General features: G+C 55.2%; 2 long non-coding RNA genes across 2 annotated transcripts; one reads left to right on the forward strand and one right to left on the reverse strand.

Annotated features, from left to right (window-relative positions):
• Positions 1-12,141: 12,141 nt before the first annotated feature.
• LOC129049858 (uncharacterized) lies at positions 12,142-21,051 on the reverse strand. The gene is made up of 3 exons (XR_008513236.2): positions 20,927-21,051; positions 18,681-19,719; positions 12,142-16,476 (listed from the first exon to the last, which is right to left on the reverse strand). It is a non-coding gene; the product is annotated as an uncharacterized LOC129049858 (long non-coding RNA).
• A 15,973-nt stretch (positions 21,052-37,024) lies between these two features.
• Positions 37,025-103,112, forward strand: LOC112128788 (uncharacterized). The gene is made up of 3 exons (XR_002911264.3): positions 37,025-37,259; positions 102,530-102,597; positions 102,878-103,112. It is a non-coding gene; the product is annotated as an uncharacterized LOC112128788 (long non-coding RNA).
• Positions 103,113-142,022: the final 38,910 nt, after the last annotated feature.

A 142,022-nucleotide genomic window follows, 5' to 3' on the forward strand; every position in this document is an offset into this window, starting at 1 on the left:
CTCCGATGGGGATGGCACGGACAGGGGTAGGATGATGTGGGCACAGTGCAGCCTCCCCTCGGGTCCATGGCCAGACTCTGCTCCCACCAGCTGTGTGGACTCAACATGGAGCCTGGGAAATAGAAAAAGGCCTGTAAAGTGCCCGGAGCCAGCGGCACAGGGCGGGGGCACCAGGAGCCATGCCTGGCCCTCTCTAGGGCAGTGACTACTTGCTGCCATTGCCATGGGGATTTATCGGGGCTCCTCCATGTCCAGGCGTGGGCAGGCATCCGTGTCACCCCGTGTTACAGAACTGGAAGGCCAGGTCCGGGGCAGGCCGGCCTGTGCAAGGCCGACAGGGAAGGAAGAAGAGCCAGGCCTCTCTAGCCTGCCTTGCCTAGTAGCAGAGCCCTGGGTCTGGGCAGGAGGACGGGCGGCCACAAGGAGGGCCAGACCCACCCTGGGGCCACACTGGGTTGCATCTGCCCCGGGGGTGAGCCTGGTGGAGCCAGAGGGGCACTGCAAAGGGGCAGACGGGTCTCCTCCCACTCGGCATGGACTCTGCCCCTGCTCCCGAGACTGGCTGGCCTTGAGGGCTCATCCAGGAGCCTGGTGCCCTCACTCTTCAGAGCAGCTCAGCACCCACAGCCCGGCCAGCTGGAGGAGCTGGGTGGCGGCTGAGATGGGATGGTGGGGTCAGTGGGACAGGCTCTGGCTTCTGGGGGCAAGGAATGAGCTGGAGGCGGGGGAAAAGGAAGGCGCTGGGCGTTGGGCGGGCTGGCACATGGGATGTGCCCGCTGAGGCCTGTGGGCAGATCTTGGTCTGGGGACAGCCCTGCCCCTGTGTGTACCTGGCTCCCTGCTCCAGGCAGCTCGCCAGTCTCAGGCTCAGCTATCCAGGGCCCTCTGCCCTCGTCTTTCTGCCCAGCTCTTGGGGGCTGTCCTGCTTCTGTCTCCCAAGGGCCTCACCCAGAGCTGAGGCAGGGGCGGGGATGCCCCCTGCCCATGGCTGGCTGGCCCACTCTGCTTCCTGGTCCCTTTGCTGTAAGTTGGGTGAGGCAGGGGCTCCGCCACACTTGAGAGCTTCTAGCGGCAGTGCACCAGGCACAGGCATCATGGCTTCGGGTGCCAATATATGGGGTGTGAACATAGAGCCGGGGCAGGTTGAGCAGACTCGCAAATGAGCCCCCAGCCCCCAGGGAGGCCTTGCGGGAAACCCCAGCCCAGTCCCAGGGACCTACCCCAGTGCACCCCTGGGGAAATCGAGGCTGGGGTGGTCTCCTCTCACAAGGCTGCTCAGCCCTCTCCTCCCCAACCACCGAGGCCTCTGCTGGGCGAGATCTCACAGCCTTCAAAGGCAGAGCCCCGGTGCCCTTCTCTTGGCATCTGTGCCCACTTCTTGGCCCACACCCCGGCCACTTCCCCTGCCCTGTGGATGTGTCCTTGGTCTGTCCCTTTGTGGCCCTCAGCCCTGTCCTCCTCCCTGCACTCTCCCTGGGCCACCTGCCCCTGCCCTGGGGCTTCACAGACCCCATCCCTGTGCCCCACAGCTGCAGTTCCATCGTTTCTCTGGTATCTGTCCCATGTCCCTCCGGCCCCCAGATCTCTCAGACTTGTTCTCCCCTATGCACCCCTCCCGGGGGCCTGTTTCATCCTCTTCCGGAACCGGGGCATGAACTTGGGTTCCCTCCTCGCCCTCAGTGCCTCCACCCAGCCCCAGTGCCGTGGCAGGGTCGGGACCCTCAAGCTCTCAGGGCTGGTCCAGGAAGAGCCTCTGTCCAGGTGACCTGGGCACAGGGGGAGCATGGCAGTGGCGGGGGCAGGTGGGAAGGGATTGGCTTAAAATGCAGCATTCACTTAAAAACACAAAGAACATTTGTTCACCATGAAGTCAGGTCCTGCTCCGGTTGGTCTGTTTTTGGTTTTTACCTGTTTTTTTTTGTAATTACCTGGTTTGCTTTGAGCTGCTTCTGGGCATCAGCCAGCCCCATATCCTGGTGGGGTTTCCTGGGGCCCCATTTATGCTCCCCTTGGAGGTACCAGAGGGTTTTCTTTTCTCTTAAAGAAACAAATATTTGCACAGTTCAGCGCTGGGAAGGCCTGTGGCCAAGGTGGCCCGCCCACCCTGAACCATGAGGGGTCAGGGCTGGACAGAGGGGAGGGGGTGGAGGAACGGCTTCTGCAGAGACAGTCTTGGCTCCGCAATCCCCTCAGCTCAGGAGTGTGGATGTGCCATCCTGGAGCAGGTGCCCGTCTCTCTGTGGTCCTGGCTGGGTGCCGTGGGTTCCGGACGGCAGGGCACCTGCCCACCTAGGGCTCCGGAGCAGCGAGGCTAGGTTGGGCCTTCAGCTCTGTCCTTGCTGGGCAGTGATTTCCTCTTCTGGACAATGGGGAGAGCTGTCCCTCATCCTGGAGGGTGAAGTGGGTGGTGTGTGTGATGGTCCCCGGTGCCCAGCACATGGTGGGCTCAGTGAAGCCAGAATTTTCTAGTTCTTCTTTAGTTCCCTAGACCCAAGCTCTCAGCTCGTGCTGTGTCAGGGCTGTGTTGAGGGAGGGAAGTCAGGTGTAGACTGTGCTCTTAAGAGCTTCTACGGTCCAGGGTGTCACCTATGGTCCAGCAGGTCGATGGTCTATCAGACGCAGGAGAGAGGCAGAGAAAGTGCGGGGGACTCAGAGGAAGGGAAGTGCTTCCACCTGGGCCAGGGGTGGTTAGGGAAGACTTCCCGGAAGAGGAGGTGCTTACGGGAACCCGGAAGGGCAGACAGAACCAGAGATGCAGGGGTGAGGGTCCTTCTGGCAGGTGTCTGTTTCAGGGGATGTCTGTGCCCGGCGAGGCCAGGGCCGAGCTCCACTGCTGGCTGAGCTGTGGGGGCGGCCAGGCAGGGCTGAGGATGCTAGGCTGAGGATGGGGCCAAGGGGGGCACGGCATGCTGGTCCCCCTGCTCGGTGTTCACTCTTGGGGACTGGACATTGGTGCCTTTCAACGAGCCCCCTCGCAGTCCCTGCCGTGGGGTCTCTCCATAGACCACTGTGCACATGCAGACCCTCCTGCTAGCGGGCGGGGCCACAGCGAGGAGTGAAGACCCTGTACGGAGTTCTTGTGCGGCCAAGGACAGCAGCCCACCTGAGACAGGTGCCCTGTAGTAGCGGCGGGAGCCAGAGACGTCCCAGGGACAGCAGCAGGGGCTGCTTGCAGGTTGGAAGTTCCACTTGTGCCCAGACCACCAGCAGGGTCTCTCCTTCCCAAACCACCCCCTTTCCAATTCTGGGGACATCAGAGACTTCTGGGGACATGGGGTGGGGCAGGGAAGGGTATTGCATGGGGCTGAGTGGGAGGGAGAGGGTGGGATGAGGCCCTGCATGCTGGACAGGACTCTGATGCGTCACCCATCCCAGGGAATCTGAGTCTGAAACACAGAAAGGACCCACAGCCATCCGGCGTGCCCGGGCCTTAGCTTGCTGGGCCCAGGGCAGGCCGGGCTGCTTCTTGCCCGGGGAACTCAGCAGACCCCTGGATCGCTCCAGGGTGGGTGAGAGGCTGTGGAGGGAGCCCTGTCCTGGCTGGCTGACCTCACAGCCCTCTCGGGCAGACGGGGCAGTCGAGGAGTAAAAGAATGAAAAGCAGTCAAACAGCCCCGGAGACGCAGGTGAGGCTGGGCGACGAGAGGAAGCTGGAGATGGCGCTGCATGGTGGGCAGCAGCAGGACAGGGGTGTGGGGTGAAGGAGGCTGGGGCATCCGGCATGGCAGAGGCAGCTCGAGTCTGGCGGAAGGGTGAGGCGCGGGGCCCGGGGCCACAGGAGGCCAGCGCGGTTTGGGGGCCTGGTTAGGTCTGAGATGCTTTGGGTGGTCCCGGGGACGTGTCCCTTAGGCAGCTCCAGGTGGAAGCTTTGGGCTGAGGCAGAGGCTGCCTATGCACTCACCAGCTGGTTAATTCATCCTTCATTCTTGCCGGGAGCTGTGGGGGAGGCCATGCCGGGGGCCGGCTCCTCCTGGCTGACAGGAGCCAGTTGTTCCACAGATTTGTCATTAAATAGCGTAGAATCAGATCATGTCCTCGTTCTCGCCACGGCGTGGAAAGCTAACAAGAGTCAGCCTGGCTGCAATCTGCAGTGCTGGCGGTTCCTGTTGAATGAATAAAATTGGTGTGAGGGCGAGATAGGCGGTCGTTGAACAGAGAGCACACATCAGACCTCACGACAATGAGCTTCTTGGGAAAAAGAGACCTGACTTCCTTTGTTGACTCGCGGGAGTGGCAGCTGCGGGGCTGGCCGTGGAAATGAGAGCAGAGCCAAGGAGCCTTCAGGGCTCAGACTTCACCAGGAAGAGTTGTGTATCTGTTCGTGTTATTTCTAAACTGTGTGTACGGGTCTTTTATGGCGTAACATGTATAATCAACGTGCATTCGCATACATAAGCATCTGTTCTTTTTTCTCAGAGCCAGTTGTTAAAACATTTACCAGCATAGCCGTGGGGGCTGGGGAGAAGGTGCTTTGGAGTGGGGTGGGTGGGACACCTTAGGGTGGGGAGAAGACGTCTGGGATGAGCCCAGATAGAGAAAGAGAAGGCAAGGGCAGGGCAGGTGGTGTCTAAATTAGGGCAGAGCTTACCAAGGAGGGGCCAAGGCAAGGAGGAGGGAAGGTGGCTGTGGTCATGGCTGGGCGGGAAGGAGGGGGCAGGAGGCGGGGCCGTGGTGCTGGGCTAGGAGGAGACAGCCATGGGGTTCTGGTCTACTGGCTTTCATTTCCTTTTCTTTCTTGAAGCATGTTCCAGGCAGTCCACCCACCCCCCATTTCTGCCTGTGCCCCTCATCCTTTGTCATCACCCGGCCTCTCTGTTAGTGCCTGCTCACCCTCAAGCCCGCCTTTGCTTGTCCCGTGCCCACAGGTGCCCCTGACAAGAACCTGGTGTGAGTGGGGTGTCTGCAGTTAGCTTGCAGCCAGGACAAAACATGAATGCACTTGTGGGTCTGCGAGCGAAGCTGGTGATGTTCTCTGCCAGGCAGCGGCTCCCTGGTCTCCTTCCAAGGTTGGGCAGACCTCGCCTGCCTGGAGCTGGGCCAGAGGCTGAGAAACGCAAGGCAGGGTCTCAGCCCCCAGCTCACTGCAGGAACTTGTTGCACCCATGGGGACCTGAGAGGCAGGGCTGGGTCAAGGACAAGGGCCTGGTGGAGAGGTAGGGTCCTGGCTGCCCCAGCCCTGCTCAGACATGCTGATAGGCCTTGGGAGAGCCCCTTCCCCTCTCTGGGCCTCACCATCCCCACTGGATGAAGTGGGGGCTGGGGTGCGGGCCTTGAGGTTGGTCCCAGTGGTGAGTTGGGGTGGAATTTTTGTCCTCATGACTCTACCAACCCACCATTCCCTGTCCACTGTTTTATTATTCACTTGATAAATATCTATTCAGTGCCCACTTGATGACAGGAAGTAGTACAAGTATAGTCCTTGCTGTCCTGGGGCCAACCCCCTCTCCCATATGCCCATCTATCTACCTATCTCTCTATTCATCCTTCCTCTCAGTCTGTCAGTCATTCGCCAATCTATTTTTCATACTCCCATCTATCGCCTCAGCCCTTCTCTCATCTACCCATTCATCCATCCATCCATCATCTATCCATATATCCACTCATCATCCATCATCCAGGCATCATCCATCATCCATTCACTCATCATCCATTCATTCATCATCCATTCATTCATCCATCTATTATCCATTCATCCATCATTCATCCATCTATCATCCATCTAGCATCCCTCCATCATTCATCCATTCATCATCCATCCTTCATCTATCCATCCATCTATTCATCATCTAGCTATTATCTTTCTATCCATCATCCATCCTCTATTCGTCAGTTCATTCCATCATCTACCCATTCTTCTACCCATATGTCATCCATCTATCCACCATCCATCCACCTATTCATCCATTCATCCATCTATCCATCATCTGTCCATCCATCTACCCATCCATCAACTAGCTATCCTCTATTCATTCATCCACTCACCCATTCATACACTCACTTACCCTTCCTCTCTCCCTCCATTCACCCACCCAGTTACCCATTCCTTCCTTTCTTTCTCTCTCCTTCTACCCATCCATCTATCCACCCACTTATCCACCTACCTGCTCATCCATCCATCCATCTATCTATCCATCCATCCATCCATCCCTCTTTCCATTCATCCTTCCATTTCTCCCTCCGTTGCTCTCTCCATCCATCCATTTACTCACCCACCTATCCACCCACTTATCCAATGGCAATCAAGACTTGCTTCGTGCTGGACTCAGGGCTGGGAATGGGGGTGATAGAAATGAGATAGACCTGGTTCCTGCCCTTGTAGACCTTTTAGCCTGTGGGAGAGGCATCTATGGACTTCCTTACTGCTTACAGCATGGGAGATATGCTTGTGGTGTCTGCCCAGGTTTGGAGGCATTCAGGCCACTTGGGTCTCAATGGAGCCTGGGCTGGGCTGGGCTTGGCCAAGCTGCTCTACAGGGGAGGATACCCTGATGGACAGGGCTCCCCTCAGTGGGCAGTGACTCTCTAGTTTGCTGTGTTGTCTGTTGGGGCTGCATTTGAGAGAGTGTGTCCTGGAACGTGACCCATCTCCCTGGAACCCAGCCTAGGTTAGTCTTAGGTGACCCTGAGGGCTTGGAGAGGCCCTGAGAAATGACGACTCCATGGGTCAGGTGAGTGTGGAGAGAACTGTACCCAAGGTTGCCCAGGGAGTCCAGCCACTGGTCCCATCCTCTCCCCTGGGAGGCCGATAGCTGCCTGCTGCTTTCCATTTGGGGCAGATGGACCCTGTCCCCAAAGGATCCTTTGCCAGGTCACCAGAGCTATGGTGGCGTCTGCCTCCTGCTGCTGCAGAGCCCTGTGTAGAGCTGGCCCCATAAGTGGCATCTGGAGGGCCATGTCTGTTGAGAGGGTGGGATATTGGCATCTGGCAGATCCGAGTCTGGCTCTGACATCCTTGCCGGCAAGGCCCTCAGCCTTCCTTAGCCTCATTTTTCTCATCCATAAAGTGGGAATGGCTGTGCTGGAGTCTGTGTTTAAGCAGCCCCAGGCGGCCTGGAGCACACGGCACATGTGTGCGTGAGAAGAGCGGCCTGGGGGGCTCAGGGAGGCTCTGGTGCTGGGGTGCAGGAAGCTTGGGGACTTGGGCTTAGCAAGTCACTCTTGGGGGTGCCTTGGGCAACTCTGTTGCTCTCCTAGACCTGTAGGATTGATCTGTGGTGTCTACACCTGCACCTACATACAAGGATGGCATAGTCCTCCGGACCGAACACATTTGATGAGGAAACGCTTTTCAGTGAGAGAACAGCAGCAGCAGGAACAAGCATCTGTTATGTAGACCTGTCTGTCCCTGATTCTCCCAGACACGGAGTGGCAGAGGTGTCCTTCTCTTTCCGGCGAGGTTTCAGGGTAGAGGCACCGTGCTCGGGGTCCCACGGCTGGTGGGTGGCCCTTGTGCTTCTCGCATTGGGATTTGCTGTCCCCGAGCTGCCCGTCATCGTTTTCTGGGTACCTGAGATGCAGTGTGGTGAGTCGGGCATGGCCTGGACACAGGCTGAGCAGGTCAGGGCGCTGGGAGCTGGCCTGGCACCACCTGTTGGGCTGGTGACCAACCAATGCAGAGCCCTCAGGAAAAGAGGTGGGGAGCTGCGCACCAGCTGTCTTGGGGTGATTTGTGGGGAAGCCGATGTGTGGCTGCGTCCTGAATCACACTGGGGGTGTTGCACACGCCCACCAACAGCCTTGTTCCTAAATTATCTTTTATGATCGCCAGCAAATCTGCGGGTATGGGGCATTTGTACCCAAACGAAGCCATTATTTGTGGTGGCAGACATGACATTAATTATTGACGCGCCCGGCCACCTCCAGTTAAAATTCATGGTCCAGCCACTCTGCAAATATTGATTCTGACCCAAGTTGATGTTTTCCCCTTAACATTATTATAATGAGGGATAAAAATCAAATTGCCTTCACTGAAACTCAATCATTCTTCTGTTCCATTCCTCATCGATCTTTCTTTCCGCAGGTTTTACCATAAATTATTCTATTCAATTAAGTAAACTCACACATAATGGCATTCTGCAAACTGAATAATTTATTGACTATGTTTGGCAAAAGGCTGGTTTGGAGTGGTCTGGGGAAGGGAGGGGGCTTGGTCCCCCGTGTTCCCAGGGCTGGTGGGGCTGGGCAGGGGCTGCGGTGGGGGTGAGGGTAGGGGTGGGGGTGGGGCTGGAGGCCTTGGGGGTGTCTGGGCCTGGGGTCCTGGCGGCCACAGTTGGGAGCTGAGTGTCGTCCCCCTGCCCATCTGCCTACTGTCCAGCCTTGGCCTTGGCCTCATGCCTGATACCAAAATCTGCCTTCGTCTGCTTGGGCCTTCGTAATGAATGTGCAGACGGGGCAGCTGAAACAGCGGACCTTTGCGGCTCACAGTTCTGGAAACTGGAAGTCTGAGCTCAAAGTGCTGGCGGGTTGGTGTCTGCTGAGGCCTGTCTTCTGGGTGTGCAGACGGCTCCTCCGCGCTGTGTCCTCACGGGGCCTTCCGTCTGTGCACTCATGCGACCCTGGTGTCCAAATGTCTTCTCCAAAGGACACCAGCCAGATTTGATTGGGGCCCATGAACAGCCTCATTTTAATTTAGTCACCTTTTTTTTTTTTTTTTTGAGACGGAGTCTCGCTCTGTCTCCCAGGCTGGAGTGCAGTGGTGTGATCCTGGCTCACTGCAAGCTCCGCCTTCTGGGTTCACACCATTCTCCCACCTCAGCCTCCCGAGTAGCTGGGACTACAGGTGTCCGCCACCACGCCTGGCTAATTTTTTTGTGTTTTTAGTAGAGATGGGGTTTCACTGTGTTAGCTAGGATGGTCTTGATCTCCTGACCTTGTGTTCTGCCCTCCTCGGCCTCCCAAAGTGCTGGGATTACAGGTGTGAGCCACTGCGCCCGGCCTAGTCACCCTTTTAAAGGACCTGTCTCCAAATACAGCCCCGTTGGAGGTACTGGGAATTAGGGCTTCAACATATGGATCTCGGGGGACAGCATCCTTGTGGCTCGGCCTCTGACCAGCCCTGTATCCAGGTCCAGCTGGTCTTCTAGCTCTCGCCTCTGCAGCGCCTCAGCACTGGAGACTGCAGTGGTGCCCCTCTGCCCTGGGGCCTGCCTCCCTCGCCCCTCCCACTGTGCTGACCCAGGCTGGGTCCCTGCACCCTCTTGGTGCTCTGCCAGGAGCAGGTGAACAAGGGGCAGGGCAGCCCTCACAATCCTGGGCTCCTCGATTTTCCAGGGTTTGGTGATGCAGCTGGCAGCCTGACCCAGCTCAGCCCATGGGTGAGGCACTCAGACCTGCCGAGCCTTAGTTTAAACCCAGTTCCAGCAAATGCCACTCTTTGATTTCTGACCTGAAGCAGCAGGTGTGGAGGGTACACAGCAGTGGCTGTGGCTGGAAGGGACAGTTTTGAAGACAGCAGGGAAGGCCAGCATGTTGTTCAGGAGTGTGGTGCAGACTGATCCTGGACGCCTCCCGCCCCAGCCCCGCATACTCAGGGCCAGCCCCAAGACGTCACTAAGAAAACGTGTGTCCACTGGTCTCAGCATGAGCAGAATGGCGGGCTATTGTTACAAAAAGTTCTTGTTTCCAGCCAAAATGCTTAAGAATCCCTCAAGCTAAGCTCTGGCATGTTCCTGGAAAATCTGCATTTGGAGAGTAATTTAGGCGAAGATGTGGGAGGTGGGGGGAGGCAAGCATGCTTGAAACGCCTGCTCCTGCAGCCATTACCTCCAGCACTCAGCAAGCAGCGGCTCCCCAGGTTCAGGCAAGGCAGGCTTATTCTAAGGGCTTTACGAGAGCAGGTGCACCTGTTCCCTGGGCACGGCTGGGGGATGCAGCCAGGTTCACATCCCAGGGGCCTTCCCCTGGTAATGCTTTAACCGCTGTGCCTTCCTTCCTCCCTCTGAGTATGTGTTGGTGAGACAAATACTTCGAAGTGCTCCTTTTGGGTGTAAAATGGCCACCTGAGCGGGAGGCCTCCTGACTCCTCCAGGGGCTGTCACCAGCCCTGTCCCATCTGCAGTAGGTACGTGGAGGGTGCTCTGGGAGTGGCCACTCACCAGGAGAGAATGGCCTCGGGCTGCCCATCTGAGCAGAATCATTGTCCTCAGAGGGCCATGGGCTGCCAGAGTGGTGCTGTGGGTATACTGGGGGTGGCCGCCCAGGGACCCTTCCCCTAGCCGCCTGTCGGATCTGCACTGTCACAATGACCTCTCAAAGGCCCAGCTCTGACTGCAGCCCTCCCTTGTTCATACACCTTCCGTGGTTCCCTACTCCTTGGGCCTTCCCAGCCTGAATTCCCATCTTTCCGCTTCCTTCCCAAACCTTGCTGTGTTGGTTTGCCCTTGTTGAGCTGCTGTGACAAGGTTTGCTGTAGGTTGGGTGGTTTAAACAACAGAAATACATTTCCTGACAGTCCTGGAAGCTGAAAGTCTCACATCAACGCTTCGGCGGGTTTGGTTCCCCAGGTCTCTCTCCCTGGTTCCTAGAGGGCCACCTTCTCCGTGTGTCCTCCTGTGGGCTTCCCTCTGTGCCCGTGTCCTAATTTCCCATTCTTTTTTGAGACAGAGTCTCACTCTGTTGCCCAGGCTGGGGCGGCAGGAGATGGTTCTGATTGAAGCTCTGGTTGCTTGTATGGGAAAACGGAGGCTGGAGGAGGGAAACCAGGGCACTCTGGGGCAGGCCTGGAACAGGTCTGGGTCACCTCATACCCGCTGATGTTTGGGACTAGAGAGACCCACCTGCGATCTTTGGGGCCCTGGCTGGATGGCCCTGCGATGCTGGAGAGGCAAGTGAGAGACGTGGCTCATGCCTGCAGGCTGCTCAGAGGAGGTGGCTCCTGGGCTGAGTCTAGCCAGGAGTCCTTGCCAGGACGGAAGGGGCAGGCTCTGTAGCTGGAGAGACCAGCAGGCCAGGGGCACGAGACGATGGACCCTGGTGTGCTGGGGACTGAAAGGCCTGGCCGTGGGCTGGGGGCCTGTAGAGCCGACTGGGGGACCAAGGGCATATGGGCTGCCTGAGCAGGGGCTGATCTGTCCTGACAGTGAGCAGGGCAGCCTGGCCCGGGTCGGGGACAGGCAGGAGAGCCTGCTGTGGACCTCAGGACACCAATTAGAGAGGAGAGAAAGGGCTGGGTGGGGACCTCTGAAGGGTTCACTGCCCTGGCCGGTGAAGCTGGTGGGGTGGGGGGATGGGAGAGTGCCTCTCTCGGTTCTGGGCCAGGTTGGGGGCCGAGTGGGGGGATGGGAGAGTGCCACTCTCGGTTCTGGGCCAGGTTGGGGGCCGAGTGGGGGGATGGGAGAGTGCCACTCTCGGTTCTGGGCCAGGTTGGGGGCCAAGGTGGGAGACCCAGAGAGATGCTGCTGGCGGAAGGGTGAGGCAGGGCTCCGGAACGGTGTGTGGGGCTGGGCATGGCTGGGGACAGCCTGCCAGGAACAGATGGCCTGCATGGGGAGAGGTCAGTGGGGAACAGGGGCCTGAGGCTGTGCAAGGAGGCCGTGGCGGGGGCAGCCTGGCCCGTTGGGTAGAGCAAGGGTCCGGGGTTACTGGAAGCCGCGATGTAGATCTGGAAGTCTCCCCTGCCTGGCCCTTGGCATTAGGAGGAAGGCCGGAGGAGTCACTGCTTCTGGTGTCATCCGGCCGGCCGGGAGGGACATCAGCCTGCAGGGCAACAGGTTGGTGGAAGCGGGCGTGGCCAGGGGGCTGGCCCACATCACAGCCCCTCCTCCTGGGTGTGGGGCTGGACAGCAGTTCAGTGGGCACGGCTGGCTCACTTGTGCGCCCAGGGCTCTGGGGGCAGTCCCAGAGGACCCAGGGTGGACTTCCAGGGCAAAGGATTAAGTCATTCCTGGGAATCCAGCCCTTAAGTGAATTTCACGGGTGGACCAGTGGAGCCATGCCCGGCCCGACGACAGCCAGTCCCCTTTCCTCAAACCTTGGGCCCTGCCTTCTTTCCAGGGTCCCCTTGATCTGTGGTCTGGCTTTTGTCCTCCTTAGGGGGCAGGTGTCCCAGGGGGCACAACCTGGGAGGTGACTCAGGAGAACCTCCTGGCCACAGATGCCATGAAAGAAAAATGGGTCTTGGACCATATTTTGGTTTTTCCATTAAATCTTGTTCATTTCCTTTTCTGACATGCCTGTAAGCCACAGATAAAAACGGGACATTTGCATTGGGAGAAGTAAACGGCGCTGAGCAGCCCTTCTTCCTAAAGATAATATGAGGCTCCTGAGTGTACCGCGTGTCTAGGGATTACCATTTTTCTATGGAGGTTAAACAGCATGGGGCTTTCCCCTCTTCCTCTGCCAACTATTAGAGACAGATTAAATTTAAAAGAGATTAATTTGTCAGGTTGTCGAGCGCGTGCATGGAGGATAAATTATGCTCGTGAAGGGGAACGGATGGCCTTTGTGTGCATGCGGGGCTGTGTGGGGCTGCGTGGGGCCATGTGGGGCCATCCGGGGCTGTGCCGGGCTGTGCAGGGCTGGCCACGGTGCCATGGGTAGTTCAGTGCCCTCGCTCTGCCTGGGTGCTCTGTGGCCGCCACAGGATCATCTGTTGCCTGTGTGGCACCTCCTTTGCGGTGTGTTGGGGGTGCTGCCTGCAAAACCACTGGGCAAGGCGGCAGGGGCTTCAGGGGTGCCCAGCCATCGGCCCCCATGTGGAGACCCATAAGGGAGGGGACTCCTGCAGGTTATGCAGGTGGGGGCGAGGGTGGGACACGAACACCTTGCCTGGCTCTTTCTCTCCTGTGTCCTGGCAAGTGGGGCATCTGGCTCTACCTGCTGGCCACACGCACGTGTGTGTGAACTGGAGAGGGTGTTTTGCCCAGGAAGGGCTCTGCTCCTGGTTGATCTGGTCGGGGTGGCTGTCCTGGGGCCTGCAGTGTGGCCCCTGGGTTCGTCCTCTGGGACCGTGGCAGATGTCACTCCCTCCAGCAGGAGAGTGGAGGCTTTGGGGACAGACTTCCATGGCTTGCTCTTGTGCTTTTCAGAGAGTTAACAATGGCCTCCAGGGGGAGGTGGTGCGGGGCAGGGTGGGGTGCGGAGGATAGAAACGTGTGTGGCTGAATCCCAAGACAGTAGCTGTGGGTCAGGGAGGAGGGTCCGGTGGGGCCCTTACAGAGGGATGGATGGGCCTGTGAGGGGGCTGGGAGTCCTGGGCTTCCGACTGGGAACAGGGGTCTGGGGTGTCCTTTGGGGGCCTGGAATAGAGGTAGTGAGGAGTAGGAGCTCCTCAAAGCCTGGGCAAGGGCCTCTCTTCTGGGGTGCTCCCCACCCCTGTTCTCACCTGGGTTCCCCTAAAGTGGAATCTGGGACAAAGGCTTTCGTGCTGCCCGGGCAGCCATCCTCGGCAGGTGTCAGAGCCCGGCGTGTCGCCGGGCAGGAAGGAGGCCAGGACAGGGAGGCCCTAGTGCCTCAGCCTCCTCACAGATGGTGAGGGCTCCATGCCCGGGATGCCCTGGAGCCTCCAGGAAGCCCCACACCCTGCACCGCCACCTCCGGGGAGAGCAGGCAAAGCCCACATCTGACATCTGGCGGCATCTAGGCCCGTGGGGGGTTCCACAGATGCCGGTGCCCCCACTTCTGGGACAACAGGAAGGCTCTGAGGGTCTGAAGGTCACAGGTGCAGGCTCCAGAGCAGGGGTGATGGGCCCCACCCGTAATGTACCCTTCCCCCACCTGCTCTGGGCCCTCCGCCCCCTTGGGAGAGACCCCTGGGCCTGCCCGGTTCTGGATGTGCCAATTAGAGCCTCTTAGCAGAGGCCTGGCCAGGCTCGGGCACCTGGGCACACTCTGGGGACGGGGACGTGTTTTAGGGCCTGTGTCCAGCCTGATCTTGGTGGGGGCATCAGCCGGGAGGTATTCTGTGTCCTGGCAGCAGGGCCTCCAAGTACAGACCCCTCGGGAAGGAGGCAGAGGGAGTGTGGGGCGCCCCAGGCCTTTGCCTCAGAAAAGCGCCCCAGCTCCCCGGCTGCATTCCAGTTGAGTCTGAGCCTGAGTCCCACTCCGGCAGCCACAGTGCACCCAGCGGGTGGGAGGCGTGGCCGGGGCTCCGTGCGGCCCTGTGTGTGACTGGCCTTGGTGGCTGTGGCTTCCTTGGTGCCACAAGGCCTGGGCTAGAGCTGGCCCCTCCTGGCTGGTGCTGCCGAGAAGCTGCGCTGGGTGCTTCATGGATGGTTACCTCCAGCTGGACATGCCAGGCAGGGTGTCCCTGATGGGGTTCCAGGACGTGAGTGGCACCCTGGGGGACTGCTGCAGCCAAGGCTGTTGGCACTGCAGACAGCTGGGCCTGTCTGTGCGCTGGCCGGGCCTTCCCTGGAAGACCCAGGAGCGGGTTCATCTCAGCCTTCACCTTGGGCTGCAGAGATGAGCACTCCAGGGAGGGCAAACTGAGGCCAAGGGGCCCAGCAAGTGCAGAGAGGGGGCCTTCTCCAGCCATGGGCCCTGCCATCCCCCACAGGTGCTACCAGAGACAAGGTGTGGAACACCCCCGCCACACCCCTTTTCTGCCTCAGTCCACGTGCCCCGGATACAGGACTCTGCAGGACAGGCCCCGACTGAGGCCCCGGCTGCTCTGTGGTTCTTGTCTGGCCTTGGGTGTCACTGAGCTTCAGGGGTGCATCTGTCCTCAGAGAAGCAGGAGGGGAGCCGCAGGAGGTCAAGGGGAGAAAGGGTGCCGAGGCGGTGGAGACTGTGGCTGGTCCGTCTCCTGCCCTGGACAGAGGGTTCTGGGGGCCTCGCTGACCCCAGCCCTGCAGCTCCCAGCCCCACCTGGCCCACCACGTCTTTGCACTGGGGATCTCTGAGTGATTCTTCTCCCCAGGGAAGAGTGGAAACCAGTTGCTGTTCAGATTTCTTTCTTCTCTGAACCGATTCTGTCACTGCTTCCTCCCAGAGCCCAGGCCCTCTCCCTGGCTGTTACATATTTAGTTTGGACAGACTCAGGGACATGTGTAGCTGGTAGAGGAGACACAGATGCAGCTTCCTCTGAGCTGGCTTTGAGGCTTCCTGGGTGAGTTCAGCGGGCTCCTGGGGTCCCCAAGGCAGAGACGCTTGCCCGCCTTCTGCCAGGCTGGTGGCACAGCTGGCCCTCACCCAGCGGGCAGCACGTGTGTGGTTTCAGACAGAAGTGTGGCAGGTGTGGGTTTTATGGGGAGCACTTCCGTGTCCTCTTGCTGCTGTGCTTGAGCCGTGGGGAGCTGCTGCTGGCCCTTCACGAGTCTTTGGGCTAAGCCGGGCAGTTCCTCCGCCAGCATGGAGCCGTGCTGGCAACAGCCTGGTGAATGCCAAGCAGCTTGGCACCCAGCCTGACTGTTAAGGGTCTCATTTGCATCAGGCGGCCCAGCGCCGGCTTGTCCAGCCCTCCCGATGGCCGTCCTGGGGGTGCTTGGTGTTACCCGCGTGGAGGCAGATTGTCACGCTCGGCAGCTCCCCAGCTCCGGGGGCTTTTACGACCGGCATCAGGTCCTGCTAATTACTCACAGGGACACATGTGTGCTGGGTGTGCGTGGGAGTGTGTGTGGGAGCATGTGTGGGATCGTGCATTTGAGCTGAACGAGGACTGACCAACAGCTGATGGTTAGAGGGGGCAGATGGGTCACCTTGCAGCTTAGGATACTCCTCTCTGTAGGACACACCTGGAGACAGAGATGGGCAAGGTGCCTGCGGGCTGGTCCCTGGGTGAGGGTTAGTGAGACAGGAAACCGGGGATGCCCAGGCTTCAGGGAGCACATGGGGTGGGGATGGGGTTACAAGATGCTGCACAGATGATGCTGGCAAAAAGGCAACAGTAACACATGGCATGAGAGAGGGCAGAGAAAGTTCTAGAAAGAGAAAGCAGATGTTACTTTCAGCTAGGAGAACCAGAGAAAGCCTGGAAGAGACGTGCTATGGCTTTGCAAACCCACCCTTGGCCCCTTTGTGCCCAGGAGGCCGTAGGAAGCAGAGGCGCTAACACGGTCAGAGGCCAGAGGAGGATAGGGGTGTGTTCCTGTCTCCGCCTCCTTGGCTCCCTCCCTGGCCTCCACGGTCCTGGCTCTCCAGCCCTCCCGACTCCTGCAGGCTCATCCATGGGGTGCGGGCCCCTTTCCCGTCTGTGCCTGGGTCACGGCCCACCAGAGAGCTCCCATGTCTAAAGCCAGCTGCAGGAGTTTGGGGCTGCAGGAAGCGCAGCTGTTTTTAGGGATTAGCGAGCATTGCCAGCACCTGCTTGGGTTGTGCTTCCTGGCCATGCCACACCTAGTGGTGGCCGTGGGTGCCAGGGCCTTTCCATGGGCCCCTTTGTTCCGTCGCACAGGGCTGTGGGCAGGAGAGTAGCCAGGACGATGCAGTTTGGTGCATTGAAGCTGCCATCAGAGGAGAGCTCCTGATGGAAAGTGCTGGGGATGCCTCGCAGGCTGGCCTCGCGGGGCCGCAGCAGGGAGGTCATGAAGGACAAGCTCCCTGTCATAGTGGGGAGTTCTCTGGTTAGTCTCTTTCCTCCTTTCATGCCCATCCTTTCTCCCTCCCTTCCTTGCTGCCTTACTTTATTCCACTGAGCTATCCTATCTTACATTATTCATCTACCCATCCATCCATTCATCTATTCATCCATGCATCCATCCATCCATCCATGCATCCATCCATCTATCCATCCATCCATCCATCCATCCATCCATCCATCCATCCATCCATCCATGCATCCATCCACCTGTCTGTTCATCCATCCTTCCATGCAACCATCCATCCAGGAATCCATCCATCCATGCATCCATCCATCCACTCACCTATCCATGCATCATCCATCCATCCATCCATCCATCCATCTATCCATCCATCCATCCATCCATGTGTCCATCCATCCATCCATGTGTCCATCCATCCATCTATCCATCCATCCATCCATGTGTCCATCCATCCATGCATCCATCCATCCACTCACCTATCCATGCATCATCCATCCATCCATCCATCCATCTATCCATCCATCCATCCATCCATCTATCCGTTCATCCATCCATGTGTCCATCCATCCATCCATCCATCCATCCATCCATCCATCCATCCACCTATCTCTTCATCCATCTATCCATGCATCCATCCATCCATGCATCCTCCATCCATCCACCTATCCATCCATCCATCCATCCATCCATCCATCCATCCATCCATCCTTCCATCCATCCACCTATCCATTCATCCATCCATGCATCCATCCACCTGTCTGTTCATCCATCCTTCCGTGCACCCATCCATCCATGCATCCATCCATCCATGCATCCATCCACCTATCTGTTCATCCATCCATCCATCCATCCATCCATCCATCCATCCATCCATGCATCCACCCACCTATCTGTTCATCCATCCATCCATCCATGCATCCATCCATCCATCCATCCATGTGTCCATCCATCCATCCATGCATCCATGCATCCATCCATCCATCCATCCATGCATCCATCCACCTATCTATTCATCCATCCATCCATCCATCCATCCATGTGTCCATCCATCCATCCATGCATCCATGCATCCATGCATCCATCCATCCATGCATCCATCCACCTATCTATTCATCCATCCATCCATCCATCCACCCACCTATCTCTTCATCCATCTATCCATGCATCCATCCATCCATGCATCCTCCATCCATCCACCTATCCATCCATCCATCCATCCATCCACCCATCTATCCTTCCATCCATCCATCCATCCATGCATCCATCCACCTATCTGTTCATCCATCCATCCATCCATCCATCCATGCATCCACCCACCTATCTGTTCATCCATCCGTCCATCCATGCATCCACCCACCTATCTGTTCATCCATCCATCCATCCATCCATGCATCCGTCCATCCATCCATCCATGTGTCCATCCATCCATCCATGCATCCATCCATCCATCCATCCATCCATCCATGCATCCACCCACTTATCTGTTCATCCATCCATCCATCCATCCATCCATCCATCCATCTGTCTCTTCATCCATCTATCCATGCATCCATCCATCCATGCATCATCCATCCATCCATCCATCTATCCTTCCATCCATCCACCTATCTGTTCATCCATCCATGCATCCATCCACCTATCTGTTCATCCATCCTTCCGTCCACCCATCCATCCATGCATCTATCCATCCATGCATCCATCCACCTATCTGTTCATCCATCCATCCATCCATCCATCCATCCATCCATCCATCCATCCATCCATCCATCTTTCCTTCCTTTCGTATCCATTGACCTAGTCATCCTTCTTTTCACCCGTTACCTCTTTCAACAGAACCATGCCCAGTTTAGGGCCTAGCCCACTGGTCACTAGCCCATGTAGACCATTATGGTCCAGAGTGCTGTGGGCCCTTAGATAGGGAGAACCGGAGCTGGGAAGGTCCGGAGGGGGCCCCAATGCAGCTCAGAGCCCGGGTGTCTGCCCTGGGAGGACACAGAAGGACTGGGTCTGGTGTTTTGAGGGTTGACAGGCAGTGAGCCAGGCAGGGGCAGGGCATCCTGGGGTGAGGGCTTCGGAAGAGGAGAGTGGCAGTGTAGGGGGGCGAGGGAGAGGTGACCTGAGGGACGTTGTCCCATGCTGACATGTCCTCTGCTTGCGGGGAAGGCCAAGCCACGGATGCAGCACCTTGGTCCAAGCACATACCTTAGATCCTGTAGGGTCCTGGATGCATCTGGTCGTGGACTCACCTTGGTGATTGCTGGCACCCTCCCCAGGTGTCATGTCACACCTGCCCTATGTTTGTGGGTGATTGTGACCCTTTCATGAGCGGGGCAGCATGATCGGGGCAGGTCTCTCGGCTCCCTTCCCTGGCGTGACCCTCCATCTTTCTCTTTGTCAGTTCTGACATTTACTCATTTTTTGTCTACACAGAGTGGATGAGAGCTCTCTGCCACTGTCCGGGAGGGCTGGGGCTGGGTGAGCGCTGAGGGCTGGCAGCTAGGAGGAGGGAGACATGACGCTGATGGCCCTGCATTGCTGCTTCCTCCAGCTGAATCTACCACCCTGACTTGTGAGTGTCGAGGGCTTTCCGGGGAGCTGGGACTAGAGAGGCGAGATCAGCAGGTGGGTGGGCCTGGCCTCTCAGCTGGCCCAGGCCCCTCCTCTGCTCAAACCCCCGGTGAGTGGAGTCCCTGAGCTGGGTGACCATGAGCTTGCCTGCCCGGCATGGTGTGTGTGCAGGGCTGGGAGCTGGGGGTAGAAACTTGAGCTCTGTGCCCTGGGAGTAGCCTGCAAGGCCTGGTGCCTCCAGGCCCCGAGCGCGACTGCAGAGCCTGAGCCTGGGACACCATCTCGGACCTTGCAGGGCTGGGCCACTCCTGGTCACCGGACACTGTCCTGGTCAGAGTGACCCCCACATGATCTGTGTCCTCTTCACAGAAGGGTCTCCTGGAGAAAGCCCTGGAGCAGACGCCAGCCCTGGCTCGCTGCAGCCTTCGAGCTCCACTCTCTCCTCTCTGGACCTCAGTTTCACCATCCATCCAATGGTGCCCACTCAGTCACTGCCAGATCTTGAGCAGATCCATCCTGGCCCTGGGGAGTGGACCATCCGGGGGCAGGGCTGGCCAGTGAGCAGACAGCCGGCGGTGACATGGGCTCAGCACAGAGCACCACGTGGGGTCTGGGAGGAGCCTTGAGAGCGGGCAGCCCTGCTTGTCCTCCAGAGGAAAGTGAGGCCGGCAGCCTGAGAGGGAGGGAGGAGACGCTAATTACGCCCAGCGCCGGGCTCCCCAGGCAGCCTCAGCCACAGGATCAAACACCGCCTTCCTCGGCCACGCGCCCGGCAGTGCCAAGTCCAATTAAAAGTTTAACCAGGGCTGGTGTGGGCCTTATGGAAATTCAGCAATTAGACCCACCTCCAGCAGCTCCTGATGGGCCTGTTGTGTGTGCATGTGTGTGCCCCTGTGCCTGTGTGCAAGTGTGCATGCACACGCCCATGGATGGACACACGCAGCGTGTGTGTGTGTGTGTGTGAAGGGAAGCAGGGTAAGGCGACTGCTCATTTAGGAGGAGAGGCCAAAGGAGGCCAGGCCCCAGTCAGGCCAGGAGAAGGGGTCCACATGCTTGGGAGACGGTGAGCTGGCAGGGCGGCTGCCTGCTGAACTGGATGGAGCACCAGGCCCTTTGCAGAGGAGGAGACTGCAGCTCAGGAACAGAGAAACCCCCTCCCCCAGCTCTTGTGGCTGAGCTGCTGGCTCAGGCCCTTGGGGCTTCCTGGTGGACGCTCAGAAGAGGGGCCCCTGGGTGCTGGCCTTGGGTGCAGTGTCAGCCTGTATCAGGGAGGGAAGATGGCTCTGGGCATGGATGGGGATGGCTGGGCCTGGCAGGGGCTCTTTCATGGGTACATCCCAGACTCCCAGCCTGTACCCTATCCTTTCTGGATGCTGGTCTCAGCCCTGCCCAAGCCTGCCCCTGAGATCCATCTTCTCCCAGCCCTGAGACAACCCCTTGCGGGCCTCCATGTCTGCCTGACCGGCCATATCACAATGGTAATGAGGGCAGGTAACGAGGGCCCACAGTGTCCTGCGCCGTCCACGTGATACGGCTGATCTGCCTCCCTGCTGCCTGGGCACCCTGGAAGCCAGGGTGAGCAGCTTGGGTGTCTGTGGATGTGGGGTTCGGTTAGAGAAGCTCCTAAGTTCTCAGGAGTTCTGCTGGCCACTGTGGCACCTGGGGAGTCCGCAGGACAGCCCAGCCCTCAGCACACGGCCCCAGCCATTTGGGGGGATGTTGTGAGGGTGGACCTTCCCCTCCTTTCCCGCCTGCCCACCCTTCACCTGGCCAGGCCTTCTCCCCACATGCGATATCCTCCCAGCAGTCGCCCCTCCTGTTCCTCAGTCCTCACGTCCCCAGGCTCCCCTGCACCCCTGACACCCTCTCCCTTCCCCTACCTCCACAGGTAGGAGGTGAGACTCCACTCCAGAGGCGGGGCTCGGACACTGGACCAGATTGAGGACTAGCTAAAACAGGGCCGAGGTGAAAGCAGCTTTCAGTCAGACCCGCCCATCAGTGTGCCATGGCAGTTTACCGTTGCCATGGCAACACCCTGGAGTTACCACCCGTTTCCGTGGCAACGACCCAATGACTACTACCCCATCCCTAGAAGTTCCTGCACAAACTACCCCTTAATCTGCGTGCCATTAAAAATGGGTGAAAACATGATGGCGGAACTGTCCTGAGCTGCTGCTCTCTGCCTACGGGGTAGCCCTGCCCTGCAGGAGCAGTCACGGAGCTGCGACACCACCAGAGCTGTGACACTGCGGCTTCAGTAAAGCTGTTTCTTCTACCACTGGCTTGCCCTTGCATTCTTTCCTGGGTGAAGCCAAAAACCCAGAGGGCTAAACTCCACTTTCGGGCTCGCCTGCCTGCATCATAACCATCAGGCCTGGAGAGCCGGGTCTCTTGAGACTAAACTGCCGTGAGATGCTACAGGAACTCTGTCTCTCCTCTGGACTGAGCTATTCTGCCTCAGTTTCCTCACCAACAAAATGGGGTGACAGCTTGAGGTGGCCCCTCTTGGTGCTGCCAGCCTCTCTGCTCCCCACTCTTTTTGGGCGGCCCTCAAGGCCCTCCTACAGCATCTGGGGGGGTCACACTGCATACGGCAGGGGTGGGGGGGTCACACACAGAGGTGCTAAATCGATGCAGGACGTCCGCCCCAAAGACACGCTTGTGCTCCCTTTGGAGAGTCCTGCAGCCTTTGCCCTCTGTTCATCCGTCTGTTTGGGTCCTGGGGACAAGTCTAGGTGGCAGCCATCTCCGGGTGTCCCTAGGTTGCTCTGTGTGGGGAAGGGTGGGGAGGCTGCTGGGAACTGGACTCTCCTGGAGAGAGGCCAGGCCAGCAGGCCGTGGGTGCTGGGGCTTGGCGCGGTGCTCCCCAGCCTGGTGGCCCCCTCTGCAGTGGATGGACTCGGGATCCTGGGGGCAGTGAGTCTGGGACCCCCTCTTGGGAAGTCAACCAGCCCCAGGAGCTGATTTGGCCAACCTGGCCTCAACTGGGCACCAAGGGGGCCCGAGGGGGCACCGAGGGGGCCTCCTGGGAGTTTGTCACATGATGGAGGCCTCGAGCCGTGGCCCGGCTCTGTCTGCTCGCACCCCCCTCACTCACGGCTGGCTATTGTGGATGGTGATGTTCCTGTTACAACCGAGGGATCTCCATAGAAACCCAACAAGGTCTAATTAGACACAAGTAAGTGCTTCCCAAATGCATTTTAATTACAGCTCTGCTGAAATGAACGTCAAACTGAGGTTTCAATTGCTGCGTGTGTGAACCGAATTGGCGCCTTCTCCTTTTCCAGCCATCAGTATGCCTTTTGTGCGATTTTGTGTTAGGACCCAGCAGGATGGGGTGTCAGAGCCTCAGAGTCCCCAGGAAGTGTCCCCGTCCCAGCCCAGAGGGGAAGCAGCACTGGGGCCCAGGGGCAGTAGTGGGGACCCTGGGATGCAGAGGGAAGAACCTGGGATTCTGGGGGGCAGGGCTGGGGGAGGGATTGAGGGAGTGCCTAGCATTGCTGCTGGCAACAGGGGGGTGTCCGCGCATGAGGAGGGGCTGGGAAGAGTCAGCTGGTCCTTGCAGAAGGGGGCCCCTGGGAGGGGCCCACCCAGACAGGCCAGGTGCCAAGTAGCATGGGGAGTCCTTGCAGCGTGGGTCTTGGGGGCGAGGCCTGGGCCACATTGCTGGGTGGGTTTTCATTCAGCAGGGAGGAGCTGAGGGCGTCTCCTGAGGGGATTTCCTTCCTCCCTTACAAGAGACCTGGGGCCAGGGCATGACTGGCCACCCGAATTCGCACCCAGGGTCCCTTCAGCGCGGGCTGGGCCGGCGGCCGAGAGCCGGGCTCAATCTGTCCGTCACACCTGCCTCTCAGACGCGCATCATGGGATTCTGATCCCCGCCAGAAGCTCAGAATGTGACAAATGAGCAGAAAGAAGATCCTGGGGTGTTGAAGGCAGAATTTATTGTGGAGAAATTGCTCTGCAACTATTGTAGGCTTTAGAAATAGACTTTTCAGTACATAAATCCCGCGGCTCCGGCCTCACAGATAAGCCCGGCCCATCCGTCTGGAAGAATTCACAGATGACAAATGGAGGGTGGTGGCTGGTGCGCATTTGTGCCTTAGGTGGGAGCTCAAGACAGGCCGAGAGCCCACAGACCCACCTACGGTCTCAAGCCAGCTGGGTCTTCCGCTTGCTGCCCAGCAGCACCTGAGCCCATCCAGCACTGTGCTGCTTCTAAGGAAATGGACATCTGAGGTCAGCCTAGGCCTCACCAGGGAGGGGGCAGAGCCCAGGGAGGAGGAAGGATGCAAAGCAGGAGGAAGAGGCCGGATGCGGTGGCTCACGCCTGTAATCCCAGCACTGTGGGAGGCCGAGGTAGGTGGGTCACCTGAGGTCAGGAGTTCAAGAGCAGCCTGGCCAACACGGAGAAACCCTGTCTCTACTATGTCTCTACTAAAAATAGGAAAATTCGCCAGGCGTGGTGGTGGATGCCTGTAATCCCAGCTACTCTGGAGGCTGAGGCAGGAGAATTGCTTGAACCCGGAGGCAGAGCAGAGGTTGCGGTGAGCCAAGATCCTGCCACTGCACTCCAGCCTGGGCCACAGGAGCAAGACTCCATCTCAAAAATCAAACAAACAAAACAAAACAAACACAAAAACCCAAGGTGGGAGGAAGGGCTGGCTGGCCGGGGTGGCCCTGGAGCCTGAGCCGGAGCCGCGCTGCTCTTGCAGGTGACTAGTTCTGTGATCGTGGGTGGGATATTTTGCTTCTCTTTGCCCCAGTTTCTTCATTTGTAAAGGGGCTGCATCTCTCTCTATTCGAGTTCAACCTTAGGTCGTGTTCTCCTGGAAGTGCACCTGGGACCAGGATTCAAGGGCAAGCAGTTAATTTGGAGGGCGATTTGGGGTCACTGGCAGATAGAGGGGTGCAGGATGTGGAAGGGGTCAGCGATGACAGGGGCTTAGCCAGCAGGTCCCTGGGCAGGCAACAGCGCAGCCCTTTGGGGGCCTCTGGGAGAGACTGAGAAACACACCGGAGTCGTCCCACCTGAGGGAGGGAGTGAGTGACATGCATCCTTTAGCCCTGCCCTCAAGGGCTGAGGGCTGCCCCTGGAGGGAGAGTGCCTGAGGCAGGGCAAGGTCATCATCGCACATGGGAAACGCAGGGCTGAGAGATTAGCATCGGCACCACCTGTGTCAGTCATTGAAGCTGCTCCACACCACGGCGGCTGGAGATCTCAGGTCCATGCACCCTGGGGTACCTGAGGGCAGGCCTGGCGCACACAGCCTCTGGCACAGCGGGCGCTCCCCCAACCAGCCAGACCCAGCTGGGACAGATCTAGGCCCTCAGGTTTCCAGGCCTCACCTGTGGCCAGACGTTTAGCTCAGGCTCAGGGTGGCCCTGGGACTGGGCTGAGAAGGGAATCGTGAGAGGTAGGGCTGGAGGCCCAGAGAGGACCCAGGGGTGGGGACGGCGCGGCTGTGTGCATGCAGCTGTGTGTTGTGAGAAGTAGGGTTGGAGACCAAGAGAGGACCCAGGGGTGGGGACGGCGCAGCTGCGTGTTCAGGGCAGCAAGGTGGCTGCGGGGACGCGGCCCCATCCGCAGGCGGCCAAGGGGATGCTTCTCATGAGGCTCCAAGGTGGGCAAAAGGCATGAGGCTGGAACCCCTCCCAGGGAACCCCCTCCAGAGGCCCAGGCAGGTGAGGAGATGGCACCCCATGCCGGCACCCGGGCTCCCAGGGCCACCCCGCCCCGCCCGCCTGGCTCCGCTCTGGGCCAGCTCAGGTTGGGCACAGAACGGGAGGCCCCGGTGTTCTGACCTGAGAGATTCGACTCTGTTTTTATGAATATTGTCATCAGCATCACGCTGCCAAGGGTAGGCAGAGTCCCCAGATGGCCCCGCGGTCTCCATCATGAACTCCTGAAGGGATGCTCTGCTCTGTGGGACAAGGACATTTGCAGATGTGGTAAAGGGAGATGGTCTGGGCGGCCTGACCTCCTCACACCAGCCTGTTGAAGCCAGTGTTTTCTCTGGCTGGTGGGAGAGCAGAAGTCAGAGATTTGAAGCAGAAGGATTCCAGGTACCATTGCTGGCTGCAGTTGTGTGTGTAGGGGGATGTGACAAGCAGTCCCCAGCTGCTGAGCCCCTAATAGCCAGTGAGAAAGCAGGACCTCCCCGATCCCCCCCGCAGCTCAAGAAACGGAACTCTGCCAATCACCTGGAGGATCCTGGATCAAGTGGAGCCCCATGGAGCCTCCAGTGAGAACTCACTGCAGCTGACACCCGATTCTGGGCTACGCAGAGAACCCGTCCGCGCAGGAAGTCCGGCCTGCAGGCGGGGAGCTCGTCCGTGTCCTGGTTTAAGACGCTAAGTGTATGGCTTAAGACGCTAAGTCTATGGCAGTTGTCACACAGCACAGGAAATGAATACGTGCCCCTGATGTGGTGTTTTTCTGGAAAACACGCCTTGCATTTGGAGTCCTGTGGCTGCTGCAACCAGTGATCGCAAATGATGAGCAGAGGCATCCTCTCAACGCCCCAGGGTCCAGAGGTCTGAAATCCGTGTCCCTGGGCCACAGCCAAGGTGCCTGCAGGCCTTGTCCCCTCTGGGTGCTGCTGCGGGGATCCTTCCCTGCCTCTCCCAGCCCGTGGTGGCCCCAGGCGTCCTTGGCTTGTGGCCCCATCCCTCCATCTCTGCCTCTGTCTTCTCACGGCCTCCTCGTCTATGTGCATGAAACCTCCCTCTGCCTCCTTTGCATAAGATACACACAGTTGCATTTAGGGTTCACCAGGATCACCCAGGCTAATCCAGGATAACCGCCCCATCCCAGGATCCTTAACATTTGCAAACCCTCTTTACCAAATAAGGTCACACTCACAGGTCCTAAGGATGAGATCTGGTACCTTGGGATTACCATTCAGCCTCAAAAATGATGGAATTCCTGCTGGGTGCAGTGGCTCATGCCTGTCATCCCATCACCTTGGGAGGCTGATGCGGGTGGACCACCTAAGGTTAGAAGTTCAAGAACAGCCTGGCCAACATGGTGAAATCCCGTCTCTACTAAAAACACAAAAATTAGCTGGGCATGATAGCGGGTACCTGTAGTCCCAGCTACTAGGGAGGCTGAGGCAGGAGAATCACTTGAACCTGAGAGGCAGAGGTTGCAGTGAGCTGAGATTGTGCCACTGCACTCCTGCCTGGGCAACAAAGTGAGACTCCATTTCAAAAAAAAAAAAAAAAAAGAAAAGAAAAAATGGAATTCCTTCAATGATTTTCTTTGCAGAATAGTTAAATCTCTTCTAGTTTTCTTTTTAAACATTCACTTCTTGCCACAGCCTTCCTCAAGTATGATTTTCCCAGCATGCTCTGCGGTGAGCGATTGGTGGACATGCCTGCCTATTCTGCAGGATCTGGGCTTTCGCCTGTGAACCTGAACTGCTCAAGAAGACACCCGTCAGGTTGTGTTCAGGAGCAGCTTTTTCCAGGAAAGTTTCGATTGCGGTCAGTTTTATTTTGTGTTAATTATTTCCACCATAAGAGTCACTGTGATTGGGATGAAGGCTGGGCGTGTGGTTCTTGGTTCTGGCACAGAGACATAGATGCTGTCTGGGTCAGCTGGGTGAGTAGAGGGGTGAGTGTGTAGAGGAGGTCTGTGTGTAGGGAAGTGAGTGTGTAGGGAGGTGAGTGTGTAGGGAGGTTAGAGTGTAGAGAGGTCAGCATATAGGGAGGTAATCATGTAGGGAAGTCAGTGTGTAGGGAGGTTAGTGTGTAGGGAGGTCAATGTGTAGGGAGCTCAGGGCGTAGGGAGCTCAGTTTCTAGGGGAAGTGAGTGTGTAGGGTATGTGAGTGTGTAGGGATGTCCGTGTGTAGGGAGGTCAGTGTGTACGGGAGGTGAGTGTGTAGGGAGGTTAGTGTGTAGGGAGGTGTGTAGGGAGGTGTGTAGGAAGGTGTGTGTGTAGGGAGGTGAGTGTGTAGGGAGGTGAGTGTGTAGGGAGGTGAGTGTGTGGGGAGGTGGGTGTGTAGGGAGGTGTGTGTGTAGGGAGGTCAGTGTGTGGGGAGGTGGGTGTGTAGGGAGGTGTGTGTGTAGGGAGGTGAGTGTGTAGGGAGGTGTGTGTGTAGGGAGGTCAGTGTGTGGGGAGGTGGGTGTGTAGGGAGGTGTGTGTGTAGGGAGGTGAGTGTGTAGGGAGGTGAGTGTGTGGGAGGTGAGTGTGTAGGGAGGTGAGTGTGTAGGGAGGTGAGTGTGTAGGGAGGTGAGTGCTTTGGGAGTTGAGTGTGTGGGGAGTTGAGTGTGTAGGGAGGTGAGTGTGTAGGGAGGTGTGTGGGGAGGTGAGTGTGTAGGGAGATGAGTGTGTAGGGAGGTGAGTGCTTTGGGAGTTGAGTGTTTTGGGAGTTGAGTGTGTAGGGAGGTGAGTGTGTAGGGAGGTGTGTGGGGAGGTGAGTGTGCAGGGAGGTAAGTGTGTAGGGAGGTGTGTGGGGAGGTGAGTGTGTAGGGAGGTGAGTGCTTTGGGAGTTGAGTGTTTTGGGAGTTGAGTGTGTAGGGAGGTGTGTAGGGAGGTGTGTGGGGAGGTGAGTGTGCAGGGAGGTAAGTGTGTAGGGAGGTGTGTGGGGAGGTGAGTGTGTAGGGAGATGAGTGTGTAGGGAGGTGAGTGTGTAGGGAGGTGTGTGTGTAGGGAGGTGAGTGTTTTGGGAGTTGAGTGTGTGGGGAGGTGAGTGTGTAGGGAGGTGAGTGTGTAGGGAGGTGTGTGGGGAGGTGAGTGTGTAGGGAGATGAGTGTGTAGGGAGGTGAGTGTGTAGGGAGGTGAGTGTTTTGGGAGTTGAGTGTGTGGGGAGGTGAGTGTGTAGGGAGGTGAGTGTGTAGGGGAGGTCAGTGTATAGGGAGGTCAGTGTGTAGGGAGGTGAGTGTGTAGGGAGGTCAGTGTGTAGGGAAGTGAGTGTGTAGGGGGTGAGTGTGTGGGGAGACGAATGTGTACGGAGGTGAGTGTGTAGGAAGGTGAGTGTGTAGGGAGGTGAGTGTGTAGGGAGGTGAGTGTGTAGGGAGGTGAGTGCGTGGGGAGGTGAGTGCGTGGGGAGGTGAGTGTGTGGGGAGGTCCGTGTGTAGGGAGGTGAGTGTGTAGGGAGGTGTGTAGGGAGTGAGTGTGTGGGGAGACGAATGTGTAGGGAGGTGAGTGTGTAGGGAGGTGAGTGTAGAGGGGTGAGTGCGTAGGGAGATGAATCCGTGGGGAGGTGAGTGCGTGGGGAGGTGAGTGCATGGGGAGGTGAGTGCGTGGGGAGGTGAGTGTGTAGGGAGGTGAGTGTTTTGGGAGTTGAGTGTGTGGGGAGGTGAGTGTGTAGGGGAGGTCAGTGTATAGGGAGGTGAGTGTGTAGGGAGGTGAGTGTGTAGGGAGGTCAGTGTGTAGGGAAGTGAGTGTGTAGGGGGTGAGTGTGTGGGGAGACGAATGTGTACGGAGGTGAGTGTGTAGGAAGGTGAGTGTGTAGGGAGGTGAGTGTGTAGGGAGGTGAGTGCGTAGGGAGGTGAGTGCGTGGGGAGGTGAGTGCGTGGGGAGGTGAGTGTGTGGGGAGGTCCGTGTGTAGGGAGGTGAGTGTGTAGGGAGGTGTGTAGGGAGTGAGTGTGTGGGGAGACGAATGTGTAGGGAGGTGAGTGTGTAGGGAGGTGAGTGTGTAGAGGGGTGAGTGCGTAGGGAGATGAATGCGTGGGGAGGTGAGTGCGTGGGGAGGTGAGTGCGTGGGGAGGTGAGTGCGTGGGGAGGTGAGTGTGTAGGGGGGTGAGTGTGTGGGGAGGTGAGTGTGTGGGGAGGTGAGTGTGTGGGGAGGTGTGTGTGTAGGGAGGTGAGTGTGTAGGGAGGTGAGTGTGTAGGGAGGTGTGTGTGTGGGGAGGTATTTTGGGAGGTGAGTGTGTAGGGAGGTGAGTGTGTAGGGAGGTGTGTGGGGAGGTGAGTGTGTAGGGAGGTAAGTGTGTAGGGAGGTTAGTGTGTAGGGAGGTGTGTGGGGAGGTGAGTGTGTAGGGAGGTGAGTGTGTAGGGAGGTCAACATGTATGGAGGTGTGTGTGTAGGGAGGTGAGTGTGTAGGGGGGTGAGTGTGTAGGGGGGTGAGTGTGTAGGGAGGTGAGTGTGTAGGGGGTGAGTGTGTAGGGAGATGAGTGTGTAGGGGGTGAGTGTGTAGGGGGTGAGTGTGTAGGGAGGTGAGTGTGTAGGGGGTGAGTGTGTAGGGAGGTGAGTGTGTAGGGGGTGAGTGTGTAGGGGGTGAGTGTGTAGGGAGGTGAGTGTGTAGGGGAGGTGAGTGTGTAGGGAGGTGTGTGTGTAGGGAGGTGAGTGTGTGGGGAGGTGAGTGTGTGGGGAGGTGAGTGTGTGGGGAGGTGTGTGTGTGGGGAGGTGAGTGTGTGGGGAGGTGAGTGTGTAGGGAGGTGTGTGTGTAGGGAGGTGTGTGTGTAGGGAGGTGAGTGTGTGGGGAGGTGAGTGTGTGGGGAGGTGAGTGTGTGGGGAGGTGAGTGTGTAGGGAGGTGAGTGTGTAGGGGAGGTCAGCGTGTAGGGAAGTGAGTGTACAGGGGGTCAGTGTGTGGGGAGACGAATGTGTAGGGAGGTGAGTGTGTAGGGAGGTGAGTGTGTAGGGAGGTGAGTGTGTGGGAAGGTTAACGTGGAGCGGAAGTTAGTGGGGATTGCTGTGTTTTATACCCCTCACACCTCATGCCTGCCTGCTGTCTGCCTCTTAACACCTTCGAATGAAGCGGAAGGAATGGCTGGCAAGGCCTGCAGGACACTGACCCTACCAGCCACATGCTCCGGTGCACAGTGGATGGCGGGTATGGCAGATGGTGGGCGGTCCTCTTGGTAGCCCCTGCTCTCCTACCTTCTCATGTGACTCCAGCTCCTCCCCAGCAAGTCCCCCAACCCCTCGGACTGTAGGTATAATAGGAAAGGGCCATGCTGGGCTGAGGATCTTCTGGGTCTGTAATGACTTGGGAGAGACACTGACATCAGCTGGTGGCCCCAGGTCCACAGGCCAGGAGGGGTGAGAGGGGGGCATGGTCCTTCACAGATGCTGCAGGCCGTCACACAGGCACTGGAGCCTCAGGTCGGGGTGGACACAAAGGGCTTCCGTGGACTCAAACCGCTGCCCCTTGGGGTGCCTGGGGCTCGGAGTCCCGCCGTGAGCACGCACACTATGCCCCAGTGAATTTCTGATTGCAAAAGACATCGGGCATCGGGGGGGCACTCAGCTCCCATCTGCAGCCGCCCCTTTTGTCAGGGGCCATCAGGGAGGGGTTGGGCATTCCTTCCCCCAGGACTTGGAAGAAAGACGGAGCTTTAGTCTTTTCAGCCACAAAATCCCCCTCCTCAACAGATGTGGAGGAGAGGAAAATGCTAGTAGCCCTGGGGCATTGGCAGGGGTGGAGAGGACACGGGGGAGCGGGCCTTTCCCAGGTCACCTCACCCTGGCTGGAGGCAGCTTCTCGCTTTAGAGCCTCCCTCGTGTGGGGCAGTCGTGGCCGAGGAGTCAATTCCCCCAGCTGCCCTCTCCCCGCTTAACTACTCTCTGGCTCTGGAGGACCCCGGGAGGTGCGGGATGCCCACTGGGGACAACTGTACATGGAAGGTGACAGATTCCACCCCAAGGCCTCTCCCAGTCTAGGCTGCCCCCATCACAACAGCGGCCCCAGCAGGGCAGTGTCTGCATCCTGGCCTCTTCCTAAGCCTTTTACAAACATCAACTCTTTTGAGCCTCAGAAACATGTTCAGAAATAGATACTAATATTATCCCCATTTTATATTAGAGAAACAGGCACGGGAGACTGGATAGCTCAGTATCTTGACTAAATATCTGAAGCTTCTGGAAGCTGGGATTTGAGCAAAGACTTGAGGCTGCAGAGCTGCTCCCTGCCTGGCATGCGCGGCACCTGCGCGGTGAGGTGGCCCTGGTCCAGGTGGCACTGCAGCAGTGTGGTGAGGTGGCCCTGGTCCGGGTGGCACAGCAGCAGTGTGGTGAGGTGGCCCTGGTCCAGTTGTACAGTAGTGGTGTGGTGAGGTGGCCCTGGTCTGGGTGGCACTGCGCTCGCACAGTGAGGCGGCTGTAGTCCAGGTGGTTGCAGGCTGCCCGCCCCAAGGTGGACGAGGGAACGTGACAGGAGCTGCCCAGGGCTCCCAGTGCCCCCAGGCTGTGTATACAGTGACCTCGCTGGTCCGGGGCATCATCAAGGCCGGGGTTGCATATTACCTCCGACCTCGCTGGTCTGAGGCGTCATCCAGGCTGGAGTTGAATATTATTTGCATATTATTTGCATATTATTATCTCCGTCGGTTTCTTGGGGAAGCCAAGTCTGCTGCTGGTCTGGTGCCTGCACCTCATGACAGCTTGGGTCTGGAACCGAGGCCTTTGGCTCCAAGTTCTCTGTGATCTGCCAGGATGTGGGTGGCACTGAGCGGTCCCTGGGGAGGGAGTCAGGAGTCAGGAGCAGAAGCCAGACCAGGTACAGATGAGGCAGAGACAGTCCTCTCTGTGGGGCTGGAATGAGCAGCTGGCAGAGGTGTCTGTTGGCCTGAACTCTCATCCTCCAGACTGGGTGAAGGAGTGGAGAGTGCTCTCGGGGCCCACTGAGGACAGCCTGAACACCCAGCCCTGGGCCCCATGAAGTGAAGTGGCGGCTGGTATGGTCCCATGTCGGGGGCTCTTCCCAAGCAAGGAGTGGTCGTGAAGGGGCCCCCTGGGTCCTGGGGGCTGTGGATGGACAGACCAGAGCCCACATGGTGGCAGCGGCGATGATTTTGCTCAGCCGTTCCTCCTCACCTTGGGCTGTCTTGGGGCATTAGCCTCGTAAACAAGCAGTTCTCGCCCCCTCAGGGCTCAGGGCCCTTCCCTGTCCTTCCTGATTTCCACTCAGCCCCGGGGAGGCCTGTCTGGGCCAGCGGCAGGTCCCCTGGAGCCCGTGCCTTGGAGGGCAGTGCAGAGGCCTGGCCTGCACCTGTGGGGAGGGGGTGCAGGGAACCGCGCCTTCGGCTGAGGGTCGGAGGCCCAGCGTTGTCCTGTTGGCTGGGGGAGCCGGGGCACGTCCTGGCTCCTCCCTGGGCCTCAGTTTTCACATTTTGTTCGATGCAGGGCTGGGTGGTGAAGTCCTGGCTGAGGGAATGTGACAGGTGCCTACCCGGGCCCCTCGTCTCCCAGGACTTGGGGGACTGAGGAGCAAGCATACTCCGTGTAGACACGTGAGGCCAGGAGACACCCGCAAGGTCAGGTCTGGAAAATGGAGGTTTCTGGATGACCAAGCAGCTGCTTCTTAAAAACTCTACTTTTGAAAGGGACTGCTTTGCATCAGAATCTCTCCAGAGTGAAGGGTGGACCCGCTGGTTTCTGAAGCCGCTGCAGACGTGGGTTTGCAGATTGGCCTAATCTCAGCCCTGCTGGTGAGTTGGGGCTAACAGGGCCTCGTACAGGCTGCAAGGCTAATTTAGGATCCAATGACACGAGACGTGTAGGGTGCCCAGTGCCACCTGTGAGGCATTGCTGTTGGGAGACCAGAATGTTCTGGAGCTATTACCCCCACCAGGCAGGGAGGACACCTCCTGGAAGCCTCTGACCTGCCTCATGGGTCCAGCCTGATCTTTCACAGCTGGAAGCAGGGGCTGGCTGTGCCTTTTCACTGAAAAGGGAGGCATTTTTGTTCTTTCTTGAAAATATAAGCATTACTGTTCTTTAAAGTAGATGTAAAATTCAGGTCTTCGAGATTTTTTACAGAGGGATTTTCATAATAAACATGTGACCACCAATTCTTAAACATTTACTATGCAAACTCTTTTAAAGTTAAAAAAAAAAAAAAAGAAAATATTTCTGTTAAAAAAAAAAAAAGTACCAAAAACCTGTCAGCAGCAAAGCTGGAATTCGGGCCCAGGTGTGCGGGACACTGCCTCTCTGTCTGTTCCGGTCCCTCCATGAGTCCCTGCTGAGCTGGCACCAAGAGTCTCTTCCCAGTCCCCCAACCCCCCAGGCCCCCAGCCCCTCACTGTCCTCTGGCCTCTCATTATCTCAGTTCTGCACATGGAAAATCAATAAATAATTTGCATAGTGTTCTCCCCTCCTGCCTTTTATCAATATTTAATGACAGGCTGCGGGATGCTTTTGGTGTGCATCCTTCTGGGGACCCTCCTAATGGGATAGCGACAGAGGTCTCTGCAGGTGCCCAGGCTCACAGATCGCCTCCTGGATGAGGCCCGGGTGGCCGCGATTGGCTGGGCGGGCGGCAGGCTTGGAGTCGGGGGAACGCAGGCTTGGAGTCGGGGGAACGCGGTGATGAATTTTAACAACCTGGGAAGACTCTGGCACCGGCTGCTGTGCAATTAGCGGCCTGCGGATGTCAGGGTGGGTTCCAGATGGGAGGTGCGGGGGGAGCTCCTCTTTGCCAGCTTGGCTGGGAGGGTGCACATGGTGTAGGCTGGAGTCAAACGGGGGGGGGCTCCTCCCAGCCGTGTGTCCTCTCTTACAGACTCAGAGGGAGGTGGTATTTAATTTGGCTCAGCAGCTGCCCAGAAACCCTGACCCCTTCAGGGCTGCGCATCCTATGTGAAGCGGGGCCCACCCGGCCCCCTCCCCCAATAATGTAGAAGCTGATCACCCCCTTTTGGAGTTCAAGCCTCTCTGAGAGAAGCTGACCCTGATCCGCATCCATTAGGTGGTGGCTTCCGGCTGAAGTCCACTTTGGCTGGTAACAGGGTCAGTAAATAAGGCGGCTCGGTGACAGTTCCGGAGGCACAGATGAATACATAACGTCAGCTTCCCGCCTGTCCCCATAACCAGGAGGGGTGGCAAGGCTAGCCGTGTGTGGGGGGCTCACTCAATGCTGCTGTGAGTCTCTGGGTCTGGATTCCACGTCCATAAATATTTCGCCCCCACCCCCCAGGAGGCCCAGCCTGCTGCGGTGGCTGCTTCCCCGAGACGTGAGCACGAGTGTGTGTGGGGCCAGCATGGCCAGGAAGGAGGCGGCTGCTGAGCTGATGACAGCTGGTGCCTCTTATATACGGAGGCTCTGGGCTTGGGGATTATTCCGACTGTGGATTTATTGCCCTTCCGGAAGGCAGCCCAATGGGCCTGTGGGCTTGGCCTCAAGGAATGTTTGGCTTTGGGGTGAGAGGGCTTGGAGGGGGATGGGCTTGCTCCTTTGGGGGCCAGGCTCATTCCCTCGGAAGCAGGACAGCCCCGAGGCCTCCCCAGGGTCCTCCTCTGGGACAAGCTCCCTTTGTCTTTGAGGACATGGGAAGACCCCGAGAGGGAGCTGTCCCGGGCTGCCCGACAAAAGCCCATTTTACACTCATCAGCTTGGCCGGAGCTCTGCGTGTGGCCCAAAGCCGTGTCCCCTCTGTGGCGGGTGGCATGGCGGGGGCAGCTGGGGCCCCTCTATCCTCTTGCGGCTGCACGCGCTTCCCTGCGAAAATCAGGGTGAAGCGGCGTCTCGGGGCCAGGACCCTGCTCTGTAGCGGGGGGTCCTCCAGAGGGAGAGGAGGAAGGAGAGGGCGTTGGGCTGAGGGGATTGGAATCTGGGGTCACAGGGCTCTGCCAGGGCTCCTTTGCCAGCCACCTGCCCAGGCTGGGAACTCAGCCACTCTGTGTCTCTGTTCCCGTCTGTATCTGGGGACCACAGAAGCTGCCTCCTAGGAAGTCAGGAACATGGGACACACTGGGGGCCCTTTGAGTTGCCCTCTGCCCTGCTGGCTCTCGGCCCATCCCGACTCTCCCCACGGGAGCTCCTGGAGCCGACGCTGCATGGGCCCCACCCAACTGTCTCAGGCTCGGACCTGCTGGTGACTCTGCACGCTCGGGACCCACTGTCTCCGCAGGCCATCTGTGTACTCTGCATCTGCACAGGTGCCCTCCCCAGGTCCCCAGAACTCCTGCCTCTCAGGCCGGGCTGCCCCGGGGAAGGGAGCACAGCCAGGAACCAGGTCTGCAAACGAAGCACTGGTCAGAGCCTGCCCACCAGGCCACGTGGCGGGAGGCATGCAGGCTCCCTGGGCTCTTAGGCACCCCCCGGTGGTATTGGCAGCTGGGGACAGAGGTGGTCTCAAGGACTATGGAGTCCTTCCTGTAAGTCTCTGCTCCTACGCAGCGGAAACGAGTCAGAGTGGGAGTCAGCCCATGGCGAGGAGCTGGGGTGGGGAAACTTGGGGACCTGGGACTCAGGCAAAGGCCACCAATGCTCCCCAGGTGTGCAGCCTGAGCCTTTGGCCCCCAGGAGGGGGTGCGGTGGGGGCACCCCCTGGGCAAACCTGCAGCATAGAACAGCACAGCAGGCCGGGGCCCGGGCAGGTGGATGTGGAGAGGTGTTCCAGAGGGTCTCAGATGCTATGAAGAGATGAGAGGTGTTCAGACGCCATGAAGAGGGGGGATGCCGCACTGTGGGTGGAGGGTGGTCTGGAAGGCCCCAGGCTGAGGGGCAACCCTGGTGGGTGTGGGCTGGGGAAGCCTCCGGGCAGCGGCTGGCCTGGTGCCCTTGAGCTGCTCTGCCCCTCATGGTACCAGGACCCTTGGCGCCCAGATGTGCTGGGAGCCTGCACCCTGCGGAGGGGAGCCAGGCCCCTCCTCCCCCCTTTGTCCTCTGCAGCCACCTTGGGCCGCCACCCTCTGACCTGCTAGGGGGGTGTCTCTGTGCGTCATCTGGGTGGCCTGAGCCTGGCTCTGATGACTTCACATGGAGCCACCTGCCAACAGAGACGTTGGCAAAGCAGCTGCTCTGGGACCTGACAGAAAAGATAAAAATGATGGAATGTTTGTTCTCTGACAGGGAAAACCAGGCTCCCACATTTAGGTTAATTGGAGAAAGATCTTCCTGCTCACCTCAGAGCACAGGTGAAAGACCTGCTCTCCTGCACACCCGCTGCTCCCTGGGCCAGGCACAGCCGCCTCCCGTCTTCTGATGGTGCTGTGGCCTGGCTCTGCCTGCATGGAGCGTTGTGCGAGTTAGGGGGTCTCTACGGTGTCAGGGAGCTTCGGGCTCCCCTGGGCTCTGTGCACAGGCCTCTGGGTGGGGCTGGCAGGACAAAAGGAGAGGAAGAAATCGAAGTTAGTCTAACTGCTAAACCACAGATCCCATGGGTGGGTCATTCAATGTGGTGGGGACAGTAGGTGGTGTGACCATCACGCAGGGGCACCTGAGGGTGGGAACATGCGGCCAGCCTGTCCCTCAGGCCTACCTGGGGTCCTCAACCCAGCATGGGTCAGGGAGTGCTGGCTTGCAGCCCAAGAGACGGGGACTCCACTCCTGGCCTTCTGCATCTTTGCTCAGAAGGCTCTTAGGGCTTTGTGGCCCGTCCCCAAGTGCCAGCTCCTTGGGTACAGCCTCCTGTGTCAGGGTCAGTGCGGGGTCACGGCACAGGGCTGCCCTGAAGGGTGCAGAGGAGACCAAAGCCACAAGCCGGGTCTCTTGGGGGCAGCTGCCTCTCGGACCCTTCAAAATGGGTTGGGCCCTGACCCTGGTCTCGGACCAACCCTGCCCCTGCCTGCCGAGGTATAGATGGAGCTGTCAGGCACTTGGAGGCCAGCGTCTTCTCCCCTACTCCACGCTGTTGGAGGACCCCAACAGACTCCCTCAGCTTTCTTGCTAAGGCCTCTGCCACGCCGCGTGGTGGCTGTGCACCCTACGGCACGTGCCCAGTACAAGCTCCTCTGGACCCCTGCTGTGGCCTTCACCGTTGGGCAAGTTCCTGCTCTGGGTCACTCGGCTGATGGCTGAGGGGGCAGGGTGTGAGGGCGCGGTCCACTCCCAGACCCCTACTCTCCCCAGTGCCCCTCCGCGACCCTGCCCTCCCGCCTCTGCAGGCAGCCTGCCGCCCCCGCCCCCACCCCAGCTGCCTCCTCCTTTCTCTGACAACCTCCTGCCTGGGGTGTCCTGGAACTGCAGCCAGGGGGACCAGGTGACCTTGGACACGGCGTAGCTGCCTGGGCCACCCCCTTTCTTTGGCAATTTGCGGAGACTCCGGAGGGAGCATGAGCAGCTGAGTGCTAGGGGAGGGGCTTTCCTCTTCCTGTGGGTCATGTCCAGCCTGTGAAGAGCACGCTGGCTGAGCTGGCGAGAGGGGTGGGGGTGTCGCGGGGCTGCTTCTGCTCTGATGAAGGCACCCACTGTCACTGTCCCGGCCCTTGCTGAGCGTCCCCGGACCCGTGGGCCTGTGTCTATGCCAGGCCTCGGGGAGTCCTCCAGCCTTGAAGCCTCTTCCCTTTCTCAGTCCTCAGTGCAACGAGGAAATCGGGTGAGTTGAGGTTAATGTTTCCATTAAACCTGGATGGATTTTCCCTGCGTGGAAGGAGCTGTTACGTGCCGGGGCTCTGAGCAGCGTGGACTGGGCCCCAGCACAGCCACGCTCCTGAACGAACGCCCTCCTGGGACGGCCCGGCTGCCTGCCCGCCCCCTGTGCCTCTGCCGCCAGGCCTCGCCCTCCCTCCTCTCCTCTCTTGTGAATAAAGGGCCTCAACCCCCCCGACCTGGTGTGCTGAGGGTCCTGCTATACTTAAACTGTAATGAAAGCAAAAACAAACAAACAAACCAAACAAAAAAAACATGCAAAACCCCTGTGGCAACAGCTTGTCCCGTGCATATCATCTCCACTAATCCACGCCTCCTGCTCCGGGTCCTGCGGTTTCCAGGCCTGTATCTGCGGGTACTTATTTTCCATTTCCTCCCGAGAGTTTAGCCTGCTAATGAGATTTTGGTGTCTGGTATCTTGGCAAATGTCTCCAAAGAGATTTATGGGGCTTCCCTCTCCTGGCCCCTCACTTGTCCTTGGCAGGAAGCTGAAGGGGTTCGATGTAATCTGGTCCAAGGCCCTGGGGAGGGGGCAGAATGTGCTGGAAGGCAGATCTGGGTGGGGTCTGCGGCCAGAAGCTGGATGTCTGCTGTGGAGGACCCAGGCTGGTGGCGTGTAGTCTGTGGTGGCCCTGAGATAACCAGAGAGGGGTGTGGGTGGGGGTCCCCTAGACCACTGGCCACCTCGGAGCCAGTCTACAGACTTGGTGGCTCTGCCAGCGCCAGTGATCTGAGCCGAGCCCCCCCTGCTGGTGTTTGGGCTTCCCAGTCCCACTTCACAGTGGGGGCTCCTGGCTCAGACCCACCCATCCATGCTACAGCACTCAGCCTCTGCTAAGGGGCTGGATCCGGCCAGGTCCCAGGGCTCTCCAGGGGCAGGGACCTTGGGTGCTCGGGGGCCCCATGCTCTCCAAGGACAGGGACCTTCGGCTCCAACTGCTGCTTCAGGTGGTCTCATCCATGTGGCTTCAGCCCATTTTCCAGGCAGGGGACAGAGCAGCAGTGACCACAGGGCTGTACAGACACCTGGGGCAGAAGGAGCTGTGGGCCCCTGCCTGGTCCAGAGGTTTCCAGGCCCCAAGCCTGTCCCTGGCCGCTGAACGCGGGCTGGGCTCCGCCTGGGTGGAGGAGAGGCCATGAGGCTTGGGTCAGGGAGGGCCTGACCTTGCTGTGTGACCTTGGGCACGTCTCCCTACTCTCAACAGAGTGGGGCTAAGAGCAGTGCTGTCCTTGGTGGGATGGACGGAAGATGCCTCCCAGGGGGGCGTTGCCGACCCTTGGTGGGTAGATGCCCACCATCACCCCGGCTGCATTTCCTCCTGGGATCTGGGGGCTGCTCTGAGTGAAGGTGGGTGTGACTCCCCAGGGGCTGCTGGGAGTGAAGGCGGGTGTGGCTCCAGGGGTCTGCTGGGAGTGAAGGTGGGTGTGGCTCCCAGGGGCTGCTCTGAGTGAAGGTGGGTGTGACTCCCCAGGGGCTGCTGGGAGTGAAGGCAGGTGTGGCTCCAGGGGTCTGCTGGGAGTGAAGGTGGGTGTGGCTCCCAGGGGCTGCTCTGAGTGAAGGTGGGTGTGGCTCCCAGGGGCTGCTCTGAGTGAAGGTGGGTGTGACTCCCCAGGAGCTGCTGGGAGTGAAGGTGGGTGTGGCTCCCAGGGGCTGCTCTGAGTGAAGGTGGGTGTGACTCCCCAGGAGCTGCTGGGAGTGAAGGTGGGTGTGGCTCCAGGGGTCTGCTCGGAGTGAAGGTGGGTGTGACTCCCCAGGGGCTGCTGGGAGTGAAGGCGGGTGTGGCTCCAGGGGTCTGCTGGGAGTGAAGGTGGGTGTGGCTCCCAGGGGCTGCTCTGAGTGAAGGTGGGTGTGGCTCCCAGGGGCTGCTCTGAGTGAAGGTGGGTGTGACTCCCCAGGGGCTGCTGGGAGTGAAGGTGGGTGTGGCTCCAGGGGTCTGCTCGGAGTGAAGGCAGGTGTGGCTCCCGGGGGGTGTGACTCCTGGGGGCTGCTCGGAGTGAAGGTGGGTGTGACTCCCCAGGGGCTGCTGGGAGTGAAGGTGGGTGTGACTCCCAGGGGCTGCTGGGAGTGAAGGTGGGTGTGACTCCCAGGGGCTGCTGGGAGTGAAGGTGGGTGTGACTCCCGAGGGCTGCTCTGAGTGAAGGGGGGTGTGACTCCTGGGGGCTGCTCGGAGTGAAGGTGGGTGTGACTCCCCAGGGGCTGCTGGGAGTGAAGGTGGGTGTGACTCCCAGGGGCTGCTGGGAGTGAAGGTGGGTGTGGCTCCCAGGGGCTGCTCTGAGTGAAGGTGGGTGTGACTCCCTGGGGCAGCTCGGAGTGAAGGTGGGTGTGACTCCCGGGGGCTGCTCTGAGTGAAGGTGGGTGTGACTCCCCAGGGTCTGCTGGGAGTGAAGGTGGGTGTGGCTCCCAGGGGCTGCTCTGAGTGAAGGTGGGTGTGACTCCCCAGGGGCTGCTGGGAGTGAAGGCGGGTGTGACTCCCGGGGGCTGCTGGGAGTGAAGGTGGGTGTGACTCCCTGGGGCAGCTGGGAGTGAAGGTGGGTGTGACTCCCTGGGGCAGCTCGGAGTGAAGGTGGGTGTGACTCCCGGGGGCTGCTCTGAGTGAAGGTGGGTGTGACTCCCCAGGGGCTGCTGGGAGTGAAGGTGGGTGTGACTCCCGGGGGCTGCTGGGAGTGAAGGTGGGTGTGACTCCTGGGGGCTGCTCGGAGTGAAGGTGGGTGTGACTCCCGGGGGCTGCTGGGAGTGAAGGCGGGTGTGGTTCCAGGGGGCTGCTCAGAGTGAAGGCGGGTGTGACTCCAAGGGGCTGCTCAGAGTGAAGGTGGATGTGACTCCTGTGGGCTGCTTGGTGTGAAGGTGGGTGTGGCTCCCAGGGACTGCTCTGAGTGAAGGCGGGTGTGGCTACAGGGGTCTGCTCGGAGTGAAGGCAGGTATGGCTCCCAGTGGGTGTGACTCCCCGGGGGCTGCTCAGAACGAAGGCAGGTGTGGATCCTGGGGGCTGCTCTGAATGAAGGCAGGTGTGGATCCCCGGGGGGCTGCTCTGAGTGAAGGCAGGTGTGGCTCCCGGGGGCTGCGCTGAGTGAAGGCAGGTGTGGCTCCCGGGGGCTGCTCTGAGTGAAGGCAGGTGTGGATCCCGGGGGCTGCTCGGAGTGAAGGCGGGTGTGACTCCCAGAGGCTGCTCAGAGTGAAGGTGGGTGTGGATCCCCGGGGGGCTGCTCTGAGTGAAGGCATGTGTGGATCCCGGGGGCTGCTCTGAGTGAAGGCAGGTGTGGCTCCCGGGGGCTGCTCTGAGTGAAGGCAGGTGTGGATCCCGGGGGCTGCTCTGAATGAAGGCAAGTGTGGCTCCCGGGGGCTGCTCTGAGTGAAGGCAGGTGTGGCTCCCGGGGGCTGCTCTGAGTGAAGGCGGGTGTGGCTCCCGGTGGGTGTGACTCCCGGGGGCTGCTCGGAGTGAAGGCGGGTGTGACTCCCAGAGGCTGCTCAGAGTGAAGGTGGGTGTGACTTGCTTCAGATCTCATTGACATGGACCTTGGGCAAGTGGTTTTCACTCTCTGGAGCCAGTTTTCTTACCTGGGAATTGGGTTAAATCCCGGTGGCCTTGGGCTGTGGTGGAAGTTAGACATGACAGCCACATGCCACACACCTCATAGATGTGTCACTGATGGTCACTGGTGGGTCATGTGGGGCTACTCCTCTGCCTCTGACTCTAGGATCCCGTTAGTTGTTTACCAAAGTAGCATATCCACCAGGGTGCTTCCAGGTATACAGCTTGCTTCCAACACTCTCACTGATATTTTAGGTCTGCTAACACTTGAAGAAATCTTTTGGTGTGAATTATTCTCACCAGCTGCAGGGCACCCCGGTTCACTTTCCCATTTCTCAAGCTCCAGCGGTGCCCAACACTGTTTCCTGGGGAGGAAGCTGATGTGTCTTTAGGTGGATGCCTGTGTGAGGCCAGCCCAGGCCGAGCTGCAGCTACCAGCCTTTCGTGGGCATGCATGCCTGGCCTGCCTCAGCAAACACACGATAAATCCCTTTCCCCAGGCCGCCTGCTCCCACTTCCCAGATACCCAGGCTCTTACTCACATTTATGTTTCATTTTGTCTGGCTAATATCTTCTTAGAGAAATTAGGGGGAGCAGATTAGTGTTTGATTTAGTGGTAGGAACTCTGATGAGCCCAACGTTTAGTTCTGGTGGTGCCGGGGATGGGATGAGGGTCCCTGGTTCCTCATAGCCCTTGTGGTGGTAGCTCCTGAACCAGGAGGGGTCATTTGCATGGGCCCAGGCTCTCAGTGCAGACCCAGCAGGTCTCCCTGGCCGCTGGGACAGTGGTCAGATGAGATGGCCCCTGTGGGGCCTGGGGGCACAGAGGTGCCACAGTGAGCCAGCCTGGCCCCTTGCTAGCAATAGGCTTATGCTAGAAGAAAGACAGAACTGATCTGCAGGTGTCAGCAGCTGAGCCTCCTTGTCCTCCCTCCTCTGCATGCTCTCCTGTGCCTGTGTTATTAAGGGGGCCGGGCCAGGAAGTGCTAAATTAGTTATGAGATGCAGGGCTCCAGGGATTCAATGGGGTTGTGTCCTCACTTCCTGTGCATTTCCTGTGTGCTGGGCATGGCCCAGAGAGACTCACAGACAGAGGCCTGCCCTGGAGACTCCCAGGCTGCAGTGGCCAGAGAAGGATCCCAGGGGACTTATGCTTGTGCAACTTTGGGGGGTCTTCTTTAAGACATAAAATTTAAAAATAGAAATATCTAATTGGTTCTAGGCCTTGCAAGAACCCATGTCAGTGGGGGCTTGGCAGCTGAGCTTTCGTTAGGGGCTGAATGAATTGCCCCATGTAGGGCCGTCAGCCTGATGAGACCATCACTGTCTCCAGGGATGGGGACTCGCAGGTTAACAGTGATAGAAACTCTCACCGTAGCTGGGGCTGAGGGATTTGCTGGATGAGACCTGGGCATCCTGTGGAATCTAAGGATAGTTGGATCCCCAGGATGGGAGGCAGCTGGGATTTAGGGGCCACCAGGGCCAAGGCCCAGAGGTCTCCTTCCCAGATCAGGCCTCAGCTCTCTCACTGGTTTGTTCTACGTGTGGCAAATGTGTGGCTGGAGGCTCCCAAATTTTGCATCTTACACCTCTGGCCACCAGAGATAAATTCACTTTTGTTTCCTAGTTCGAGTTCCAGTAACCCTGGAAAAGTGCTCTGATTGGCCCAGCCTGAATCAGGTGGCTCCCTTAGGATCACTCAGCTGGGGCCAGCGCAGTGGGGTCACAGTGTACTAACCTAGCAGGTTTGCAATAGCTGTGGGGTGGAGAACAGGAAGTAGTTCCTGGAAAGGGGTAAGTCATACTGATCTCCTTTCTGGCTAAGCCAAGGCTACTGTAGGGGCTCAGAGGAAGGTGTGACTTAACTCTGCTTTGAGAACAGTGGACAGTTTCGCAGAGGTTGGGCCATTTGGGCCGAGTCTTGTAGTATCAACAGGAATTCACTAGGCAGAGCTGGAGACTCAGGTGACTCTAGGGGGAGGCATGGAGAGGTAGATTTGCTTGGGAAGAATAACTTGTTCAAGGTGATTGGAGCGTAGACTTTGGTGGTGGCAGGAGGGTGGAGTGAATGGGCATGAAGCTGGGTGCCGGGTGGAAAGGCCTTGGACTCGACTCTAGAAATACTAGGAAGCCACCAGAGGGCTTGAGCAGGGGTGATGTGACCAGATCCTTCCTGTGTCCCTGTGAGGATGGGTAGACAGGGTCCCCTGTGAGCTCACAGAGGTGGAGTGCCTTGCCCAAGGTGGCGAGAGGGGGCACCCGCAGCCTGGGTCCCAGTGCAGCCCTTGTTCCCATGGGTCCAGATTCCTGAGCCTCACCCAACCCTCCGTCACCACTGCCGCCTGACCAGTAGCCACAGGTGGCTCCCAGAGCACTCTCTTACCGTCCCCCGGGGTTTTCTGGGTACTGACCTTCTCTCTCTCACTTGGGATACCCACCCCATCAAGGAAATCAGGGGAGGCACTATTGTCTCCTTTACAGAGGAGTAAACTGAGGCTGGGTTAACATTACTTGCTCAAGTCACTCAACTAAGACGGGCAGTGCCAGGATTTGAACCCAGCTCTGCTTGGCTCCTGAGCCTGAGCTGACTTCAGTGCCCGGCCCCCGGATCTGCACACCAGGGTGCCCCAAATGCCTGGTGAGTGGCCAGGCCAGAGGGAAGCAGGGAGCAGGGTGGGCCCAAGGCGAGGCTCAGTGAGAAGGCAGGAGCAGTAGCCGTGGGGCAGCACTTGGGGTATGTGGGCCATGGGGAAATGGGCACCAGGGGTAGAGCCCCTTTGGGGGGCTGTGGAGGGGGAGCAGTGGGGAGCGCAAGGGGATGTGACACAAGCCCCTTCTGAGGGGGGACTTGGTGGCCGGTTGCTCTTGAGTGGTGCCTGCCTCAAGACTGGGCTGTGTGCTGCTCTCCTGCTGCCCCGGCCACCTCTGACAGACCCTGCTAACTGTGGTCAGCATGGCAGGGCTGGCATGGCAGAGCAGGCCTGTGGCGCCACCCTGATCTGGCCACTGTGGTCCTTATCCTGGGTCAGGAGCCGTCCCCGCCCCAGGCCCACGCTTTCCATCTGCCGGGGACCCTGCCCAGGAGGGGCACATGTAATGCTAGCCTTATTGTGCATGGTGGCTCCTGGCTGAGGCCTTGACTGGACTTGCATCTACATTTAGACTGAAATGCACCAAGAGGCTGGGCCTGCTGTGTCCCAGGGGCTGCGGACGGGGCGTCCATCCTGCCTGGGTAGGATGCATCTGCAGGGCGCCTCCCACCACACGCTAAAGTGGGGTCATCACCCCTGGGTGGCCTGGGTCCCCAAGATGCTACCCCACCGAGCCTGATGGGATGCCTGAGCTCCAGGCCTGTGCCCTCACAGGGGAGATGATGGCCCCACAAACGCCCCCCCTGGGTGCTTGTGGTGGCCGCTCACTCAGTCTCTCTCTCCAAAGTGGCCTGCCCGTCCGCGAAGTCACTTAGCTGGGATCTAATCAGGTTTTACAGGGGCATAAATTACTCGGCCAGAGGTTGTTCCCGGGCCGTTTCCACCCTGGGCCTGTTATTTACTCACCGCGTGGTAATGTAGTCACGGCCTTGGGTACGCAGTATTTATGGTGTTTGATCGGCTTCCGGCCCAGGCTGCCTGTCCAGGAACATTTGTTGAGATGTTGTGCAGAGCTGCTGGGGACCTCTGCCACAGGCGGGCATCAATCTACCTGGAACTCCCACGGCAGCCCTGCAGAGGCTCAAAAGGGCAGGGTGGGCCTGTGGTGCCACCCTGAGCTGGTCACTGTCTGCAGATGGCAGCTCTAGGAGTGATGGCTGAGGACGAACAAGGGTACGAACTGTCACTGACATTTCCATGGGGCATGGATGTGACACATGCCAAATGCCATACTTGGCTGTGGACGGTTACACCGTTAAAGGCAGCTGCGCTAACTGCTGTTCACGGAGCACCCACCGTCTGCTAGGCTCAGTGGAAGATGCTTTGTTTTATTCTCTCTGTGAGTGCTTGTCGCAGCCCTGCAAGGTAGGTGTCCGTGATGGGAAACTGAGGCTCAGTCACTGCAGGTGACTTCCCAAAGGAACACAGCCTGGGAGCTCCATGTGGCAGCTTCCTCTGGCTCTTACCAGGGGAAGGATGAGCTCCCGTTGGTTGCTGGGGTCCCGCCCCTTTGCCTTCCCGACTCCTTTGTATGTCTGTGATGGTGGAAATGCTTCATAAGGAGTGTAAAGTGGTTTTTGTTCCTGTCCCAGAGAGATCTGATCACGATAATTCTGTATCTGCTTGCCTCTATTTATCCCCCAAGTCCAGCTGGTGACAGGGAAGCAGATGATCAGTGCCAGGCCTGATAAATTGGACCCAGGGCTGAGGCGGGAGAGAAACCCTGTTTTATTGTTGAAGACAAAGCCAGCGGGCAGGAGGCATATGTTGTGCTGGAGCCCTCACTGCGACGGAAGCCCTGGGCCTCAGAGCAATCAGGGCTTTCATGAGCACCCCCCACCCACCACCTACGTGGGAGGCAAGGACCCCCATTAGCCTGGCTGGCTGTGGGGGAGGGGCTGACAGAATGTCAGTGGGGTGGAGGGGAGAGGAGGTGATCAATGAGGACTTATTGACTTGCATCTTTCCCCATGACTTGATTAAGACCACTATGGAGACGAGGCCTGAGGAGGGGGCTAGGGCCAGAGCCCCAGGCCAGTGTGGCTTAGGGGATCTTTTATGTTTGGAGGGCAGGAAGGGAACGGAGAGCTGCCGGCTTTGTCAGATGCCTGAAGAGTATTGATCCATATTAGAAATGATAATGAGCCAATTCTGCTGGGCTGGGAGGCCTTAACCATTTCATTGCTTACAGGGCTGTCCTGGTGGGGATGTTGGAGGAGGCTCGGCCTCTAGCTGCCCCTCACCATGTTTCTCCTCGCTCAGGTCTGCAGCTTCCCAGGCCACGACCTGAGTCCACTGATGGTCCTGGAGGTCTGGCCAGAGGAGCAAGGGCAGCAAAGGAGAGGATCACAGGACTGGGAGCTGGAGCCTGGTTCTGGGATTGGCTAGACCCTGTGGGGTTTGCCAAGCACCTAGTGGGTGCCTGACATTCTGTGCATCTCCTCGGACACCTCTAAGGTGGTCAGGATGACCCTTACTGCTATAATGACAGATGAGATGAAGGCATGGAGGCTCATAGTTGCCAAGAGGCCAGGCCTCTGCCTGCCCCTCCAGCACTCTGGGATGTGATGCTGCCCCTCAGACCTGCCACTTGCTGATGGAGCTTTGACTTTTGTTGAGTCATTTACCCCTCTGGGACCCACTTTCCTCATGTGTAAAATGACAACCATAACAGGCTTGCTGAGATAATTCAGAGAACAATGACAAGGGCTCATACAGTTCAGCCCTGTGCCAGCACTTGGTGGTAGGGCCTGGCCTGAGCCTAAAGCTTGACTCTAGCTCTGTGTCCACTTTAGTGAACATTTAAAGTTGAGGAGTCTGAGTTTGCTCCTCCATGGAGGGAGGACATGCCATTCACCTTTCTAAATGGTTGTGAGAATCAAATGAGTCTATGCATGGGGAGTACCTAACATGTAGTTGGTGGTTAACAGAAGATGGCTGTCATCATTGTCATTATCACCATCACCATAATCATCATTATCACCATCACAACACCCTCACCACCATCATCATTACCATCATCATCATCATCACTATCACATCATCACCATCATTACCATCATCATTACCATCATCACTATTACACACCATCATCAACATCATCCCCACCGTCATCATCACCATCACCACCATCATCATCACCATCACCATCATCATCATCATCACCATCACCACCATCACCATCACCATCACCATCAACATCACCATCATCACCATCACCATCACCACCATCACCATCAACATCACCATCATCACCATCACCATCACCACCATCACCATCACCATCACCATCATCACCATCACCATCATCATCACCATCACCACCATCACCATCAACATCACCATCATCACCATCACCATCACCATCACCACCATCACCATCAACATCACCATCATCACCACCATCATCACCATCATCATCACCATCACCATCAACATCATCATCACCATCACCACCATCACCATCAACATCACCAACATCACCATCACCATCACCATCACCACCATCACCATCACCATCACCATCACCATCACCATCACCACCATCACCATCAACATCACCATCATCACCATCACCATCACCATCACCATCACCATCACCACCATCACCATCACCATCATCACCATCAACATCACCATCATCACCATCACCATCACCACCATCACCATCAACATCACCATCATCACCATCAACATCACCACCATCACCACCATCACCACCATCACCACCATCATCACCACCATCACCACCATCATCACCACCATCATCACCACCATCATCACCATCATCATCAGCATCACCACCATCATCATCATCACCATCACCATCACACTCCATCATCAACATCATCATCACCATCACCACCATCATCACCATCACCACCATAATCACCATCACCACCATCACCATTACCATCACCATTACACTCCATCATCAACATCACCACCATCACCATCACCACCATCATCACCATCACCATTACACTCCATCATCAACATCACCACCATCACCACCATCATCACCACCATCACCACCTCCGTCATCACCATCACCATTATACTCCATCATCAACATCATCATCACCATCACCATCATCATCATCACCATGACCATCACCCCATCATCACCATCACCATCATCATCACCATCATCATCATCATCACCATCACCATTACACCATCATCACCACCACCACCATCATCACCATCACCATTACACTCCATCATCAACACCATCATCACCATCACCCCATCATCACCATCACCCCATCATCATCACCATCATCATCACCATCATCATCACCATCATCACCATCACCATCATCATCACCATCATCATCATAATCAATATTATCACCATCACATCACCCTCACCACCATCATCACCATCACCATCATCACCACCATCACCATCATCATCATAATCAATATTATCACCATCACATCACCCTCACCACCATCATCACCATCACCATCATCACCACCATCACCATCATCATCACTATTGCATCATCATCGTCACCACCACTATCATTACCATTACACACCATCATCAGCATATCACCACCATCACTACCATCATCTTCATCACCATTATCATCACCATCACATCATCATCATTATAGCCATACCATCACTGTCATCAGCATTACTACCACATCATCATCACCATCATCATCGCCATCATCATCACCATCATCATTGCCATCATTATCATCACCATCATCACCATCACTATCATATCACCATCATCATTATAATCACTATCACTGTCATCATCATCATTATCACCATCACATCATTACCATCACATCACCATCATCACCATCATCATCATCATGGTCATTGTCATCATTATTATCATCCCTGTCATTGTCATCATCTCTTCATTATCATCAACTTGGCAGAGATTGTGGTTTTGTTCCCATCCCAGAGAGATCTGAAGATGCTAATTCCATCCTTGCCTCTATTTATCCCCCAAGTCTGGCCTGCAAGGGAGGCTGCTAATCTGGCTGCTGAGTATGCCAGATCCATGGGATCCATGGATCAAGTGGCTCAACCCCCTGGGATCCATGCACTGGCATTTGTCTGTGGAGTCCAGTGGTAGGTCTTCCCACTACCAGGACACCAGGCTGGGTAGGCAGGCAGCATGGGGAAAGCTTGAGGGTCAAGGCTGTGAAGCTGTGGTGACTGATATGGGGTCTGCTGATGGGGAGGGGGTGCCTGTGCAGGTGGTATGGGGTGTCTGTGCAGGTGGTATGGGGCTTACTCTGCTGCTGCTCCCCAGGAGTAGGAGGAGGGGCTCCAGCTTAGGATGACATATTTGGCTGCTTTCTACACAAAGAAGATGCCTTTGTTCAAGCTCAGGCTGGTGCTGGAGAGAGCATCATCCTGACCTGAGCACAGCTAGGGAACATCTCTTCTGGGTTATCATCTTATGAACCATTAGAGGCTTTGGCTTGGGCAGGACTGGGTTTTAGTTCCATCCTGACCCTGACTTGCTGATATGGTTTGGCTGTGTCCCCACCCAAGTCTCATCTTGAATTGTAGTTCCCATAATCCCCACACGGGAGGTAATTGAATCATGGGGTGATGATTTTATAAGGGTCTTCCCCCCTTTTCTTGGCTCTCATTATCTCTCCTGCTGCCCTATGAAGAGGTGCCTTTTGCCATAATTATAAGTTTCCTGAGGGCTCCCCAGCTCTGCAGAACTCTGAGTCCATTAAACCTCTTTGTTTTGTAAGTTACCCAGTCTTGGGCAGTTCTTTATAGCAGTATGAGAATGGACTAATACAATAAATTTGTACTGAGAGCAGGGTGCTGCTATAAAGATATCCAAAAATATGTTAACAGGCAGAACTGGGTAGCAGGCAGAGGTTGGAACAGTTTGGAGGGCTCAGAAGAAGACAGGAAGATGTGGGAAAGTTTAGAACTTCCTAGAGACTTGTTGAATGGCTTTGACCAAGTTGCTGATAGTGATATGGACAATAAAGTCCAGATGATGGTCTCAGATGGAGACGAGAAACTTGTTGGTAACTGGAGTAAAGGTCACTCTTGCTATGTTTTAGCAAAGAAACTGGAAGCTTTTTGCTCCTGCCCTAGAGATCTGTGGAACTTTGAACTTGAGAGAGATGATTTAGGGTATCTGACAGAAGAAATTTCTAAGCAACATTCGAGAGGTGACAGAGCATAAAAGTTTGGAAAATTTGCAGCCTGATGATGCAGCAGAAAAGAAAAACCCATTTTCTGGGGAGAAATTCAAGCTGCAGAAATTTACATAAGTAATGAGGAGCCAAATGTTAATCACAAAGACAATGGGGAAAATGTCTCCAGGGCATGTCAGAAGTCTTCACAGCAGCTCCTCCCATCACAGGCCTGGAGGCTTTGGAGGAAAAAAATGGTCTTTTTGGTCAGGTGCAGGGCCTTGCTGCTTCGTGTGGTTTTGGGACTTGATGCCCTGCATTCCAGCCATGGCTAAAAGGGGACAACATACAGCTCAGGCTGTTGCTTCAGATGGTGCAAGCTCCAAGCCTTGGCAGCTTCTGTGTGGTGTTGAGCCTGCAGGTGCACAAAAGTCAAGAATTGAGGTTTGGGAACCTCCGCCTAGATTTCAGAGGATGTATGGAAATGCCTGAATGTCCAGACGTAAGTCTGTTGCAGGGGTGGAGCCCTTGCAGAGAACCTCTGCTAGGGCAGTGTGGAAGGGAAATGTGGGGTTGGAGCCCTCACACAGAGTCCCCACTGGGGCACTGCCTAGTGGAGCTGTGAGAAGAGGACCACTGTCCTCCAGACCCCAGAATAGTAGATCCACCAACAGCTCAGCTTGCACTGTGCCTGGAAAAGCTGCACAGCTCATGAAAGCAGCCAGTATGGGGGCTGTACCCTGCAAAGCAGCAGAGGTGGAGCTGCTCAAGGCTGTGGGAGCCCACTTCTTGCATCAGCGTGACCTGGATGTGGACATAGAGTCAAAGGAGATTGTGTTGGAACTTTAAGATTTAATGACTGCCCTATTGGATTTCAGACTTCATGGGGCCTGTAGTCCCTTCCTTTTGGCCAATTTCTCTCATTTGGAATGGGTGTATTTACCCAATGCCTGTAGCCCCATTGTATTTAGGAAGTAACTAACTTGCTTTTCATTTTACAGGCTAATAGGTAGAAGGGACTTGCCTTGTCTCAGATGAGACTTTGGATTTGGACTTTTGGGTTAATGCTGGAATGAGCTAAGACTTTGGGGGACTGTTGAGAAGGCATGATTGCTTTTTAAATGTGAGGACATGAGATTTGGAAGGGGCCAGGGCAGAGTGATATGGTTTGGCTGTCTCCCCACCCAAATCTCACCTTGAATTGTATTTCCCATAATCCCCACATGTTGTGAGAAGGACCTGGTGGGAGGTAATTGAATCATGGGGGTGATGGTTTTTAAGGGGATTTTCCCCCCTTTGCTCAGCACTCATTCTCTCTCCTTCCACCCTGTGAAGAGGTGCCTTCCACCATGATTGTAAGTTTCCTGAGACCTCCCCAGCCCTGTGGAACTGCGAGTCAATTAAACCTCTATAAATTATCCAGTCTCAGGTATTTCTTAATAGCAATGTGAGAGTGGACTAATACACTTGCCCTCACTGCACATCTTGCCATTCAGCAAGTCCCTAGGATGTCGACACAGCACTGCGCCTTCTCTGTTGCAGGGCCTGCCCTTCCTTCCTTCCTTCCTTCCTTCCTCTTTCTGTGTTAGGTTTGCAGCTCCTGTTAGTTCTTAAGTGGAGACATTGAGTGGAAGGTGGATTTCTCAAGTCTGAAGCTCAGGGAGAGGCCCTTGCTAGAGGTGTGTACTTTCAGAGTCCTCAGCATGCAGCTGAAGTTTGAGCCATGGTCTTGGTGAGACCTCGAGGGAGGATGTAAACAGACAGGCGAGGAAGCCAAGTCTAGGAGCTGGAAGGAGATGAGAGGGCAACAAAAGGCCTCAGAAAGAGTGGCTGCTGAGGTGGGGGTGAGCCAGGTTAGTGTGGGGGACACCTGCAGGAGGTGGTGCTGCAAGGAGAAGAGGCCACCCACGTCACAGGCTACCCATGTCACAGGCTGTGAGAGATCAGGAGGGTGGGGCCTAAGACTGCTTGCTGGCTTGGTGGCCCTCATTGATGTGAGCCACTGGGATCTTGGTGACACCCTTGGGGTGCGGCAGGGAGGAAACAGGCTGGTGACAGTGGCTGAAGGACATGGGAGGAGTAGCTGGGACTGCGATGATGGACCATTCTTTCCAGAAGAAGAGCAAAGAAATGGGGGTAGTAGCTGAAGAGAGAAGTGGGTGAGGAAGAATAGCATAAAGAAACAACTGAACATCAATAGCGGGAACAAGTAGAGGGGGAGAAACTGAAGTGCAGGAGAGGGAGGCTAATTGCTGGAGCAATAAGTGGGTTTTTCCTTCTCTCGTTTCTTCTCAAAGTGTTCTTTTCACTCTTGGTTTTCAGTCTTTTGACTATAATGAGCTTAGTTGTGTGTGTGTGTGTGTGTGTGTGTGTGTGTGTTTATATATTCATTCTTTTTGGGGTTTGCTGATATTCTAGGATCTGTAATTGACATTTTCTTCAATACTTTGAAAAATACTTGGCCATCATATCTCTGAATATTTTTTTCTGCTCTTTTACATTCTCTTTTCTTTTTTGATTCCAGTAACACATATCCCAGGCCATCTGAGACCACTGAGGCACTGTTCTGAAGTGTAGGTTTTGTAATTATTCAGATACATCAAGGGCAATAGACCAGGGGATGACCACCATTGAAATGGGTTGTTACTCACAGCTCCCAAGAGGAGGGGTCATGCCACACCGTGAAGGACACAGAGCAGCACTAGGGGTGGCCAAGGGGGAAGGAGTGACGGAAAAGCACGGGAATGTCCAGCCAGGCAAGCAGGCTGACGATTTGCTCGTTTCAGTCATTTTGGTGGGCTCTGGAGTACAGGTGCTGTCTCTAGTGGTCTGGTACCTGCCCTGGGGTAATCAGGGTGGGACTTGTGGCCACCCTGATGAGTGTGAAAGCCCATAGAGGAGGTGGCATGGGTGCAGGTTCTGGATTAGCTGGTTTGCATATGGAAGGTGTGCCCCAGTGTTTACACTCTCTAGGAACTGACTAGGCCTGGGAGGTGGCAGAGAGCAGTTTCTCCAGGGTCAGCAGGGTCCTGGGTGTCAAAAAGATATGTTTAACACACTTATTTTTCATGTTCTAGAAATCTTCAATCTCTTTGTTCTTCAGATGACATAGAAATTTCTATCTTTAAGCTTGCTGACTCTCCTATCTCCAATCTGTTGTTAAACCTATCCAGTGTTTTAAAAAAAATTCAGCTATTATATTTTTCAGCTCTGGAATTACCCTTTAAACCTGGGACGTATTTATAATTGCTGATGTAAAGCAATTTTTCTGTTTCTTTGTTTGGCTAGTCATTTTTTATTGTAAATTAGACATTGTAAATGGTACCTTGTGGAAACTCTGGATTCTGTTATCTTCCTCTGAGAAGTGCTGATTTTTGTCCCAGTAGCCTGTGCAGATCTCGGTTTTATGCTTCATTGAAACAGGTCCTGGAGGCCCATGGCGTTTCCCCAGCCTCTACCCTGGTGATGCGAAATCCCCACACTCTGTCTCCCCTGCGGACCTGGGGGCTCAGTGTTGGTGTTTTGAGGATACGTCTGGAGCAAGGCTCTGAGCATGGTTGTGTCTCAGCTGCCTGCTCCACCTGCCAAGCTCGCCCCCTGACTTGGGTTGGTCCTGAGCTCTACCACCTTCCAATGTTGCTAACTGCTAAGCTCTCCATCCTGCCTTTGCCCTGGAGAAGGGCACTTGGTCCTGCCCTCTGAATGCAAGGCCCCACCCGGGGCCATGAACCCTACACTCCCCTCTGGACCCTCTCTCTGGAATCCTGCCCCCCACATTCCTGTCCCCTCAGTGCCTGAGCTCTGGTTTCTGCCTCCTGGGCTCAGCTCGCTGCCACACCCTGCCTGGGCTCCACTCCTGCATGAGTGGTGGGGAAATTGTCCTGGGTGGAGGGCTGGGCCAACGTGCCACTCATCTCACAGGCTTTCCTTTTCTCCAGGATCACAGTCACATGCTGCCTGCACCAACACCCGAAGACCATCACCTAGTATATTCCCCCAGTGCTGGGGTTGCTTATGGTGGGAGGAAATGCACGGGTGGCAGAGGGCAAGGGCATGGTCATTCTGATAAACCACGGGTGCCGAGGTGGGCACAGAAGGAAGGGCGGGCAGGAGAGGAAGTGTAAAGTGTCACTGGCTCAATGAGGACACGTGGTCCTGGTCGGGAGGAAGGCTGGGGGCTGGGAGTTGCAGAGAGTGGGAGTGTGGAGCATGGCAGGGCAGCGGCCGTGGAGCGGTTGCTGGAGGCGGATTTGTGGGTGATGACAGGGCCCAGGCTGCAGCCTCAGGAGGAGAGGGCGGTCACTGGGTCAGGCGGGTCAGGGGGCAGGTGGACTGGCCATCCCGTGATGTTCAGAAGCTGTGAGTACGTTGGCTGGCTGGGGTTGCCATAGCCGGTACAACAGACTGGTGGGGCAAAAGCAGAAATGAACTTTCTCACGATGCTGGAGGCCGGAAGTCTGAGGCCCTGGAATTGCAGGGCTGGTTTCCTCTCTGGCCCCGTCCTTGACTTGCAGATGCCACCTCCTCCCTGTTCCTCAGGGTGGTGTGCCTATGTCCTAATCTACTCCTATCAGGACACCCCTTGGATGCAATCAGGGCTACCCTCATGACCTCCCTTTAATGGAATCAGCTCTTTAAATAGCCTATCCCCAAATACAGTCCCATTCTGAGGTCCTGGAGTTTAGGGCTCTGATATCTGAATTTTGGGAGGTGGATACCATCCTGTCCCTCCCAGCGAGTGGCCCAAAGCTGAAGCCATTGATGAGTGACTGACAAGCAGCAGCCATGGCGGAGGGACCAAGCCTGAGCTGGAGCTGGGGCTGTGGGGGCCTGAAGGACACTAGGGGTTCTGGAGAGAGCCAGATGTCAGCTGTAGCGAGAAGAGAAAGACTGCCAGATGCGCGGCTGAGGAGGAGCCAGGCTACGCCTGCCCTTGGGCCCCCAAGAGTGTGGTGGCCCCTGCCATGCACCAGATGAGCCTCTGATGGATGCTTCATAAGAGAGTGGTACCCACACTGCAGCCACCTCCACTGCCAGGGACCCCTCTGGTGAACACGTTGGCTCCTCCTCTGGGAAGGGGCAAGTTTCGTGGCTTGACCAGAGGGCCCTAGGTGAGCAATGCTGCGTTGTCTTTGGAGGAGGTTTCTCCGTTGGCCTCAGTTCATCCTCTATGTCATGGGGGTGATTGTCCCTGAACTTTCTGGTTGCTCAGAGCTGGATTTAGGCTCTGGGGAGGCCATGGGGTGTTTCTTGAAGACTGAAGCCATGCTCGAGGCTGTGACTCCTGCGAGACAAGGCCTGAGGGGAAGCCCCAGGGTGAGTGGGTGTATTTGAGGCTGGCCGGGTATATGGGCCACTGTCTCAATCCCTTTGGCTTGAGCTGGTGGTCATGAAGTGACCTCCCGTGCCTAACTTATTTTGGATGGGTCTGAAGGCCACAGCACAAGCATCAGGGTGCTGGAGGTACTGCCAGGAGGGGTGGGAGAACAAGGCTGCCCTGGGAGTCCTGGAGAGGGGCCCCGAACATGGGTGGAGGTGGCCTCTGGGCTGGCCCTGAAGGCTGCAGGGGTGGGGGTGTAGTTGGCCTGTGCCCTGTGGGGGAGGGAGCTGGTGAGTCCTGGGCCAGGGCAGGGCAGGGGGCAGAGCTATGAGAAAGGAAGGCAGAAGGGGTGTGAGGAGAAAGTGAGGGGCTCGGGTGCCAAGGCCTTGGAGGTGGTGGGGCTGGGGGCAGGCGCTGCGGTTCTCAGAATGAAATGGGGGGCAGCAAGGACCCCACCTGCGCTGGCAGGCCCTGCTGCCCCTCTAGCCAGGAGGAGAATGCTTTTTCATAGGGGGAGGAAGGAGAAAAATGACTTCAGGCTCCTGGCAACTTCAGCAATCAGCTCCTTGTCAAGCAAATAAAATGCTTTTGAATGTCCAGATTAATGATTGATCAGTGCAATGCCAGCCTGATGGAAGCTTCCAGTTGGACCACGTGGGGGTCCCCGCCGCAGGCGCTGGTAAAGTGACACCCCGTTAGTCACCTCTCTGTGTGGGCTGGGGAGAAGCACACACACATGCTGGTGCCTGACATGGGGTTATTTCTGTGCTGAGGAGGCAGGAAACGGCAGAGGCGGCAGCTTCCAGGGCAGGGAGCACTGGGGCGGCCTGGCTCAGGAGGGTGCTTGATGGCCATGGGACAAGGCCCACCCCAGGCCCTGGTGATGCTGGGCGAGAGCCTCTGTGTGGGCGAGGAGGCTGGGGCTGGCCAGTCCACTTACCCAGAAATGCCAGAGGTGCCCAATGCCATGGAGCCTGGGGGATGCTGGGACCCGGAGTGATGACAGTGGCTGGTCATTTGCACCTTGAATTAAGCAGAATAAATCAAATAAGAGAACAAAGTCGATTCTTGTTTTGATGCTTATTTTATTTTTAAATGCAACACCCATACAGAAAAGGACGTGCATCATAAATGTACAACAGGATGTGTAACTTCAGAGCCCACATCTGTGTAACTGCCATCCAGATTACCCGGTAGAGTTCCCCAGCCCCATTACCCTCCCCCTGCACCCTTCCAGCAGAGCCCCTGCACCTGCTGTCACTCTCGCCTCCTCCTTATATGGGCAACACTTCTGTCCTAGCAACCCTAAACAAGCTGGTGTAGCTTTCCCCATCAGGGTCAGGGCGGGGGTTTATGTAAATAGAATAAAACTAGGTGATTGCTTTGTTTCTTGTTCCTTTCACCTGCTGTTTTGTCTGATGTGCAGCCAACCTTGATAACATTGCATCTTCCTGTATAGGGGTGTGAAATAATCTCAGTGTGTTGAGTTCTTGGTTTCTCTAGCTATAGTCCGTTGGCTTCCATGGCTCCACCATGTTCCATCATGCGAACATACAACAGGCTTCTCATCCATTCTGCTGTTGATGAACACTTCGGTGGTTTCTGAATTGGCTGAGTGGCCCATGCTACTGTGAACACTCTAGCCCATGTGCCCACTTGTCCTAGGGTCCCTCCCCAGGAGCGGAATTGCTGGGTCATGAGATGCGTGCCTCTTCAACCCTTTTAGATAATGCCAATCTGTTTTTGTTTCTAATTAATAGACTATTTTTTTTAGTTTGGGCATGGTGGCTCACTCCTGTAATCTCAGCACTTTGGGACACCAAGCCGGGCAGATCACCTGGGGTCAGGAGTTCAAGACCAGCCTGGCCAACATGGCGAAACCCAATCTCTACTAAAAACAAAACAAAAATTAGCTGGGCATAGTGGCACGTGCCTGTAATCCCAGCTACTCGGGAGGCTGAGGCAGGAGAATAGCTTGAACCTGGGAGGTGGAGGTTGCAGTGAGCCAAGATCGCGCCACTGCACTCCAGCCTGGGTGACAGAGTGAGACTCCATCTCAAAAAAAAAAAAAAAAGAAAAGAAAAGAAAAAAAGACTATTTTTTGAGCAGTTGTAGGTTTACAAAAAAAAAATTTTTCCTTGAGGGTATCCGGGCAGCTCTAGGCTCTTTATGCTACTATTCACATTATAGAGTCAGTTTGTTAAGCTCCCCATAGATACAGAACCAAGTCCTGTTGGGATTTTGGGTGGAATATTATTGAACCAAAGCAATTCAGGAAGAATTGGCATCTTCACAAGGTTGTATCTTCCAATACAGGAGCATGTTTTATCTTGTTATTTGGTGTTCCTTATTTCTGTCAATACAATTTTTAGTCTCAGATAAATTTGTTAGATATATTTCTAGATGCCCAATATTCTTTGATGGTTTTAAATTTCATTTTTTTACTTGTTTGTTGATGTAGAAATATAATTTGAATTTGTTTCTCCTGTTTTTGTTTATTTGTTTGTTTGGTTTTGTCTCCGTTGCATTTTGGACACTATCTTTAGATCGGTTTTCTAGTTTATTCATCTTTCTTTAGCTGTATAAAATCTGCTGTTAAAACTTACGCATTGGCCAGGCATGGTGGCTCACGCCTGTAATCCCAGCACTTTGGGAGGCTGAGGCGGTCGGATCATGAGGTCAGGAGATCAAGACCATCCTGGCCAACATGGTGAAACCCCGTCTCTACTAAAAAAAAAAAAATACAAAAAATTAGCCGGGCATGGTGGCAGGTGCCTGTAGTCCCAGCTACTTGGGAGACTGAGGCAGGAGAATGGTGTGAACCCAGGAGGCAGAGCTTGCAGTGAGCCGAGATCGTACCACTGCACTCCAGCCTGGGCGACAGAGCGAGACTCTGTCTCAAAAAACAACAACAACAAAAAAACTTAGGCATTGAGTTCTACTTTTTGGTTAATTTTTAGTTCTAAATATTTTTATTTGGTTCTTTTCCATATCTTCTCTGACGTGTTTTATAGTTTTAAGTCTCCTGTAGATATGTTTGAATTTTTGAATCTTTTAAACTTAGCAAGCATCATTGTTTGATGTGATCTGATCTTCTGCTTATAATTCCAAAACCTGAAGTCTTTGTGCATCTGTTTCTATTGTCTTTTGTTTTTGCTGGCTCTTGATTGTGAATTTAATTTTATTTTGTGTGTGATTATCTTTGTGTGCTAGAGATTGTATTTGAAAAATTGCTTGTAAGAATAATTTGAGCCTTAGGATGATAGTTCCTCTCCTTTCTCCTCCCCTCCCCTCCCCTCCCCTCCCCTTCCCTCCCCTCCCCTCCCCTCCCCTCCCCTCCCCTCCCCAGCTGGTCCCCAACTCCTGACCTCAAGTATACCAAAGTCCTGGGATTACAGGCATGACCCACCGTGCCTGGCCAATAGTACCTTTCTTTAAGGACGGTGTTGGTTTGCTTTTTTCAGGTGCCTAGTGGGGCACTACCTGTCTGGAAGTATTTTACGTGAAGTTTAAGCCTTGAGATTTCCTGGACCAGGACCACTGAAGTCACCATCACAAATGGCAGGCCCACACAAGGACTGATTTACTTCGGACTCACCCATGGCCTTCAGGCTTAGAGCTGGAGCCTTGTCAGATTCCTCTCTCTTACCAACTCTGGGCTTTGACTCTGTTGTCCCTAATGCCATGCTGATAAATAATTAATAACTGGCTCTTCAGAAAAATAAACCAGTTTTGATCTGTAGCACCTGCCAATTCCCATGGTGTAAACACTCCTGCCATGGCTGACTTCAAGTTACCAACACAATATCACTGAGTGTGGGATTGGAAAGAGATGCCCATGGCTGGCTCTTAAGAGTCCTCTGAGCCTTGCTGGTTCTCCCTTACCTGCCACTGAGGGGGCTGATGGATGCAACAGTCATTCCTGAGGCTGCCGAGTTCTTTAAAGCAGAAGCAGCTGACTCTTGCTTATGTTTTGCAGTACTTGCTGGGCTCTCACCTCCTCCAAGGTTTTGGCCTGGTAGTGCATTCTTTGCTACCTGATTTGCTCTTTTCTGCTTTAAAGAAGATTGGAAAAAAAAATTTTTTTAAAGACACGGTCTCACTGTGTCACCCAGGCTGATCATGGCTCACTGCATCCTCCACCTCTCAGGCTCAAGGGATCCTCCTACCTCAGCCTCCCAAGTAGCTAAGACCACAGGTATGTGCCACCACTTTAGGCCAGGTTATTATTATTATTTTTTTTTGTATTTTTGGTAGTAGAGACGGGGTTTCGCTATATTGTTCAGGCTGGTCCTGGCTCCTGGCCACGAGTGAGCCACCCACCTTGACCTCCCAAAGTGTTGGGATTATAGGCATGGGCCACCATGCCGGCCAATTGAAATATTTTAATCCAGCTTTTCTAGTTGTGTTCAGTGGAAGAGTTGGTCCTAGTCACTAATCTGCTGTTACTGGACAGAGACATCTCCTATTTTCTGTTGTAAGGACAGGAAAAAGCAGAAAATATAGAAAAGGAAATAAAGAGCAACCATCTCTCAAGAGTACTGCTGCTCAACAAGAATGCTGCTGACATTCGGGAACTGTTTTCCGATTTGATTCTTATTGGAAAGCATAACAACCAGCCAGGGCCTGTGCTGCCGCAGCGGGCAGTTGTGTACAGGGAGACAGCTGGTTACGGCTGGCTCCTGGCCTCAACGGAGCTTCTCAGCCTCTTGGAGCCTCTGTCCCCTCAGCTGCTGAAGGAACACATCTCCTGCGCTTCCCAAGTTGCTGCCGGAGCGAAGGTGACTCCAGGTTCTGCAGTTTGGGCTCCGTAGCTGCTCAGCAAATGTCAGTAGGTCCAGAAGCAAGCCTCCTCAGCTGCAGAGTGAATGCAAATGTCCCCATTGTAAATGGCCATGGGGCCCAGGGCTCTGCAACCTTGGATGCCCAGGATCAGACCAGCTGTCAGCCGCTTTGGAATCTGGGTTTATGGGGGACCCGGGCCTCATAAATGTCAAAGCGTGCATTCTCGTGCATTCTCGGCAGTCCAGGAGTCGGAGAACGTGTCTCTGAGGGGAGCATTCCTTCCATGCACACAGCTGCCTGGCTCACGTTTTTATCCTCGAGCCGTAATTACTCCTTTCCCCTGACCCTGAATTCCTGCCCCAGCCAGAAGCATGCTGTGGCCCCGGGGCCTGCGGCTCCTAGTGGTCGGTGCTGCTTCTGCTCTCCTGCAGCTGCGGCAGGTGGAAGAGCTGTCGGGGGTGGGAAGGGGGCCTGGAGGGATAAGGATGGGCTGGGCACATCTCCTGAGGCAGTGGACACTGTGGGCTCTAGGGACTGCATGGCTGTGGAGGGGGCATGTGCTGCTGGGCTCCCAACCTCTTGGGGTCCTCTCTGTGCCAAGATAGAGCCTGTTACCCTCCCTGAGCAGGTGTGAGCAGACAGCTGTCCCCTCCCCTGCATGGGAGGTGAACCGTCCACTAAGTGGGGAGGTCAGGGTCAGACCCCTGGCCTTCCCATGCAGGATGACTGCTCAGGCCCAGGACAGTGGGTGGTCAACAGAAACCCCATCCCTGCCCATAGAGGGTGCGTCCCAGTTCACAGTGACACAGCCTGGCCTGCTCCTCTTCCAGCCACCTAAGGCAAGACACAGAGCAGGAGGCTGAGGCTGGTGTGAGGGAAAGGGGGACGCAGCAAGGGGACACCTCAAACTTGCCCGAGCTACAGACAGGTGAGGACTTCTCCCTCACCTGGTGTTTTCCACTGCATTCTGAAGAGCAGGTGACACCCACCCCAGGGTGGATCCAGGATGGATCCCTGGGTTTCCTGCCACCTACAATGACCCTCCTCATTTGCCCTGGCTAGCTGCAGCCTAGGATGGAGAATGCATCATGGTCACTGACACTTGGCACCCTTTTCCAGCTTCGATGGCCTGGCAGAGCCAGTGAGGACGTAGCAATAATGTGGGTGGCAGTAATAACAGTAGCTGAACCACCTGAGCACCATCCTGCCAGGCACAGTCTGAGCTCTGTGAACAGTGAAGTCCATCTGGTCTCTCAGTGGCCTGTGAGTGGCTCTAACTATTATCCTCATTCTCTGAAGGAGGAAAACAAGGCAAGGGGATTTAAATAATTTTTAAAGGTCAGATATCTTCACAAAGGCTGAAGTGGGAGTCAGATGGTAGTGTCTGGGTGGAGACCCCATACTCTTACCCTCAACTCTGAGCCATCTGCTATACAACATCTATTTGCTGAGTGGCAGATGTGTGGCCTGAACCATGCTCACTTCTGTTCCAGAGCTCTTTCCTCAGGGCCCTGGGACATTCACGTTTAGTGTACAGTGGTATATGTATGCTGAATTCCTACATTAGGCCAGTCACATAGTCAGCACTGATTGCTAAAAGAATAACTGAATAAGGATAAATGCTTGAGAGGATGGATACCCCATTCTCCATGATGCAATTATTTCACATTGCCTGCTTGTATCAAAACATCTCATGTACCCCATAAATATATACACCTACTATGTACTCTCAAAAATTAAAAATTAAAAAAGAAGATACAAGTTAAAAATCTGGCCAGTTATGATGATATGAAAAGTAATAAGGACAAAATATAAATAAAAGATTCTAAGCAACAATAGCAAAAAGCATAACTGGATGAAAGGAAAAAAAGTCCCATTCTACCATGAAGAAACTAAGGTTCTAGGGAGCCAGTAAGTGGGGTCCGAGCTCCTGGCTGAACTCTTAACCCAGAGCCCTAGCAGTTACATTTTCCACAGAAGGACAGAATGAGCACCTGGGAGAGGCTTACTTGAAGTCCCCTTGCCACCAAGGGGCAAGGGTGGCACCTACCTCTCTTTGGGCAGGGCCCTGATCCTCCTGGATGGGGGCTGCTGGGGTTGCTGCTGAGCAGACTCCTAGGCTGATTCCTGGACCTGATTTTCACTGACGCTGCAAAGACCTCAGCAGAGCGCCTTTGCGCCCTGATGGGATTGACACACAGCTCAAACACACTGCATCCTTGTCGGGGTGGAGGAGATGCACAGACCCTGGCAGAATGCAAGAGAAGCCTGTTTAATGTGTCGACAGGAAGTATCAACCTGCAGCAGAATTGCAATGCAGTCTGTCCTGGGAGGCCAGGGGCTGGGCAGGCGGGGCAGGCGTTTGCCTTGCCTCGTGGGCCACTCCCAGGATGACTGCTGGCCTGGCCTGGATGAAGGCTTTGGCCAGCGTTGAGGCTGTTTCCCAATGCAGAGACAGCCCTGACACAGGCCAGCATTGCCTCGGAGGTGGCCCAGAGCTGGGTGGGAGGGAGACAGGCAGAGAGCAGGAAAGAATGAGCCATCTCTGTCCCCTCAGTTGGGGCGCCCAGGCTCAGAGGTCTCATGGTGATGGCTGCCTTCCTGGACCTGCTCCTGGTTGGGCTCAGAGACTGGTCCAGGGAAGGGCCTACACAGCACTCTACAGTGTTAAGAGATGCCGTCTTGGCCCTGGGGCCTTTGAGAGTCCGCCCCTCCAGAGGAGCTGGGGCCACAGGGTGCCCTGGCCGGGGAGTCAGGAGGCCTGCAGTGCCAGGGCCCTCTTGCTGGCTGTGGGGTGTGTGCCACTGTGAGCGAGCGGAAGTGTGTGCATGTGTGAGTGGGTGAGAGTGTGTGTGTTGTGCATTGGTGTGAGTGTGAGAGTGTGTGTGTCCCCGAGGAGGGGACAGATGGCTATGGGAGGGCTCCGCTCTGGACTGCAGAGCACAAGTCTGTGAGTCAGGACCTCCCGGAGCCGTGGTCCAGGACTGTGTGCTTGGGGTGATGAGAGGCCCCTGCCACCTCTAGTGGCTCCCAGTCCTGTGTGGGTCCTGCAGCCTGTGGTGCACAGGGCAGCGGGTCCTGGGGGCCACGCGAAGACTTAGCTCCCAGTCCTGTGTGGGTCCTGCAGCCTGTGGTGCACAGGGCAGCGGGGAATGGTCCTGGGGGCCACACGAAGCCTTGGGGAAGTGCTGCATTTCCAGGCTGCAGAGGGTTTTGGGGTGCCGACTGCTGAACAAGGGGCTCCCTGCACTGCGGTCACCCTGCAGCAGTGTCGGGATGGGAGGACAGGGCCTTTAGGGGCTGCTGGGCCCTGCTCACCCTCCCTGGGCAGCCTGAGCCGGGAGGTAAGGTTGGGGGTGCTGGGCTCCCAGATTCAGCCCCAGGAGGCTTCCGGGCTGCCATGCTCACCCCAGCCCCGCCCCAAACAAGGGCTCAGAGGGAGAATGAACGGCAGCTGCCTGATTTGCACGTAATTTGTTCTGTGGCAGAGTTGCGGCTGTTAAAAGCCTCGGTGAAAGCCTCTGGGAATGTGACAGCGTGAGACAGGGAAAATCAGCCCAGAGTCCCTCCTCGGGTTCACACTGCTGGAACCTCTGCAACCTGCCTGGCAATTTGGATGTCACCAAAATCTGCCCTGCGGTTGGACACTGGTGGCTGAGGGTGAGTCCACGGGGCCTGCTGAGGAGGAGGGCGGAGCAAGGCATCATGAGCAGGCAGGGGCTGGAGAGGGCTGGGGGGCGTGCGGGGAGCAGCTGGTCCTTCCGGTGGCCCAGGGCACCTCTGGAGAGGGAGAGACCTGAATGGGGGCTCCTGTCTCCACCCAAGGCTGTGGGGAGACCAGGACTCCCCACCAGTGAGGAGGGGCTGTTTTCAGAGCTGCCGGCTCTGCCGAGTGAGCTTGTGGCAGGCACAGAGCGGACAGACAAGCATCTGAGTGGTGGGGCTGCCCAGGCTTCCAGGCCCTGGGGGACAGCAGCTCCTCGCTCAGGAGGAAATGCTGTCCCCTCTGTGTGGGGGGGTCTGTATCTGAAGGAGTTGGGACACCTGGGCTCTGCCGGGGCTGGCGGCTGGGCTGGTCCGTGCCCCTCTTGGGGGTCAGACAGTGGCAGGGCCTGCAGAGCCTGGGTGTCCCCGTGGTGCCGGTAGGTTGCAGAGGGTGGTGCGTGAGTTTGCGGGAGGACCACAGCCGGCGCCCACACGGCAGACGTGGGTTCTCTCACGTCATGGCTTGAAGACGGCTCAAGGCGTGGGCAGGGCTGCTTTCTCCTGAGGCCTCTCTCCTTGGCCTACGGACGGCCACCTTCCCCCTGTGTGCGTCCCAGTCTCCTCTTCTTACAAGGACCTCAGTCAGACTGCATCGGACTCCATCCCAGTGACCTCATTCCACCTTAATAACCTCGATAAAGACCCAGTCTCCAAAGGCAGTTGCACCCCGAGGGCCGCCTTCAGCATAGGAATTTGGGAAAACGTAATTCAGCCCAGGAGAGGTGGGGGGAGTGGGCCAGGCGCTCAGGGCGGGGCTATCCAGGAGGCCTGGCTTGACCTGGCCTTGCCCCAGGCATCGCTGGTGGGCCCTCCTCAACCTCTGCCCGCAGGCTCAGGAAGTTTGTTGTGAAGCAAACAATCCCTGCGCTCCGAAGGCGCTTCTTCAGGCCGAGATCCAAAAATCTGACCCCCAGAACCTCCAATGACCAACTCTTTTTCCTCATGACGCCACCACCATCCTCACCATTATTGTCATCGGCGTCATTGTCACCTCCATTGATTGAGCCCCTACCAGCTGCCAGGGCTGGGCAGGTTCCTTCTCACAGGTGGCCTCATACAACGCGCCAGCAGCCCTGGAGGTGGGGCAGCTGTGCCACTGCCCTACGAGAGAACAATCGGTTATGAGTGGGTTCTGCCCATGAGGACCCAGCCAAAGCTAGGTGGCCAGGATTAGGCAGGGCCAGCACCAGAGCCTCAGGCTTGGGCCTGAGCCTGCCACGGGGACCCAGGCCGTCCTCTCCACAGCTCAGGCTGAGGCTGGATCTTCCTCGCTGGTGGGCATGCACGCGGGCAGGCTGAGGGGTGGGTGCTGGCCTGGTCTGGCTCAGCCCACCTGGCTGCCAGGAAGGGTGGCCTCAGCTGCCCACTCCAACCCTCACCAGTGGAAGAGAGGAACGAGGAGAGGTCATGAATGACTGGAACTCCCTCCCGTGACCTGCGAGATGACCATCCAGGTTAAATTGAGATCTGAGTTTCATAAAAGCAAATTAAATAGACAAACATGTATATTTTGATAATTAAAAGTTTTGAGCCAGCCATTCACTCAAGGGTAGCTCTGGGGAATTTGTGCCCATGAGACCCTCCCCCTGGTGGGACAGAAGGAGCTAGGAGTGGGAGGCCAGGGGAGGCCTGTCTCCTTCATCCAGGGGAAGCTGCGTGGCCCTGTGTCCAGGGGCCAGCTCTCTGGCCCCATGGGCACCCTGTGCCTGGTGACAGCAGAGGTCCTGCTCTTGGGAGGCTCTGACCCCCCACAGTGGGGCTGCTCTGGGGGAGTGCTGGGGAGCTGCAGTGTCTGGGCAGGGAGCTGGGACCTGCTCCCTCGTGCTGCTGGTGCACCTGCCTGGCACCTCCCCGGCACGAAGTGTCTCACAGGACCCTGCAACAGTCCCGGCTGGGGATGCTGCCTGCAGGTTTCAATGGGGAAACTGAGGCTCAGAGGCGGGATGGGACCTGCCACCCTGTGTGACTGGCAGGACAGAGATGGGGCTGGATTGGGCCCCAGCATGACTGGCCCTAAAGTCCCCTCCTTCCATGCTCTGACCATCAGGCTTTCCTCGTGGGGATTGCTGGGGAGATGAGTGGGGCTGTTGCGCAGGCCTCCTGGGTTTAGGCCATACCTGGGCAGGGACCTCCCAGCAGAGATGGTTCCCCCATTTGGTGTGGAGGGACCGCATGAACAAGGCAGGGCAGGAGGTGCATTGGAGATCTCGTGGTGTGGGGGGTGGGGCCTACAGGGGGGCGGCTGGGATGGGGAATGGGGCCGAGGCCGGGGGTGATGGTGAGGGTGGGAGTGTGAAGTGGCAGTGCCCCCACCTGGGCAGCTGCAGTGCATGGCCCTGAGCATTGGGTTCTGCATGGTCCTGTGGTGGCCTGGTGGGCCCAGGAGACCAGAAGGCCTGGGCTGACCCCTGAGGGTCTGTCTGGTGGGGGTGGCCAAGGACACTCAGGGTCATGGTGCTGCAGAGGGGGTGTCAGAGGGCAGTGTTGGCAGGAGTTCTGAGTGAGGAGGTGAGAACGCCTGGTAAAGGTGGAGGGGTAGGGAGGGGAAGGAGAAAGAGGAGGTGAAAAGGGGGAAGGAGGGAGGGAGGAGCGGGGGGAGGCCCAGTAGACATCCTCACCCGGGGGCAGTGAGGGTTAGGGACCCCTGTCCTGCATGAGAGATTGGGCAGGGGATCCTGAGGGCACTTCCAGCCTTTGTATGGTCAGGAGCTCACAGGCCCACTCACCCGCTCATTCATTCATTGCGTGGTCGGGAGCTCACAGGCCCACTCACCTGCTCATTGATTCATTGTGTGGTCGGGAGCTCACAGGCCCATTCACCCGCTCATTCATTCATTGCGTGTTCAGGAGCTCACAGGCCCACTCACCCGCTCATTCATTCATTGCGTGGTCGGGAGCTCACAGGCCCACTCACCCGCTCATTCATTCATTGTGTGGTCGGGAGCTCACACGCCCACTCACCCGCTCATTCATTCATTCCTCCGCGCATCGTCCATTCATCCACAGTGCTCACTGAGGCCTCTGGGAGGATGCTCCGACTCTGTTGAGGGGGCCTGTGGCTGAGGAGCCCCCTTCTCAGACTTCATCTTGCTTCCCCCAAACAGCTGCCCCGGGGCCTGCTGGGCTGGAGCCTGCAGATGGGTGCGTGGGGAGGGTGTGGGTGGGTGGGATCTCTCATGCCTGTTGAGGCCCCCATGCAGGGGGTGCAGACTCCCGCCTTCCACCCACCCTTTGTCCCGGCATTCCTGGCTGCTCTGGCTCCCTCAGCCTCCACTCCTTTCTTCTCTTTTCACCTCCTTTTCCAATAAAGAGCCCACCCTGCCTGCCCCCACAGACACTGTCAAGCCCGGCCCCATTATCAAGTCCCCTGGCAGGTGGTCTCTGCACTGTGCTGCCCTCCATATGCAGCAGCCTCTGTCTCAGGGGTCTCACTGCCCCATCGTGTGCTGCATCCTGGGGAGCAGGAGGGGCTGGTGTGACTGTGCCTGGGCCCCACACCTGGGCCCCAGCAACCCCCCCAACACCTATCCTGGCTCTGTTTGGCAACCTAAGGGTGGTGGGGCATGAGTGTCCCAGGACCTCAGAATTCCAGCTCTTGGAAAAGTGCCCAGGGCATGAAATTCCCTTTAGAATACACCCTGGGCCCACTGTCCCTCTTGGTCACTCTCAGCCCCCAAGGCTGGTGGCACTCACTCCCTGCCCTCACAAAGGCTGGTGCTCCCACCTCCTGGCCATGCCTGGGGCCAGCAGCAAGTGCACTGTGGACACAGAGCCGGGCAGTCAGGAGAGGCCAGAGTGTGGTGTCCTGAGGAGATAGCATCTGTCCCACTCGCTATTCTGCGGTAGGGGAGAAACGGAGCTCGGAGGGGTTCAGACTGGGTCTCGAAGGATAGGGCAGGTTCCTACCTTTGAGGCCTCCTCCTCCTGCCCCCTGACTTTTGGGTGGACCTGACCGTCTCCTCGTGTTGCAGAGAAGGGCTCTAAAGCCCAGCTGTACCACCTACCAGCCAGGGAACCTGGTGAAATAGACACTGTACAATGTCTTCCAGCCTCGTGATTCTGTTCTACAGACGGGCACCATTACATCACTAGGAGGAGTGAACCTGCCTCTGGCAAACAGGTCTGGCCTACAGCACCCATGGCGGGCGGTTTCCTTTCCTACCCCACAGCCTCCCCTGGGGCCACTGTGTGCCCTGAAACCCCCTCCTTCCAGCGGCCCCACAGCTCCAGGTGTCTGGGCAGGCTCTCCCCTGACTCAGGTCGGGAGCTGCAGCCAGGCCAGGCCCTCTGCTGTGGGCACACCCACTGGCATCACCCCTCTCACTGGGCCCAGCCACCCCTTGGCCTGGTGCCTCCTTGGACAGTGGGCATGGCTGCCCCTGGCTGCAGCTGGTGTCCTGGGGCTGGCATCCCAAAACTCCCGCGTCCTCCAGCACCCATGGAGAGAAAACCCCACTGTCTAGCCGAGTTCTGATGGAGATGGAGCCAGGCTGCTTGTGCCCTCCTCCGCCCTGGTCCTGGGGTCTCATGGTGAAGTCAGCTGCTTTAGAAATCAGGCGGGAGCTGAGGGAGTGGAGGGCTGGGGGCCGCGCCCTGAGCTTCCCTGGGTACCCGCTGATGGCTGCTCTTTAGGAGCCAGGCTGGGACTTCCAATACACCACGAGAAGCCAGCAACCTGGGCTTTGATCTGAGATCTGTTTAGAAATGTTGGCAATGAATTCAATATTTTAAAAACCACGATGTAGTGAGGGAGGCTATGGAAAGGCTACCGGCAGGGGTTAACTGGCTGCCTGGGTGAGATGGGGTCCAGGCGGAGGGGGCGAGAAGGGAGGGGAGCAGGGGCGGGATGGAAAGGACTGCGGTGAGGCGCAGGGGTCCATCTGTGCAGAGCTGCTCGTGGAGGGATGTGGAAACCCACCCCGTCCACCGTCTCACCAGGCCTGGGCAGGCAGGTGGCCCCCGGGAGCTGAGTGAGGGGGCTCTGAGAAGAGGGTCCTCAGCACGGTTGGGGTCACCAAGCCCAGAGGAGGCTCCCAGGCAGCCAATTTCAGACTTAATTCAGGCAGCCCCCCGGGGCAGACCAAGTGCCCTTCTTGCCCACGTTGGCGAGCAAGAGGCAGGCCCTGGTGTGCTGGCGCATCTTGTGGCGGGCTTATGAGGGGCTGGAGCCCTGGGGGACTCTGGAGCAGCCCCTCCAAAGGACGCCATGGGCACAGATGCTGTGTCTGGCTACAAGAGGCACTTGGATCCCCAGGTTTGCTGCTGTGAGTGCGCGCATGCGGATGTGTGCATATGTGTGTATCTTTGTGTGCGTGTTTCTGTATCTCCATGTGGGTACGTGTGCATCTGTGCATATCTCTGTGTGTGCCTGCATGTGTGTCTGCGTGTGTGTGTGTGTATCATTGTAACTGTGTGTGGACACACAGACATATGAACATGTGTATCCGTGTCTGTGTATCTGCCCACATGTGTCTGTATGTGCATGTGTGAGTGTGTGTCTGTATCTGTCTGTGTGTGCTTGTGTGAGTATGTGTCTGCATCTGTGTGTGTGTGTGTTGGTTCCTTCAGGAGGGATGTCAGCTGTGGCCAGGGGGCCTGCAAGCCAGCCCTAAATCTGGGCAAATTTGGGCTGACCTAGGGAAGAAGGAAGCTGTGTTCACCGCTGCTGAGGGTGGGTGGGAGAAGGGCTGAGAGGGTCAGAACTGAGGGGCCCCAGGGGGCAACAGTTACCCTCAGTGGTACAGGTGGGGAACTGAGGCAGAGCCAGAGGCTGGGAGACAGGAAGAGGTGGGAAGTGGCAGGAGTGAGGCTGAGCAGAGGAAGCGTCTTCGTTTCATAAAAAGCCATAAATCCAGCCGAAGCCAACTGTGGAGGAAAGGGTGCTGGCCCCCCTCCGTCTTCCCCGACCCCGTACACTGACCCGAGGCTGGACGCACCCTCAGTTCCTGCCCAGCCAAGAACACGCCTCTGTTTATGCCCCTAAAATATGGGTGCTCAGGACACTATTAGCCTTGGACAGCTGCTGTTTCCATTTGATCTGTGAAATTTATGCCGTTGGGAAGACAAATGTCCTTAGCCAGGGCTGGGGGAGATTCATAAAAGGTATGAGCAGTCCCCTTTCCCTCCTGTCCAATTTTGGAGGCTGGGAATATTGACTTCACTCTGACAGCTCCCTGACTGGGTGGCCCAGAAACGACGCATGGCTGGAGAATGCCCAGCCTGTAGGCTGAACACCTCCAGCCTTTTTTTTTCCTATTGTATTAAAATATACATAATCTTTATCGCTGCAACCATTTGTAAGTCTGTAATTCAGTGGCCCTGAATACACTCTCAGTGTTGTGCAACCATCACCGCTATCTATACTCACAGCTTCTCATCTTCCCCTAACAACTCTGTCCCCATTAAATAACAACCCTCTCCCCCAACAACTCTGTCCCCATTAAATAAGAACCCTCTCCCCCAACACCTCTACCCCCATTAAATAACAACCCTCTCCCCCAACAACTCTACCCCTATTAAATAACAACTCTCTTTCCCAACACCTCTACCCCCATTAAATAACAACCCTCTCCCCCAACAACTCTGTCCCCATTAAATAACAACCCTCTTCCCCAACACCTCTACCCCCATTAAATAACAACCCTCTCCCACAACAACTCTATACTCATTAAATAACTTCTCTGTCCCCTAACAACTCTATCCCCATTAAATAACAACCCCCTCCCCCAAGAACTCTATCCCCATTAAATAACAACCCCCTCCCCCAACAACTCTATACTCATTAAATAACAACCCTCTCCCCCAACATCTCTATCCCCATTAAATAACAACCCTCTCCCCCAACAACTCTATACTCATTAAATAACAACCCTCTCCCAAAACTCTATTATCATTAATAACTTCTCTCTCCCCTAACAACTCTATCCACATTAAATAACAACCCACTCCCCCAACAACTCTATTATCATTAAATAACAAGTCTCTCCCCCAAAACCTATATCCCCATTAAATAACAACCCCCTTCCCCAACAATTCTCTCCCCACTAAATAACAACCCTCTCCCCCAACAACTCTATCCCCATTAAATAACAACCCTCTCCTCCAACAACTCTATCCCCATTAAATAACAACCCTCTCCCCCAACAACTCTATACTCATTAAATAACATCTCTCTTCCTTAACAACTCTATCCCCATTAAATAACCCCTCTCCCCCAACAACTCTATCCCCATTAAATAACAACCCCTCTCCCCCAACAGCTCTATCCCCATTAAATAACAACTCCCTTCCCCAACAACTCTATCCCCATTAAATAACAACCCTCTCCACCAACAACTCTATCCCCATTAAATAACAACCCTCTCCCCTAACAACTCTATACTCATTAAATAACATCTCTCTCCCCTAACAACTCTATCCCCATTAAATAACAACCCCTCTCCCCCAACAACTCTATCCCCATTAAATAACAACCTTCTCCTCCAACAACTCTATCCCCATTAAATAACAACCCCCTTCCCCAACAGCTCTATCCCCATTAAATAACAACCCCCTCCTCCAACAACTCTATCCCCATTAAATAACAACTCTCCCCCCGAGTGACTCTCTCCCCATTAAATAACAACTCTCCCCATTAAATAACAACTCTCCCCCACCCCAGACAATTCTGTCCCCATCTAATAACAACTCTCTCCCCTGACAACTCTATCCTCATTAAATAACAACTCTCTCTTCTTTCTTCCCTCAGCCCCTGGTCACCTTTATTCTACTTGCTGTCTTTATGACTTTGCCTACTCTAGACACCTCGCATGAATGGAATCATACAGTATTTGTCTGTTTATATCCGACTTATTTAACTCAGCATACTATCTTCAAGGCTCAGCTCTGTCGCAGCACATGTCAGAATTTCCTTCCTTTTCAGGGCTGAATAGTATTCCACAGTATGAGTGGACTACACTGTGTTTATCCTTCGTCTGTTGATGAACACTTGGGTTGCTTCCACTTACTGGCTATTGTGACGAATGGTGCTATATGCATGGGTGTATAAATATCTCTCCAAGACCCTGCTTTCTGTTCTTTTTGGTGTATGACTAGGAGTAGAATTGCTGGGTCATATGACATATTCAACCTTTTGAAGAACTGCCAAACTGTTTTCCACGGTGACCGCGCCAGTTTATATCCCTACTAGCAATGCACAAGAGTTGCAATTTCTCCACATCCTCACTCCCAGTTCTTTTCTTTTCTTTATAGCTGTAACCATCCTAGTGGGTATGAAGTGTTTTGATTTGCATTTCCCTAATGACCAGTGATGTTGAGCATCTTTTCATGTGCTTATTGGCCATTTGTATATCTTCTTTGGAGAAATGTCCATTCAGGTTCTTTTTTCATTTTTAAATTGGGACCTCTAGCCTTATTGAGGTCTTTCTTCCTAAATCATAAAGGGTAGGAACACAGCTAGGCTGGGTCTCACTGGTATGGGTTTAAAATGCAGGGGCGCTGGATCCAAGCATGGTGAGGGATTCTGGAATCTGGGCTCTGGGAAGCTGGGGAGCATTAGGACATGAGAGATCTCTTGGGAGGGGCAGTGAAGGGAGGTGGGGGTGCCAAGGGGTGGCAGAGCCTCCCTGGCTACAAGGGACCATGGGCAGCCCCAGGTTTTGGAGAACTCCCCTAATAGGAGGGAGCATGGCATCAAGGACCCTGGCTGTAATGCTTGGGAGGGGAGGACTTTGGGGACAACATTTCTGGAGCTCTCTTATCCTCCCCCAGGCCCAGGGCTTATGCTCATTACACTTTGCCTGTGCACATTCACTAAACAAACATTCTTGAGCACCCAGGCTGTGCCAGTGGCTGGGGGCACCTGGAGGGAACAAGGCCAACATGGCTCCTGTCCCCACAGAGCCCACAGTCTTGAGCTGTGCTGCTCAGTTTGGCAGCACTAGCCACTTAGTTACTGAAATTAAAGTTAAATACAGTTAAATAAAGTTGAGGCTTCTGCTTCCAGCCATGACGGAGTAATGTGAATTGGATTTATCCTCCCATCTGCAATAAGCAAGAAATGGACAAAAATACACGAAAAATCAGTTCTCAAGGCACTGTAGGCAATGGAGTAGAGTAAGAAGCTAGAAACAAATCAGATGAACTCCACAACGGTCTTATCTTACTGCTGGAGAGAATGTCCACGCCATGGAGCAGGAAGCAGGAATCCAGGCAGAGCCAGGTGGACTCCCTGAGTTAAGGAGGAGACCAAGGTGGTGAGAATTGGCAGGACAGAGGTGCTGCAGAGGAGAAAGCTGAACACAGAGAGAACTCTGAGATCCATAGAGGGTCCCTTTCAGGATTCAGTTGAGGACTGAGCACCCTCTGAGTATGAGGAAACTACCTGAGTTGGGAAAGAACCATCAAAAAGGCTCAGAACTAAGGCCTGGTGTTCACACAGGGCCAGGAATAGCACCTGTTCCTAACAGTGAGGCTGGAAAACCTCACAATTTCTGGGGCGTTGGCAGAATGCCTTGCTTCAGTCATGGGATATAATTTACCCTAGGCTGAGCCCTGCTCCAATTCTTCCTAAACTCTCTTAAAAGAAAGACCCTGAAGAATCAAACTGTTTCCAAATGACTTAACTGAATCTCAGGAAAAGCTCAAGAATCCAACACCTAACAATATAAAATTCACAATGTCTGGAGTCCAGTAAAAATTAACAAGCATGCAAAGAAGCAAGAAAATGCAACCCATAATAAGGAGATAAATCAGCAAAGACAGCCCAAGACTGACACAGATGTTAGAATGAGCAGGCAAGAGCATGAAAATAGTTATGATGACTGTGTTCCATATGATGAAAAAGTTAAGTAGAGACATGGAAGATATAACAAAGACCCACATCATACTTCTAGAGATAAAAACTGCAATGTATAAGATAAAAAATTCACTGGATGGATGGAATTATTGTCAGATTAGATGTTGAAGAAGAAAAGATGATCACACTTGAAGACATAGCAATAGAAATAATCCAAAATGAAACACAGAAAGACAATATTATTTTAAAAGTTAACAGAATATCATTGAACTTTGGGAAAATGTCAAGTGGTCTAATCTGTTTAATTGAATTATGTGAAAGAGAAGAGAGAGATGGGAACAGAAAAAAATACTTGAAATAATGGCCAAATATTTTCCACATATGAAAACTATAAACCCATAGATTCAAGAAGCTCAAAGAAGACCAAGTACAAGAAACATGGAAAAAACCACACCAAGGAACATTATAATCAAATTGCTCAAAAGTAGTGATAACATTTCTTGCTTGCAGCCAGAAGGCAAGATTTGTATAGTGCAACCAAAGTGAGAATAACAGCAGATTTCTTGTGGGACACAATGTAAGCCAGAAGAAGGTGGATCAACATCTTTAAAGTTCTGAAGGAAAAAATATCTTTCGACCTAGAATTCTATGACCATTAGAAATATCTTTCAAAAGCAAAGGCACAATAATGACTTTTACAAGTATACAAAAGCTGAAAGAATGTCTTAACGGAGGACCTACATTGCAAGAAATTTTAAAGAAACTCCTTCAGGCGGAAGGAAAATGATACCAGTTGAAATTATGGATCTACAGAAAGGAATGAAAAGCCCTGGGACTGACACTTTATAGGTAAATATATAAGATTTATTTTTATTATTTAAATTTATTTAAATGATAATTGTTTAAACAAGAACAATAATGTAGTATGAGGTTTATGGCATATATAAAGTTAAAATGCATGACAACAATAGCACAAAGTTTTAAAAGGGAGGAATGAAAACGTGCTATTAAAATGTTCTTATCTTGCATGTGAAGTAGTATAATAGCACCTGAAGGCAGCCTACGATAAGTTAAAAATATATACTATGAGCCATAAAGCAACCAATAAATTACAAAACAAAGAGAAATAGCTAATAAAACAACAAAACACATAAAATAGAATTGTAAGAAATATTTCATTAATCCTAAAGAAGGCCAAAAAAGATGAAAAAGGGAAAAACAAATGGGACAAATAGAAAATAAAAAGCAAAATAATAGACTTAAGCCTATCAATAATACATTAAATGTAAACAGTCCAAATATTCCAATTAAGAGACAGAGTGACTAACAAAACTAAAAAGCAAGACCCAACTATATGCTGCCTGTAAGAAACACACATTAAATATGAAGATACAGAACTCTTGGTTTCTGGCCTGGCATGTGGCATGTAAACAGCTTGGAAGTCATCACTCCATTCTCATTACAATTATAAAGCTGAACAAACCATAAAAGCAACCTTTCTTAGATCCTTAAGAGAAGTGAGGTCACAGGGCAAACTGTTGTCCCTCAAATTGGATGGACAGACAGACAAATACAGAGAATTACAACTTACTGGAGCAGAAACCTCTGCAGGAACCAGTGCTGGGACAAGAAAACCTGAAGTGTAATCAACAAATTGCCAGAGGCTCAGTGTGGGCAAGCCTGGGAGTTAAAAACTCCAGAGAGACCCAGTCATAGTTCCCCTTCTCCCAGCTTTTTTGAATTTTTCTTCCTGGATCTTTCCTCCAGGTTCACACAGTGAATACCAAAGGAAAATCCCTTTGTGCTTTCCAGCAGGGAGAAGGGGAAAAGGAGCCATTTAGAGATATGCCAGACTATCTGTTCTTAATAAGGGTCTGCCTTCCAGAGAAACTAACCAGATCCTAGCCTTCTGGAGTTTTATCCATGCTTAATGGACCTGACAGAAGGGAAATACCCGCCTCCAGCCCCCTCCAGCCATCCTGTCCCACCTAAGGAGAGGGATCTGAGACGTACTGGTGAGTTTCACAGTCCAGAGGCACAGGCTCACTAAAGGTAAAGATACAAATAAGCTGCAAGAAAGGGAATGGGAAAAGATATACCACACTAACATTAATTAAAAGAACTCTGGAGTGGCTGTATTAACATCAACAAAGTAGATGTACAGAATATTACCAGAAATAAAGAAAATCACTTTGTAATGATACAGAAGTCAATTCATCAGAACATAACAATTCCAAAGATTTATGCACCTAATGACGGAGCTTCAAAATAAATGAAACAAACACTAATAGAACTACAAGGAGAATTAGACACATACAATTACAGCCAGAAATTTTAATACCCCTCTTTCAATAACTGTTATGACAAATTGACAGAAAATCAGTAATGGCATATAAGACTTGAAGAGCAGATTCAACTGACATTTATAAAATACTCCACTCAACAGCAGAATACCCATTCTTTTCAAGTGCACATGGAACACATTTACTAGGATAGACAATATTCTGGGCCATAAAACAAGTCCAAAAAATATAAAAGGATCCAAGTCATAAAAAGTTTTATCTGATCACAATGGGATTAGATTAGAATTGAAAAATGGAAATATTTCTGGAAAATTCCCCCAAATTTGGAAATGAAGTAACATATTTCTTGGTAACTTATGGGTCAAAGGAGGAATTAAAAGGGAAATTAGAAAGTATTTTGAACTAAATAAAAAGGAAAACAGAGCCTATAAAATTTGTGGGATTTAGTTAAATCCCACTATTTAGGGGGAAATTTATAGCATTAAATTCCTATGTTAGAAAAGAAGAAATATCTTAAATCAATGACCTTAAGAAACTAGAAAAGGGCAAATGAAACCCAAAGTAAGAAAAAAGGAAGTAGTGAAGATTAGAGTGAAAAATCAATGAAATCATAAATAGAAAGACAGTAGAGAAAATCAATGAAACCAAAAGCTGGTTCTTCGAGATGATTGAAAAGATGAACAAACTTTTAGCTAGACTGGTCAGTAAAAAGAGAAGACACAAATGACCAGTATTGGGAATGAAGGAGGTTACATAAGAACTGATTCTACTGATATTAAGGGATGATAAGGGGATATTATCAACAACTCTATGTCAATAAATTCAACTACTCAAAATGGACAAATTCCCTGAAAGACACAAATTACCAAGGATGTGCAGGATGAAGTGGATAACCACACAGCCCTATACCTGTTAAAGAAACTGGGTTTGTAGTTAAAAACCTTTCTACAAAGGAAACTCCATGGTCAAGTGGCTTTACTGATGAATTCTACCAAATGCAAGGAAGAAAATACCACTTAACCAATAATAATATGCGGAGTGCAAATAAGCATGTGAAACTGCTCAATAGAGTTAGTCATTCAAGTGGAAACTAACCCATAGTGTGAGAACACCACACACCTAGTAGAATGGCTAGCATTAAAAAGACTGACGTACCAAGTATTGGAGATGATATGGCGGAACTGGAACTCTTCTGTGCTGCTGGGGGAGGCAGGTATGTAAAATGGTACAACTGCTTTATAAAGCAATTTGTCAGTTTCTTAAATCATTAAACTATACCTACCATATGATCCAGTCATCCCACTTCAAGAGAAATGAAAACAGTCCACGCAGAGTTGTACGTGAATATTCACAGCAGCTTTATTTGTAACACCCCAAAACTAGGCAGAACCCAAACATCCATCAATAGTTGAGTGGATAAATAAAAGGTGGTGTGTCTGCACAATTGCTGCTACTTGGCGATAGAAAGTGATGAATTATTGATGTGCACGATGACGTGGATAAATGGCAGGTAATATACTGAGTAAGGGGGACAGACAAAAAGGAAATGTAATTCACGATTTTATAAAGAAGATGTACATAATCTTGAAAATGCAAACTAATCTATAATGACAGAAAATAGATCAATGGTTGCTTGGGGCCTGGAGAAGCGGACAGGGAAGATGGAGGGTAGGATCTCCAAGGAGCACGAAGAAGGTTTTTAGTGTGATGGGAATGTTCTTTACTTTTGTGATGGTTTTGCTGGTGTATACATGTGTTAAAACCTATCCAATTGTATACTTTAATTATGTATAGCTTATATACTATGTTAGTAATACTTCAATAAAGCTACTGAGTACAATTTTTAAAACCAGGTCTGCGGTTACAATATCCACGTTTCGAGTGCTCAGTAGTCACAGTGGCTGGTGGCTGCCACGCTGCACAGTGCAGATACAGAATGTTTTTATTACTGTGGACAGTGCTGGCCTCGAGGGAAAGACACACATGACCTGGATCATGGCGTGGGCTTTGTCTTTGCAATGGGAGGAAAACATCAGTGGAGTAACAAGAAGGAAGGGACTCGAGGGCCTTGGCAGATGTTGGTTGGGCTGACCAGGTCTGCACCCAGGTCCTGGGGGACCTGGTGGGGAAAAGGTCCTTCCTCCCCAGTGGGGTGAGGGGAGAGGTGTTGGCCCCAAGCAGGATGGTGGCGATGCCAGGCGGCTATGGTGGTGAGCAGCCCACACTGGTGTGGACCAAAGCCAGAGGGGAGGGTGTGAAGCCTGAGGTGGGGAGCTTAGATGCTACTCAAAGAAGGCAGGCTCAGGGCAGCCCAGGCAAGAGGGGTTGAGCCAGTGATGCTCTCTGTCCTGCTGGAATGCTCTCCCCGTCCCCTGCTGCTCTGCCTTGGGAGCAGAGAGAGGAAGCAGAAAGGGGTCTCTGGGGAAGGTGCGCCCACCCCAGCCAGTGTACTTTGGAAGGAAAGTGGCATCCCGGGTGTCAGGGCCCCCCACCCTGGGGTGGAGGAGGAGCTGACCTGGGGAGCAGATGAGAGCCCAAGGCTTGCTAAGGCTTCGGGGAGCCCCTGGTTCTGAGCCCTGCCTTCCCCCTCCCTCTGCCCTGGGCTGGGACTCTGGGCTCCTGCTTCCTGCACTTCCATCACTGTCTCCTTTGGGGACAGGGACCAGCTCTGGGGGTCAAGTGCTAAGGTGAGGTTGACAGAGGTCCCACTTAGCTGCATGGCCCCCACATGGAGACAGTGAGGGTGAGTATCAACTGACAGGGGAGGCACACCCCAGCCCCCTGGGGAGGGGGCCAGCTGCATGCCGGGGACAGGCTGCAGCTGGGGTGACGTGGGGGCTGGGCTCATTCCAGGTTGGGGACAGCACGGCTCAGATGGGTCCCACCTGCAGGCAAGCCTGTCCTGAGGGCCTTGGTTCCAGTGCAGGGGTGGCAGAGCCTCCTGCTATGCCGGGCAGGGCTGGGGCAGGCGGGGTGGCCAGGCAGGGCTGGGGCAGGTGGGATGGCCGGGTGGGGCTGGGGCAGGCAGGGCTGGCCACATCCACTGCCGGTCCTGGAGGATGGGTCTTGGCTCGTTCCCCACCTGAAGGATGGGGGGGACTCTCTCCTTTCGTTGTCCCATCTGTCCCTTGGGTAAAATTGAACAAACCCATAAAAGCCAAATGACTCTCATTGTAGAGGACGGTCCACCGCCCAGGTCTGCACAGCGGCTCCCGAGGCCGAGTTGATAAAAATGTAATCAGTTCCAACGCAAGATCTATTTGATGACAGGTATAGTGTGGCCGTGTGTAACTATCCTTACAATTAATTAACTTTTCATGTCGTTCATTAAGCTCCATAACTTATGAGGCCGGGCACCGTACAGTTGGAAGTCACAGAAGGGAAGACTTGAGTTAAACCGTGCTGGGGTGTCCCTGGCATGAGGGGCGCCCTGTGTGGCAGCTCCCAGATCTGGTGTCTGTGCACAGGCATGGTGGGGCTCACCCAACCCCGGCCCCTGGCTCAGCCGGGGACTCGTGGTAGAGCAGCTGTAGTCGCTGTAGGATCATTCTCTTTGTGATTGGAAATAATTGTATTTGTGGTTTGCACAATGCTGCAACATATTGATTTTTCAATTACGCTGGGAAGAAATCGAGAATGAGATGGAAGGGAGTGGCGGCTCCTCGAGGGGCTCTGAGTTGGGGTCTGCAGCATTGCAGCGGGTGACCCTCAGCAGGGGGCCTTGGGCCAGCAACCCCCAGGGTCTTAGAGCTACAAGTGACCTTAGACATACGTTCTTTGTCCAGCTGGGGAAACTGAGGCCCAGGGTGGGGACAGGCCTTCCCCGAGGGCTGGCAGTGAGGGTGGTGCCAGAGCTTGGTCCCTGCCCCTGACTTTAGTACGTGAGGCCCTCACCTTGCCCTGCTGTGAATAAATGAAGTTGGGACTAGCAGGAACCTTCCGAGAGGGCCCGCTGGGCCTGAGCCGCCAAAGAAGTGCAAAGCTGGCATACAAACTCGGCAAATCGGTTCCCCATGCCAACACTCTCCCTGGGGCTTGCCTTTGGGCCTTGCCTCTCTATCTCCGTTTTAAAATGTTAGTTTTGGCTGAAGCATCCCTTCCTCTGGATCTTCTCAGGGCCTCTCTGTCCTGGCTGCCCCCGCCCCAGTATTGGCGTCTTGTGGGTCTGGCCGGCCTGGGCTGCTGAGAGGATGGGTGAGCCCCCGAGGCAGAGCCTACTGTCTGCCTTCTCCACCCCCAAGGGCAAGGACCAGGTAAGGCATGGGAGCTGCAGAGCAGGAAGTGGCTAGAGCTTGCTCACAGGCAGCGCTGGGTGCCGGGCTTGGGGATGAGCTCCGGACAAGGGGCTCTTGGAGCGCTGGGCCCAGGTAGTGGTGCTGACGCAGGAGTCTGGTATCCCAGGCAAGAAGGGTGGCTGGAGGTGTCTGTGGGTCACCCCCTTTCTGCCCTTCCCTGTGATCTGCTCCTGTCCCTGGGATGGGGTTCTGGGCCTCCCCAGCCTTGGGTAAGGACGCTGGTGCTGGCCTGAGCCGACCTGGTACTTCAGAGAAAGGGCTCCAGAGCCCCCAGCTTGGGGGAGGCTGGGCAAGCCAGGGCAACAAGCCCAGGGAACTGAGCCCACCAGGGCAGTGCAGCCCCGGGGCAGGGGCGCTTCCTGGGGGGAGGCTCCCAGCGGGGCCTGGGGTTGGGCCAGCCCTCCCAGCTGCCCATGGCCTCTGTGGCACATGCCCAAAGACATAATTCTGCAGTACCTCTGTGGGCGGCAGCTGGGGACGATGGTGCCACCGAGCCCGTGACAAAGCCAATGCCTTTTTGAGGGTCAGGCGCAGTCCATACCAGGCTTTAATTTAAAAATCAAATTCAGCCAGGCGTGGTGGCTCAGGCCTGTAATCCCAGCGCCTTGGGAGGCTGAGGCAGGTGGATCACAAGGTCTGGAGTTCGAGACCAGCCTGACCAACATGGTGAAACCCCATCTCAACTAAAAATACAAAAATTAGCCGGATGTGGTGGCGTGCACCTGTAGTCCTAGCTACTCAGGAGGCTGAGGCAGGAGAATCGTTTGAACCCGGGAGGCGGAGGTTGCAGCGAGCTGAGATCACACCACTGCACTCCAGCCTGGGTGACAGAGCAAGACTCCGTCTAAAAAAATAAAAAATTAAAAAATTAAAAAAATAAAAATCAAATTCAGCCTGGCACAGTGGGTCAAGCCTGTAATCCCAGTACTCTGGGAGGCCGAGGTGGGTGGATCACTTGAAGTCAGGAGTTCAAGACCATCCTGGCCAACATGGTGAAACCCCCGTCTCTACTAAAAATACAAAAATTAGTTGGGCGTGGTGGCGGGTGCCCGTAGTCCCAATCACTCGGGAGGCTGAGGCAGGAAAATTGCTTGAAGCTGGGAGGTGGAGCTTGCAGTGAGCCGAGATTGCACCACTGCACTCCAGCCTGGTGACAGAGCGAGACTCCATCTCCAAAAAAAAAAAAGAAAAAGAAAAAAAATCAATTTTTTTTTCTCAGAACCTGCCCTGCTCATTTGTAAGCTCATAGAAAGCTCTATAGGCAATTGCATTTCCTGGTGTGTGTGTGTGTGTTTTAAAGAGGTGGAACCCACATGGGAGGGAACACACGGGCCGCCGCCTGCTGGCTTCTGTTCCAAGGAAGCTCCTGGTTTCTCCTAAGATGAAGGAGCCACTTTCCTGGGCTCAGGCCCTCTGGGATCTGACTGCCAAATTTGGGCCTACAGAGTGGGGAGTGCGGGTGAGGGCAGGGACCAGGAGGCAGAGGCAGGGCTTCTGGGGTCTGGGGCGCTCACTCGGGTACAGGACATCTGGCTTCTGGGTGTGGCTGGGGAGGTGGGAAGTGAGGGCACTTGCAGGGCCTGTTCCGGGAGACCTGCCCCCTCTCCCACCCTGGGGTCCGGACACTCTCCACTCCTCCCGCCTTCCCTCCCACCCTAGGGGAGCACGAGACAGAACTTAACACGCACCTCAGGCCGACACCTGCCCTCGTGGCCCTGCGAGGGAGCCGAGTTCGTAAATGACCGCACAGGTGAAGGATTTAATTTTCTCTCATTCGTCCCCGTGTTCCGGCTGCCTCATAAATCACGGCTGTTTATGACTCTCTCTTCGGCACTTTTGTGATGGCCAATAATGGCTGAGTAAGTGGCAGAGAGGATGAATTCTGCAGCGGATTTTAAACAAACGTGCACATCGGAGCCGTAAATAATGTGAAGCATCGCAGCAGTGGCGGCCACCTCGCAGGTCACCCCCGGAGCGCAGCCCTAGCCTGCTGGGAAGGGCCTGCTCTCCGGGGGCCTGGCCTCCCTCCTAGAGGTGGGCAGGGGCCAGGGGCAGCTTGTTCCCAGGGATATTTTAGTCACAAGGAGCAAGCCCCACCAAGGCTAGTGGGCACCTGTGTGTTTGAGTGTGTGTGCAAATATGTGCCTGAGTGTGTGCGTGTGGGTATGAATGTGTGTGTGTGCACGTGTGTGTGCATGTGCATGTGTGTGCACGTGTGTGTGCATGTGTGTGTGCACGTGTGTGTGTGCGCATGTGCATGTAGTCAGAGTGCACAGGCTCCCCACCTGTCCAGGGCGCACGGCCCAGAAAGACCACCGCTTCTTAGGTCGTAGTGCACCTATCTGGAGGATGGGGCGGCACCAGAGCCCCAGGTCAGAGTTCTTAGCAGCTGCAGGGCTTTGTTCAATGGCTGAGGGTCAGGCTCTGGCCTGGAGCCGGCTGCCGGAGAAGAGCCACCCTCTGTCCCCTGCTGGGGGCTGGTGGCTGCTCTTCATTTCCAAGGGTCCCTCCCAAACTCACCTTCCCTCCCCCCAGACCTCCTCTGTGAGGAACTGACAAAGCCACAGTGGAGGTGCACACACACGCCACACATGCACACACACGCCACACATGCACACACACGCCCACATATGCCCACGCCCACACACGCACACACCCCCCCACATGCATACACGTGCAAACACACGCAACATGTGCACAAACACGCCCACACACACGTGCACACATACTCCCACGCCCACACACGCCCACACGCCCACATGCCGACTTCCCAGAGACGGTAGTCATGGGTTCATCTGGAGCCCATTCCTCAATCACCATCTGGTTTCACAGCCCCGGGCACTGGGGGTGGTGCCCACCACTGTTTATTTTCTGCTAAGACACACTTTGCCATCCTAAGGGCTGGAGCATCTCCTCATAAAGCCATAAATGTAATTGATATTCTCAGCATTTCGAGAAAAAATACTAGTATTAAAGATATACAGTACACCTCATAAAATTCTCTCATATTTCTTCTTTATGGTAGGTTCTAAAATTGGCAAAATAAATTCCCTAAAACCCATTATGCTCAATGTACAGTGTGTTTTGGAGGCTGGGAGAGGCTGGGCTGGGGGCTGCACGCTCCTTTCATAACATGGCCTCAGTCCCCGCTTGGCCACGCGGCCTGTTTTCCTAGAAACCTGGTAAAAATGGGAATGGTGATTGCCCAGCTCATGGTCTGTGACTGCGGCCGGGTGCTGGGAAGCTTAATCTTAATGCTTCCTCCAGGAAAATAAATGCCTTTATGATGCTCCCACGCAGTTTCTGCCTGACTCCGGGATGCTGCCGTCCCAGCTCTGGGCTGAGTCCCCTTTTGTAATTACATGGGGACCCTGTCCCCGTGGGCACAAACACTGAGGCCTTAGCGGGTAGAGAGCACGGGCTTCAGAGCGGCCGCTCCCAGATTCCTGCACTGCCCCCCTCGGCAGCTTCACAAACTTCTCCGCTTCCGCTTCCGCTTCCGCATCCGCATCCCGGCTCCTTCCTTCGTAGTCATAGTCATGACTCCTGATTGCGGATGCAGGTTTTTTCTTTATTATCTTTCTATTTCAGGAGATGAAAGCTCCAAAGCACAGGCTACCATATTAAAAAAACCATTTACGACCGACTTTATCGAGGTATAATTTCCATGCAATAAAATGTATGCCTTTTTTTTTAAAATAGGCTTTATTTTTTAGAGCAGTTTTAGATTCACAGAGAAATTGTGAAGATTGTACAGAAAAACGCCACCTACTCCAAGCCCCATTGTGAACACCTCCCAGTGTCTGATACATCTGATACATTAATGAATCAATAGGGATACTATATAGTTGGTACTAGCTAAAGCCCACACATGACTCAGATTTCCTGAGTTTTTACCTCAAGACCCTTCCCTGCCCCAGAGCCCCGTCCAGGACACGCCATGCCTTTTGGTGGTTGTGGCTTCTCCTCAGGTCCCCCTCAGCTGCCACAGTTTCTCAGACTTTCCTTTGTTTTGATGACCTTGACAGTTTTGGGGAGAACGGGTCAGGTATTTAATGGAACCTCCCTTTATTGGAATTTGTCTGCTGTTCTTCTCATGATTAGACTGGAGTTATGGGTTTTTGAAGGAAGACCACAGGAGCAGAGCAGATGGCCACTGGCGCCACACCCGTCCCAGGGTGCGTGCTGTCAACACGGCTGTCCCCGTTGACGCTGACCTTGGTCCCTGGCTTAGGTCGTGCTGTCAGCTTTCTCCTAGGTGAAGTTACCGCCCACCCACTAGCCCGCCACGACCTCCCGCACTCTTTGGAGGAAAGTCACGGTGCACAGTCCACACCGGCGGGTGGGGAGTCATGGTCGCCTCCTTGGGGGCAGAGTATCTGCATGAATCCTTCCGAATCCTTCTGCTTGGAGACTCTTCCCTTCTCCCACGTTTGCTCATTTGCTCAGTCTTTGGGTTCCATCAGCAACGACTCACAGACACTCTTGTCAGATTTTGGGTGTCCCAATCCTCCTCCATTTTCTTGATCAAGCTGTCCTGTCTTTGGTGGCGGCAGCTCTTCAGTCGGCCTGTGACCCATCCCTTTGGTTTTAACGCGTCCTTATTTTCTGGGATGAGAAGAAGCTCCAGGCTCATCCTGTATGTTTCCTGCCTCAGTCCCAGATCAGCTGTTTCTCCAAAGAGCCCGGTGCCTTTTGTTGGAAGGTCCCGTTAGACACCAAGACCTGGGCACCGGGCGTGCTTGCTGCTTGGGTGTGGTTGCTTCCAGGCCCTCTCGGCCGACAGAGCAGGGAAGTGTCTGTGTGTGCACTAACCTGGGCATGAGCCCATGTCTAATGTGTTTCTGTGTGTGACCCTCCGTGTGAGTAGGGGTCATCAGAGAAACGGATGCAGTGGGACGTTCACACCCACTCCTGTTTGAGATTGCTTGGAAGCCTGGGCGCAGGTGACCACGCATGCCGAGAGGTCCCACGCCTGCGGAGACCCAGGGAAGTTGGTGGTGCAGTGCGGTCCGAGTCGGAGAGCCGGAGGGCTGATGGCGTTAATCTCAGTGTCAGGGCCAGAGACGGTGAGGTGAGTGTCCCAGCTCAAGCAGCGTGGCAGGAAGAGGGGGGCAAATGCACCTTTCTCTGCTTTCCGCGCTATTTGGGTCCTCAGCGGATTGGGTGACACCACCCACCCTGGGGAGGGTGGCCTGCTTTACAGAGCCCACTGCTTCAAATGCTAATCTCATCCGGAACACCCTCGGACATCCCCAGAAATAACGTTCAACCCAGCACCCCACGGCCAGGGGAGTTGATACATAAAGTTAACCGTCACACCGCCCGCATGGAGAGGGAGCCCACAGGAAGGACCTGGTGCTGGTGTCTCGACTCTGACCCTCGGCCGTGTGGGTTGTTCTGGCCCCTGCCCCTGCATGTCTGTAGCTCCCACCCCACAGTGAGGAACCTGCCCCACCACCCACCATCGGTGGACCTAATCGCTAAGCTCCAGTGTGCAGGGGCAGCAGTGTAGGAACTGCTCATCTGTACCCCGCGGCAGAAGCATGTGTCTACCAGGGTACAGGGCTCATGTGCGGGTCCATTTGCTTTTGGCTTCACAGACTTCATCATTTGTGAGGGTACCCAGGTCAGCCTCATCCCCCAGCCCCTCCCTACGTCTGTAATACAGCTGCTGCCCGGGTCTGTAATACAGCCAGAGGCTCTCGCCACACACGGCCCACCTTCCATCCTAGACACCTAGCCTCTTGACTGAGCTTTAAAATTTGCATACAGTAAGGCTCACTCTTGCTGTAAAGTTCTGTGGGTTTTGACAGATGCATAGTGTGGTGTCTCTGCCATTACAGTGTCGTTCACATTAGTTTCACAGCCCTAAAAACCCCCTGTGCGGCCCGGCGCGGTGGCTCAGGCCTGTAATCCCAGCATTTCGAGAGGCCCAGGCGGGCAGATCACAAGGTCAGGAGATCGAGACCATCCTGGCTAACACGGTGAAACCCCGTCTCTACTAAAAATACAAAAAAACTAGCCGGGCGAGGTGGCGGGCGCCTGTAGTCCCAGCTACTCGGGAGGCTGAGGCAGGAGAATGGCATGAACCCGGGAGGCGGAGCTTGCAGTGAGCCGAGATGGTGCCACTGCCCTCCAGCCTGGGAGACAGAACGAGACTCCGTCTCAAAAGCAAAACAAAACAAACAAACAAAAAAACCCCTGTGCTCCACCTATCCAACCATCTCCTCTCACCTGGAACCCCTGGCCAACACTGATCTTCTTACTATCTCCACAATTTTGCCTTTTCCAGAATGTCATACGGTTGGAACCATACACAGCACTGTAGTCTTTTCCGATTGGCTTCTCTCACTTAGCAATATTCATCTAAGTTTCATGCCTGTCTTTGGTTGGCTCGATAGCTCACTCCTTTTTATCAATGTATAATATCCCATTGTATGGATGGATCTACCGGAATTTGTGTATCCATTCACCCAGGACATCTTGGTTACTTCTAGGTTTTGGTAATTATGAATAAAGCTGCTATAAACATTTGCATACAGGCTTTTGTGTGGACCTAAGTTTTTCAGGCCAGTTGGGTAAATACTTAGGAATGCAACTGCTAGATCATATGGTGAGACTATGTTTAGCTTTGTAGGAAACTGCCAGACTGTTTTCCAAAGTGGCTGTGCCATTTTGTCTTCCCACCAGCAGTGAATGGGGGTTTCTGTTGCTGTGTGTTCTCATAGCAATTGGTATTATCACTTTTTGGAATTTAGCCATTCTAATAGGGAGAGTGGTGTCTCATTGTTGTTTTAATTTGCGTTTCCTTCATGAAAAATGATATCAAGCATCCTTTTATATGCTTATTTGACATTTGTCTTTTGTGAGTGAGGTGTTTGTTCGGACCTTTCCCCATTTTAAAATTGCGTTGTTCATTTTCTAGTTGTTAAGTTTCAAGAAGTTCTTTGTGTGATTTGGATACAGGTCCTTTAATCTGACTTACATTTTACAAAGGTTTTCTCCCAGCCTGTGGCTTGTGTTTTCATTCTTTTAATGGTTTCTTTTGCAGGGCAGAAGTTTTTAATGAAAAATATGTCTTAACAATATTTTCTTTCATAGGTTGGGCTTTGGGTGTTGCAACCAAAAACTCATCGTCAGACTCAAGGTCACGTAGGTCCCATGCTTTCTTCTAGTTTTATGGTTTACATTTAGGCCTCTGATCCGTGCTGAGGTGACTTTTGTGAAAAGCACCCTCAGTGTGTGTCTAGATTTATTTACTTATTCTGCATATGATGTCTAAATATTACAGCACCGTTTGTTGATGAGACTTTCTCTGTTAGAGACACATTTTCTCCTTTGTCAAAGATCATTGGCATTTGTGTGGGTCTACTAGTGGATCTCTGTTCTATTCCACTGATCTGTTTATCCATTCATTCTTCAATATTTCCTGTCTAGATGCCATCGTCTTATAGGAAGTTTTGAAATTGTGAAAGCGTGAGTCCCCCAGCTTTGTTCTTCACCATTGTGTTGGCCATTCTATGTCTTTTGGCTTTGTGTATAAACTTTAGAATCAGTGTGTCGATATCTACAGGATAGTTTGCTGGGATATTGATTAGGGTTGATTAGATCTATTGATTCTATAGATCACATTTGGAAAAGTAGACACCTTAACAATATTGAGTCTTCCTATGTGAACATGGACTATCTCTTCATTCATTTAGATTTTTTGGATATCTTTCATCAGAGTTTTGCAGTTTTCAGCATACAGAGCCTGTACATGTTTTGTTAGATTTGTACCTAGGTATTGCACTTTTGGGGGTTCTGCTAAATTTAACTAGCATTGTTTTTTAAATTTCAAATCCTGATTGTTTATTGCTGGCATATAGGAAAGGATCTGACTTTCATATATCAACCTTGTATCTTGCAACCTTGCTGTGTTTGCTTATTTCTTGCAGGAGATAGATTCATCCATTCATCCGTTTAATCATTTACACATTGCTATGGTTTGGCTGTGTCCCCACCCAAATCTCATCTTGAATTGTAGCTCCCATAATTCCCACGTGTTGTGGGAGGGACCCAGTGGAGATAATTGAATCACGGGGGCAGATCCCCCCATACTATTCTCGAGGTAGTGAATACGTCTCACGAAATCTGATGGGTTTATAAGGGGAAACCCCTTTTGCTTTTTTTCCTCATTCTCTTTTGCATGCTGCCATGATTGTAAGGGCTCCCCAGCCATGTGGAACTCAGAGTCAATTAAGCCTCTTTCCTTTATAAATTACCCAGTCTTGGGTATGTCTTTATTAGCAGCGTGAGAGCAGATGAATACACACATCTTAGATTGATTTTGCAATGTGGAAATCATACCTCAGATAAGTCCCTCCTGGTCATGCTGTGTAATTGTGGTTATACATTGTTAGATTTGATTTGATAATATTTTGTTGATTATTTTCACATCTACATTCATGAGAGTTATTGGTTTGTAGTCTCAAGTTTCTTTTCTTGTAATTTCTTTATCTGTTTTGGTATTAGGGTAATGCTGACCTCTTACAATGAGTTAGGAAGCATTTCCTCTGCTTCTATTTTTCAGAAGAAAAATTAAATCACTTAACATAATGATCTCCAGTTCCATCTGTATTATTGCATATAAAGACAGACTGTAGAGAAATGGTATTTATTCCTTACATAGTTGGTAGAGTTCACCAGTGAAGCCATCTGGGCCTAGTGCTTTCTTTTTTGAAGATAATGAAGTATTATTTAAATTTCCTTAACAGATATAGACCTATTAAGGCTTTAAAAAATTTTTAAATTATTTAAAAAAGTATTTGTGGGTACATAGTAGTTGTATATACTTATGAGGTACATGAGATGAAGATGTTTTGATATAGGCATACGATGTGAAATAAGCACATCATGGAGAATGGGGTATCCATCTCCTCAAGGATTTATCCTTTGAATTACAAACAATCCTATTATATTCTTTTAAAATGTAAAATTAAGTTATTATTGACTATAATCACCCTATTGTGTTATCAAATACTAGGCTTTATTCATTCTTTCTCCTTTTTTTGTACTGATTAACCACTCCCACCTCCCTCCCAGCCCCCGAGTATCCTTCCCTGTTTCTGGTAACCATTCTTCTATGCTCTATGTCCTTGAGTTAAATTGTTTTGATTTTTTTTAGCTCTTACAGATAAGTGAGAACATGAGATGTTGATCTTTCTGGACCTGACTTATTTCACTTAACATAATGACCTCCAGTTCCATCTGTGTTATTGCAAATGACTGGATCTCATTCTTTTTTATGGCTGTAGAGTACTCCGTTGTGGATACATACTGCATTTTCTTTAACCATTCATCTGTTGATGGACACTTAGGTTGCTTCCACGTCTTAGCTCTTGTAAAAAGTGCTGTGGCCATCATAGGAGTGTAGGTATCTCTTCCATATACTGATTCCCTTTCTTCTGGGTATATACCCAGCGGTGGGATGTCTGGACTGTTTAGGTTTTCAATTTCTCCTTGGGTAGTTTATGTCTTTTAAAGAATTGGCCCATTTCATCTTAAATTTCAAATTTGTAGAGATAGAGCTGTTCATGGTATTACTTTATTAGACTTTTAATGTCTACGGAATCAGTAGTGACAACCTCTTTCATTTCTGATATTGGCAATCTATGTTTTCTCTGTTTTTTTTTTCCTTAGTCAGTTAGTCAGTTTCATTGATCTTTTTAAAAAATAAACTTTTGATTTTTTTCTATCGCTTTCCTGTTTTCAGTTTCATTGAATTCTGCTTTACTTTTTATTATTCCTTTCCTTCTGCTTGCTATAGTCTTAAATGGTTCTATTTCTAGTTTCCTACAATGGAAGTGTAGATGATGTATTTTAGACTTGTCTTCTTTTCTAACATGTACGTTCATGCTATAAATTTCCCTTGAGTACTGCTTTTGCTGCAGCCTGCACATTTTGATAAATTGTCTTTTCATTTATTCCTAAATATTTAAAATTTCTCTTGAGACCTCTCCTTTGACCCATGTGTTATTTAGAAGTGTGTTGTTTAATCTCCAAATATTTGGGGATTTTCCAGCTGTCTTTTCTGTTACTGATTTCTAGTTTAATGCCATTGAGTCTTAAGAGCATGACTTCTCTTCTTTTAAATTTGTTATGGCGGGTCCTATGGCCCAGAATGCAGTCTGCCCTTGGCGAATGCTCCACGAGAGCTTAAAAGAATGTGAACTTGCACGTATTCTGCTGTTCCTGGGTGGAATGTTCTAGAAACGTCAGTTGATGAAGTTGATTGATAGCGTTTTTCATGTCACCTCTGTCCTTGCTGACTTCTGATTGCTTGATCTACCACTGACTGAACGAGGAGTGTTGATGTCTCCAGCTATAGAGGTGGGTTTGTCTGTTCTCCTTGCAGCTCCTTGAGTTTTTGCCTCTGGTGTTGTTTGGAAGGACGTGTCTGGAGCTGCTGCAGTAAAGCTGTAGAAGTGACTGCGTGGAGTCCTAAGCCCCTGTGGCCTCTTGGTTGCCAGCAAGTCCTTTCCTTGGCTGTGGGCCAGTGACTGTTTCCAAGACTGCGGAACAGTGAGCAACATGTGAGTCGCCAGTGGAGGAGCCTCTTCTCTCCAGCTCGCCAGCCCCATGGACCCACCCTGTCTCAGAGAGACTTATTTTTCCTCCCTCAGTGTCGTCAGGCTTTGCCTCCTGACTTGCCTTGGCCAATGGAACGTGAGCAGAAGCAGAAGCGCCACTTCAAGAGAGTGAAACGGTCCTGCAGGGAGCGGCTCCTCCAGCCGGGATGCTCAACTGCGGCAAGCGCCCGGCTGACCTACAGGAAGTGCGGAGCCCGACTGGAAACACGCGTGTTTTGTAAGCTGCGGAGACGCCGAGATTGCTGGGGCCACAGCCCGGCCTGGCATCAGCTGACTCGAGGAGAAACTGGCACCTAGAATTCGGTGCTGTCACACACAAAATCCAAAATTTGTGGCATTGGCTGGGGTGGGGCAGGGGAGGAGGAGGAAACTGTAATTAGAGGCCGGGAGCAGCATTTTTATGTGGTGAAACATTTGGCAAAGCCATCATCTATATGATATCTCAGGGGCAGAAAACATAGGAGGCTGTGGGCTGGGCACGGTGGCTCACGCCTATAATCCCAGCACTTTGGGAGGCCGAGGCAGGTGGATCACCTGAGGCCAGGAGTTCGAGACCAGCCTGGACAACATTGTGAAACCTCGTCTCTACTAAAAATACAAAAATTAGCCAGGCATGATGACGGGCGCCTGTAATCCCAGCTACTTGGGAGGCTGAGGCAGGAGAATCGCATGAACCCGGGAGGCGGAGGTTGCAGTGAGCCGAGATTGCGCCACGGCACTCCAGCCTGGGTGACAGAGTGAGACTCTCTCAAAACAACCACCACCACCACCACCACCACCACCACCAAACAAAAAACAGGAGATTGTGGATTTAAGCAAAGAGGTTTGGAAACCAAGTGTGACTGGTGTGTCTTGGTTGCTATTGGAGATAACGGATGAGATAATACAAGAAAGATGTGCTCAGATGGAAATTGTCTGGTTTACAGACAGCCTTGAAAGAGGCAACTGCTTCTTAGCTCCAACCAATAAAGGATAAATGGGAGACATGCTTGCTCCACAAAAGCCAATTAGGCTCAGGCTGGTGGCAAAAGCCAGGTGGAGAGTGTGACCCCCGGGGGTTATGATCTCTGAATAGATTAAGGTGGCAGCCCAGCATATTTTTCTTTCTTTCTTTCTTTTTCTTTCTTTCTTTCTTTTCTTTCTTTCTCTCTCTTTCTTTCTTTCTTTCTTTCTCTCTCTCTCTTTCTTTCTTTCTTTCTTTCTTTCTTTCTCCTTCCTTCCTTCCTTCCTTCCTTCCTTCCTTCCTTCCTTCCTTCCTTCCTTCCTTCCCTCCCTCCCTCCCTCCCTCCCTCCCTCCCTCCCTCCCTCCCTCCCTCTCTCCCTTCTTTCTTTCTTTCTTTGACCAGTTCTCACTCTGTTGCTCAGGCTGGAGTGCAGTGGCACGAACATAGCTCACTGCAGCTTCAAGCTCCTGGGCTCAAGCTATCCTCCCACCTCAGTCTCCCCAGTAGCTGAGACTACAGGCATAATTTTAAAATTAGCCCAGCTAATTTTTAAAGTTTTGTAGAGATGCGGTCTTGCCATGTTGCCCAGACCGGCCTCGAACTCCTGGGCTTAAGAGATCTGCCTGCCTTGGCCTCCCAAAGTGCTGGGATTACAGGCGTGGGTCACTGTACCTGGCCCCGGCAAATCTTTTGAGTCAGGTGAAATTTTGTAAGAAGAGAAATTGGGGGCATTGCTCTCCCAAGGAAGCCCCAGAAGTTAAAAGTAGCTGCTGTAAAGTCAAGACAGTGAGACGTATCTCCGCACCTGCCGTGAACTGCCCAAAACAGACGTGAAGCCAGCCATGTGCTAAGGGAACTGCACACCCAGCTTTGCCTTGCAGTGACTGCCAAGGTGCAAGATTTAAAAATCATGTCTGAGCCTCCAACGTTCTGCGGACAGAAAGCAGGAGTGGTGCAGGCTCCCTGAGGACATAATTTCCAATATCCTCTTCAGATGTAGCCCAGAGGGTGATGGAAAAGGAAGAACCTCCCAGAGGCGAGCTCGGTGATGGGCCAGCAATGGATTAGGGGTTCACACCATGGACTGGAGTCAGCTATGTTGATCAGCCCACTGGGGTTTGCCTGGGACTTTGCTGGCTTCAACACTGAAAGTCCCACCACTCAGGAAACCCACTGGTCCTGGTGAACCGGGCCAGATGGTCACCACGAGAGCTTGGTTTGGAAACATTCCCCACCCCCAGGTATGGGGATCTCAAAATCTCTGCCCAGCAGGAGCACAGGGCTGCCATCCACGAGCGAGCACAGTGCCGCCCTTCCCCTCTCCGAAAGGGGTGCCTCTCCGTCCAACCGAGGTCTGTCCCACCGTGGTATTTTGTGTTGTGAGTGGAAGCTAACGTTCCCTTTTAGCTCCTGGATCGAGAGGAGATGTGTTCAGATGGGAGACTGAGGCTGTTTCCCACATGTTCTGTGTGCAGACGCGAGGGGAGTGAACACGAATGGCGAGGCGTGTGGGCTGCTGGGTTATGGTCACCAACGTGCACTCCTCTTCTCGGACTTTCCCGCCTTACTCACAGCAGTCTTAGCCATGCAACTCGCCCAGAGTGAGCAGATGTTAGCAGCAGTGGGCCGGGCTGTGTCCAGCACCAACCTGAAGAGCACCACGTGGTCCTGCCACATTCTCTCTCCCTCGGCTGTGGGAGGGCCTGGATCCCAGGAGAGAGAAGACGCGTGGGGCAGAACCACAGCCGCCTGCCACCTACACGGAACACCAGCCAGAAAAAAACCTTGCGTTGAAAGAGAGATCAGAGGCATTGCTCAGTGATTCCAGTCCTGAATCGCTGAGCTTCTGGGGATGTTTGTCATGGCAGCAGAATCCAGCATAGCTGACTAACACAGACCATGCTACTGCCTTCTCCTGGAGACCCTCACTGACTTCAGGTTGACAAGCACAGGGGCCCCTGCCTCCCCTTGGGCCAGTCCTGGCCTTGCAGGCACCGTCTATACCCTGACTCTGCTGCCCTGCACATTGTCTTATCTGCCTCCTTTTCTATTGAAATATTTTAAGCAAGGGGAGAAATGAGGGTGGAGCAGCAACTAGAGGAGACCCTTGCCCAGGGGATGCCTGCCCGCGGTCTGTCCTGGGCAGGGAGCAGCACAGCCCTGGTGGCTTGGGTAATGTGGCAGCCCCCCTCCCCAGGAGTCCCTGCACTGGCCACTCCAGGCACCAGTATTCTTTTTGCCTTAATGAATTCCCCTCAAGTCTGCAGTTAGAAGTTTCCTGCTCCAATCTTGAGTATGCATTTTTTAAAATACTCTGCAAATTTGAGGGCCTCTCATGTATCATTTCAATCCTCCAGCTATTAGAGAAATTGGGGTATCATATAGATTACGGAAAAATTACTTTGGGCGGAGAAGGAGGTAGAAGATCAAACGCTTATCTGTACAAATAAATTCAGTGCGATCCACAATTAAGCAGCATTTGACATTTAAAAAATATTTGATCCATGTTTTGGCTTCCAGAGCTGCTTAAGGGAGCTGCGATGTGTAAATTACATTCAAATCAGGGTTAAATATAGTTCCCAGAGAAAGACTGTATGATTTAAATTGCCTAATTATTTGGGGGAAAATCTGTTCTCCAATAATTAAGAGAATGAGGGTGTTCGACTTATTGGGGAGAGAGACCACAAGTGGCTATCCCCTTCTGGGAGACCAGGAGATGCTGGCTTGGGGAAGGGACGGTCACCCCCCTGGGGTGGGGGCAGGCGATACAGACCCAGCAGACAGGCCCCAGGCAGGGGGAAGAGGCCATCCTTATCTGGCCCTAGGCAGCCTGCTGGGGTCTGTGGCCAGGCAGGACACCCAGTGCTCAGGAACCAACCAGAAACCAACTAGAAACTGGCAGCCTGGGTGCTGAGCCAGGGGCCCGCAGCCGCGCCAGGCAGGGAGTGGGCGCCAGCTCTCTCTGGCAGGGCTGGCCGGCATATGGGAGCACCCAGGCTGGGGCCAGATGCCTCAGGAGGGGGATTTGGCAACACTGAGAGCCAGCAATTAGTTAATTAGCTGATATGTCTTAAAAGTCAGTGTGGGGAGGGGTGTGGATGGCAGCCTGCCTTCAGGAGAAATTCCAAACCCCAGCAGCCCCTCCCTCCAGACCCAAGAGTGAGTGTGTGTGTGTGTGGGTTTGTGTGTGTGGCCCTGGGGCAGCAGACAGCACGGGCCCAGCTAGGCAGCCTCTGATCCCTGCTTGACATAAGTGCACGTGAGGCGTGCAACCTGGGCCAGCGCAGAAGGGCCCTGAGCCCCCGTTTCATCTGTGACATGGGAAGAATTGCCCACACCTTTCAGTCCGCGCTGAGGATTAAATGTCACCATAGACGGGAGTGCAGTGGTCAGAATCTGGAGGCAGACCTGGCCCTGTGCCTCTGCTGTGTGAACTTGGACAGGTTACCTACCTCTCTGAACCTCAGCTCTCAAGATAGTAAGAACAGTGACCTCCCAGGCTGCTTGGGGGGTTCATTGCAACCCCATTCATGAGGCAGGTTTAGCCAGGTCAGTGGTCGGGCAGGCAGCAGGCCTGGGCTGCTCACGCCGCAGATACTCACTGATGACCTGTGAAGGGCCTGGTGTCCGTCCAGGTTCCAGGACGTCCACAAAGCGGTGGAGAAGGCTCCTGCTCACCTTCAAGTGTGAAATCGGGTCGTTCACGAGGAAACAGGATCTTTGCAGAAAGCTGTTTGGCGCGTGATCCAGAACCACAGGTTCAGCAGGGAAGCGGGGTCCTGAGTTGGAAGAGGGGCTGCAGGCCGGGAGGCAAGGAGGAGCCATTCCCAGGGTGGGATAAGAGGGCGCCAAGCAGAGGCTGGTGGGGGCGTTTGCTGTGTTCCCGGAACTGCAGGGGGGCCACTGGGGCCTGGCAAATAATGGGAAGCCATGGGTGGGTTTTGAGCAGGGACCACTGTGGTCTGATCAGATTGAAGGGAATGGTACTGGCCACGAAGGAAGCAGGGAGCGGAGCAGTGGGCTGGGGCCAGATGAGGTGGTCTCAGTGGACAAGCGCGCACGTGTGTGTATGAGTGTGTGCGTGCAAGTGTGCATGTGTGATCTGAATCAGTCTCCTGACTGCAGCCACCCACCACACACACCTGCCTGTAAGATAGAGAAGGCGGGTCAGTGTGGCTGCTGACTTTTGGGGATGGGCCATGGGGCCTACAGGGCTTGTGGAGTGATTGGGTAGAGGGTGGGAGCTGGGGAAGAAGCGCAGCTGCCTCGTGCCTGCATCACTGGCAGCAACTCAGCGCCCCGCGGGGCACACCCTGGGTGCCACTGCCCAGTGGCGGGCCCCGGGCCATGGGGAGGGTGCCCTGCAGGAAGCCCTGTACCCGGTGCTGTGAGCTGTGGATGATGCACGTCCAGGCCCTGGGCCCAGCATGCAGGGCTGCCCCAGTCCAGCACACAGGCAGCTCCCGAGGGTCTGGGCCACCTCCACTCAGCACCAGGGATGTTGTGGAGGCTGGTCCTGGGCTAGTCTTGGCTCCAGAAAGCTTCAGGGGCCTGAGGTGACCTGAGGGTGTGCTAAAATTCCTAGGCCAACCTGCCCCACAGGGCAGAGCTGAAGATCCTGCCTGTCCTGGACCCCAGGCTGTGGACATGCGCGGGAAGAGAGGCTGTGGTAGGCAGAGTTCAGGTCTGGGGACACTGACCACGGTGTCAGGTCACTTCTCTGCCGACCTGGGCAGGAAGGGAACCTAGCAGGCAGAACCAGCATGGGAGGGCGGGGCTGGCCATCTCAGGCACGATCAGGCCCATGGGAAAGTCGGAGGTCAGGGTGCCAGGGCCTCTGGGCTTCAGAGGAGCTGTAATCGACTCCTGAAGCAGAGGTGAGTAAGCCCCTGCTGCCCTCCCCCTGCTCAGAGCCTGACCTTTGAGACGTTCACACTCAGCCACGGACCCCGAGAACCATGTAAGGGGGTCTGAAGCCTCCACCCCCACCCAGCAGAGCCACCCTCTGGCCCCAGACTGAGCCCACCCAGTGGGTTTGCCCCCAGGTCCCTGCTGCTGTTGTGTGCTCCCATGTCTTGAAGGACACAAACAGCTGAGTGGGGTGGGTCTACCCACTCCTGCAATGCCCTACTCCCTCCCATCTGATGAGCCCCCACCCCAGCATCTGTCTGAGTGAGGAGATCATCCCTGAGCCCCCAAGTCCCCCCAGGAGGCCCTGAAGGGACAGCAGTTCTTGGGGGGATGCAGGAAGCCTACCTCTCCCCCCTGCCCCGCTGCTGGTGTGCACATGGCTTGGACATACTGCCCCTTCCCCTGGGGGAAGCGTGTGGAGCCTGCTGGTGGCTTTTGGGCGGGAGGAGTGTGAGCTTTCATTGCCCAAGAATCCAAAGGGCAGAGCATGGAGGGAGGCGTCTCACAGCGCCAGCCCTCACAGAGCCCTGTGGCCACTAAGGCTAGCGGGGGCCCTTGCCCTCTGCCTCTGCCTCAATGCCAGCGATCCTTGAGGCCGGGACGGCTGCTCCTGCTCTGGTCATGGGGGCTGAGGGATGGCAGCCTGTGCTGGGGGGCCCATGCTCATGGCCTCCATGCTGTCTGCTGACCCACGCCGGCAGGGCCCAGGCTTCCTGAGGACTTTAGACATCTTCTCTTGTCCCTGTCATCCATGGAGCCAGGCCTGGGTGGGGCGCTTGCCTCCAAGAGACGCCCTGGAGCCGGCTCTGCAACGTGCCCATTCTGTGTCTGGGGAATGAGAAACACTGAGACCGGCTGCCTGCCTGCCTGCACGCAGGGAGGCCACTGAACGTCAAGGCCAGGCCTCCTGGGGGGCACCTGGGATTCCTCTCTCACCTCTTCCCCTAGATGGGCCATCACCAAGGAGCTCAGGTGCTGGGGCCACTTCTTGGGGGCGATGCAATGAGGAAGAGGGCCGTGTGGCTGGGCCTAGGGGACCTCCAGCTAGCCTGTCCCCATCTTTCTCTTCTGCCCTTGGGTGGGCCAGATCTATGCCCTGAGACTCGCTTTGCCCCAAAGCACCTGAAACCCCATATGCCTAAGGCTCTTTGCTGGGGGAAGCCCCTCTTCTTCCCATCCCAGGGAGAAACCAGGAGCCCTGGCTGGTGCGGGTCATGTGTCCACTCTGGGATAGCCCACTCCGGCCACAGGGCAGGATGCCAAGGCCTGAGCCCCAGGACCGTGGGGCAGGAGTGGAAGCAGGCAGTCGAGGGTGGCGTGCTGGGGTGGCTGTGTGGGGCCGTGAGCACACACACCATACGGGCTCTCCACATCACACGAGGCATGGTGGGCATGCCTTCCTGTGCCAGGCCTGCTCCTCTATAATTCCAGGGCACACGGAGTGGCGTGCCAGCATGTCCTCTGACCCTTCCTGTGTGTTCAGAACTGGCTTCGCTCACTCTGGGCTTCCTGGTTCCTAGGAGAAGGTGCAGGAGGTAACTTCGGCCTCTCCGCCCTCCCCAGTGCCCCTTGGCATTTGAACGTGTACGACAGAGAGAGAAAGAGAGAGAGAGAGGAGCCAGCTGGCACGGGGTCACATCTCTCTGTCAGAGCGCAGTGAGCGCTGCTGGTCTTATAAAACCTGCGATGGTAATTGAATCCGGGCAGGAGTCCTTGACAGGGGCTGTTAAACGCAGGAGCAGGGGTGGGCTTGGGTTTATGGGCTCCCGGTCCCCAGCTCCTCTCCAGAAAGGCTGAGCTTCTGCCGGGGCTTGGACGAGATGGAGCAGGGGGATGGACGCGATGATTCCTCTGCCCGAGAGCAGCCAGGGGACTGGCCTAGGAGCCACAGTCTGTGCGTTTCCACCCAGGGGCTCAGGAAGGCCCCGGGAACTGGCTCCCTCCTTGGGCGGGTGGTCACCCTTCGATCTATGCTCCTGTGGCCCGGGTTCCGCTCTGCAGTGGCATGGGTGTCGGCCCTGTGCCTGCTCCTAGGCTCCTAGAGGAGGAGACAGTGGGACACTGACCTTGTGGAACGCTGGGAAGGGAGAGAGCCCAGGATGGGCAGCTGAGGCCCCTGGGGTGGTCAGGCCAGTGCTGAGGCTGGGGGCAGAGAAACTGCTGCCCGGAAGGGCGGAGGGGGCGTGTGTGGACCGGGCGGGAGTGTTCCCTGCTGGTTCAGAGAGTTTGACTGTTGTCCCCAGGGTGGCCTGGTGCACCTGTGGCTGTGCCCAGGTAGGAAGGCTGCTGTGCCTTCTGGAAAGGCTGTTCCTGAAAAGGACGTGTCACCAGGCATCTGCCCTTCGAGGGGCCTCTGCCTGGGAACTGTGGAGCTGTGACCTCCCTGCAGAGCTGGTGGGGGCGGAAGCATCGCTGGCACACCTGGCTGGGTGAGGGGGGCCAGGGTGGTGAATTATTTAGAGTCGCCAAAGGTGTTGAGTTAGAAGCTAATTAAACAAGCTCTCCACAGAGCAGCACTGTAAAAGAATCATAACATTCCAATCTCATTTGTTCCGCTCGGCTTGCACAGGTGCAGCACTCCCCATAAAAGGCGGCCAGCGCTGCACAGTCTGTGGGCAGCTTGGAAGTGTGTGGCCTTCAGGGGTGCTCTGCAGGGCCGTCCTGCCTGGCTGGGGCTGGGCCAGGCTGGAGAAAGCACTGAGCGTGTGCTGGCAGCTGGGAGGCTGCAGCCCCCCAGGTGGTCCCCTGGTAGGGGCGGTTCTCACTCAGGGTGAAAGGGGGACCTGTTGTGGAAAGGTGAGGTGGCTTCGCTAGCCAGCAGGTGGCCCAGGGCCCCCTCTGTGGTGCTGTGGTCCTGCTGCCTTGGGTCTTGGAATGAGGCCTTCTGGTGCCCAAGCTGCAGTGGGCAAGGCTGCTGCACCCTTGAGTTGTCATGGGGTGGGGGCGAGAGGCTGGGCTTGCAGAGGAAGGGGAGGGGCTTCTCCATACTGGGCTGAGAGAGGACTCTGGGGTGGCGGTAAGGGCCGGGGCCCTGCTAGCCTCTGCGGTGCACCTGCTGTGTGCAGCTCTGCACCAGGAGCCCAGACTGCAATGTGTGCAATTCCCACACATCTGCCATAGCTTGTCCAGCAGAGCTCAGCAGGCGGTCTGCCTCTCTGACACCTGAGGGAGGGGTGCAGGCAGGAGGGGAGGGGGCTGGTGCTTCTAAAGCCCGCCCACTCAGGCGGGGGGAGGTGCCCTAGGGCTCAGGGTGAGGTGGGGGCTCAGAGCTCAGGCCTGCGTGAGGGGCTGACTAAGCCCCAGGCTTTGCTGCGAGGGGTTCAGGTGTGTGTGTTTAGGCAAATCCCTTTAGCATCAGGGGACTCGGGCTGCTCCTCTGCAGCAGACGCTGTATTGCCTCCTGGACCTCCCTCTACCGTGCCTCTATTTCCTCGTTTCTGCCATTGTCACGGAGGCAGCGTGACTGGTAACTGTGAGGGTGCCAGGTGCTCACTGTGTGCTGGGCTCCCTCGTGGCTGGCAGAGGCTCCACATGCCCGGCAGGTTGCAGTTTGCAGACAGAGCTCACATGGTTTCCGGGAACTGGGCGTCCCCGCAGCGCTCCAGGGCATCCACTCAGTTGAAGGATGGGATGGGACAGCTGGAGGTAAAGTGGGCACCAGGGTCATTCATGCTACAGCCGGGTCTGTCCTTCTGGGTCTCTGACCTTCCAGAAGGACAGCTCTGCCCTGTGGACCCCTCGGCACTCGCATGAAGCCTCTGGGGCCTGGACCACTCCCGTCCTATTGAGGGAGGACGCAGGGTGGAAAGCGCTCCCCCAGCAAGGATGAAGGAAAAGCCGGTGGCCGTGATTTGCCATTGTCACTGTCACCTGGATGTCCTGAGAACCCCCTGGGGACCAGCCTTGGCAGGCCCAGCCTTAGCCGGAGAGGTGGTGTCTGGCCGTCCTGGTAGATGCCCAGCTCCTATCCTCGTCGGCAGTTGGGTTTCATGAGCCTGCCATGCGCTGTGTGTACAGGGCAGGTCTGGTCACAGCTGTAGTTTGGAGAGCCCAGCTGTGCCCCTCCTGGGCAGGACTGGGGGTCGCCTAGACCTCTCTAGAGCTCTGGAGGCTGAGGCAGGGCCGTGAGCAGTGGCCAGGGTCCTAGTGCTTATCTGGGATCCACAGTCCAGCTTTGAGCCCCACACACCAAGCCCAGGAGCCCGAGATCCATCTGCAATGACAAGCAACAGGCAGACAATGTGGGCACCCGGAGCATGGGTGTGCATGCTGTGATTTGTTACCATCTCAGCACAAAACAGGCTGATTTCTCCAGCCTGGGTGGCCTGCCGTGTGGTGTGGGGCCAGGGGACGCCATCGTGCGGCATGTCAGGCCTCTTTGTCTCCTGGTTGGAAGATGTTGATGGATTCTCTATTGCTCGTTTGATCAAATTGTCCAGAACACAAAGGGGGAGATTGTGGCAAAAGCCACATTTGGAAAAATAATTCCTCATCCTGACAGCAGTCCCTGGAGAGAGGGCTAGTCCCGCTGGGTCCCCAGCACAGAGACCACTTGGAAATCTGGCTGGCAGGCGAGACCTGTAATTAGGGCCAGAGTGGGCTCCATGGCCAGAAGCAGGACAAGGAGAGGCAGCCCACCAAGGAAGATGCCCTGAGACCCTACCCTGAGAGTCAGGATTTGTGGCAAGCATGGCCTGTCATGTGGGAGCCACCTGCAAGTTCACGGGCAGAGGAATGCAGAATAAAGTGGTGTGATCTGCCATTCAGGCTCCTATAGCAAAACACCCTGAGCAGGGGGCTTATACATCGATATTGATGTCTCCCAGGTTTGGAGGCTGGAGGGGCAAGGCCCTGGCAGACGCCTTGTCCGTGAGGGCGGGCTGCTTTTGTTTTCCAGTTGACGGATGGCCGTCTTCCGGCTGTGTCCTCACATGGAGGATGGGGTGACGGAGCTCTCCAGGTTGTCTTTGTTAGGTCCTGAATCCCATTCCCGAGGGCTCCACCTCCATGACCTAATCGACTCCCAAAGGCCCTGCCTCCCAATACCGTCAAGTTGGACATGAGGACTTCAACTTGGAATTTGGGGGTGACTCAAATGTGGAGACCATAGCAACGTCTGCCCTGCAAATACTACACAGCAGATAAAAAGATGAGCTAGGTCCTCAGGGAAAGACAGGTGACAGCCATAGCATCTGGGGCATTCTGGCCGCAGTAAGCATGGATTCAACATGCTGCTCCTTGACTCAATAGACATTGGGTCTTGTTGGTGGCACAGTTCCAGGTGGGTCTTCCTGGTTGAGGGCCCAGGGCCTTCCAGGGCTCTGCCACCCTGTTGGGTCTCACCCCCACCCGAGGAGGGTGGAGAATCCTGATGGGTGGTGGAAATGGCCACATGGAGCTGTGAGGGGTGGGGAGTGTGGCCAGGTCATGTGGACACATGCAAAGTCAGCCTGGGTGCTGCGGGCAGTTGGTCCTGTCCTCAACAGTGTGCATAACTGAGTCACTGGGGAAGAAAAAAGAAACCCCAGAGTGACGTGTGCCGTTCGATGCCATCTAAGGAAACACACAAAGCACAACTGTGTTCCCCCAGACACAAATGCATGAGGTGCACAGGGAATGTTCTGGAATGACACACACCAAGGGGAGAAGGGCTGCCACCCTGGGGAGGCCACTTGGACCGAGGAAGGGGAACAGGGGATTTCTGTGTCTATAAAGTTTGAATTTTTATTACACAAATTTATTCACAAATCATTTGCATAATTAAAAAACCAAACTGGAATACATTTTAAGAGGGTTGGTGATAAGAGGAATGAATTCAGAAGTGTGGTCTTACCGGGGGGCATTGGTCCAGCAGCCTGGCCATCTCCAGCTCTCCCCTTCAAGCCACCTCCCAGGCTCCCAGGGTGTCAGGGGCCCCAGGCCAGGCAGGTGACCGGAGCTTTCCAGTTCTGCCAGACTGAAGGGGTGGACAGAGGGGAGCAGGTGCCTCTCCCATCCTGTGGTCCCAGCTCCTCAGGAACCATCCTCCACAGACAGCCCCTGTGACACCTCCCTGGGTGTAGTCCTGCACTGTGGGCTGATGCTGGGGCCTGGCCAGGTGCCAAACACAGGTGATGGAGCCATATTCCCCTCTCTCCCAGGATTCACGTCTGCAATACAAAGGGGAGACCCCTAGGAGCTCGGGGACTGCGGAGGCCCCTAGGCCCAGGTGAGTCCTGCCGGGCTGCATTCCAGAGGGCAGACAGGAGGTGATGTGGGCCTCAGGGCTCTGATGATAGCAGCTGCTGGAGAAAGAGTGGCATCAAAGTAGTACTGGGAGAGGGCTGGGGCCAGCTGCGATGCAGGGATGGGTGAGGTGCTGGCTGGCTGGGAACCTCAGCCTGTGGGAGCTTTGGCGATGAAGGTGTCTTCCGGTGGAGATGTCTTGGGGGAGGTGGCCTGGGGCGGCTCAGAGGCTGGCTGTGTCTTCCTGGCCCTGTCATCCTTAGCATGGGGCATCCAGAGTTGTTGTCTTGTGGACCAAGACAGCCCACAGCCCATGGCAGCTTCCAGAGCCAGAAGAACAGGAGTCATCTCTGAAGAGCCCTGGGCTACCTCCTTGCTGATCTCATTGGCCAGAACTTTCTGGCTCTCATGCTCACCACAGGGCCAATCACTAGCAAGATAAAAAAGGAGCACCCCGAAGGGTCGAGACCAGCTGTGCTCTGGGCAGGGGAGGGGCTGCCCCTTCCTCACCTGAACTCAATTCATTTTATTTTTATTTTTTAACATAAAGAAAAGGCAATGGGAATTCAGTGAGTGGACAACCAGCCACCTCTGTGGCTGCCTGCCGTGTGAGCATGGGCCATGTTCTGTCTTTGATCTCCTCTGTGAAGCGGGAATAACAGCAGGGACTAGGTTCTGAACCCTCAGACCTTACCCCTGAGCTTTCCGAGCCTGCATCCATTTGCTTTTCATCCCTACTCTCAAGATTTTCAGGATCCCATCTGCAGATGAGGACTCAGAGGCCCCAGGTTCTGTAGCTGAGCTGAGGGGCAGAGGTCCAGCCCAGAGGCCGTTGGCTCCCTGGAACCCTGGGAGCTCCTGGCTCCCAGTAGTGCATGAATGTGCATGCGTGCGTGTGTGTGAATGTGTGCATGCACGTGCATGTGTGTGTGCATGCATGTGTGCATGTATGTGCATGTGCATGTGTGTGCATGTATCACGGACAAATACACATTAAAGTGAGAGTGGCACGGCCGTCCCCCTCCATCACTCACAGCCACATATGCATATGTGTGTGAATGTGTGCATGTATGTGTGTGTGTGTGAATGTGTGCATCATGCACGTGTGCATGTCTGAGTGTGTGCATGTCTGTGAATGTGTGCATGCATATGAGTGCATGTGTGCATATCTGTGTGTGTGCATGTCTGTGAATGTGTTTGTACATGCATATGAGTGCGTGTGTGCATATCTGTGTGTGTGTGTGCATGTCTGTGAATGTGTTTGTACATGCATATGAGTGCGTGTGTGCATATCTGTGTGAGTGTGTGTGGGCATGTCTGTGAATGTGTGTGTGCATGCATATATGAGTGCGTGTGTGCATATCTGTGAGTGTGAGTGTGTGCATGTCTGTGAATGAGAGTGCGCATGCATATATGAGTGCGTGTGTTCACATCTGTGAGAGTGTGTGTGTGCATGTCTGTGAGTGTGTGTGTGCATGCATATATGAGTGCGTGTGTGCATATCTGTGTGTGTGGGCATGTCTGTGAATGTGTTTGTACATGCATATGAGTGCGTGTGTGCATATCTGTGTGAGTGTGTGTGGGCATGTCTGTGAATGCATGTGCACATGCATATAAGAGTGCGTGTATTCATATCTGTGTGTGAGTGTGTAACTGTGTGCATGTCTGTGAATGTGTGCACATGCATATATGAGTATGGGTGTGCATATCTGTGTGTATGTGTGTGGGCATATCTGTGAATGTGTGTGTGCATGCATATATGAGTGTGTGTGTGCATATCTGTGTGAGTGTGTGTGCATGTCTGTGAATGTGTTTGTACATGCATATGAGTGCGTGTGTGCATATCTGTGTGTGTGTGGGCATGTCTGAATGTGTGTGTGCATGCATATATGAGTGCGTGTGTGCATATCTGTGTGTGTGCATGTCTGTGAATGTTTGTACATGCATATGAGTGCGTGTGTGCATATCTGTGTGTGTGTGCATGCATATATGAGTGCGTGTGTGCATATCTGTATGAGTGTGTGTGTGCATGTCTGTGAATGTTTGTACATGCACATGAGTGCATGTGTTCATATCTGTGAGAGTATGTGTGTGCATGTCTGTGAACGTGTGTGTGCATGCATATGAGTGCGTGTGTGCATATCTGTGTGAGTGTGCGTGTGCATGTCTGTGAATGTGTGTGTGCATGCATATGAGTGCATGTGTGCATATCTGTGTGAGTGTGTGTGCATGTCTGTGAATGTGTGTGTGCATGCATATGAGTGCGTGTGTGCATATCTGTGTGTGTGTGGGCGTGTCTGTGAATGTGTTTGTACATGCATATGAGTGCGTGTGTTCATACCTGTGAGAGTGTGTGTGTGCATGTCTGTGAATGTGTGTGTGCATGCATCTATGAGTGCCTGTGTGCATATCAGTGAGTGTGAGTGTGCATGTCTGTGAATGCGTGTGCGCATGCATATATGAGTGCGTGTTCATATCTGTGTGTGAGTGTGTAACTGTGTGCATGTCTGTGAATGTGTGCACATGCATATATGAGTGCATGTGTGCATATCTGTGAGAGTGTGTGTGCATGTCTGTGAATGTGTGTGTGCATGGATATATGAGTGCGTGTGTGCATATCTGTGTGAGTGTGTGTGGGCATGTCTGTGAATGTGTGTGTGCATGCATATATGAGTGCGTGTGTGCATATCTGTGTGAGTGTGTGGGCATGTCTACGAATGTGTGTGTGTGCATGCATATATGAGTGCGTGTGTGCATATCTGTGTGAGTGTGTGTGTGCATGCATATATGAGTGTGTGTGTGCATATCTGTGTGAATGTGTGTGTGCATGCATATGAGTGCGTGTGTGCATATCTGTGTGAATGTGTGTGCATGCATATATGAGTGCGTGTGTGCATATCTGTGTGTGTGCATGCATATATGAGTGCGTGTGTGCATATCTGTGTGTGTGTGTGCCTGCATATATGAGTGCGTGTGTGCATATCTGTGTGTGTGTGCATGCATATATGAGTGCGTGTGTGCATATCTGTGTGAGTGTGTGTGCATGGATATATGAGTGCATGTGTGCATATCTGTGTGAGTGTGTAACTGTGTGCATGTCTGTGAATGTGTGTGTGCATGCATATGTGAGTGCGTGTGTGCATATCTGTGTGAGTGCGTGTGTGCATATCTGTGTGTGTGTGCATATCTGTGTGAGTGTGTGTGCATGCATATGAGTGCGTGTGTGCATATCTGAGTGCGTGTGTGCATATCTGTGTGAGTGCGTGTGTGCATATCTGTGTGAGTGTGTGTGGGCGTGTCTGTGAATGTGTGTGTGCATGCATATATGAGTGCGTGTGTGCGTATCTATGTGAGTGTGTAACTGTGTGCATGTCTGTGTGTGTGTGCATGCATATATGAGTGCGTGTGTGCATATCTGTGTGAATGTGTGTGTGCATGCAAATGAGTGCGTGTGTGCATATCTGTGTGAATGTGTGTGTGCATGCATATATGAGTGCATGTGTGCATATCTGTGTGTGTGCATGCATATATGAGTGCGTGTGTGCATATCTGTGTGAGTGCGTGTGTGCATATCTGTGTGAGTGCATGTGTGCATATCTGTGTGAGTGTGTAACTGTGTGCATGTCTGTGAATGTGTGTGTGCATGCACATATGAGTGCATGTGTGCATATCTGTGTGAGTGTGTGTGGGCATGTCTACAAATGTGTGTGTGCATGCATATATGAGTGCATGTGTGCATATCTGTGTGAGTAACTGTGTGCATGTCTGTGAATGTGTGTGTGCGTGCATATCTGTGTGTGTGTGTGCATGCATATATGAGTGCGTGTGTGCATATCTGTGTGTGTGCATGCATATATGAGTGCATGTGTGCATATCTGTGTGTGTGTGTGCATGCATATATGAGTGCATGTGTGCATATCTGTGTGAGTGCGTGTGTGCATATCTGTGTGAGTGTGTGTGGGCATGTCTGTGAATGTGTGTGTGCATGCATATATGAGTGCGTGTGTGCATATCTGTGAGTGTGTAACTGTGCATGTCTGTGAACGTGTGTGTGCATGCATATATGAGTGTGTGTGTGCATATCTGTGTGTGTGCATATCTGTGTGTGTGTGTGCATGTATATATGAGTGCGTGTGTGCATATCTGTGTGTGTGTGTGCATGCATATATGAGTGCATGTGTGCATATCTGTGTGTGTGTGTGCATGCATATGAGTGCGTGTGTGCATATCTGTGTGAGTGTGTGTGCATGCATATATGAGTGCGTGTGTGCATATCTGTGTGCGTGTGCATATATGAGTACGTGTGTGCATATCTGTGTGAGTGTGTGTGTGCATGCATATATGAGTGCATGTGTGCATATCTGTGTGAGTGCATGTGTGCATATCTGTGTGAGTGCGTGTGTGCATATATGAGTGCGTGTGTGCATATCTGTGTGAGTGTGTGTGCATGCATATATGAGTGCGTGTGTGCATATCTGTGTGAGTGCGTGTGTGCATATCTGTGTGAGTGTGTGCATGCATATATGAGTGTGTGTGTGCATGTGCCTGCACATGTATGATGAGCCCAGCTACCAAGGCACCTGCTAAGCACAGCACCTGCACCCTGGAAACCCTCCCACATGCCATCAGCGAGGGTCATGAGTCAGCAGATATGACATGCCTGACGGCAGTGCTCCTAAGAGAAGCCTAAACAATTTTCACAGGAAATGCATCTAGGGGCTACATTGTATAAATGCAACACTAATTACATAAAATTTCAAAAATACTGTGCACAAAGAAAAAAGTCTCCCCTGTTATCGCATCCCCCATGTCACCTGCCATAAACATGTTGATGTCAAAGGCTTTCGGGTTTTGTCTGTGCACGTGTTCGTGTTATTAGGTCGTTTTTTTCTCACAGGTTGAGACTGTGCTGCATCTGCTGCTTTGTAAACCTGGAAGATTTTTATCGTGAATAAATACCTGCCGCAACAATGCCTAATGCTTTTGTAGGGTTCCATTATTTGGATGTGCCACTGGCGGTGACGGCTGGCCCCTGGGTGGCCATTTAAGGTGCTTCCAAATCTCTGCGATGGCAACGTCACCTCAGCTGCCTCTCCAGCCACGAGTCCTGGCACCTCCCCTGCCTCCTGCTTCCTGCTGCTTCTTCTCAGCCCCCAGGCACATTGCTGCTGCAGGGCCTTTGCACATCCCGGGATTCTGCAGGGGCTGTGCCCTCCCCAGGTCTTCTCACAGTCTGTCCGTCCCTCCCCTGGGGCCTCTGCTCCATTGTTTCTGGTCTGATGATGCCTTCCAAGTCAGTCCTCTGGAGTGGCACATTCGGGCCACGTGACACGCCGGCCTACACAGTCCCCAGGGACGGTGGGCACTTGCCCTCTTGCCGCCTCTCCTCTCATGCCCACCTCCAACCCTGGCCAGCGCTTGAAATCTCCTGTTTTGGAGTTTTTTTCACCCCCGTGGCCGGCTTGGTGAGAAATGACTTCTCATTGTTGGAGCGTGTCTGGCTACACGCGATTGCGCGTTTCTGTGTCTCTTGTCATTTGCCCTTGTTTCATGAATTGCCACTTTGACCTTTTTGCTCATTTGTCTATCCAGTGCCCATCTCTTCCCAATGATTCCTGTGTTCTCAGTGTAGGTGGCTGGGGATGAGAACAGGAGCTTGTGCTCCCCCATGCTGAGTCTAGTGTTCAGGGTGGAGTGACATCTGGATGGCCATCAGCATGCAGCGGGGGCTGGGGCTCCTCGAGGTCAGCAGAGTTTGAGGGTTGTCAGGGCTGTGTGCCACCAAGGCTTGGTAGGTCCCCAGGTGTGGCGTTTGCCATGCTGGTGTCCCCTGCGCCACAGCCCCTGTTCCCTGTGAACTTCCCCTGTTCCTGCTTCTCAGGTGAAATGTGGCCTGGGAGTTTCTGGTTATGTGGAAGACAACAGCTGTGGAGGCCTCCCCGTGACCTCAGGGACCAAGGGCTGTGGAGAAGGGCTCACTGGGTGCAGACAGGGGCAGGTGGCCTGGGGGTCCCGAGCCATGACATCTGTCCTCTGTTCAGCTGGAAGAGTGCCTGTCATTGGCACCAGCAGGCACAGGAAGGAGAGACCTTGTGTGACAGCAGGTGGAGGGGTCTGCGTGTGTCTCTCCCTGCCATGGCAACCTGTCTGCCCCCGTCCACCCTGCCTTCAAGTGCCAGAGTGTCAGGGGACAGCAAGGGCCACAGTGGCAGCAAAGACCCTGCAGACAGACGTTGCCCTGCAGTGCCCTGGAGATCTGTAGACCTGGGGCCCCACCTGCAGAAGCCAGGCCTGTGTGTCAGGTTTCGGGGGCTCCGTGGCCAGCTCCCAGTGCCATTACTGAGGCTGATAACTGTGCCCCCCTTCAGGGGTCCCTGGGGCGGCCGCTCACTCCTGGCTGTGCAAACACCCCTTCTTTCCCGAAGGCCGCCAGCCTCCTCTGTCTTGCTAATAGCCCTGTTCTTTTAATGACCGATAATCAGTGTTTACCCAGAGCCTTCACCAACAGCTCCTGAAGCTTGGCTTCATTATGCATGCAGGCTTTGCGGAAGCTGCTTCCAGCTGCCTGTGTGGCCTGCTGCAGGAGACGTCCGGCTGGAGGTCCCACCTTCCTCCTGCCTTGGCCCAGCACCCTCCAGGCCTCACTGCTGGCCCCTGGGGCGGCTTCAGGGTGCTAGGGTGGTGACAGCATCTCGAGACCCCGCCTGGGCAGACCTCCTTCTGTCAGCTCCTCCTCTGTCTAAAGAGCCCTGCTTGCTGGGAGGGGCAGCACCTGCCTCTCTGGACAATATCCAGGACACAGGAAGCACCCGATCAATTATAGCCAATAAAATGTTCAGTAATGGCCACTAGCATGTCTGCAAGCCGGCTGTCGTCTGGGTACTGTACTGGACACCTCGTGTGTGTGTCAGGGACAAATATGCATTAAAGTGCGAGTGGCACAGCCGTCCCTCCCCACCTCTGCCTCTGCCACCTCTATCCCCCTCCACCTCCGCCCCTCCCTGTCCCCCCACCCCCGCCACCTCCCGCCATCAGTGGGGGCTCTTGCTGCTGCTTGGCTCTATGGCCTTTGATAGAACCCGGCGGGTGGTGGGTTTTGGAGCAGAAGATGCCCAAGAAGGAAGAAAAGGAAAGGCACATGGTGTGGGTGGGGGAGGGAGGGGGGTTGCAGTGGCAGCGGGAGAGGTGGGGCAGCTGAGAGGAAGGTGGGGGGGAGGGCACTTTGCGGAGGCAGAGGTCACCAAGGGCCTTCGAGCTCCTGCCTGGGGCCAGGCCCTGCAGGGCCTCCCAGCGCAGCCCTCACCAAGAGTCACTGGAAATCAAGACAGGCCCCCCTCTTCTGCCAATTTAGAGTTAGATCTGTACTTGTTTCTGGAAGCTTCTTATGTGAGGGACGGGCTGGAAGGTGCGCGTCTGGATCTCACCCTCGCCCAGTGACCATTCCACCTTGGCCAGAAGGCGCTGATGTCCTGGGCCGAGGGCCTGAGCGAGGGCCTGGGAGTGCCCACCCCACCCTCTGCAGCCTCCTCTTTCCCACAGCCTCTCTGTCCTCCAGTATCCAGAGGCCCTGAGCTGGTCACCCCATTGTCACTTTGTGATGCTAAAGCCCCGGGCCAGCGATACCACCAGCGTTTTGGCTCCCGCGTGTTGGGTCAGGGCCCGGCAGAGCTCTCGGGGTGGCTGTTTGGAGTAGGCACACGGCACATGGGCACGATGTCTCTGGTCATCTGTTCCAGGTGTCCACAACGTTGATCAGCTTTGAGAGATCACGTTTCTGCGTTGCTCAGACCTGCCTTGGAAGGGGTCTTGCTGGGGCTGGGAGAGGGGCTCTGCTGGGGAGGGGGACGGGGGTGTGGGAATGGGGGTGTCGGCTGCTGGGCACGGAGCAGAGTCCCTCAGACGTGCTCCCCGCTTCTCCCCGTGACTCGCCGCCTCTTTCTGAAAGTGGGTTTTGTTCTCCCCAGCATCTCTGGTTTCTGATGGATTCGAAAATATTTAATAAATATTTGGCTTCCATTTTCAAAATGTTCTGTGCTCTTTTTAGGTTTCCTTATGGAAAGAGACTGAGATATTCTTATTTCAACTCCCAGGAGTATTCTTACTTCAACTCCCAGGAGCCCATGGGTGCCTTTTACTTCCTCCCACTCTTACCGCAGACTGCCTGGTTTGTCCTGGTTTGGAGGTGAAGGCTCTGGCCCAGAGCTGCAGAATCGGCTCCCCAGGGCTTGCAGGAGTAGGCCAGGGGCCTGGAGGGGCCAGGGGGCTGGAGGGGCCATCTGCTGCCGGCCTTTTCCCTTGAAAATAAGCCAGTGCTTCATTTCCATTCTTTTAGCAGCAAGTGAGCTGGCCGTGGGCCTCAGAGCGCTGGCCCAGGTGTGAGGGTCACACTTCTGCGGGGACTCCAGCCAAGCCTCACCCATCCCTGGAGATCTCCTGTGAGGCCCCAGCGTGACTCAGAGCCCAAACGAGATTGTCTTGGGAGGTGCAGAGTTGGGAGATGCGGGCTGGGATGAACCCCGGGGGCGGGGCAAGGCCAGGAAGAGGTGAGTGCAGAGAGCAACGGAGGGAGGGGGACGCCAGGAAGGGGCCCTGGGCAGGATGGAGGCCGTCCACAGCAGCAGCCTGGTTGGTAGCTGGGCCCTACCCTCAGGCCTCCTCCTCCAAGGCAGGATGGAGCAGTGGTTAGGAGCACTCCATCCTCCCAAAGCAAAGGCATCCTCTGTTCTGGGAGTCGAGAGCACCAGGGAGCTTCCTCCCCCAGCCTGGCCCAAGTGAGTGTCTGGGAGGGGCTGGGGCAGCCTGGTTGGTCACCAGAGTGTGGTCATTGTCGTCTGCATCCCAGGGTGAGGAAGGACAAGAGGGCTGCCCTCTGCCTCCCTCCCGTGCTCCTTGTCCTGAGGCTGGTGGCTGTGAGAGAGAGGATTGTCGCTCAGCAAACACTATTTCCTCATCCACTGTCCCCATTGATGGAAGGCTCGGCCACCGGGCTCGATTTAACCGGAAGTGACCATGTGCCAGCTCCCAGCTGAGGCCTCTGGTGACCCTCCTGCGAAGAGCCTGCCTTGGGGGCTGCAGTTCCAGGGAGGAGGCTGGACTCAGCCCTCATCCTCCAATGCAGCTGCAATGAGCCTGCTCCTCCTGCTGGTGGAAAATGCAGGTAGGCAGGTGAGCCACCAACCCTGGGGGCTCAGTCAAAATCCTGAGGACCCCCAAGGGGCAGAGCTGATGGGGCCTTCTGACCAGGGTGCCCAGAATGGATGGCACTAGGGCACACAGGCTAATTGCGGGGGAAGACGTGAAGGTGGGTGAAGCAGCTGCGTGTTTGGGGCAGAGGGAGAGGTATTGTGAGGGTTAATTTTATGTGTCCACACGACTGCAGACATTTGGTGAACTCCGATTTGGGGTGTGTCTGTGCAGGTGTTTCTGGATGAGATTCAGGCTGAAATCCGTAGACTGAGTACAGCAGGTGTCCCTCCCCCATGCGGGTGGGCCTTGCCCAATCAGGTGAAGGCCTGCTGCGGAAACTGGCTGCCTTCCAGCGGGGAGGGCGGCTTCTTTCCTGCTTTCAGACTTGAGCTGGAAAGTCGGCTCTTCCCAGGTGTCGAGTCTGCTGGCGTCCGGCCTGATCTGCCACCATCTGCTCTCCCAGGGCTCCAGCTTACTGACTCGGTGCAGGTCTGCGGACTCAGCCTCCATCATTGTATGAGCTAATTTGTTGTAATAAATCTCTCTCTCCACAGCCTGTTGATTCTGAGTCTCTGGAGAGGAGAGTACAGCAGTAGTGGGTGACAGACACCAGGGTCCTCATCAGCACCAAGGATTGTCCCCAACCGGAATGCGGTGTCCGGGCTGAAGGAGGTGACTCCCCACCTCCCTGCCCTGCCCTGTGGTGGGGATGGGTGGGGGGACAATGCCCAGTTCCTGAGCTGGACTCTTAGTGAGAGTGGCCCTGGTTAGTGGGGGCCCTCTGCTGGGCAGTGGCCGGAGAGAGACAGGGTGCTAGGCTGGGAGAAATGTTTGGAGGGCATCAGTGCCAACTTCCTGGGCATGGTGCAGGGGTGGAGAGAGCTGTCCCCGGCCTGAGAGGATGCTGGGTTGGGCTTATCTCCACTCGGAATCGAGAGAACTCACTGTCCCCAGAGCCGGACTGGCTGCCGTGGGAGGCCACCCCACCTGAAGAGAGGAGGAGCCGAGGCCTGTTGCTCAGGGTTGGGGATGGCAAGGAGGAGGACACAGAGGGGCCCTTCCCAGGCCTCTGTCATCATGGCTCATTTCTGGAGTCCCAGAGCCGGGCAGAGCCAGGCTCAGCACAGCAAGGTTGACGGCCCGTGTGGAAGCACTGGCAGGGAGAGCTGGGACAGATGCAGCCCCAGCCAGGCTGGACCCCAGGGATGGTGCGGGGTGCACACCGCTTGCCCCAATCGCACTCTGTGCCCAGCAGCTCCCTGGACGGTGGCCGGGCAGGAGGCTGTCCTGACTGATCTCGCAAATGTATTTACAGCTATTGACGGCCTGAACGTGGCCTATTGATCCACGCCTGAGCCTGGCCGGGCGGCGCATGCACTCGGCCAGGGCAGCCCTGCGTGATGAATGGGCAGCTCACAGCCCACGCTCTCCGGCAGGTGATTGTTTCAGTGAAAATGAGAAATGACGATCAGGGCTTAAGGCTGATGATTGAGGAAGATTTCCAGCGACTTTGCGGTTCATCTTGGTGGTGCTGATAGCCAGGGCCTTCTACAGAGAGGCATGTTCCCCGACTAGGCAGGTCACCATGGATGTCTGCAAAAAGGCTGTCTCGGCGTGGGGACCCAGGCAGGGGCACAGGCGGCACAGACGTTCCTGTCCCTTTCCCTGGCTGGGTTGCGCTGCTGAGGTGGGCCAGGTGGGGTTCACTCTTTCTGGCTTCTAAGGGGGTTCTAGACCCCAGATGGGCCTGGGGAAATGAGGGGTTTGTGTGGACAGCCCCATGGGAGAGGGGCTGTTCCCAGCCCTGGTGCCCGCCTGCCCAGGCCTCCCTGGGACTCTGGGCCCAGCCTCGTCATTCCTCTCTTCTCTTCTAAGATGAAAAGAGGATTCCTGCAAGTGGAGGCGAATCCTGGGGCCCCTGAGCTGCAGGCGGTGAACAAGGAGCTGAGGGCCTGCTGGTTCCCCAGGAGGGCAGGCAGGGCTGTGCTAACGAGGAGAAAGAACCGAGTGAAGGAAGGCACGGAGGTGCCAGGGAGAGACCAGGACCCTCCTCAGCTTCCTGGCTTCCTTCCTGGCCCAGGACCCCTGTTCCCGGGGCCCTAGGCTGGGCTGAGGTCCCCTCGCCCTGTGCAGGGCCTGCGGTGCAGGTTCTGCCAGCTGTAGCCTGGGGTCCGAGGGTCCATCTGATATTTAAAGGACTCAGAAGGCCCTGGGAGGGTGTTGGCAGGGAGTAGCCTCAGTGTTGATTCCTCGAGGGCCCCTGAGCCAGGTTCAGGAGCACAGAGGGACGTGGGTGCCACCTCTCCCGAGCTTGGAGCTCACTCTTGGGGGTTGAGACGGGGCCAGGAAGGGGTTAAAGCAGGAAGCATCTTGCAGGGCTGTTAGGAAAATGATATTCTGCTGTTTGACGTCATTTTAATTCCATTTCAAGGGCATTTAATCTTATTTGCCCGATGACTAATCCCCGGCCTTGAGTGAATTAACGTGCGGCCCCTTCTCTGAGAGGAAGCGGGACCCTTTCAGTGGAGACATCGCGTCACCGCGTCCCGCCTCTTGCCTGGCTGGGCGGGCAGGGCTCCTGGCCAGAGGCAGGGGCAGCCATTGGGTGGGGGCTGTGGTGAGGACCTGACCCCTGGGTGAGGAAGAAAGACTGGGCATCTCCTTAGACCTGGAACTTTCCAGAAGCATGCCTGCCTGCGGTTTCTCCTTTGTGCCTGTGGGCAGAAAATGCCCATTTCCCAGGCCCAGGACAAAAGCTCCAGAACTGGATGCTTTGAGGCAGGTGCAGGGACCCAGGTGGCTGAGCGGGGAGCAGCGGGAGCCAGCTGCTGCATGTCCAGGGCTGGTCCACCCAGGCGACCCAGTAGGGGCCCCAGCCAGGGCCACAGGGGCCATGACAGACGCGTGAGGTGCTGGCATGCAGAGAGGAGTCACCAGACTTCACCCAGTTGGAGAGGGCCAAAGAGAAACTGGAAACTGAGGCACAGCCAGGCGAGGGCTTGCTAGATGCATTTTTCAGAAGGGCTTGATCTTGTCCCTGGATTTTCTCTATGATCCCACCTTGACTTTCAGCCTCATGGGGCTGGGACCCCCTCCCACCCCCAACCCTGCTTTGCCTTCAGTGGCCACAGGAGAAGAGTACCCATCTGCTGGGTGGGCAAGCTGAACTGTCACAGCCCCCACGCAGTCCCACGTCCCCTCTTGCTCACGCCACAGACATGCATAGGAGATGCCAGGTCCTGTCTGCCTTGCAGAGTCAAAGGAAAAACTTTCTCATTGTAATTTCAGGACTTGGGGAGCCTCCAGGAAGAGGAGAGGGGGCCAGGGAGGCTCTGGTGGATGTGAGTGGAGTCTCGCCATGTGGACAGCCCTATGATTGGTGAATATTCCAGTCCTCACAGTGGGTGAGGCTGAGTGGTGGCTCCTGGGGACCAGACATGGTTCTGGCCCAGCTCTTCTGCAGCAGCCTCTGACCTGCCTGTGCTCAGTGGGCTCCCTCCTGCCACCCCACAGGGCTGGGTGAAGCTTCTGCTTGGACCATCCTGCCCCCGGCCTGACCCTTGTGGGGTGATGGGTCCTTCCCTCAATCCAGGCTCCCCAGACTTTAGGGGCCTGGAGGCCTGGGATGGGGGAGCAGGCAGGGCCACAGCCCCAGGAGGCAAGATGCTCTGGCTACCTTCTTCCCCCAGCCCCTGCATCTGCTTTCGCCTCTGCTGGTACCTCTGAGCTTTAAGGAACTTCTGCTAAGTGCTTTAACCACTCATGGCCTGGACCTGGTTGAGCTTTTGGGTCTTCTGGGAGCGGGCATGTCCTGTGAGTACCCCAGGGTGTGATTTGCACCCAAGAGGTCTGTGTGGACCAGGGGGTGCTGCAGGGGCTGCAACCTGGGCAGCCTGGTCTTGCGGGAACTGCAGCAGCTCCCAGGCCTTCCCAGGTGGTCTGGCAGGGACTGGAGACATAGGAGGGGCTCAAGATGCTTGCTCCACCACTATGAGCCTCCTAACACCTGGACAACCAGGCGACACAGAGGTCAGTCAACCTGGTGACTGAAGGACAGTGTGGCCTGCAAATTGGAGATGTTGGAACATCTGGGTTAATCAGAATGGCCCTACAAGCACGGCCATTGTAGCTGGCATTGGAGTTGACCCCAGCATCCATTTTGCCCCAGTGTTGCCCTGAGCCTGTCACCATGGCACCTACTTCCTTGCCATGGGCTCGGGGTGGCAAGGTGTGAACCAGCCAGGCAAGCTTGCCCACCCTCTGTGGCTGCGTGGGGGCAAGGAAGGGCATACTTCACGGTGGTTGGCAGCCACCGTCTGCTCAGAGTGGCCCCTACCTGACACAGAAGGCAGTACCAAGAGCGGTACTTCATCTGTCCATCCACCAATCCATCCATCCAATCTCGCACCCACCCACCCGTGCTTCCATCCACCCACCCATCCGTTTACCCATTTATCCATCCATTTACCCATCTGCCCACCTACCCATCCATCCATCCATCCATCCACCCATTCCATCCACCCACCCACCCATCCATCCATCCATCCATCCACCCACCCACCCACCCACCCACCCATCCATCCATCCATCCATCCACCCACCCACCCACCCACCCATCCATCCATCCATCTATTCACCCACCCACCCATCCATCAACCCTCCCACCCACCCACCCACCCACCCATCCATCCATCCATCCATTCATCCATCCATCCATCCATCCATCCATCTACCCACCCATTCCATCCACCCACCTACCCATTCCATCCATCCATCCATCCATCCATCTATTCACCCACCCACCCATCCATCAACCCACCCACCCACCCACCCATCCATCCATCCATCCATCCATCCATCCATCCATCTATCTACCCACCCATTCCATCCATCCATCCATCCATCCATCCACCCACCCATTCCATCCACCCACCTACCCATTCCATCCATCCATCCATCCATCCATCTATTCACCCACCCACCCATCCATCAACCCACCCACCCACCCACCCATCCATCCATCCATCCATCCATCTACCCACCCATTCCATCCACCCACCCACCCATTCCATCCATCCAACATTTACTTTGATCCTGCTGTATTCCTGTACTCAGACTGAGTGACAGTTCTCCGTACATAGCGTCCAGGGTGGTCACAGAGGGAAGTTCTGGGGTGGGGATGGGGCAGGCCGTGGCAACTCAGAGGAAGCCCCTGGCCCTAGCCAGGTAACAATAAAACAATATTTTTTTCAAAAAAAGCCACCTATGAAATGTGTTATTAAACCCAATTTAATACAAATGTTTTGAAAGTCCTTGCATGTGAGTAAATTTACAGACTAAATGATTATCCTTTGCCAGATCCCTAGTTTGGTTCTGGAAAGTAGAGTCTGTGAAGCTCGAGGAATTTCTTAAAAGTTTCCTTAGAAGTTCTGACAACTGGAACTGGGTCCCCAGAGGCAGCTAGAAACAGGATGGGTGAGGATTCCACACTAATAATAATTTTAATAAAAAATGATGTGAATTTATTTGGGTACCATAGGCATGGAGATCTGTTTTGCCAAACAGTGAAGCAAAAAGTCTGATCGTGCTGAGCTGCTCTGTTTGCTTTCAGCTGTGTGGCACTGGCAGGCAAGGTGACCTCTCTGAACCTCGGCTTTCTCCTGGGCAAACGGGGTTGCTGGTTCCAGCCTGCAGGTGGTTGGACTAAACAGGCATTGCTTGCATCCTACTGTGGGGCCACTCAGCAGGTAGGTGTTGCAGGAGAGGAACTGAGACACGTCACCCCAGGTGGCCGTGGGCGGAGGGAGCTACCCTCTCGTGGCCTGGTCTGTCCCAGCTCCTGGCTGGCCCCAGTGGAGGAGGGCGGGGTGGGTTCTCTGCTTCGGCAGGGAGCTGGCTCTGCTGTTATTGGGTTATCTCATTTGCAAACAATAAATGTCATGAGCAGGAGACCCTTGTCAGCCTCCCCTTCCAGGATGGAAATGTAGCCTTTATCGGCCTCTGCCCTTTATTAAAACAACCGCGGAGCCGGCGGACAAACAAGACAATTAACTGTGAATGATGTCATCTCCTTCTACCTTCTGTAATGAGGCCCAGGCCCTGGCAAGGGTGGTGGCGGAAGCTGGGAGAAGCCAAATCTGATTAAAGTGCAATCAAGAGGCAATGCTGACCTTTCGCTTTCAGCCACTGACCCAGCGCCTGAGAGCTGGTGCGACAGTTGGGACAACGGTGCTGATTTCACAGCGATTACCTTTAACCAGGGGATATTGACTGTCCTCCGTGAGGAGGCACCAGTGGACGTCAGTCTCCAGACCTGTGGGGTGCGCTAGGCAGGGGCCTGGTGGTGGCCGAGCTATGACACATCTCCTGGGGAGGGCACCCACTCAGTGCCACTGCCACCATGACTATTACTACGACAATGGCCACCGCTGCTGTGTCACCACTACCACCTCCGCTGCCACTATTGCCACCACCGCCACCGCTGCTGTGTCACACCGCCGCTGCCACTATTGCCACCACCGCCACCGCTGCTGTGTCACCGCTACCACCGCCGCTGCCACTATTACCACCACCACCACCGCTGCTGTGTCACCGCTACCACCACCGCTGCCACTATTACCACCACCGCCACCGCTGCTGTGTCACCGCTACCACCACCGCTGCCACTATTACCACCACCGCCACCGCTGCTGTGTCACCGCTACCACCACCGCTGCCACTATTACCACCACGCCACCGCTGCTGTGTCACCGCTACCACCGCCACTGCCACTATTGCCACCACCGCCACCGCTGCTGTGTCACCGCTACCACCGCCGCTGCCACTATTACCACCACCGCCACCGCTGCTGTGTCACCGCTACCACCGCCGCTGCCACTATTACCACCACCGCCACCGCTGCTGTGTCACCACTACCACCACCACCACTGCTGCTGTTTTTTTTTTGAGACGGAGTATCACTGTGTTGCCAGGCTGGAGTGCCGTGGCGTGATCTCGGCTCACTGCAACCTCCATCTCCCGGGTTCAAGTGACTCTCCTGCCTCAGCCTCTTGAGTAACTGGGATTACAGGTGCGCCCCACCACGCCCGGCTAATTTTTGTATTTTTAGTAGAGACGGGGTTTCACCATGTTGGCCAGGCTGGTCTCGAACTCCTGACCTTGTGATCCACCCGCCTCGACCTCCCAAAGTGCTGGGATTGCAGGCGTGAGACCTCTGCTACTATTGCTATCACTGCCACCATGGCTGCTACTACTAGTGCTGTGATGGCCACCACTGCCACCACCACCACCACTGCCACCACCACCACCACTGCCACCACCACCACTGCCACCACCACCACCACTGCCACCACCACCACTGCCACCACCACCACCACTGCCACCACCACCACTGCCACCACCACTGCCACCACCACTGCCACTGCCACCACCACCACTGCCACCACCACCACCACTGCCACCACCACCACTGCCACCACCACCACCACTGCCACCACCACCACTGCCACCACCACCACTGCCACCACCACCACCACTGCCACCACCACCACCACTGCCACCACCACCACTGCCACCACCACTGCCACCACCACTGCCACTGCCACCACCACCACTGCCACCACCACCACCACTGCCACCACCACCACTGCCACCACCACCACCACTGCCACCACCACCACTGCCACCACCACTGCCACCACCACCACCACTGCCACCACCACCACCACTGCCACCACCACCACTGCCACCACCACCACCACTGCCACCACCACCACTGCCACCACCACCACCACTGCCACCACCACCACTGCCACCACCACTGCCACCACCACTGCCACCACCACCACCACTGGCATCTTATGACCACCTCCACCTCCACCACAGCCGTGACTGCCATCATTACTGCTGCCACTGCTGCTGCTGTAACTACCATTACTATGGTCACCACCACCTCTATTAATACCACAGCTCCTATCACTTGTGACACTATTACCACCAGTAGTGCTGTTACTGCTGCTGCTATCACTGTCACCACCACGTCCACCACCCCTCCTACTTCCACTGGCAATATCATCACTACCACCACCGCTATTACTATCACCTCCTGCACCCCCACTGCTACTGTTACTGCTGCTGCTGGTAACGGCGGACACACTAACCATGTGGACGACCTGCCGGGACTTCGTAAGCACACGGTACTCCAGCTGTGTCATTTCTTGGACCCATGATGGTGCTGTGATGAGGTGGTGGCCACATCTCCATTTCACACAGGGGAAGCGGCACCAGGGCCCTCAGGGGATCTGCCCCAGGCCGCATGGGCGGGGAGGGGGAGCTGAGCCGGAGCCACTCCACCTGGTGCCAGGCCTGTGCCCTTTCCAGGGCAACGGATGTCTCAGAGTCCTGGCCCCAGAGCAGAGAGCCTCCGCACCCTGGAAGGTCCTGCTTGCTGGAGTGAGGCATCTGCGAGGACCGGCCCTGTTCTCAAGCCCAGCTGTGGACCTGCATGGGCTGCCTGGCAGGCCTCATTCTCTCTGCAGTGGGAGAAATGTGCAGTCAACCCTGAGCAAACGTCTAAACCTCCAAACACACCACGACATTCAAAGCCTCATTTTCTATCCCGACCAGCCAGGCTCTGTGAGACGGGCCCAGCTGCTGTGTCCGTGGCCACTTGCCTGGACTGGGGTTGGCTGCTGCCGACACACATGTGCTGTGTGTGAGTGTGCATGTGTGTGCCATGGTTGTGTGGACAGGAGGGTTCTGTTTCCTGGGGAGAGACAGTACCCAGGCTCTGTGGGATGCTGAGTGGAGCGGGAGGCAGGCAGTGTGTGTTCACTGGGACAGAATTCTTCCCTTCCCACCTCCCTTTCTTCCTGAGACTCACCCAGATTGAGCGCTGATGCTCTGCAGCCCTGGGTGGCCCCAGCAGCACCCCCAGCCCAGTGTCAGCCTGGGGGAGAGTCATGGTTAACAGCACAAACTGTAAACCCAAAGGGTTTGAATCCCAGCTCTGCCTCCCATGAGCTGTGTGACCTTGGGCAGCTGACTTAAACTTTCTGAGCGTCTGTTTGCTCCTCTGTAAAATGGGGCAAACGGTAGGATCTCCCTCATGAGGTTGGTGTGAGGGTGATATGCACTAAGTGTAGCTAGCACCCAGCAAATGTTTATATTATTATTACATTATCACAGAAAAATGCACCAGAATTTAAACAACGCTGACAATAAATACGCAGTCAACGATGACTTCCCAGAGCTCCAGAAGCAACTCCAGCACACGGAGAGGCGCTGATGTGCCCGTCAGGTGCTGCTACTGAGGAAGCTGCTGCTGGTCTCTGGAAGCTCTTGTATCCCCAGGAGTGCCGTCTGCCTGGCCTCCCCATTCCTGCAGTCCCGGTTGTCATCCGTGTGGGCCAGGTCATGAGCCGTCCAGGCAGGCTGTGCTTCAACCCATCCCCTGCACCAACAGCAGCCTGCTCATCTCCAAGCTCGGCTCAGCCCAAGAGCAGAAAGGGAGTGTGCTGGAAGCAGGTTCAGGAAGATGAGCGTTCATGGGCCGTCTGCATGCCCTGGGCTGGGCAGCTCTCAGTGGGAGCCACATGGGGTCGAGGATTGGGGGAGGCTATGCAGGCCCAGGGTCCTCGGGCTTTCGAGCTCAGGCTCTGGAATATCCTTCTTCATGCGCCCCCACACAGGGACTGACACTGATTTGCAAGAATGCCATTTCGAAATTTCACATCACACTTCCACCATAGCCCCAGACAGCAAGCCTGGCCCAGCCCCAGACAGGCAGGCAATGGGCATCTGCTCATTGTCCAGCACCCTGGAGAGAGCAGGAATGAGTGCCGTGGTCCAAGTGTGTTCACTGGACGCTAAGGGGGGAGTGGGAGACCTTTCTGGAGACTCTTCCCTGGTGTATCAGTTTGCCAGGGCTGCCATAACAAAGACGGTAAACTCAGTAGCTTAAAACAACAGAAATGGTGTTCTCCCGCAGGTCTGGGAACCCAAAGCCCACCATCGAGGTATGGGCGGGGTTGGTTTCACATAGGAATTTTAGGGGGACACAGTTCGGCCCAGAACCCCTGGAGAGGAAGCCTAGAACCCACAGAGGGTTAGCCCTGAAGGCAGGTAGAGTAGTGCCAGGTGGGTGACCCATCCCCTAGGGGTGCCCCTCTGGATCCTGCTGGGCCCTGGGAGGGGATGGCCCCAAGTGGAGCTGGTGGCAACTGGCCGTCCCCTGCCAGGGTTCCCCTGCTGGAGACCATGGTGGCTGAGTCATCGCAGGTCCTCAGGCCGGTCTGGGTGGACGTGGAGGGTGCTCAGGATGTGTGGCTGGACGCACCAAGGAATGAACGAGTGCCCTGCGGGAAACACAGGGAAGTGAGCCGGAGACCCCCGCTCTGCAAGCTGCCCGGGTCTGGCCAGTGCGCACTGGTGTGGGAGTTCAGCTGGCCGCCCCTGACAGCCTTCTGAGCACGGCCCCCTTACCAGGTGCCGCAGCTTCCCAGCCTCCAGCCCCACCCCGCCTCGGGGATCCTGCCCAAGATCTGCTCTGCTCAGAAGTGAAAGAGAAGCCAGTCCTCTTCCCCCTTGGGCTGGGGAAGAGCTCACAGCCCAGGTCACGCCACAGAAATCCCCTCCTCATCTGGCCCTCTGACTCCACCTTTCCACGCTGTCCATGGGAGCAGGGGCTGAGCCGTCAGCGGCCGTGGACCTTGCCTTGACCCCACACTGGGCCCCGAGCCACTTTCTGCGCAATGATCTCTCCCAACCGCATCATCGTCATCTTCTTCCCGAGCCCCCAGTGCAGCCCGGGGGGCCTGTCCTGTGAGACCCCTGAGGAGAGACCCCGGCAGGGACACTCACTGTGACAATGTTGAATTTACCTGAAGGTTAAGAAACCCTCTATTCTGGTGTTCCGAAAAACAGCTGATGGCAGCGGGGAGCCCCTTTGCCTGTAAGACTCTGGAAAACACTCCCAGATGCTCCTCGTTTCCAGGCCAGGCCCGACACACACCCTCGAGTTCTTGTGTGGTCTCACGAGTGATTGGCTGCTCAATCGGAAGGAAAGGCGTGTTACTCAGCCTCGGTTCAGCTCCCCACTCCCCTCGGGCCCCGAACCTTGGCCGCCCTCACTCGAGCCAGCAGATGCCCTCCTGAGAACAGGTGCACCAGGGCCAACCACACTTGGCTCTGACCTCTCTGTCCTGCAGACCGTCCCTGCTTCCCCACGCCACCTCCTCCCAGCTCTGTGGACGCCTCTCTCTAAAAGAGAAGCCCTTTCGCCTTATCCTGGAGAAGCCTGCAGCCCTTTGGTGAGGCGGGGGCATTCTCCCACTGGATTGCCTTCCCTGTGGCAAGAGCCCGCCCCGCCCTGCAGTAACCATCTTGAATAAACATCTCTCCATACCAGTCTGCCTCTGTCCTTCCTTTGATAATGCAGAGGAGACAGAGGAGGCCAGGTACAGTCTGACTCAGGGGTGGCTGCAAGGTTGGCAGGGACTTCGGTGACCCCTGTATTAGCGTTCTCCAGAAAATGCCAACGGAGCCTGTGTGTGTGTGTATGTGTGTGCATGCATGTATGTATGCATGTGTGTGTATGCATGTGTTTACGCATGTGTGTGCACACGTGTGTGTGTGTGTGTATGTGTGTTTATTATAAGGGATTGGCTCATGTGGTTATGGAGGCTGGGAAGTCCCTGGATATGCCGTTGCCAAGCTGGAGACCCAGGAGCGCCGATGCTGTGGGTTCCGGTCCCATCCAAAGGGGGAAGACAGATGTCCCAGCTCAGCAGTCAGCAGAGAGTCAGTTCTCCCTCGCTTCACCTTCTTGTCCTATGCAGGCCTCTGACCTATTAGACAGGGCCGCCCACATGGGGAGCACCCCTGCTGGACTCAGTTCACTGACTCCAGTGTTGATCTCCTCCAGAAGCAGCCTCACACATGCCCAGAGTCATGTTTGACCGAATGTCTGGGCACCTTGTGACCCAGTCACATTGACACATGTAATTACCCATCACAACCCCTGAGAGCACCAGCTTCGTGGCCTGGGCTGCTGCAGATGGGGCAGGGTGGGAGCTGTCCCAGGGCTCTGGAAACCTGTGTTTCAAGGTCACATGGGTGCTGAGGTCACCGTGCCACTCCCTGGCCCTGGTGGCTGTGTCAGCTCTGACCCTGGACTTGACCTGGGCCTCAGCTGCTGTGTTGGAGACGCTGATCGGCAGCCCCTCGCCTGCTCACCTTCACTCTTAGGGGCAGGATGCTTTGGCCAAAGCCTCTGCCTTTACGGCACCACCCTGATGTGAGCACACGTGGCTTGGTCTTGCTGCACTTGGGCCTGGCCACAGGTGCGTGTGTGGCTGCCCTGTGTGCAGGGTGTGCGTGCACAGTGCTCTGGCTTCCCGTGTGCTCCCAGCTCCCCAGCACTCTGCTCTGCTGCATCCTTGGGGCCACAGCGAGATGTGAGATCTGCAGCCGGGATCTGGGAGTGACCATGTGACAAGAAGACCTCGGCCGCTTCCCTCCCCTGGGGAAGCCCGGGGGCCTTTGCCTGCTCAGGTCCGCTGGGCCCTTGTGGCCACAGTGAGTGGTCATTTCCACAGCAGGTTTTGTGACCGTGTCGGCACTGCCCGACGCATGGGCAGAGCCGCCAGCTGTCGGGCAGACGGGCAGCTGAACCCTGGTTTTGACCTTGGGAGATGGGGGCCTTCATCAGCTGTTTGCTGGTAGCGGCTCTGAGACTTGCTCCTGAAACAGAAGAGGGCCTGGAGCCTGTGCAGACGGTGTGGGGAGGCTGGTGCGAGGGTGCGCAGCGGGGAAGGCAGAGCAGGCAGGCACGCGGGTGTGCTGGGATCTCTGAAAGCACCAGCTCCAGTATCTCTTTTGTCAAAGGCAGGCATGTGGTTTGGTCCCTAGAATAAAATCCCCTCTTTAGTCGCCAGAGGCTTGGATTTTCATGCCCGCACTGGGGGTGAGGCTCCAAGGCTGACTCCTGACTCCTGGAGTTTTCAGCCCCTCTGGGGGCTCCTGGGAGGGACGAGGCTGCTTCTGCCATGAGGCCTGGACCCCTGCAGAGTTGGAGGTGTGGCCCAGAGCAGGGTGGGCTCGGTGACTTTCGACCCTTGCTGTGAGGTGAGCTCAGGAGGGAACTTCAGGACTAGGGGCATAGGAGGGAGCGAGAGGTGAGTGGCCAGGGTGGGACAGGAGCACAGCAAGGTCCTGGGAGTCCAGGGTCATGACTGCAACCTGGGCTGGAGCCCGGAGGGCAGGTGAGGGGCTTCACGTGGGAGCCGGTTGGTCAGAGGTCGAGCTGGTGGTGCGTTCCTGCAGGGCCCTGGCAGCTGGGGCAGTGAGCCACAAAGGGGCCATGGCTGGTGAGGGGAGCACATGCAGCCAGGCGCAAGAAGCAGGGAGCGCCTGATGGGATGGCAAAACATGGGCTATAGGGGCCCGTCCTGGCCCTGGGGGGTTCAGGGGTGCTGGAGTCATCAGCTTCCCTCTGTACCACATTGCAGTCCTCCCAGGGAGCAGAAGTGATGGTTCTGGGGGCTCCAGGGTGTAGTGGCGGTGACGGCCCCACAGGCTGCTGTCTGTGGGTTTTCCTCTCCTTGCTTGGAGCCACCTCTTCCCCTGCTGACTTTAGCTCATGATCCCTTCAGTCTGGGAAGTTTTTACGGGCCTCCTTCTGGGTACCGGGGACTTGGGCCAGATCAGGTGGTCTTGCCAGAGGGCTGGCGGTGGGAATGGGAGTGATCCTGACATGCAAACAGGAGTACCAGGCAGGGCCAGAGCCGTGGGGTCTGGGATTCAGCCAGCCTGGGGGCCTCTCCTGGGAGCTGCCCTGTTGGGGTTCCAGGGGGTATGAATGCCCCTGGTGGGTGGCCCTCAGTTTGCTTGTCTTTGACATGGGCTGTGACCAGGCTCCCCAGGGTGCCTGCCCAGTGCCAGGATGGGGTGTGAGGTTGGGATTGCAGCTGCCACCACATGCCAGGCAGTAGGACAAACATGGTCTCAGAGGGTACGCCTGGGCACAAGGGACCCGGACACCATGTGGGGCAGCCGAAGGGGGCAAGAGGCTGGGGCTGGAATCCCACCAAAGGCGCCTGGCAGCCTGGGCGGGAGAGGGGCGGGGAGGGGGCTGCCCTCTGCCCCAGTGACCCTGCATTGGGCAGTCCCTGGGCCCCGACCTCAGCACTGCCCCTGGCCCGGAACCTCGTTTTTCCACTTGGGCTCCTCCCTGGCTTCCCGGCCATGCCATCACCTCATCCAGCCCTCCCCTGGGCTATCAGGGCTGGGCCTGTTTACGCAGCTGGGCCAGAGGAACCAGCTCCAATGCCGAGACAAGGCAGGGACAGCCATTAGTCATGGGTATAAATCGGAAGTTAGATGAACCAAGGTCCAAACGTCGGGGATGGCGTTTGGGAGCGCAGGCATGGGGCCAGGCCGGGCCGCAGGCTCCTTGGTGGGAGCCCCACACTTGGGCCCATGGGCCTCTGTCAGCCCAGCCACACCATCACCTGCACTGAGCTGAGCTCTCCCCTGGGGCTCGGATCCGCTGGGTGCTGATAGGACCCCGTCCTTGGCTCAGGGCAACTCTGGGGAAGTCTAGAAGCCTTTGAATGGTGCAGATTGCTGTGACTCACGGCTGTGGGGCCATGAGGGACTGGCGGCCGCCCAGCCTGCAACCTCGTTTTGAAACCTCAGGGTAGATCCCTGTGCAGCCCCAGGCCACCCTGGTCACTGCCCTCAACTGGGTCCTCATGCCTGAGCATGCTGTCCTGGGCCATGACCCTGGCACGGGCTCTTCCTGCCCCTAGCCCAGGGACTCAGAGTCACACAGTGGATGGGACCCCACAGTCGTGGAGGCCACGTTCCGATTGTGTGGTGGCCCACATGCCTCCAGAAATGGGGCTTGCTGTTTGCCAGAGGCCAGAGGGCACAAAGAGGTCTTGGATTAGGCCCCTATACCCCAAAGAAGGATGGCTCTATATCCCAAAGAAGTCGCCCTTGGCTGCCCACCCAAGGGAAATGGAAAGTTGATTGGCAGCATCTGCCAAGTCCTGGAGAGGGTACCCTATCCTGGAGCCCTGTGGGCCGGCAGCTGGTGCTGGTGCCCTGCAGCTGACCAGGCCCAGGCTTGGGCTGCTGGCATCCCTCCTGAGGGCACCTGTGTGATGATAGCGCGATTAGACCCGTACCCTGCAGGGACACTTCAGAGAGGCAGAAACTGTCATTGCTAATTGGTAATTCCATAAATTAGACAGTAAAGACAGATGTTGTGAGTATTGGAAAAACACTGTCAAATAACTGGGTTATTCTCATAAGAGGAGAGGTGATTTGCTACTTGTCAAACAGCATTTCACCCCTGCCTGTTGCCTGCCTAGCTGGATAGAGGCTGGCTGGGGAGAGGCCCCAGGACCCAGGGCCCCTTAGAATTCTCCAGGGCCCCAACATCAGGGGGCGGGGAGCCCCACTGCCAGCTGTCAGAGGCCTAAGCTTCCCCATTCCCCGTAGGCGCCTTCCTTACTGTCTTTCCCAGGGTGGACCTCCTCTGTGCCCCCCAGGCTCACGTGAGCAGCCCCCTTGCCCGGAAGCTCTCTGTCTTCCTGTGTACCTTCTAGTCCTGGGAGACCCTACTGACGGCATGCCTCCAGCAGGAAGCCTTCCCGGACCCATGCAGATGCGGGGCCTATAGCCTCAACTGCAGCTTTGGGGAAGCTTCAGGGCCTGGTGAGTCTTGTTACTTCTTTCCCTCAGCATGAGCCCTGCCTGCCCGGTGCTCCTGGAGGTGAGGAATCACATCTGCGTGATGCCGTGGCCTCCATCCCACCTCCCACAGACCTGCCCTGATGCCAACTGGGAGATGAAGTCACAGGTGAGAGGGCTCGTCCTGGGGCTTCTGAACTCACAGGGGCTTTTAGCTCCTCCTGCAAGGCCGCAGATTCAGTGTGCACGAGACACATCTTGCCTGTGAGCAGACAGCCTCGGGACAGGGAGCTCATGCCCTGCCTGGGGAGCCTGGCCTTCAGCTTGATGCTCTGCCTGCCGAGAAGCTTGCTTGCCCTCCTGGGGCCTCCCCTGTTAGAGCCTTCCCCAGCATGGGGGAGTGAAGGGCCCTGTAGAGAAGGCTGGACATGGGCTTCACGGGGGACCCGGACAGGGGCTGCCTCGCCTCTCTGTGTCGAGTTGAGCTGCTTCTCCATCCTGGGCCCCAGGCCCCAGGGAGCTGCACCCTGGCCACTTGGCAGATTCTGGGCCAGCCTCAGGCAGGCCAGAGTTTGGACAAGGAGAGGGCTGCCCTGGGGTAGGCAGTGGCCAGGCATTGCTCTCTGCTGCACCCCTCCAACTCAATGCACAGTTGGCAGGAAGCTGGGTCTCTGGGTCTGACAGCCCTGAGTGATCTGTGGGAGGGAGAGTGTGGAGAGATGGACAGGGCTGCAAACATATCTGAAGAGAAGCAGGAAGAGACCTCTGGTGACCCCAGGTGGAGCTGCCTCTGCCCTCTCCTGATTGCCTGCTCTGGCCCATCTTCTCCAGGTAACAAATGGCCCTGAAGCCCACCTCTGGCCTGCTTGCAGCCCCTTGGCAGTGCTGGGATGTAGGCTGGGTAGGGAATCCTTTATAGAAGCCCAGAGCAACAGATGAACTTGGGGAGGGCTCCCCTATGGAAGCAACTTTGGGACTGAGTCAGGGCAGGTAAAAAAATCACATGATGGTATCAATCTATGAAGAAAAATCATTTGACAAAATTCAGCACTCATTCATGATAAATTATCTGCAAACTGGGAATACAGGATGATACAGTTTGAATATAGTTTGTCCCCTTCAAAACTCATGTTGAAATTTGATTGCTATTATGATGGTGTTGGGGAGTAGGACCTAATGGGAAGTGTTTGCGTCATGGGGTTGGATCCCTAATGAATAGATTAATGCCATCTAACCAGAGTGCATTCTCCTTCTCTCAGGACTGGGTTAGTGATTGTGACAGTGAGTTGCTATAAAGTGAGATTTCTTTTTGTGTTTCCTTTTGCATTGCACATGCCTGCTTGCCTTCCCGCTTCGCCATGTCTTGATATAGCATAAGGCCCCCACCAGAAGCTGAGCAGGGGCTGATGCTGTGCTCTTGGACTTTCCAGCCACCAGAATCATGAGCCAAATAAACCTCTTTTCTTTATAAATTACCCAGCCTCTTGTGTTCTGTTATAGCAACACTAAGTAGACTAAGACAGAGGTGAAGTTCCTCATTTGCTAAAGAACATCTACAAAAACCCTACAGCTAACTTTATATACTGAAAATTATAACTATGTAATTAATACTGAATTTCTTTTCCCAAGATTGGAACAAGTCAAAGATGTCTAATTTCACCATTCTTATTCAACATAGTGCCAAAAGTTCTCCTCTTGCAATAAGACAATAAAAGCAAATAAAAGACATAGTATACATATCTGAAAGGAAGGAATATGACTATCCTTATTTGCAGAGGTTGTCTACATAGAAAATCCAAAGGAATTGACAAAATATTCCTAGAACTAATCAGGAATTCAGCAAAGTTTCAGTGTACAAGATAAACATACAAAACTCAATTGTATTTCTATATCCTAGCAATGAACATGTGGATGCTGAAATTAAAAATAGAATACCATTTACAACTACTCAAAAAATGAAATAGTTATAAATTCAACAAAACATGTACAGGGCTTGTGCTGAACAGTATACAACACTGATGAAAGAAATCAAAGATATAAATAAGTAGAGCAAATGACTGTGTTCATGGATTAGAAGACAACATAGTAAAGAGGCCAATTCTCCCCAAATTGATATGTGGGTTTAATGCTATTCCTATAAAAATCCCAGCAAGCTTATTTTGTAGACACAAACAAGATAATTATAAAATTTACATGAAAACAAGAAAGACTTAGAGTAGCTGAAACAATTTTGAAAAGAATAAAAAAAAATCATGCCATCCAATTTCAAGACTTTTTAGATAGCTATATTAGTCTAGATGGTGGTATTTGGCCAATTGGCTGAGGGATGGACCCACAAACCAATGGACTAGAACAAGAGAACTCAGGAGTGGAGCTACACAATAGTACCCAACTGATTTTTGACAAAGTGAGATTTCACAAAGTGCAAAAGTAATTTAATGGAGGACAAATAGCCTTTTAACAAATGTTACTTGAGCAAAAAGAGAACCTCAATCTAAACATATCACACGTTATACAAAAATTAACTCAAATTGGACAAACAGTTTTAAGTGTAACAGGTGAAACCAAGAAACTTTTAGAAAAAAAGCATAGGAGAAAACCTTTGGGAGTTAGGGCTAGGCAAAGAGTTCATAGACTTGACACCAAAAACGTGTTCCTTAAAGGAAGCATTGATAAATTGGACTTCATCAAAATTAAAAATTGTCACTCTATGATAGAGTCTGTTAAGAGGATGAACAAGCCACAGAATAAGAGAAAATATCTGAAACCACACACCCGACAAAGGATTAGTATCTAGTATATACAAAGCACTCTCAAAACTCAACAGTAAACAAACCTTAACAACTCAATTAGAAAATGTGCAAGACCCCTGCAGAGACATTTCACTGAAGAGAGAAGATAGATGACAAATAAACAGATGAAAGTATGTTTGACATCATTAGCCACGGAGGAAATGCAAATTAAAACACAAGGAGATGTCACTACACACCTATCAGAATGACTAACTTTTACAAAGAATGAAAACACCAAATGCTGGTGAGGATGTGGAGAAGCTGGATGGGAACTTAACACAGTATTGCCACTCTAGAAAGACAGTTTGGCAGTTTCTTTAAAAATTCAATTACCCTATGATGCAGTTGTTATATTCCTGGTCTTGTATTCCAGAGATATGAAGACATGTTCACTTAAAACATGTACATTACTGATTAGAGCAGCTTTATTCACCATAGCCCTAAACTGAAGTCAACCCAGATGTCCTTTGATGGGCAAATGATTAAACAAACCGTGGTGCCTCCACACCATGGAGTACCATTCAGCCAGGAAAAGGAGTGAGCTAGTGACACATCCAGCCACCTGGGTGAATCTCTAGAGAATTATGCTGAGTGAAAAATGCCAGTCCCCAAATCTTACATACTGTATGTATGGTTTCATGTATATAATGTTCTTGAAATGGCAAATTTATAGAAGTGGAAGAAGAGACCGGTGGTTAGCAGAAATTAAGGACTGGGTGCAGGGGGTGAGAGGAAAAGTAGGTGTAGCTACAAAAGAGCGCCCTGAGGGTCCTTGAGGGGTGGGTGCTCTGTGTCTTGGCTGCATCTGTCAACACCCTGGTGGGGATACTGTGCTAGAGTTTTGCTAGAGGTTTCCACTGGGGGAAATGGAATGAATGACACATGGGATCTGTTTGTGTTAATTCTTGTAGCTGCTTGGGGATCAACAATAATCTCCGAATAAAAAGCGTAATAAGTAAAGCAATAAAAACAACGAATAAAGGCACATGTATCACCAATTTAACCTGCTCGGGACACGGCCCCTCCCTGTTCTCACTCTCTAGGTCTTCTTCTCGGCTGGATGTTGGGTTTGGGGGAGGGCAGCGGTATGGGAGGGAGGCGCTGCTCTCAGAGCATATGGAACTGCAGGCTCTTCTCATTGAAGGAGATGCATTTACATGTCAAGGTTAGGAAACTTCTGAGGACGCATCAGAGGAACCTGAAGCCTCTGAGGCTGGGGGAGTCCCCTTCTCTCCCCACGTTCCCTGTGGCAAGGCCCAGCTTCGACCTCCAGGTCTCCCTTGCCAGGTCAGGCCCTGGATGGGCCTCTGGGCATGTCCTGCCTCCATCTGCCTCCATCCCAGCCTGGATGTGTGTGTGGAGATCCCAGCCTGGATGTGTGTGTGGAGTGGACGACAGGCCTCCCAACTGCTGAGCAAACTGCAGGAGCCACGCGCCTTTCTCAGCATCGTGCTTGCTGCCTGTCTCAGCACAGCCTTGAGCGGGGCCTTTGCTGAGACCCTGGGATGAAGCCCTGCAGCCAAAGGACAAGCCCGGAACAGGCCTTCGGGTGCCACTTCCAGAACGCCTTACTGTTCCCTGTCCAAGGAGTGGCTGCAACTCCACCTTTTCCCTGGAACAGGCCATCAGGGTGCGTGGGCGAGGCCTGAGGGTCACTGCACCAGGCGCCCTGCCTTGGGGTCAGCTGGACCTGTGGCCTCGGAGGACTCGCTTCCTGGCTCCTGCTCTCTTCTCTGGCCTGTTGGGCTCACTGCTGCAGGCCCAGTGTGGACTCTCACCCAGGGTCAGCGCCCGGCGCCTGGGGGCCCCTAGGGTGGAGGAACTCAGTCAGTCCCCAGGTGGTCTGAGCCGCCCGTTGGATGCCCAGCCCTGCCCAGTGGCCCTGCCCCTCCCTGCCCAGCCCTGCCTCTGGGGTCTCCACCTGCCTCGGAACAGCCCAGTCATTCTCAACCCCAGTGTTTTAATTGAAATGCCCTACCAAGGGCTTAAATTAAAAACCAAACGCTCAAAGCACCAGTGCCTTTTAGATGACTAAAATTAAAACCTAATTGAATTTTCCTAGGGAAAAATATCTTGTGGAAATTTAGCTAAGGGAGTGAAAGAGTGGGTCTTTAAAAATAGATATATATGGTTTTTAATTCAGAGTTATTTGCAAAGCAAATTAAAGAAATTAAAAAAAAAAAACCTGCTCTGCCAATGGGGAGACTAGATCCAGACAAAGAGGAGCTTGCAAGGCGTGGTGAGCACGGGGCGGAGCCAGGGGCCGACCCCACAGTCCTGCCCCTGCCAGCCTGGCTCTGGGGCAGCCGGCCCTGGACCGGGCTCCTCCTGCAGTGCCGGTGCTTCCATCCCCGGCGTGAGTACCCATGTCCTATGTTCGTGTGCTCTTGTTTTTCAGGCTTTGAGCTGGATCTATGGGGTCTGGGCTCAGCTACCGGCTCCTCCCCATGGAAGCCAAGATGCTGAGACCCCAAAGCCAACGAGGCAGAGCCGCCTCCCCAACCTCGCCCTCACTGCACCCCTGCCCACCTGAGGACAAGCCTGGCCTCATGTCTTTGCTGACCCTTCTTCTATTTGGGGAAGGGATTTAATAAAACAAAACAAAACAAAATAAAACTGAAGCTCTCTGCTGAGAACCAGACTAAACTGAAATCTCATTCCTGCATGGGACCCTCCCATCCACTGCCCCAGCTCCCAGAGGAGCAGAGCAGGCCTGGCTGCGACCACCAACACCCTGCCTTTGCCCCCACAGCACCATGCCCATGGCAGGGGCCACCTTTAAGACATGGGGTGAGCTCCCCCACCCCAAATTTGGCCCAAATGTTGAGGCTTCTGACACCATACACACCCCATGGGGGAGTGAAGGGCTTGTCACTCATGTGGTGGGGTTTTCTGGGGACAGCAAGGCAGCTCCCAAGGTCTAGAAATAGCTTGGGAGAGCAGGAGGGCCCTGGCTTTGGGGTTTATATGGCTGAGTGGGGAGTGGGGCCAGGTGGGGTGTCCCCAGGCTGGCCCAAGCTGGGGTGTTTGGAGTTTTCCAGGGTGCCAAGGAAGGAGCCCCCAGGACATAAAACGTGAGCCCAACTTTATGGCCTGTGACCTTCCAGCCTGGCTGAGCATCTGCCCGGCCTCAAGGGCGCTTCTGCCAATCCTGTGTGCGATGGCCAGCAGGCAGGGCTGCGGTCTCCTTGGCCCTTGCCATGGGCAGCCCTGGCCCATCTTTTGGGACTCAGAATCTCCCACTAGGCTCTCTCTCTGCCTCCAGGGCCAGTCCCAGCCTGGCTGCTACAGGCCAGGAGGCCCTGTCCCATGCAAGGAACTCACCAAGGACACTGCCCTCCCGTCTGTGGCACTGCTGCTTTTACCTGCCACACGGCGGGTGGGGAGCGGCTGTCCATGCATCCTCTCCAGGAAGACAGGCACTGCAGCCCGTCACAGATGCTTCCAGGTTGGCGGAGGGGCGGGGCTTGGGCTGCAGGGCCGCTGCACGTAATGAGACCTGACAGGTGCAGGTGGGCGCCGCAAGGGAAGCGTGTGCAGGGCCCCAGCCTAGGTGCCTCCGCTCCAGGGACACCCATCTCCACCCTTCCTTTGGAGGCTTCCTCTTGGCTGGAAATTCAGATTTAACTCCCACAGGCAAAGGTCGAATCGCTGATGCTGCGCCAGGCAAATGCTGTGCACCGCGGCCCTGTCAGAGACACATTTTAATTAAGTGAGGACAAGAGAGGTGCCCTGCCGTTCCTGGGGGGACCCTGGACTGCCACCAGCATCTCATGACACACCTGTCAAATCATCAGGGTCCCGGCAGGAAGTTTGGGAGGGCTGGGGGGCGGGGGGCTGGGAGAAGAAGTGTTGCCACTAGAGTCAGCCCAGCGAGTTTCCTCAGCTTCCAGAAGGTGTGTCTTCGGAGGATGTGGGCAGAGCAGAGAGCAGAGGCAGGGAGGCCCGGGTGCAGGCAGACGGTGAACGGCCCTTGGGGCAGCCATGAGGTCTGTGGGGGCTTCAGGACCCCAAAGGCCTGTCTGCTCTGCACCCTCGAGGACGCCCACCCTGTCAGCCTGCAGCCTCTCCACGGGGACTTGCCCTGCTTCCCTCCCGCCGTCCTGCAGCTGGGGCCCCTGCCCTGCAGCCCCCACCCCAGAGAGTGCCCCGCACATAGGCCACAGAGCTCCAGCCCCCAGCTAGCCGGGAAGCTCAGCCTCTGGATAACAGTCTTGTGTGCCTGTGTTCAGAGCTGCATCCCGGAGCCAGGGATGGCCTTTTGGGACCCAGTCTATTTATGCCAGGGTTACTCCAGGAAACCCAAGCCTTGTCCTCTTCTGAGCCTCTCGGACTAGGGGCTCATGGAGCCGTTGCTCATTGAGGGCATTTGGGACTTTCCCCTGCAGCATGGACGGGCCTGGTTTTGACTGACAGGAGCATCTACAGGTTCCCCCAAGCTACACACTGCTAGGGAGCACCCTCTGCCGCGTGGGATTGACTTCTGGGGCTTGGCCGGAGGGGCTGTGTATCCTTGGCACGTGCCTGTTCATGAGGAGGCAGTGTTTTCTTCCTGTGAATTCTGCTCCCTGGGAAGACAGTGGTTCATGGCAGGCAGCCTGGGTGGACTGCAGCCATTGGTCTGACCTGCTGTGGACCCGACAGGTAGTAACACTCTCCACACACGCTCTGCTTCACCAGAAAATGGGGTTGTGGGCAGGGGGAGAGTGAAGTGAGTGGACGTGTGTGTATCTGTGCCCAGCACGATGCCAGCGTGTGCTCTGGAGATGAATGCTAACAGGAACAAAACAATCGATAAGGAAAAATCAGTTTCTCAATAAACACTGCCTTGTCCAAAGTATGGATGCTCTGATGTGAGAGGTGAAGGCTGAACTGCAGGGATTTCAGGGGTTTGCACATGAATCCCTGTTTTTCTGGCTCCCCAAGACATTGAGCATATGGGGAGCCCTTTGCAGAGCACCTGAGTGAAGTGAGTCCCCTGATTTTACTGGGGAGTCACAGCTGTCCCCCATCATGGCTCAGCCTTTGGTCTCCTCCACAGCACGCCACGCCTGTGAGCAGCCGGGCCCAGCCCTCCTTGTCCTGAGTGGCCTGGTCCGAGCTGTGGCCAGTGCTGCTGGGGCAGCCCCACTAGACCTGGGGACAGAAGGGGACTGGGAAGGGCCCATGTGCAGCTGCCTACATTGGGGGCTCAAGGAATACCCCCCACTCCAGGCCTCCTCCTCACTGGGGGCCTTACTTGGCACTTGGCACCCTCTTGGCCATTTTGGGTGGGAGTTCCAGGTTCCTGGCCTCTCTCATGCCCAGACCTGGAAGTTACGGAAACAAGGGAGTATTGGCGAGCGGGTTTCCACGCTGCAGCCCACCCCGGCGGCGGCCCATCTGTCCCTCTGCACCCCGACTTCATTTTCCTGCCGCAACGAGAAGCCTTGTCCCTCCTCTGCAGTGTCTGCAGCCTGTGACTGGCTGGAGAGTGAAGAGGCTGGAGAGATTATAAACAGACCATGGGTCCACCAGAGTGGCCCGAGAGCTTGCCCAGAACCGGTCCCACACCATCTCTGTTTCCGCCCAGGCCTGCCCACACCCAGCCTCAGCCGGGATGATGAGCTTCCTCCCGTCTCGAGGGGCCTCTGCCCGCCCCTTGGAGGACGCCGCCCCTGGCTGCAGCCGCACACGTGTGGGCTTCTGTGTGAGAGGCATCCCTGTTAAGTCGGAGGGGTGGAGAAACAGGCCCAGGGAGGCCCCGGGCAGAGGAGCTGGGCTGTGGCCCCTGACCCCTCTCCTACCGCTCCTCTCAGCCCTGTCCAAGACTGCGCTTCTTCATCTTCAAATGAACCCAGGAGCTTCCCTGTGTAGGGCCCCGTCATCCAGGCTGCCCCTCAGGGTGCCTCCCCACTGTCCCTCCTGGCCTCCTGGCCCCTGTGGCCACCTGCATGGGCACGACCCCTCACCCCACCAGCACACGGGGCTCCAAGCTCGCCCGTCCTGGCCGTGCTGGCTCTGGCTGCTGTGAGTTCTCCTTGGCCAAAGGAACATCCTAGGCCCTGGGCCGTGCTAGCACCAAGACTGGGGCAGACACCAAGCCAGGTCTCCCCGCCAGCAGCTCCAGGGAAGTCGAGAGATGGAGGATCAGAAAGCCAGCCAGCGCCTTCCTCCCCTAGAGCCCTCTGCTGCCCCGTGGGGCCTCTCCCAGCACCATGGCAGCCAAGGCCCTTTCCCTCCCCACGGTGACAGGAAGGCCACAGGCTGCTGGGGCTGTGGTGGCCGCCTGGAGAGGGCTTTTGCTCCTGGGGCTCCCTCTGTCTGTGTCCCAGGCTGGCTATGAGGAGGGTCTGGTCATCTGTGGCACATGCCAGCCAGCAAAGGACACTGGGGCGATAGTGCCCCCCTGGTGTGGGCACAGAGCTGGGCAGCCACTGTGGTCTCAGGCAGGGCAGGAAGGAGACTGGAGTTACAGGGTGGGGAGGGGGTAACAGGCCTGACTCTAGTGGAGCCTCCTCCCTCCTCCCTCCCGCGCCGTCTTTCCCTCCCCAGTGTCTCCGGCCTCCTCTCCGAGGAGCGGGCTGCACTGAGACGGGCCCCGTTCTGTGTGTTCTGTGGGCAGAAGAGCCGGTGTGCCTGAGGGTGTGGGCCTCCTTGGCGCCCCAGCCTGTACATAGGAGCCACCCGCATGGTCCCTGTAGCGTCCTTTGGTGACAGGCAGGCCAAGTCAAGAGGTCCCAGGGTGTATTCCTGGGGCTGAGAGGGAGCAGGGGTGAGGGACTCCTTGCCCCCAGCCTCCGGCTCTGCCTCTGGCTGCTGTGGGGAGCTCAGGTGCAGAGTTGGCTCCCAGCAGCCCTAGCAGTCTCGATGCCTCTTGATATGACTTCTATCCATGGGGGCTGCAGCGCGGAGTGTGGGAGCCTGCAGAACCCAGGCGGGCCTGGGAAGCCCCGAGCCTGGTGTGAAGCCCTGGAGAACCTGGCTCCTCCCGCTGCTCTCATGTGGAATCTGCTACGCACCATTTATTCCCAGTGCTCAGGGGCAGCTCTGTCCACACCTGCCGGCCACGCTCCTGCAGATTCTCCCAGCAGCCCCTGCGTGTATTCGGGATGCACCAGCCCCTTGGCCTGGCCTGAGCAGTGTGGAGAGGCTCCTCCGGGCCCAGCCCCCTAGGGTGAGGGGAGCCTCAGCCCCTTCCCCAGGTAGCCCAGGAGGACAGAAACCTGAAGGTGAAGGATCTCTGCAGAGTGGGGCTTGGGCACCAGAAGCGAAGAGAAAGTGGCTTGGGGACCTGGAAGAGAGACCCTGATCCCCAGACACACACCCTCCACCCCTCCCCCTCGCTCCCCCACAAGACAGACTCTGCAGTTCTTTACAATTCATCAGGTCCCCGGCACATTGAAGTGAAGGATGGAAGAATGGGTTTTAAATTAGTGAAACCTTTTTACAGGGGACGGCTGTCAAGGATAATTTATAATTCCAAATAAAAAAATATAAGAAAAAAAGTCTGTGAGAAGGAGGCCAGCCCTGGAAAGGGCATTCTGACGGCACCCGCTCCAGCAGGAGAAGGGCAAAGTCACCCAGGCCCGAGCACCAGCACCTTCTCTGCACCTACCCACCCACAGCCCCTTCCCCTCATCACCACCCACAGCCGCTTCCCCTCATCACCACCCACAGCCCCTTCCCCTCAGACCACCCACAGCCCCTTCTCCTCATCACCACCCACAGCCGCTTCCCCTCATCACCACCCACAGCCCCTTCCCCTCAGACCACCCACAGCCCCTTCTCCTCAGATAACCCACAGCCCCTTCCCCTCATCACCACCCACAGTCCCTTCCCCTCACCACCACCCACAACCCCTTCCCCTCAGACCACCCATAGCCCCTTCCCCTCAGATAACCCACAGCCCCTTCCCCTCATCACCACCCACAGTCCCTTCCCCTCACCACCACCCACAACCTCTTCCCCTCAGACCACCCATAGCCCCTTCCCCTCAGACCACCCACAGCCCCTTCCCCTCATCACCACCCACAGCACCTTCCCTCATCACCACCCACAGCCCCTTCCCCTCATCACCACCCACAGCCCCTTCCCCTCAGACCACCCATAGCCCCTTCCCCTCAGACCACCCACAGCCCCTTCCCCTCATCCCTACCCACAGCCCCTTCCCTCATCACCACCCACAGCCCCTTCCCCTCATCACCACCCACAGCCCCTTCCCTCATCACCACCCACAGCCCCTTCCCTCATCACCACCCACAGCCCCTTCCCCTCATCACCACCCACAGCCCCTTCCCTCATCATCACCCACAGCCCCTTCCCCTCAGACCACCCACAGCAACTTCCCCTCAGACCACCCACAACCCCTTCCCCTCATCACCACCCACAGCCCCTTCCACTTATCACCACCCACAGCCCCTTCCCTCATCACCACCCACAGCCCCTTCCCCTCATCACCACCCACAGCCCCTTCCCTCATCATCACCCACAGCCCCTTCCCCTCAGACCACCCACAGCAACTTCCCCTCAGACCACCCACAACCCCTTCCCCTCATCACCACCCACAGCCCCTTCCCTCATCCCTACCCACAGCCCCTTCCCTCATCACCACCCACAGCCCCTTCCCTCATCACCACCCATAGCCCCTTCCCCTCAGACCACCCACAGCCCCTTCACCTCAGACTACCCACAGCCCCTTCCCTCATTACCACCCACAGCCCCTTCCCCTCAGACCACCAGCCCCTTCCCCTCATCACCACCCACAGCCCCTTCTCTCATCACCACCCACAGCCCCTTCCCCTCATCATCCACAGCCCCTTCCCCTCATCACCACCCACAGCCCCTTCCCTCATCACCACCCACAGCCCCTTCCCCTCATCACCACCCCCAGCCCCTTCCTCTCAGACCACCCACAGCCCCTTCCCCTCAGACCACCCACAGCCCCTTCCCTCATCACCACCCACAGCCCCTTCCCCTCAGACCACCCACAGCCCCTTCCCTCATCACCACCCACAGCCCCTTCCCTCATCACCACCCGCAGCCCCTTCCCTCATCCCTACCCACAGCCCCTTCCCTCATCACCACCCACAGCCCCTTCCCTCATCACCACCCACAGCCCCTTCCCCTCAGACCACCCACAGCCCCTTCCCTCATCACCACCCACAGCCCCTTCCCCTCAGACCACCCACAGCCCCTTCCCTCATCACCACCCGCAGCCCCTTCCCTCATCCCTACCCACAGCCCCTTCCCTCATCACCACCCACAGCCCCTTCCCTCATCACCACCCACAGCCCCTTCCCCTCAGACCACCCACAGCCCCTTCCCTCATCACCACCCACAGCCCCTTCCCCTCAGACCACCCACAGCCCCTTCCCTCATCACCACCCACAGCCCCTTCCCTCATCACCACCCACAGCCCCTTCCCCTCAGACCACCCACAGCCCCTTCCCTCATCACCACCCACAGCCCCTTCCCTCATCACCACCCACAGCCCCTTCCCCTCAGACCACCCACAGCCCCTTCCCTCATCACCACCCACAGCCCCTTCCCTCATCACCACCCACAGCCCCTTCCCCTCATCACCACCCACAGCCCGTTCCCTCATTGATGGCCCCATCCCCTCACCCACACTGCCTTCCTCTGGGCTGGCCGAGTCTGGCCGCAGGCCCCCGAGGGTACCCAGAGCTGCCCCTGTCATGCCCAGGTCTGTGTCCTAAGGAGCAGAGTACCCAGAACACGGGAGTTTCGGTCTTATTGGCCCGAGAGCTGCTGTGGCCGGGGAGCCACCCACACCCAGCTGGAGAGGAGGAGAGGAGTCCCAACGCCGGGACTCTCGGCAGAGGCTGGGGAAGGGGGTGCCTTGACAATTGGCCTGGGCTCTGGCAGGGAGGTGACCTCGTTTTCCTCGCCCATCTGAGTGGGGTCGGGCGGGTCTCGGGCAGGCCTGGGGGGGTGAACGGGAACACCCCCCAGTGCCGGTGGTTTCTGGTCCCCGGCTCCGTGTGCCGGGGGGTGGGTTACAGCTCAGGGAGTATTTTTTTCAGAGCCTGCCACAGAGATAATCACACCTCTTAAAACGTGGTAATTAAAATCCTCTCTGCACAGCAATAAATCCATGCAGCACAACTTTCTTGTAAAAATGACCTTGCGAGATGATGTTTTCCAGCCGCGTGTTTTATCAATATCACACTTCCCACAGCCTGACACAGCGCACGGGGTGCCCCCCATCTTCCTGCCGGGCTGCCCGGCCCAGATGCTCACTCCTTCCTCCAGTCCTCCTGCGCCTCTCCATGGCCCCTGGACGCTTGAACACCCCCTGTGCTGGACGCTGCCCACCTTTCCTGCCCCCTCCTGAGTCTGGGTATGGGGCTCCAGTCCCCATCCCACCACCGACCTGCCCCGGAACTTTCCTGGCTGTCTGCAGGGCCAGAAGGCTCCCAGAAGGAGTCTGGGGGTCCCCACCACTGGTCTTATCCCATCTTGGGGGACAGTTAGGAGGCGAAGGTGTGCGCTCATCTCCGCCATCATCATGATGTAACAGCCGCCATCTAATGTTCCCACGAAAGGGCAGGAGTGTGCTGTTGTTTTTGACCAATGCCACGGCGACAGTGGCACCTCTCCTGTGGGCAGGCTCTGTGCTAGCTCCTAGATCCTAACAGCTTGCTTGGCAAGACCATGAGTATCCCCATTTCACAGATAGGGAAATCGAGGCTTGGGGTCCAAGCTGGATGTGAGCTGGGCACAGAGATGAGGGCTGGGGCCCACCAGGCACGAGCTGTCTGGGAGGGCGAGTGGCCTTGGGGGCGGAACACGTTGCACAGCACTGGGGGTGGGGGGTGGCTGGAGGCATCCGGCATGAGGAAGGAAAGGTGGGACCACTTCCTGCAGGATGGCATGGGCGTCCCTGTGCGCAGAGCCCTAGGCCTGTGCCCCTGCCTGTCTCTGCTCCTGACTCCTGGTAGGGACTCAGGAAGGATCTGAGGAGGGTGGAGAAGGGGCTGAGAAGCCCCATGAGCATCCAGGCATGTCCGCCCCTCCTGCACTGCCAAAGCCTCTTCCCCCATCTCTTCCTCCAGCCTTATAATAAAATGCAGTTTATTGGCCAGGTGCGGTGGCTCATGCCTATAATCTCAACACTTTGGGAGGCCGAGGCGAGCAGATCACTTGAGGTCAGGATTTCGAGACCAGCCTGGCCAACATGCCGAAACCCTGTCTCTACTAAAAACACGAAAATTAGCCCGGCGTGGTGTCAGGTGCCTGTAATCCCAGCTACTCAGGAGGCTGAGGCAGGAGAATCGCTTGAAGGGGGGAGGCAGAGGTTGCAGTGAGCCGAGATCATGCCGCTGCACTCCAGCCTGGGCGACAGTGCAAGACTCCGTCTTAAAAACAACAAACAAGCAAACACCACAGTTTATTTAGCTAAAATTCATGTACCCTACAATTGACCCATTTAAAGTGAACAATTCAATAATTATGTGCTCACAGATGCGTGCACCATCTCATTTTAGATCGTTTCCATCACCTCCCAAAATCCCCTCCCCATTAGCAGTCACTCCCATCTTCCCACATACTCCCAGCCCCTGCAGACCCTCTGTCTCTGTGGATTTGCCTGTTCTAGGCATTCATTTAAATGGCACCTTCGCGGTGTGGCCCAATGTGTCTGGCGCTTTCAGTGAGCACAGTGTCCTCAAGGTTCTCACATTGTGGCGTGTGCCAGCGCCTCATTCCTTTTTATAGACAGGCCATATCC

Source organism: Pongo abelii, chromosome 15, assembly GCF_028885655.2.
Source record: "Pongo abelii isolate AG06213 chromosome 15, NHGRI_mPonAbe1-v2.0_pri, whole genome shotgun sequence".
In the NCBI taxonomy this organism is placed as follows: Eukaryota; Metazoa; Chordata; class Mammalia; order Primates; family Hominidae; genus Pongo; species Pongo abelii.